The following is a 144,179-nucleotide window of genomic DNA, read 5'->3' on the forward strand; positions in this document are numbered from 1 at the left end:
ACTCTCCATCAGGTCCTCTCTGTCAGCCTCTGCCCATTGCTCCTTTCCTTCCTGCAAACAGTTAAAGAAAGCTCTTTTTCTGATCTTGAGCCTCTATATACTTTTAAAATCGCTTCCTTGATTTCACTTCTGTATTTGCTCCTACAATAGAATTCTAGCTATGTGCAATAAAGTTAAATTTTTCCCTTGAACTTATTTCCTTGGTAACCTCAACCATTTGTATTTCAGAGCAAGATCTTGTTTCTTATTTTACATTAGGAGTAATGATATAATGCTTGTTATCAAAGTGTTGGATTTCAGAACTCTTATAAATATTAAAGCTAAGGCATCTAACAAGGTAGAAGCCTAGTGTCCACCTTGGAAGATGAGATATATGACGTATGATCAGTGCGGGCATTGTAAAAGCATGGGAGTAGGCATCTAATTCAGTCATGTGGACCAGAGAATCTTCCTAGAGGGAAAGATATCTAATCTTTAGCCCGAAATACATAACCTGCACAAGTTACAGATGTGAAAATGATAGGAATGGCAATAGGAATTGTGAAACTATGATTCAGTTAAATTATCTCTTTAAAAATCTTCAAAAAATTACTAGCTGCATCAAGAACCTTTATAAATGTTTTGGTTTGCCATGTCTTTGCTCCTTTGTTCTTCAGGCATCAGAGGTGCTCTGGCATTTCCTGCTGAGATTTTGGTGATGTAGAAATACACCCTGGGGGACAATCCAAGATGGCGGACTAGAGGATGACTGCATCACCAGTCACTCCAGAACCCAGGATTCAAGGAGGGGAGGCAATGAGAGACTCGGGCTAAAATAGAACCATGGGGTGAGTCTCCCCCACCCAGTGAAGCTCGGCCAGGGCGGCAGGTCCGGATTCAGGAGGCTTATTAGAGTAGGGCAGGGCAGCTAGAGTCTCCACCAGGCAGCCCTGAGCTCTCTGGTGGTGGGCTCCTGCCACAGGGCCAGATTCTCCAGCTTCTCAGAGCAGGCCCCCTAGTGAGAGCCTTCCTGCACAGTACCAGCTCCAAGTCCCTGAGCCAGTGCGCGGCGAGCTCTGGCCCGCCTGCATGTTGCTTCAGAGACCAGGACAGGACAGCCAGGGACTTCCCCAAGCAGCCTGGCTCCCTCCGGCAGGAAGAGCCTTTCTAGGCTAGCTTCTCAAGCAGACCGCCCAGTGAGAGCCTTTCTACACAGAGCCAGCCACAAGTCCGCAAGCCAGCGGAGACCTCCAACCCACAAGCAGCCTCTGGGACCAATGAAGGGCAGCCAGAGACCTCTCCAGGTGTCTCTCCCTGGAACCAGTAGTGGGCTAGAGACAGCTTTCTTCAGAAGCACTGCATTATCAAGTTACTTCAAGACTTCAGGCTACTGAAGGCTGGGAGGTGATACACTGGAAATCTACAGGGACACTATAAGCCAATAGAGGAAATCTGCAATAACTCAGAGTCCCACTAACATCTGACCAATATGAGAAAACAAGGAAAGAAATGTCCCAAACAAACCTAGATACTATATCAATAAAACCCAATGACAGCACAGCAGAAGAAATGTCAGAAAGGGAGTTCAGAATGTACATAATTAAACCATCAGGGAAGCAAAGGAGGAGATGAAAGAGCAAATGCAGGCACTGAAGGAGGAGATGAAAGAGCAAATGCAGGCATTAAATGATCGCACCAATCAACAGTTAAAAGAGCAAATACAGGAAGCAAGAGATCATTTCAATAAAGAGTTAGAGATACTGAAAAAAAAACAAACAAACAGAAATCCTTGAAATGAAGGAAACAATAAACCAAGTTAAAAACTCCATAGAAAATATAACCAATAGGATAGAACACCTGGACTTCAGACCCTTTTGTCTTCAGACCCTGAAGACAAAATATTTAATCTTGAAAACAAAGTTGACCAAACAGAAACAGAAATCATGAACAGAATCTACAAGAATTATGGGATATCATGAAAAGGCCAAATTTAAGAATTATTGGGATTGAGGAAGGCTTAGAGAAACAAACCAAAGGAATGAACAATCTATTCAATGAAATAATATCAGAAAATTTCCCAAATCTGAAGAATGAAATGGAAAACCAAGTACAAGAGGCTTATAGGTCTCCACATATACAAAATTACAACGGATTCCCACCCAAGGCACATTATTATGAAAATACCTAACATACGAAATAAAGACAGAATTTTAAATGCCGGGAGAGAAAAGAATCAAATTACATTAGGGGGAAAACAATAAGAATATCAGCAGATTGTTCAATCCAGACCCTAAAAGCTAGAAGGGCCTGGAACAACATTTACTAAGCCCAGAAAGAAAATGGATGCCAACCAAGAATCTTATACCCAGCAAAACTTACTTTCAGATTTGATGATGAAATAAGATCCTACTAATAAACAAAAGCTAAAGGAATTTACAAAAAGAAAGCCAGCATTACAGAACATTCTAGGAAAAATATTCCATGAGGAAGAGATGAAAAACAACGATGCAAATCAGCAAAGGGAGAAACTAGCCTAAAGGAATAGCCAATAAAAGGGGAAACCAAATCATGTCAAAAAACAAAAATGAGTCAAATGACTGGGAATACAAATCATATCACAATAATAACCCTGAATGTTAATGACCTGAACTCATCAATCAAAAGACATAGACTGGCAGATTGGATTAAAAAGAAAAATCCAACAATATGCGGCCTGCAAGAGACTCATCTCATAGAAAGAGATACCCATAGAATAAAGGTGAAAGGATGGGAAAAAACATACCATGCACATGGACACAGCAAAAAAAAACTGGAGTATCCAGCCTCATTTCAGATAATGTGGACTTCAAGCAAAAGTAGTCAGAAGGGATAAAGAAGGACATTACATACTGCTTAAGGGAAGCATAAATCAGCAAGACATAACAATCATAAATATCTATGCCCCGAACATTGACTCATCCATGTACGTCAAACAAATCCTTCTCAATTTCAGAAATCAAATAGACCACAACACAATAATTCTAGGTGATTTTAATACACCTCTCTCACCACTGGATAGATCGTCCAAACAAAAATTGAATAAAGAAACCATAGATCTCAATAACACAATCAACAATTTAGAATTAACTGACTTATATAGAATATACCATCCAAAAAGAACGAATACAGTTTCTTCTCAGCAGCACATGGATCCTTCTCTAAATTGGACCATGTTTTATGCCACAAAGCTACTGTTAGCAAATACAAGAAGATAGAGATACTACCTTGTACTGTATCAGATCATAATGGATTGAAAATAGAAATAAATGACATAATAAAAAACAGAAACTTCTCCAATACCTGGAGATTAAATAACACACTATTATATGATGAATGGATAACAGAAGACATCAGGAGGGAAATAAAAAATATTTAGAAGTAAACGAGAATAAAGAAACCTCATATCAAAATCTCTGGGACACTATGAAAGCAGTACTTAGAGAAAGATTTATTTCATGGGGCACATTCAACAAAAGAAGTAGAAATCAACAAATAAACGACTTAACACTACAGCTCAAAGCCCTAGAAAAAGAAGAGCAGACCAACACCAAAAGTAGTAGAAGACAGGAAATAGTTAAATCAGAGCCGAAATCAACGAAATTGAAACACAAGAAACAATCGGAAAAATTAACAAAATAAATAGTTGGTTCTTTGAAAAAACTAAACAAAATTGATAATCCCTTAGCCACACTAACAAAGAGAAAGAGGGAGGAAACTCAAATTACTAAAATTCGGAATGAACAAGGAAATATCACAACAGACACGAGTGAAATACAAAACATAATTAGAAGCTATTTTGAAAATCTATACTCCAACAAAACAGAAAACCTCGAAGACATCAACAAGTTTCTAGAGAAATATGAATTACGTAAACTGAACAAGGAGGACATACACAACATAAATAAATCAATTTCAAGCAATGAAATAGAAGAGGTCATCAAAAGCCTACCAACAAAGAAAAGTCCGGGACCAGATGGGTTCTCAGCCGAGTTCTACAAAACCTTTAAAGAAGAGCTCATTCCAATACTTCTCAAAGTATTCTATGAAATTGAAGAGGAGGGAACCCTCCCAAACTCATTCTATGAAGCCAATATCATCTGATACCTAAACCAGACAGAGAAACATTGAGGAAAGAAAATTTCAGACCAATATCCTTAATGAACATCAATGCAAAAATTCTCAACAAAATTCTAGCAAATTGCATACAAAAATATATTAAAAAGATAGTGCACCACGATCAAGTGGGCTTTATCCCAGGGATGCAAGTTTGGTTCAACATCTGGAAATCAATAAATGTCATTCACCATATCAACAGACTAAAAGTTAAGAATCACATGATTATTTCAATAGATGCAGAAAAAGCATTCAATAAAATACAGCTTCCCTTCATGCTCAAAACTCTAGAAAAAATTGGGGTAGTGGGAACATTCCTTAACATTGTAAAGGCCATTTACGCTAAGCCCATTGCGAATATCATTCTAAATGGTGAAAAACTGAAAGCATTCTCCCTAAAAACTGGAACAAGGCAGGGATGCCCTCTTTCACCACTTCTATTCAACATTGTTCTTGAGACTCTAGCCAGAGCAATTAGACAAATCAAAGAAATTAAAGTGATACGAATTGGAAAAGAAGAACTCAAACTATTCTTGTTCACTGAAGACATGATTATATATTTAGAGGAACCTGGAAATTCCACCAGAAAACTCTTAGAACTCATAAGTGAATTTAGTAAAGTAGCAGGTTACAAGATCAATGCTCATAAATCCAACACATTTTTATACATAAGTGATGAATCTTCAGAAAGAGAAATTAGGAAAACTACCCCATTCACAATAGCATTGAAAAAATTAAAATACTTGGGAATCAATCTCACAAAAGAGGTGAAAGATCTCTACAATGAGAACTACAGAACACTAACGACAGAAATTAAAGAAAACCTTACAGATGGCAAGATCTCCCATGTTCTTGGATAGGCAGAATTAATATTGTCAAAATGGCCTTACTACCAAAAGTGCTATATAGATTCAATGCAATTCCAATTCCAATTCCAATGATGTACCTTACAGAAATAGAGCAAGCTTTATTTCTCCCTCTAATTTTCTGAACTCCATGCTGCTGGGGAAGGGGGTGGATGACCGCTCTGGCTTCTTTGAGCTGGAAGTGGGTGGCGTGGGGCATGCAGCTTGCAGTTCCTTTTTTTCAAAAATCGGGTCAATGGAGGAGTCCAAGGTAGAAGTCTGGCTGGGGAAGAGCAGGTTGTAATGTCATCTGGGGGTGGGTGCTTCTATGAGAGAAGAACAAAAAGACATGAGTACTGAAAGGAGATTAGTACAAAGTAAATGTTGCAGCATCTGAAACATGCCACTGAGTATCATGAAAATGACGGAAGTCAATCTTTCACCAGGAGGTGGAAGAACTGAGAAATTGTTCCCATAACTAGGCCTAGCAAAGGCTGGAGAGGACAAGGCCTTCATTTGGGGACTTTAACATTGTCCAGGTTATCAGGAATGTAAACACAACATTTAACTCTTAATATCATAGATGTTCCCAGAAAATATAGTTAAGCTACTTAATGTCATCTGATTTTTGTAAAATATCCCTTTATTGATATAACCTGTGTTTAGTAGAGATATCTATACTTCTGTTACTTAGGACTAGGTAATCATACTAGCAAACATAGATTAGGTCTACCTTTGTAGCGTAGGAAGGTCTTAAACTGACTAAAAACTTCTGACTCTGGCAGTTTCTCTTGATAGTTATCAGGCACATTTGCTGAAGAATCTTTTTTATCACTTGCTGCTTCCAGTCTTTATTCTAGTGGGCTAATACAAGTGTACATCTTAAGTTACATTTAACTATTATTTCTTTTAAATGCCCAAGAATGGCTGTATTTTGGGTTTTAACTGTTTTGCTGGGTGTCCAAGATCAAGCTGGTCAAATCGACCTGGTTCCTGTCTTGTTAAAGAGTCAGCTGAGTTCCCACAGGGGTCACTCGTAGAGAACTGAAGAGCAGCTTCTTAGCTCCACCAGTGCCATTGGTTAGGCAGGGTCTTCTTGATGATGTGGCTTTCCTTGAAAGCGTCAGGGATGTCTCCCTTTTTCCATGACACTCCTCTGCGGCAGATGCACTGAGTGATTTTTCATTCTCTAGTCTCAACAATCTCCTTGATCAGGAGGTTGTGTGACCCAGAGTTGCAGCGCTCCTTAGAGAAGTCCCCTTATTCCCTGGGTTCAGGCTGACATTGAGGGCATGATACTGTTTTTTTCTTGGCCTCTGTATTTAATTCCAATTTCTAAGTTTGATCTTAATCATCCAGCAAGCCAATCTCACCAGTCATAAAGTAAGAGTACTGGGCTTTAACTTCAGTGTCTATAACTTTACAGTTATTTACCCTTTTATCTAACTGGAGTCTATATTAGTACTGGAAGTTACCACTATCTGTTCTATAGGTGATGGCTTATTATCACAAGTTACCTAGGTTGTATGTTCTGGAAGCAGCTACTTCTGCAAAACAGGCAACAGTTTTACAAAATGAAATTATCAAGAGTAAAAACATATTCAGCTTGTATAATAGCTATCTTGCATTTTGACTGAGAACCACATTATATCCCCTATTTGAGATCACAGTAATTTTACAACAAAAACCAATCTTTTGACTATAACTTTAAATAAGCTGTAGTCTGACTTATTTTGGAGTCACTCTAACATGCAGCAGGGTGACGCAGAGCCTTATCTCAGGTAAGGCAGGGCTCTTCACAAATCTTAAGTAAAATGTTCTAATCCTGAAGCTAATTTTTGCCCCTTTTGCCATGACCAGCATGACCAAATTTTCAAGTTCAGTGAGGGGCAAAGGAGTATTAGAAAATAAAGGTTTATAAACACAGATTTTGAAGATTAAGCTGAGATCAAATGGAGCTCTGTTCTCTGATGGAGATGCAGATCTAAAGAGTTATGTTAGCTATCTTTATACATGTCTTATTATTAGGTTAAAGACTTGTAAGCATTATTCTTTGTTTTCAGGAGAGTTACAGAGACTAGAACATCTATGTAACTTTTCCCACAACTGCAAAGTGCAATGTTAGGAACTCTGTGTAGCTCTCAAAGAAGTCCACTGTCCAAAGTTATTGTAAGGTGGGCAGGAACTAGAGAAGTGAGCTGATGAAACACTGATTATCTAGCAAAACAATTTTTTTTTATTCTCTGCCCAAGAGCTGTGTGCCTGAGATAAATGTAAGAGCTGATAGGACTCCTGTACAGAGCCTTCCCAGGGAGGGTACTGGCACAGCAGTTAGGCATCTTGTGCCCCTACACAGGAACACTTCCAGGCACCAGGCATGCTACAGTCATGTGGTCAGAGACCCCAATCTCAGTCATTGTTGTCCCATTTTTGCTACTGCGCATTACACTCTTTATTAAATGTCCTTTTGAGAAGTTTACATATATTGATTCCTGAGTCTATATGAACATTAGTTAACACAGTCTAACATTATATCCAAAACAGGAATCAATCAAAGAAAGGCTGAGAGAGCTTTTAAGTTTTCTTTTGCGTAGCAAAATGCTTTTACCTTCTACTATATGAACCTTTAAACAAATCAGGCTGTCACTAACTCTTAGATATACATTTACATTTAAGTTTTTATCTCAGTGAAACAAGTAACCAATTTTACTTATATCTTATTGATAATAGGTCCCATAATAGAACATTAAATGATAAAAATAAATCCCCAATAAAATGTACTCCTTAAGTTTAAGATTACCATTACAGACAAGTTTATTCTGGAGAATAGCAGCGCTTGATAAATTCCCTGCTTTAAAAACTTGTATACCTGGAAAATATGAACACATTTAATATACAAAGAGTGACCATTTTACAATTACCTTGATACTTTTATATTTTACAAAATTTAGTTTTTAAAGAAAAATGTAGACTCTGTAACATAGTACAATACTCTTAACAGTTGTTTAACCATAATTGTATAAACCCCAATTTTTAAGACTAATTGGTCTAAAGAATAAAACTTAATAGACACAAAGTTAAGAGTAAATTAGTGTTTCAAATCCTTGTCATTTTGCCATATAGATTAGACTTCGGTTTATATCAGAACATTAGTATTTCACCTTAGGAAACACCTTAAATAGCTTTAACTGATTGTCTCACATACTTGTAACTGAAAGAATGGACATTTTTTAAAGCTGTCTGGGGTCACCCTCCCAGTTATCTTAACTCCCTAAGGTCACCCTCCCAGTCATCTCAACTCCCTAAGGTCACCCTCCCAGTAATGGGAACAAAGCCCTTAAAGCTGCTCCAAGAAACAGCCCCAAACAGAGAATAAAAGGGTAAATTGAGCCAGATAGCCAGATAGTGCTCAAACAGTATGATTACCAGAAACTATTGACCAGAATCTACGCCCTGTTGTAAAACATTGTGAAACATGTTGTATGTTATCAGCAAACCCAGACCCCCTTTGAAATTTCCCGGCAGCTTTGTCCCCCTTTTCCCTTTCATGTGCGATCCCTCCCGATGTGTGGTTTCTGCCTTTATAAACCTACAGGATTTTCTGCTAGGGACTCCTCGAGTTGGGTCCCAGCTCGCTGGAATAAACACCTCTTGCGATTTGCATCAAGTGACGCCTCCTGCGGTTGATTGGGGTTGCCGTCCATCCATGGGACAGAGTTGGGTTTCCTTTTTGGGGGCCTTACAGTAACCAACTTAGTTTCATGCAAACTTGTTGACATTTGCTCATTACTTACACACAGACTTTCTTAGCATTTACTTAGACCTTCATGTATTTCATCACATAAACACTTTCTTACCCAGAAACATTTCCTTTTCCCTTTTACTAAATATATTTCCATACCCAGAACCTTTTATTTTCTCTTTCCTTTCTGTCAACACCATTTTGTTCACATTCTGAAACAACTCTCATGAAATTTCTGAATTTAGATAAATAACTCTATTTTAACAAGATAAAATACTTTGTTGTTTATAGTACTCTAACTGAAACACAGTGAGAGGGAAGATGGTAACTCTAAATCCAAATCTAAGAGCTCCATGGAGCTTTGCAGAACTGGAGGGGGAACAGGGGGAAGTGGTAAGGAAGCAGATGGAACGCTCACCCTCGGGGTTGGGGTTTTACCTGTTAGGACATAGCTCTTAATAACCTTGTTTTTAGTAATGACACAAAGTGATTTTAAACACTTTTTACTTTACCAACCTATGAAAACACCAATAATGTTTAAGTATGATACCCCATGGAATTTAAGGACTTAAGAGTACTTAATGTTATTTAACAATTAGCATTTTAACTTTGCAAATTAATCAGATGTCTTTACAAACACATTTGAGTAGTCCTATACATGTTAAATTTAATTCACTTATTCTGCAAAAACCAAGATATCAGACAAGTGTCCTGAACAGTATTTGCTGTCTCTTTCCTATTGAAGAAAAGTCCTAGAAACAATTGATATTAGACATTGTTTAACATCAACATTTCATTAGTTTGACCACTTAGAGACTTGCAAATTATTTTTAAAGACATTTCACTTTTATTAGTTTACCCAATTTAAATTGAACCCTTTAAAATCACGTGAATAAAAGTATTTGGATCCATTTTTAAATTTCTATTTTAGGAGCGCTCAGTTTTGATACAGACAAAACATGACATCAGACACAAAAACAAATAACACAAAATCAAAGGCCTTGTAACTTTATAGGTGAATCTCCATTGCAATGTAACAGATGTTTAAAAAATTCTAGTTGAATAAAAAATATGCGCTCAAAAAATATAGAATTAAAAAAAAAAAAGTCCTGGAAAAATGATACGGCCATTAATTACTTTAGTAAAGCACCATAAAATTTACTTTTGCTGGAGTACAGGTAAGACTCTTTTTGCCTTTTTTTTTTTCCCCCCTGGGTTTGAGACCCGTCTCCTACTGAGTTTTTAGGCTTCCTTTATATACATTTCAATGTAAACCTTGACTGAGATCTGGAAGGATCTAACAGGTTTTAACAGAAACCTTGTGCCTAGGGCATTTTAGCCATCTCATCAGGACAGGTTGGATGTCAAAGAAAATTATGAGACCTTATTTTTCATTACTTTTGAGAATAAAGCTACTTTGCTAAGTTCCTCACTGAGATATGCCATTGGTTATTGAGCTGCCTATGGCTGGCTGCTTATCCAGGATTTATTTTCCCCTTTGTGACAAACAGGTTAAATCTTGCTTCATAGGTAAGCTGAGGACAAGAGCTTGAAGTAAGGCCCCTTCTTGATATTCCTGGGGTAGAATATTGTCCTATAGTGGCTATTTTCTGTAGTATTGAGCCTGTTGATGACATAATTAAGCTTTTAATTCCTATTAGCTAAGAAGTTTAGGAGTTCTGCAATGGCCTTTTGATATTCCTCCTGGGTGATGGCACATAAAAGATGTACTTTACTTACTGGAGAACAATCACAGATGTTTAAAAATAACTCTAGAGTTGGATAAAAATAGAACTGATCAAAAAAATCATTAACCTAGGTATGTAGGATCATAATTATGAGCTCAGAAATACAGCATTAAAGAAAAACAAAACAAAACAAGAATCCTAGAGAATGAGTTAGTTCTGTGTAGCAGCCCAGGAGTTTAAAATGCACCTCTTTTTTTTTTTCTCTCAGGTTACTCCCCCTCTCCCACTGAAACTGCTAAAGTTCACATTCCAATGCAGACTTCAGCAAGGCCAGGTAGTTGGTAGGGAGGGATTGCCAAGGACTTTTTAACCCTTTTTTTGTTTCTGGTTGAGAAATCAGGTTAGGTTTGAATGCAGAAAATAACAAAACATTATTTCCCACTACTTTTGGGGAATGGAGCTGCTGAGCTCTCCGCCTAGGGGGATTGGAGTAAACAAATCTCTTAGGAACAAGGAGAAGGACTGTAAAGTATCCTGCAATGAGTATCCCTAAGCCTAAGAATAGGGGACCTGAGGGAGGACAAAGGGAGCCCATCCTCTGACATACAAAGAGGTGCTTAGGACAGACTAGTGACTGGTAACTATGCCAACAAAGGGAACCTGGGCATTTCCATACTAATTGTCCCAGGTCTTAATCCTCCAGTTTGGATTCCTATGTCTGACCAGCAAGGGAAGGGGAGCATCCAGGAGGGAGTGTTGTGTGCGAGAGTGTTGTGTAGCCCATTTTACCCTCCAAAAATGAAGAGAAAGAAAGCTGCACCTCAAACAGATGTGGGGTGCATGGAGAGAGAAGCTTACTTATCTCACTCTCACTCGGCATAGATCTTGGTGAAGATTGGCTACTCCGTGGAGCAGAGTGCAGCAAACCCACCCTCCTTTAGGTGGTCCACACCAAAGTTCTGTTCTCTGGCACAGACCTCTGAGAAGTGACTCAGGAGGAAAGTCTTAGGAGTCACCTGAGCCCGTTCCCTGTATAATTCCAAAAGGATGAAATGAATTTGACCATTGATTAGTATTTCTCCTTTCTATCAGGAGATTCATAGACCCGTTTTCCTCCAGATTGGTGATGAGAAATTTAAGAATGAGAAACGGTGAGAATAGTAGCGAACTAACACAATGAAGAATTCAATAGGAGGCAAGAGTAAAGACCATAGGATACAATACACAAACAGACAGACATATAGCGCGCAGGATCAAAATTGGCTGGTTGGTATTTTGTCGACAAAAACAAAAGCCCAGATGCAACACAAAGGTTGCCCAGATGGGTCAAGGGGATGTCTCCCGAGACCCTGCTGGGGTCCTATAGCACGTCTGCCAGGACTTTGCCAGCCTAGAACCAGAACCTCTAGGCAACCCAGACAGAAATACGGCAATGCCTTACTCACCGGCCAATGATGTCACTTATGATTCTATGATCAGGTGTCTGGGTGGGCTTGGGGTATCCCGGACGAGTCCCCATATGTTGTGCCCAGCGGCTCAAGACCCCACAAAGACCACCAGAGACAACAATCAATGCAAGCAACAAAGAGTCATTTATTAGCAAGCTCGAGCCAGGTCCTTTGCGCACTCGGTAACCAGTGACGCTAAGAGGCCCTGAGCCTTTGTTCAACAGGCCTTTTATAATGAAAAGCAAACAGTTTTACAGTGTTCTTTTTAATTGGTTAACATTTGAACAGCTAAACATTAGTCCTCCTCTGGTTGGGTCCTGCCAATCTATTTGATTCTCATTGGGTCCCACCAGAACTGAACGGTCCTAGAGGAAGAAGGGAGGAGGGAAGGGGTGAACTATGCAGGAGATGAGTCGGAGTTAGGCCCCCCGGTCCTTGATAGATAAGGTTTCTAGGCAGCTGCACATTCCTCAGACAAATGTTTCTTAACAACCTTGATAAGCACGGGGGCCCAGCAGTCCTGTTTGCGCTGTATTGGCTCTTGAGGGTGCAGTCGCAACTGCCTGTATCCTGGTGCTTAAGACTGTTAGCTGCACAGATATCACCCTGTTCTCAACACACCCAGACAGGGAAGGAAGTTGGAGGAAAAGGTCCCCATCCTAAGGGCCAGATTCCCAGGCAGATTTTACATTGTCTCCTGGAGTTAGCTCAGGGGTCTGAGCTCCTGGTTCACACAGAAGGAACTACTGGCTCTTTCCTCATTCCTTGGCTTCATTTCCTTCCAGTTTTCATTCCCTATCTCCCACTCTGCCTTGTACAATCAGCTATCTAGTAAGTCCCTCAATCTCAAATCCTGGACTCAGCAACAGAACAACACAGGAAACACAGCCTAAAAGCCCCTGGGTTCATTCTAAATTACAGATAAAACACATGGTCCTGTAGGATTATTGTCAGAATAAGAAAATACGTGATTATTAAAAAGCAGTCATGATGCTAGCAACAATTATAAGATACAAACCACAAACCAGAAAGACTCCAGGCGGTACCTGAAGTTTGAACCTTAACATGGGTTCATCAGTAGCTCTGTGGTTTTGCACAAGTTACTAAACCTCTGAGGGCCCTGGCTCTTTTAAATTGGGACAGTTAAAATAGGGTACTGCACAAAAGAAGTGAGCACTGTACAGTGAGTTATAGCAAATGTTTACTAAATGACTTCATTGCCAGCATTCTTTGTGTACTGTGCCAAGACCTTTGTCTTCCTGTAATGAAATTCTCAGCTACTGAACCAACCATAAAAACAACAAACTTACTCCTATGTGAGTGCAGCTAATATTTCAGTATATTAACCTATAAAAGTATGTTCTTCCCAACGGGTGATAAATATCGTCACATCTCAAGCTAGTCAAATAACACATACTTGGAAAACTTTCAAAAGCTCTCAGAGTTCCCCTTTAGTAACACTATGCAATTTCTGGGAAATCAGGCCAAATATATCTAAACCTTCCACCAGAGGACGCTCAGAATACCCTCTTTGCAACTACCTAGTCACTGAATTTGCCCTTTGGTTTCGTTTCCTGTAGAGAAGTTTTGAAAACCCCTTCTGACTTTTGGCATGCTTACTTATATTTTATATTCAAATTGTCTGCTAGGAGGCAGGAACTGGGGAAGAAAGGAAATTCCCAGGATTAGGGGAAGATGCTCATCAGAACTCCTCACAGCTAAACTAAAGGACAACTGTTGGAACTAGCCCTTACCAAGCCCTCCTCAAAGCAGCTTTTCTACCAGCTCTAAAAGATATCTGCTCCATATTTTATAGGTAAGTTATGATCACGGGTGGGTGGTGGGGGGAAGAGGGCAGAAAAGATTTACAATGTTCAGTTATTTTTAAAAGTATTCCATCCAAGATAGGGTGCAAATTTGCCCAATATGCTACATAATGAACCTACTAAAGACTAAATTGTGGTGTAGCCAGTTAGTAAAATTCGGTGAATGTCTGCTGTTTGTTTCCTGCTGAATTAGACACAATACTGGTGGGGACTGAAAGTCTGAAATGTCTTAATATGTTTTTCTTCCTTTGTCCTCCTATGTCCTGTTGGAGTTTACAACTGCAACTTAAGTTACCTGTGTGTTTAATAACAGCTGGTTAAGCTGGTTTAAACTGCAGTCTGAAAGTTTCAAGAAATTTTCGTTGTTTTCGTGAGAAAGAGCAATAAATAATCAACATAAATATTTGCTAGCATTGTGAAGGACAAAAAAAAAAAAAAAAAAAAAAAAAAAAAAATCCAAGCAGGTTGGCATATGCCTATAATCCCAGCAGTTTGGAAGGTTGATGTAGGAGGATCATAGGTTCAAAACCAGCCTCAGCAAATTAACCAGGCTATGTGCAACCCTGTCTCCAAAAAATAAATAAATAAATAAATAAAACCTAGGAATGTGGCTCAGGGGTTAAGCACCCTTGAATTCAATAATCTCTGGTATGCCAAAAAAAAAAAAAAAAAAAAAAAAAAAAAAAAAAAAAAAGACAGTGAGAAAAGGAAAAAAAAAAAAAAGTTGAAACCCAGAGTGAACAACAAATGAAGAAGCTTCTTGAAAACAGCAAAATTTTGTTATCCATAGTCTTATACTTCGAGTGTAGTTGTACTTTGAGTGTAGATTTCTTAATTCAGACATAATTTTGACTTGGTTTCATCATCCTGACTACCTGCCCTTGGCAGCCTCCCTAGTCTTATTTTTTTTTTTTCATTTTTAAAATTTGTCTTAATTAGTTATACATGACAGTAGAATGCATTTTGACACATAGTATACAAATGGAGTATAATTTCTCATTCTTCTGGTTGTTTTTATGTTGGTTTCTATTTCTTCTTTATTACCTTTGCTGTTACAAATCACTTAATTCAGGAGCTCCAAAACTGGACTCAATATTGGTCGCATACCTTTGGTCATTCTTCAGAACTCCTCCCTCCTCTTATTTCCTTGCCACACGCTCATGCATCTCATATTTGTTTGATTTCCACGTATCTCCTTGATCAATGCCTTTTCTCTAAAAAGTGAATCGAAAGCAAGCAATAAAAGCAACAATTAGAAACACAAAACCTGGGATAGACTGTCTCGGTTCAAAGAGAATTGTTTCTTCTGAAAAAATACATCACCAGCATTTCTGAGAAATTTCTAATATTTCTTGGCATTTTTCTGCTTTGTACTTTTTTTTTCTTCTCCTGCAAACCTTTCTTTTTTAAGGTAGTAGCTGTACTGATCTAAATACAGAATCATTTACTTCCACTTTTTAGGAAATAGGCTTAAAAAGTTGAATGAAATGCCAATGTGATAGCTAATTACAGGGCTGAGAGATCAGAAATAAAATCTTCTGCAAAGCCAAACTTTGGGTTTATTTTCTGTGTTTTGATCCACTCTTAACATTTACTTTTTCATTTATAAAAGTTGTGGACCTCCACCAGAGTGAGAGAGAATGCATCCCAGAGGAAACACACAGGCTGAGTTGTAAGTGGCAGAGCAGCAGTTATGTGTGTGGTTCAAACACAGTAAATATTCCAAGATGTTCAAGAGATTTGGCTCTTGTGAAAGCACTAAAGATGCTATCCAGCTAGCACCTGGGAACAACATATAAAACACTATTATTAATATCGATTCACAGAGCTAATGCTTTTCATGGGGAAGTTCAAACCCTCAAAGCTGTTCCCTCCTGCTTTAGTAACTTCACCTTAAAGCATGAACGTTTGCATAAATTTGGTTTATAAATATCTGTTTTGTAGCTAATTGTTGTAGATCATCATTGGAATTTTCCCACATCTTTGTAAACTAAATACAATCCTAGCCCCTGTTACATGTAAGTCAGGCAACTAGAATTCTACTAATATAAGGTGCCAATATTTCCTTAGAAGTGGATTGGAATGAAAAGACACCTGACATCTGAGCTTCTAAACTTATTGTAAAATTGCCTCTTTCTGGGTCTGCTTGCCCTGGGCGTTTCCTGCCTCTGAAACCATGGTGCCATACAATTTGTGAATGGACTTCCTATTATTGTTCCCAAAGAGCAATTTCTGTTTTAATTTGTCTTTAATCAGGATGATTGACAGGTCATCAGCTATGAGAAAGAAAGAATGAGTCTTCATGATCATTAAATCCAGTAATAACAACAAAGAAACTGACAGTTTCTATAGTCTGCTAGTAAAAAGAATCCATATGTTTTAATTTAAAGATTTCCATGAAAAATGAATTGAAGTAGACAGTGGATTTTTAGCTTCTATGTAAATAATGCTTTCTAAAATGAAAAAAAAAAAAAAAAAAAACCCTCTATTTATGATATGGCAGGTCACAAAACCAAGTATTTGCTTATGTCTCCTGTAGCTTTAAAATATTTTGTAAGACTCCTCAGGTTGCAGGAGTTGATGCCCAGAATAGAAAATAAATGGTTAACATTAATTAAAGGAAAAATTTTTTTCACTCATGTAGACAGTCATTAAATGATCACACTTTGAAGTTTTGTTTCAGTAAAGGACATTACTAAGTAAGTAAAAAACACTTAAAAATATAGCTTATAGTGAACACTTGAATTTATTGGAAAATGCATCATAATGGTATAGAATTATTTAATGCAATGCAGTTTGGACATGGACCTAAATAAGAGAAAAACAAAAATTTATATTTAGCAAATAATGGAAATGAATAATCAAACTAGGGATTTAAGGAGACAAAAACTAAGAAACATGAGTAAATCAAAATCCAGTGGAATGAGTTAGATGCAAAGAATCAGTAGGTAAGATTCAGGAAATGAATTTTTCTATGTGTCCACCAAATATTTGAGAATAAGCAGGGTAACTGATAGTAGGCCTATGAGCTACTTACTGTGGCGCTTTCTGCTACTTCTTTTTATATTTTGTTGATCAATGTCTTCAGAAACTTAGGCCATGATGGGGAACAGTTATGTTTTCAGGTTCAATAAGCAAATGGATTTCTCTGCTTCAAGAGTAAAAACTGCTGCCCATCCTACCTCTTCCCTTGCAGACAAAGTAACATCCCAGACATGGCCTCAGACATGGTCATGCCAGGCCCTATATGCCTCATTGAGAGCAAGGAGGGGCAGCTAATGGTCAAGCAGGAAGCCCTAGAGATCCTGTCAGCCATCACACAGCCTGTGGTGGTGGTGGCCATCGTGGGCCTTTACCGTACGGGCAAATCCTACCTGATGAACAAGCTGGCTGGGAAGAGAAAGGGTGAGTGCCACCAGCAAAGCTCTGCTGAGCCCTCTGTCCACTGCACTGTGGGTGTCCAGCATGGGGATGGACAGAAGAAAGTTAGAGTCAGGGAGGGACAGTGAAAACCAAAGTTTGGGCCACAGCTGAGCCTTTTAACTTGGGGAGCTATAGGACAGCTTTCTGTCCTTGATGTGAACCCTTTTTAAAAATGTTGTCCTTAATGTCTTTCTGGGAGAAACACAATATTTCCCCCACATCAATGCAATAATTTCCATATGTGCAATTATAAACTTTAAAAATATTTGTAGCATATTATTATGAGAAGTATAAAAATTTCCCACTTGTGGATTTTGACCTTATTTCCCCATTTCTGTATAGTAATGGAGATCCATACTTGTATTTTCTGCTGTTTCCTTATCTTGCTTTCCTTAACCCCTAACACAATTATCAAGAAACTATACAATTTCTAGATCCCCTTCTCTATGATGACCTCTGCACTCTCCTCTGCAGGCTTCTCTGTAGGCTCCACAGTGCAGTCTCACACCAAGGGAATCTGGATGTGGTGTGTGCCTCATCCTGAGAAGCCAGGACACACCCTAGTTCTGCTGGACACTGAAGGCCTGGGTGATGTAGAGAAGGTAAGGACAGAGTATTCTTTTATGATAAAACTCTTTACCACTCAACTTTCTTTTATAAGGAGTTTTTCATTTTGTTTTAGGTTTTCTTTTTGTTTTTAAAAATTTGTACTTCCACTTGACTAGACTATGTTACCACTCATTCTTTCTTTCTATTTACAATAGTGTTTGGAAGTCTGAAGTGAGAAAAAAAATATATATGTACAAAATTCAGAATCAGTATTAGGAGAACTACACTGATGTTTTGCTTAGTCATTCCTAGATGCATAAAAATGATGCAAATAAATCACAGTACAATCCTGGTCCTGCACTGATTATGGTTAGTAGTCGGCTCTGGATGAGATGAACTTCGGTTCAAACCAGGGCTCTGGCCCTTGTAGCTCTCTGATGCTGACAAGAAGAGTGAGTCTCCCTAAATTGTTTATATTCTCTTTGGTCTTATCCAACTTACCATTGGAGAAGTAGATACATAGGTCTTTTCTACTACATGGGTCTTCTCTAGTTATATTCTAATAAGTATTTAGCAACCAGTTCATAGAATAAAATGCATTGGATTTGTACAACTGGGCCATTCCCTGAATATTCCTATCATAAATAATTATAAACTACTCAAATGAAGTCACTAAACTCAGACTTGGGAAAAGATGTACACAGTTGTCTCTTCTTAGCTGTTTTTTGTACCTAACAAAACACTCTCTTGAATGTCCACTGTTTTTTATGTTTTCATTTTGATTGTGATATTGACTTTTGATTTTCTAAGATGCAATGATGGTAAGCCCAAATACAACCTTAATTTCCTCTTCTACAAAATGGAGATATTAATTATGAGCTCATCTCACAGCACTAGAATTAGATATCTAAGATCAGTAATGTGAACCCTCTTGTGGATAATAATTATTCAATAAAATAGATATATGAACTGTGTACATAGGCCAATTTTGTTTTAGTGCCTGGATAACCTTTATTTTAACTACTCTGGTTTCCCCATTAACTCTGACTACTCGTTTTGCAATTATCTAACAGTATCTATAAGAAGGACTCAGGAGTTAGAAATGTAACATCAATATGAATTCATCAATGAGAAAACCAGGAAAGTTCATGTGTCTGACAATCATTTGTTTAATCCCTACTTAGCATTTGCGTATCTTGATTTTATTTTAATGATTGTTCATGTGGGAATGCCATAAGACATGAGTTAAATTTGTTCTGACTTCTAGGTTGATGACAAGAATGATACCCAGATCTTTGTTCTGGCAATCCTTCTGAGCAGCACCCTTGTATACAACAGCATGAGCAAAATTGACCAGGGTGCTATCGACCTACTGCAGTATCCTTTTGTGGTCCAGGATGGCACCAAAACCATGGAGAACACCACTCACCAACTGTAGGTCTTTAAGACCTTATATATCCGCAAAAAGAAAATGGGTAAACACTTACAATACAGTAAAGAAACCTCATATTCACTGATGATCAAATGTTGATTTGGTTAAGTGCCAAAGGGAAAGAAAATAAAGGCTTGGGGAACATGGAATCAAATATGGGCTTAGATGGTATGTTACTTCTGCCAGTATTCCTTAATCATCTCAGCAATGTGACAGAACTGACAGATCTACTCAGATCAAGAAAGTCACCTGACCTTGGAGATGCCAATGACATTGTGAGCTTCTTTCCAGACTTGGTGTGGACTCTTAGAGACTTCTACTTAAGCCTGGAAACAGATGGACAACTCATGACAGCAGATGAATACCTAGAGAATTCCTTGAAGACAAAGCAAGGTAAATGGGCTTTGGTTTTGGAAGAAGGAATAAAAATAACCCAAGAAATGATCTCTTTAGGGTAGAAGGTTAAATATATGGTTTTCCCTATTTATCCATCTAGATGTTTTACAGAATAAGTAATGGATATTATTAATTTTTACTGAACAAATAGGTTCAATATCAAATTCTATTATTCCCTTGTTCATGGGAAAAATATTCTTTCCTTTTTTTGATTAAATACTTTTCATCTGGTTGCCTAGGGTTTATGAAGATATATTAATCTGAGTAACACCAGGGGAAAGGACTTGTATTTAAGGAGAATAGATTCATGTGAATGTAAATTTTAAAGAAAATAAATCCTGATTTTCCTTCTCCAGGTAGTGATCAAAGAACTCAAACTTTCAATTTGCCCCGTCTGTGTATTCAGAAATTCTTTCCAACAAAGAAGTGCTTTGTCTTTGACTCACCCACTCACAAGAAGCTTTCCCAGCTAGAGACACTACAGGATGATGAACTGAGTCTTGAATTTGTACAGCAAGTGGCAGAATTCTCTTCCCACATCTTTACAAAGTCCAAAATCAAGACTCTTCCAGGAGGCATCAAGGTCACTGGACCTCGTGAGTACCTCTTCCAGGATTTTCCCTCTATTCAACATAACGTGTATCATGTAAGAGAGTCCTTGTGCCAACATTGAGAGATGCATAAGCAATTATCACTGTGCAAATCATATGCATCATGTTTGTAAAGCTATAGTGAATATGAAACACATTTCTAGTATTTGTTTTAGAAGTGCCTCTAAGGTTACATGAAATAGGAACATAATAAAGATAAGATAAAGTTAAAGATGTTGTATCATTCATTCTTCCACTGTTGACATAAATTAGCTCGTATGTGTTGGCAGTATTTGTTCAACAAATATATTGGATTCTTAAGGTATGTCACAATAATCTTTGAAGGCACAAATGAACAATTTATACCTGTTCCCTATAGAAATTAAACTTGGTTGATACAAATGTTGATCTGAGGCCCAAATGAATCTCTAAACCTCTAGAATCTCTAAAAATATCTAAGCACACTTCTTGCTATAGCTTTCCCTAACAACTCTTATGTTTCAGAACTTCTTATAAATAATCACTATATTATGGAGTAAAGTTGAGTGCAAAGGTCATCATGAGTCAAAGCTGGCCTCACCAATTTAGTGATTCCCTAAGCAGCTAGGTGAGACCTTGTCTCAAAATAAAATGTAAGGAGTGCTGGGATTGTGGTTCCGTGGTTAGGTTCCCTCTTGGTTCAATCCCTCATAGAAAAAAAAGAAAAGATATATATACATATCTATGTGTATATATATATATATATATATATATATATATACACACACACACATTATATATATAAAATCTCTGAACATATGTATATATATGTATGTGTGTGTATTTCATGCATGCATAATCATGACTTTTATATGACCATGTGCTTATTTCTCCATGTAGGATTAAATAATAACATACATCTAGACATTTTTCCTATTTTTTTTTCTTTCACCCTTGTTTCTTTTTTGTATGAAGAAAATACCGGCCTTCCTCATCTCACCAGTTCCCAAAGGAATTTGTCTGGGACACTTGGATACAGTTCAGAATGCTGAAAATTTGAGGGCAATGCATTGTTAAATGAATGTTCTTAGAATTAATTGACATAAATTTTTCTCTGCAAATAGCACAAGCGTCTCTTCTTCCCTCTGTGAAGGTCTAGAGAACCTGGTGCTGACCTATGTCAGTGCTATCAACAGTGGGGATCTGCCCTGCATGGAGAATGCAGTCCTGGCCCTGGCCCAGAGAGAAAACTCAGCTGCAGTACAAAAGGCCCTTGCCCACTATGATGAGCTGATGGTACGGAAGGTGCAGCTGCCCACAGAGACCCTCCAGGAGCTGTTGGACCTACACATGGCCAGCGAGAGAGAGGCCATAGAAACCTTCACAAAGAACTCTTTCAAAGATGAAGACCAAAGTTTCCAGAAGGAACTACAGGTAATTATTCATTTTTCTGGTTCATGAACATTAGGGTTAATAGAGGAAAAATATTGCTATGAACGATACAATAGAATTTGTTTAAGAAAAGCAATTCTTTATAGATTGGAAAACAATGGTGGTCATTAATGTGGCATGATATATTTTCATTGTGAAAACAAAAAAAGTGTAAATACTCTGGGCCCTTTAGAGTCTGAATTTTTCACGTATGCATATAGATCATCACATTTACCGTTTATCAGCTATGGGATTAATTTGATTGATTTCATTCCTTTAAAACATTTGCAAAGTATTATTTTATTTTTTCATTAATTAAGCAGAGAGAACTGTCCTGTGGATCTACTAAATTATGATTAGAATTAATAACGTAAACCGATATCATTCTAACTAGTTATTCACGCCTACTTTCTGCTTGAAGGTAGAAAAACACTGAAACAAGAAATGTTGGAAATCAGTAGACTGCATATAAAATGAGAGCTTAGGTGTAGGGGTCTGTGGTCAAAGATCACATTTAAGCAGAAATTATAAGAGAGAGGGGTTTCAGGATATTTCATACCCAATAGTAAACATTTTTCATAGTCTCTTGTCCTTGCAACTTTCTCAGGTTTGCTGGAAAGGGTTTATATTTGCTTATATTCCTTGATTTTGCTAGGAAAAGTAGAATCTTTAAAACATAAATTCCAGAAGTACTAAGGTGTTGCTAACATCTCTGTGGGTTCCTGTCCCTTGAAGACCCTACTAGATGCAAAGCAGAAGGATATTTGTAAGCAGAATGAAGAAGCCTCTTCAGATCGTTGCTCAGTTTTGCTTCAGGATATTTTTGGTCCTCTGGAAGAAGAAGTGAAGCAGGGGCTTTATTCTAAGCCAGGAGGCCATCATCTCTACCTTCAGAAGACAGAAGAGCTGAAGAAAAAGTACCACCAGCAGCCCAGGAAGGGAACACAGGTATCCCTGATCCTATCTATTAATTGTGGGAATTACTGGGGTCCCTCTAAAAAACCATTGAGGATAAAAGAAAGGACATACCTATAGGAACAGAGCTGAGATTGATAACTGCCTCAGACTTACTCTGTCAATGAATGAGCTTACATGGGAATTTTGTGCCTGGTGTTTAGTTTTAAGTGTGGATACATTCAGAGTCCAAACAGTGTCAGCAGTTCTGCTTCCTTTTGCTTTTCCAGCACCTACTTCCTTATTGTGCTCCATTTTCCTAACTATGCACTTCATTTCAAATAGGCTTGTCTCACATGACAACAAAGAGCTACCTCTGGGTCTAAGATCAACTATCCTTGATGTCCTAAGCCTCTGGGGACAGAGCATGCATGCCTTTCCCTGTACCCATATCTGTCACCCACAGACTGTGTGGGGATGGAATAAGTAACCCTTGGAGGTGTGGGCCGACTGGGAAAAAAAGGTCTGAAGAAGATCAAGAAATAAACAACAGATGTCGGAAAATATTTGAAGCAGGGACGTGACAGATGGAAGAGACCTGATGATTCTGGTCCTAACAAAGGGAAAAATTCCACCAATACTTTATTTATAGTAAAACACACCAGAGGAATTTGGTTCTTCAAAGGTAAACAAGAAGTGAGAGGTTGTAGGGAATTGCCCTGTTGGAGACTCACACTTGTGCAGTAATTCCTCCTCCTCCAGGCAGCTGGTGCTTCAAGGCTACCTAGGTATACTGGTACCTCTTTCACCACAGGGTAGCAGGCCTCTGAATTCAAAGCTATCAAACCCATAAATACCATAGCAGCCATGGGATCTGCCCATTAACAGCAGCTACCTGCAAATGGGCATGTCTTTCTACACCTTCACCTGGAAAGATTCCTAGTTGCAGTAGTCAAGCTGTCCAAGGTATGAAGTTCAAAGCAATAATTCATTTGCCACTCCTGATACATATCAGCCTTTAAAACACTCAAATGGCAGTATTTTTCCTCCTGTGAACAAGTTCTTTTCATCTAGTGGCCTTGGGTGCTCTGATTGGCCCAGTCAGTCTCTGGCTCCCATGTGTGGAGAGGCTTGGTGGACCTCTCCATCAGATGCAGGCAGAGAATTTTCTAAGAGGAAAAGATGCTTGATAGGACAAGTAATATGATTTTATCACTTTGGCTATCACCACTGCAAATTCTAACTTCCTGTTTTTGGGGTTCCTAGGCTGAGGAAGCTCTGCAAAAATATTTAAAGTCCAAAGAGTCTGTGAGTAACGCTGTTCTTCAGACAGACCAGGCTCTCACAGCCAAGGAAAAGGAGACAAAAGGTGAGAAGAAAACAGAAGCAATGCAAGAGAGACAAGAAATGTCCAAATTTGAAATTCATGTGTTCTGGCCTAGCTGGATCATTCAACTAGAGGAAGATAGGCATAAAGGTTCCTATGGCTTCAGGCAGTATCTGAGTATGGCCATGATCAGCTGCAGTATGATTATGTGGAATGAAAAACGATGCCAGGGAGTTTTCTCTGTGTAACAAATGAGGGTGGGAGGCCCAAGGAAGGGACAGAGTTGTCCTAGAGGGTTTTACGTTTCTTCTTCCTCTTCAGAGGCACGTGTGAAAGCAGAGGCTGCCAAGGCTGAAGCAGAAAGGCTGGAGGCGGCTCGTAGGCAGAACCAGCAAATGATGGAGCAAAGAGAGAGACTCCATCAGCAACAAATAAGACAAATGGAGATAGAAAGAGCAAACTTCCTGGCACAACAACAGAGGGAGCAGAAACGTCGGCTGCAGGTATTCATCAATTGCTGCATCTTTGGGTTGTGTTTCTGTCCCTTCCCTATAAAGATGAGACATGAAACAGTGGCCATGGGTGAGATGCAGACTACTATGGTGGCTCAGGTCAGGGGCTGTGGAACCAGACGCTGGGCATGCGTCCAAGCTCCACCTGTACCAAACGCATGGTTTAAGCAAGTTATGTATTTCCTCTGTGGCCCCTTTTCTTTGTGTTTGGAATGGAAATGTTGGTTATACATATTTTATAAGGGTTTGTGATAATGAAATACATAGTATTCAAATTTATAATGGTGTTTGGCATAGAGGATAATATGAATTTTTATGTATAAACTAGGCATTTCTGTCTCACAGTGATTAGCCTTTTCTATCATTTTGTTAATTGCTCTGTACAGTCCTTTGCCCTGATCATACCTTGTTACATCAGTTTCCTCTTGCAGTGTCTTTGCTCCTCTGTCACCTCTGGTTCTCCTGGCCCTGAACTCAACAGTGCTTGCTTAGTCAAGTCCTTTAGTTTGTCATCATTCAATAAGCAGGGGTTCTTATTTCTCAAGCACTATACAAAGCCCTCTGCATTCATTCTCTCATCTAATCTATTTACTGTGAAGCAGCACTGATGTGTCCCCCATTTTATATGAGGTAATCAAGGCCCCAAGGAGATAACTAAATGCCAGAATCTCACAGCCTTGTGAGTCATTGTAGGTGTCTTTCAGTGAGTGGGATCCACAGTGGCAGTGCTCCTGAGAACCTGGTGGGGACTTCCTATGTGAGCACCTCATGAGACAGACAAGGTCCCAACCTTTGCCCTGGCTTACCAGGGAACCTGTGGGTACCCGCTTTTCAGTAACTACTCTAGGGCACTTTGGGGATTGCAGCTCTTTCCTGAAGGACATTATGGGAAAACGCTGATGTTTGATCTGCTCAGTCTTTACTTGTACTTCTCCATCCCAAGTGTGGTGACCTGGAACATGTCCCTCATCTAAGACTCAGACACCTCTCCTGAGTGTATGTCAGTCACCTAGACATTGTGCTTTTGGGGCAGTTTCTTCTCTTACAAACACAGTTAATATATTCCTAAAAATGGAAATGAGATTGGGAAAGAGATTTGAGGTCAAGATATGATTAAGATTACTCAAAGCGACTGTGTAGTGTAAGTGGGAAGGGAGCATTGGAGTGGAATTCTATAAAGACCAGAATTTCAGGGACTAAACCAATGTTTCTGGAGCTAGAGGAAGAGGAATGTGAATAATTGTAGAAGTAAGCATGAGTGGAAGAAGGAGATTCAGGGACTGTTAATTGTTTCTGAGGATTAAGGGAGGTAAGAAGAAGTCAATGGTTTAGGCAATCAGAATGAAGCAGACCTTACTTTTTGCCAAGTCTTATAATATCTCTTTTTCACTTAGGAAGAGGCTGAAAGGCTCAGGTTGGCCCATACAGCTGAATTGTCAAGGTGTCAAGATCAGATCCAGCATTTACAAAGGACAATGTCTGAGCCACAAGCTCCTCAATGTATCATACTCTAAAGTGCTGAACAACAAAGACTCCCGTTACTTTTTTTCATGGAAGACACAAAGGAACAAGAAACTAGAGAATTTGGGACAATCAACATTTAAACAATCCAAACACTTCTACCTAATCTTCCAGTTTGTCTCTAGTTATTGCAAGTTACCTCAGTGTCTAGGTATCGCAAGTTGCCACATGGGCTCAGTTAGATGGAACATTACCCAGGTCCTGAGCTCAGTTTAGCATCACTCCTATTGCTTGTCATGTGCTGGATGCCATCTGAGGGAGGCACCAATTGTGAAGTGGGAACAATCTACAGTTCTCAACTGGGTGGAGACAGCTATTCTAAGGACCATTGTGCAAATCACCAGCACTGTGTCAACCTTCTGCAAAAAGAAATCCCAAGCTGCAAGAAAACAGTGTTATGAAATGAAGATCTGTAGAGGATGAAAGGAAATACTACTGTGGAAACTGTCATAGATTTAAGGACTGAAGAAAAGGCCTTTTCCTTTTTACTCACCCACACTAAGTCATAACTTAGAGCATGTTATAATAGGTAGCAACTTATATTTGACTTTAATATTTTTGTGTTACATATTTATAATACTTTAGAGTTTTTAAATAAGAGGCATAAATAATAATGTGTAATGAGTCAAAATTCCAATGGTGCTCATTTAATTTTACACTTGCTACAATGCTAAAGTTAAATCATCATAGTATATGACAGCCTACTGATATTTTTAAAATGTATTGATTATATGAATACATGTTAGTGCAAAGTTTTCACTATAAAATATTTTTAAGCCGTGTCTCTATTGCTTTATTTTTATGTCTCTCAGTAGTTAAAATTCTATGGGAAATGCTTCCGAATTTCCCTCAGAAGATTAGGAATTACTTTAAAACTAGAATTAAAACTCATTTTGCTATACCTTTTCATTTGTTCTATGTTTGTTGTGTTTAACTCTAGTAAAAATCTGTTTTAAAAAAATTATAGAAACACTCCACAAAGCTCTGTTTTTTTGTCCCTCACTTATAACTGTTTGCTTCTGTAAGGGATTTTCCGTTGGGTGATATTATAGGATCTTCAGTTTTCTTTAAGTTCTTCATAATATGATTTACTCATATAGAGAAGAAAAACACATTAATGCTAATGTCTGTACTTTTTCTTATTCTTTGGAGTGTTTTATATCGCAGAACTTCTCATATTACAGCAGCAATATTAAATATGTACAACTTCTCTGTTCCTTAGCATTAAAAGTAGTTAGTAACAGCAGCTAATATTTTTTCAGGATTCACCATGTGCCAACTACAGTCACTGTAGTAACTCATGCATTGCTCACAAAATCCTTTGAATATGCAGTATTGCTTTATTACACTTATAATTACTTAAAACTATTTTTATGTTCATTAGTGTTATTATTATTAAAGTTATTACTTTTAAGGCCTTGAAGATAATCAAGTCATCTAAAAGCAATGCCATGCTTTGGAACCTACATTAATAATCATCTTGATACTGTCTCTCTTGTCTTTTTAGTAAGACAGAAATATTAAGTAATATGTTAAAATCTAGAGAAAATTACTGAAAGAATGAAAACCAAAAGCACAGTGCCAAAATAATACAAAAGTACTCAATATTAAAAAGCAGAGAAATTGTCAAAAATAAAAGTTAAAAATTAAAAATGTGGTAATGACTCTTGAATATACAGATCACTGATGGAGCATAATAGAAAGTCCTCCCGCCCAAAAATTTCTATAGAAAGAATGGAGGTTAAAGATAGACTTTTAAATAGGAAGAGACAACTGCCTGGCCACTTAGAAAAAGGTAAGTCGGAACCAGCCCTTATAACTTACAGTAACAACACCACCAAAAACAAAAAGTTTAAAGTGTAAAGATATAAAACACATTTAAAAATTCAACGTTGTATTTCTTATGATCCTATAGGAGATGGTCTTTCTGTGACTCAAACCTATTTCCAAATGTCTCTTGATCTCATAACTCATTCAGTTAAAACACAATCTCTTGATCCTTTTCAAAGCAAAAATTTGATAAATTGTGTCCCCTTCTCTGTTTATAAAAATTATAAAGACACATTCAGAGGAGTGCATCAAATATGAAGCATAAAAATAATATAAATAAAAAAATCATGCCCTAGAAGCATAAATTCAGCATTGGTAAAACCAAAGGAGTGCATTACAACCTATGACAAACCTGTTAGAGACAACCAGTATCACAACATTTGAATTCCTCCTGGATTTTATCATATACAAGTTATGTCTGAAATAATGTAATTCAGTTTGACCTGCTTTGTATATAAATCAGATTTTATTGCGTGTCATCTTTTGTACTTTGTTTCATTTCTTAAAGATATTAATAAGATTCTTCTAGTTCATTGTGTAGTTGAAAAATATATATATATTGTATAAAGTAAAATCAAGTTGTTTTTCATTCTATTGATAAATATGTAAATTATCATGTTTATCTTTTATGAAATATTGTTAAGGATATTTTTAAATACATTTATATATGAACATATATGAATACATATATGTATCCTATATATACATACACATATATATATATATATATATATTCATGTACATGCAAAACTCCCTTGTGTATCACCCCTAGGAGTGGACTTTCCAGGTTATAGAGGAGATGAATCTTGTCCTTCTACATCAGGTTTGCCATGACTTCAAAGTTTTTGTAGCAATTTACATACTTCCCAACACAGTATGATGGTCTCCACACCAAAGTTTTCACATTTGGTAGTATGGGGGCTATGTGCAATAGCTTAATGAGACATTAATCTGCATTTTTCTCATACAAATGAGGTGGAACACCTCTTCCTGTGTTGGTTTACTAGTTCTTTTTCGTGTTTTGCAGTGTCTGATGTCTTTCTTATCATGTTCTGCCTTTTTTATTTTTAGAAGATTTTGAAACATAAAGGACATGACTTTCTGTGGGTTGAACGATTGTCAAAGGCATTTCTCCTTCTGTGACAACACTTTTCATAGAATTTTTGTGAAAAAAAAGTTTTAATTTTATAGTAGTCCACAATATTTTACTTTATGGTAGATTGTGTGTTTGTGTATTTCTTTGTGTGTGTGTGTCTTCAGTCACATTTTATTTTGTTTACCTCTATATTTGAGTAAAAATTAAAGGTCTATGTGGTGTGAATTTGGGGTCAAAAGTATTTTTCTGAAGAAGGATGACCTATTTTCCCCAAATAATTTAAGCAGAAGATAGTCTTTGTCTCTAACCTTATGAAGAAACAACTCTATATTAAATATCAGTATGTGACTCTATCTGGGCCTCTCTTCATTGTTCTTTTGACTTATTTACCCATTCAGGTGCAAGTATAGCAATGCATTATTAACTGAATTTGAATAAGTTTTTAATTCTGCTATACTCAGTCTTTGTACAATGTTCTTCAAATTTTCTTGACTCTACTTGAACATTAGCATTTCCACATAAATTTTAGAATCATTCTATCCCTACCAGGAAAGTTTGAATTTTCACCAGGATTCCATTGAATCCATTAAAAAGTTTTTTCATCATCTTTATTTTTTAAAAAACTCTGTGTTTACATTGATTTATTAAACTTTATACTGGGTAAAGAATTTGGGGTTGCCATTTTCTATTCAATATCTTAGAGATGTTTGTCAGTTTTCTCTCACTTTTTGTGCTTATTCTAATTAGTTATGCATGCCAGTAGAATGCATTTCTACTCATTTTACCCAAATGGAGCACAACTTTTCAATTCTCTGGTTTTATACAATGCAGAGTCACACTATTCTATATACATACATGTATATAGGGTATACATACATGTCCATTGCATTCCGCCATTTCCCCCCATACCCCCTCCCCTCCCCCCATGCTCCTCTGCCCAATCCAGAATTCTTCCATTCTTCCCTTGCTCCCTCCACCCCATTATGGATCAACATTCACCTATCAGAGAAAACTTTTAACCTTTGTTTTTCTGGGATTGGCTTACTTTGCTTAGAATGATATTCTCCAACTCCATCCATTTACTTGCAAATGTCATAATTTCATTATTTCTTTAAAGTTGAATAATATTCCATTGTGTACATATACCACAGTTTCTTTATCCAGTTATCTATTGAAGGGCATCTAGGTTGGTACCACAATTTAGCTATTGTGAGTTGAGCTGCTATAAACATTGATGTGGCTGCATCACTGTAGTACACTGATTTTAAGTCCTTTGGGTATAGACTGAGGAGTGGGATAGCTGGGTCAAAGGGTGGGTCCGTTCCAAGTTTTCTGAGGATTCTCCATACTGTTTTCCCAAGTGGCTGCGTCAATTTGCAACTCTACCAGCAATGTAAAAGTGTAAAATGTAAAAACATTTTTGCCACAAACAATGGAGCACCTATGTACATCAGAAAAACTCTTCTCGATTTCAAGAATCAATTAGACAACACCACAATAATACTGGTTGACTTTAACATACCTTTCTGAACACTGGATAGCTCCTTCAAACAAAAACTAAATAAAGAAGGTAAAAAACTAAAAAATACAATTAATAATTAATACTTAAGAGACATATACAGACTATTTCATCCATTAATGCTGGATACACTTTTTGCTCACAACCCCATAGATCCTTCTGTAAAATAGATCATATTTTGGCCACAAAGCAACTCTTGGCAAATACCAAAAAGAGAGAGAATATCTTGCATTCTATCAGATCATAATGAAATGAAATTAGAAATCAATGATAGAATAAAAAAGTAGAAGTTCCACTAACACCAGGAGACTAAATTACATGGTATTGAAAGACCAATAGATAGTACAATAAATTAGGAATGAAATAAAAAATTTTTAGAGGTAAATGAGAATCACAATACAACTCATGAAATCTCTGCAACACTATGAAAGAAGTTCTGTGGTACATCCTTGTGATGACTCTGTAATGTTCCAAATATAATTCATCATTGTTTATAGAGACACTCAAACACTTTGTAACATTAACAGAGATTCCCTTCTCACTTTGTTTTACAATTCATGCGCTCTTCAAGATATAGTTTACTAGGAATTGCAAACATTGGTGAAACAGTTTTAAGGTGAAATTTCCAATAAAAGTGTTTTACCACAGCTCCTGTTACCCAGAAGATCTTGTCCATCTCAATGCAAAATGCGTTCAGTCCTTTACTAAAACAGTCTCATTTTCCAGCATTGCCCAAAAGTCCAAGTCAAAAGTCTCATTTGATACTCATGGGAGACTATTGGCTGTGAAACTCTACAAAACCCAAAAGCAAGCTACATATATTCAATAAAGAATGGCACAGTTGACATTTTCATTCTAAAAGGGAGGTATTGGGGCCCAGAAAAAGGAATGGAACCAAACAAGATCCTAACCTAGCCAGGCAAACAGATCCTTTACCTCCATGTAGAGCATCTAGGACAAATGCTGGCAAAATGGGCACAACAAGGCCTTAGGCAGCCCCATCTTTTCGACCTTGCCAGTTGCAGCGCACATGGTCCCTCTTTTAGCCAGGCTCTCTTCACAGTCAGCAGGTTTTCCTGGCAGGAAGTCCACACTACTGGCATCTCTTAATTGCTGGAGTCTCTCTTCTCGCTTTGGCTTCACATTTGTAGTTAGACGCATTGCCCTCTCAGAGGCAGCCTACAAGGATTCCGACGCTGCTACTACAGTCTTTGTCACTTCTCAGGCCTGCCTTTGAAATCTTGGTGGAAGCCTTCATGACCTGCTGGCCCCAGGATTCTGCGTTCCAGGACACCAGAACCATGTAGGTGATGCCAAGGTCTGCTTCTGAGCAGTGTGACGCTCGGCCCTGCTGGATCATGATGGTAGAGGCTCAGTGTTCCTGGACAACTGAGCATGGTAACGTCTCAGGGAATTTGCAAAATGCAGGCACATTCTTTTCCAGAATATGTCACTAGTGACTTCTAGTTTAATGTTTAATTGAGTCGTCATTCCCTTTTGGAACCTCATGAGCACTGTCCTTACAAACTTATTCTGATCTTCTGAGCTCCCGCCAGAATCACCAGTTAAGAAACTCTTACATGTTAAATCTTCTCCCTGCAAAACAGCCACAAAGTCTCTTGAACCACATGGTCAGGTTAGTCAAGCAACGCCCCCGCTCTTGGTACCAATTCTGTGCTTGTCAGCTTTTCATCACTCTGACAAAAGTACTTAACGAGAACAACTTAGAGGAGGGAAAGTCTATTTTGCCCATGCTTTCAGAGGTTTATTCCATGATAAGCCGACTCCATTGCTTTGCCCAAGGTGAGACAAGCATGGTAGAAGAGCACTGCTCCATTCTTTATGGTCAGGAACCAGAGAGAGAGAAAGGCTAAGGAGTCACAGGGAGGTTGTACCCTTCTAGGGTTCATCCCCGGTGATCCACCTCCACTAAACATGCCCCATTGACTACAGTTGCCACCCAGACAGTCCATTCAAACTAGGATGAACTTACTAGGTTAGAGCTCTCATCATCCAATCATTGAACCTGCGAATACACCTGCATTAGCAAAAAATCTTTTGGGAAACCTCATATCCAACCATAACAAGGAATTTATACACATATATGCATATGTATGTATTTTTATTATTATGCAAAGAATACTAATGTTATTGACTTGAGTCCTTTTAAAGTAATGTGGGTGTGGAAAGCAAAGATAAGAAATTAACAAAACATATAAATTTCCCAATAATGGGTGGACAAAGGCAACAGGAAGAAGTCTGGATAGTCTGATGGTGAGTGGCCCAGGAGAGCAGTACTCAGGTGGCTCAGAATCTCCATTTGGTCCAGAGACTGCTGTGTGGAGAAAGCATATTCTGGGCATTACCAGAATGTGCTGCTCCTCCTGATGCTTTCACTTAAGCCTGCAACAAAGACCTCTCCATGGGACACATAGGAGTGTATCTTTGTTAGTTCGCCTTTTCATCACAGTTACCAAAAGACCTGAGGAAGAAATTGAAGAGGAAAGGTATAATTGGGTCATGGCTTCAGAGTTTCAGTCCATATTTAGCGTACTCTACTACCCTGGACCCAAGATGATGTAGAATATGATGGTGGAAATACATGGTTGAGCAAAGCAGCTCAGGACATAGCACCAGGAAGTAAAGGAAATCAGCTCTGCTCACCAGGAACAAATGAAAACTATGATGTCTTGTCTCAGGTGGCCTATCTCCTCCAGCCATCCCCCCGATGCCTATAGTTATCACCCAGGTAATCTACCTCCGTGGATTAATGCACTGATTAGGTTAAAGCTCTTATAACCCAATTACCTCACCTCCAAACTTTCTGGTATTTTCTTACTCATGAGCTTTTAGGGGACATCTCCTATCATAGCAGCATCCTATCCTCATATCTGGAATGTGGGCTCATATGCTTTCTGGCGCTGAGGGAGCAAATCCCAGTCTCCTTGCAGAGACTCTCCTCTGGGGTCCCTTCTTCCTGCCTATGATTTTCTGTCCTCATGTGATTTCTTAAAGCTCACTGTTAGGCACTGAAAATACAGAGAGAAAAGAGGTTTACTTTTCAGATAACAAACTCCAGAATTTGTTTTTTGCTTTTTTTGTTAGTAGTCATGCCTAAGATTGTATTGATTCTTCAGTAATAAAGAAAAATTCCATCTTATTTATAGTACAGATCAGTAAAAGAAATAATAATCTTTATTTTTGTTTGTTTATCCTGCCCTTTTATAAATGTAGTGCACATGCACAAGTTGCATCAGAACAGCCTGTGGTACTTGTTTCAAGTACAGATTCTGGGGTCAGCTTTAATCCCCACCCCAAGTGTCTTTTTAAAATTGTTTCCTTTAAATTTCGAGATTGGGTCTCACCATCTTGTCCAGGCTGGCCCCCTCTTGTGATCCTCCTGCTTCTACCTGCAGGGTAGTTGGTATTTCATGCATGTACCACAGCACGTGGCTCTAATGACTTTTATGGACAAGAAAGTCTATTAGAAAATCACCACTTTTTTTCAAATTTATTTTATTTCTACTGTACTTTTTTTTCTGATAAAAAATGAGCTTCACTTAGCCTGGTTTTCTTTGTAATTTGCAGCTATTTAAGATGTGTGAACACACTTTAACCCCTTATCTCACTTTTTCACTGGAGAAATAATATTTTAAATTTGGAAAAATTATAAATTATTAAGATCATATTTGCAATTAGTCTGTCCAGTAATGAGCGGGAAAGGAATAATTGCTTTAACCTTACTATTGATAAGAAGGTTAGAGTTTAGCAAGGTAAATTCTTTAAGTTCTCATGAGCAGTAGAGTTTGACCCTTTGCACCCTGTCTCCAGAGTCTGTGCCAAGGCATCATAGAATGGTTCTGGGTTCCACTTGCCTGATTTACTCTCCATCAGGTCCTCTCTGTCAGCCGCTGCCCATTGCTCCTTTCCTTCCTGCAAACAGTTAAAGAAAGCTCTTTTTCTGATCTTGATCCTCTATATATTTTTAAAATCACTTCCTTGATTTCGCTTCTGTATTTGCTCCTACAATTAGAATTCTAACTATGTGTAATGAAGTTAAATTTTTACCTTGAACTTATTTCCTTGGTAACCTCAACCATTTGTATTTCAGAGCAAGATCTTGTTTCTTATTTTACATTAGGATTAATGATATAATGCTTGTTATCGAACTGTTGGATTTCAGAACTCTTATAAATATTAAAGCTAAGGCATCTAACAAGGTAGAAGCCTAGTGTCCACCTTGGGAGATGAGAAATATGATGTATGATCAGTGCGAGCATTGTAAAAGCATGAGGCATCTAATTCAGTCAAGTGGACCAGAGACTCTTCCTAGAGAGAAAGATATCTAATCTTTAGCCTGAAATCCATAACCTGCACAAGTTACAGATGTAAAAATGATAGAAATGAAAATAGGAATTGTGAAAATATGATTCAGTTAAATTATCTCTTTAAGAATCTTCAAAAAATTACTAGCTACATCAAGAACCTTTATAAATATTTTGGTTTGCCAAGTCTTTGCTCCTCTGTTCTTCAGGCAAAAGAGGTGCTCTGGCATTTCCTGCTGAGATTTTGGTGACATAGAAATACACCCTGCAGTCAGACACAGCATTCAACAAAGGGAGCAGGGAAGGACTCAGCTCTCAGAGGAGTGGGTACATTCCTGTAATGCTCCCCAACAGGAAGATCTTTTGAAAATGATAACTTCTTGTTTCTGTAGAATACTGGCTCCACCAAATCTGAAAATAATAAAGGAGCTCAGCCAGCCAGGCCTTTCCCACCACATTGTGAAATCTGTTCTAGCCGGCTCAGGAGAACACAGCAAGTCCTGACTGCTTTCTTCCTTCTCTAAATCCTCTGTGGAGCTGCAAGAGGGCCAAAAGGGGCAACTGAGAAGGAACAGTAAGTGCTGAGACAAAACCAGAAGGAGCAGCAGCAAAGCATGGAGGCTTGGAGAGGAGCTGTGTTGCCCACATGAAGGAGAAAATGTAGAGGGAAAGAGCAAACCACCAGGGAGAGCCAGCAACAAGGGGAGCACAAGGGGAAAACATGGCTCGACCAGGCCTGGCAAGTGCCTGAGGGACAAAGCCCTGGTTCCTCAGAAAGGAAGGGTAAAACCAGCCAAAGGCATCATGCCAGAGGGATGCAACAAAGGTGTATGATTCATTAATGCCTCAAAGCCATCGGGATCCTGCAGAAGCCCTTAATTCTACAAGACCCCATCACTTTCCAAAGCTTTAGGCTTAAGAATGTACAGTGATGTCCCCACATGCTGGGACACTACCAGGAGTGATTTTAGGAAGGTCTCATTGTGCCCCAGTTGAACAGGGCCCAAGTCCTATATATCTATTCTCAGGATTATCAGATTTCAATTAGGTTTGAAATAGATCTCTTTGATCTTTAAGGCATCAAATAGTTAAATGAGAAATGTAGAATGAAGAAAGACATAAATCTTTTTTATTTTCTTGTTTTATTTTTTGTAGGAGAACTACATAATTCATCCTGAATAAAAGAGTAAAATGCCTTCTTGTTCCAGCCTGGGAGCTTGATGACCAGTTATACACAGTTATATATACAGTTATACTCTATACAGAGTGCACAGTTTGCTCTATTTTTTAGATGAGCCATAGTACCTTGGTAGAACTAGTACTAGTTAGAGTCACGCCTACATCCCCACCCAAAGGTTATCTTTAGGGATAAATACAAGTTCTCAGACCTGGCCTTCCTTCCTCCTTCCCAAACTCAGTGAGATGATTCTGGGTTATATCCCAATCAACTCATCATAAATCGAAAATACGTAAGTGAAATTGTACTTACTCCATCTAAATTATCAACCATCAGAGCTTAACCCAGCCACCTTCCACACGCTCCGAGTGCTCACAGTAGCACACAGCTAGGCAAAACTAACTCACAACCTGTCTTTCAATGAAGTATGAATTTGACGTTATGTATTGAACACCTGTATACAAAGGACACAGGCAGCACAGCACAGCACACGAGAGCATGGGTTGCTGACCCTCCTGGCATCGTGGTTGACTGGCAGCTGGGGCTTGATAGCTGTGATGGCCAAGCACCACAACAGAGCACAAAACCACCAATTCTTGTCCAGAGAAAATCAAAATTCAAAATTCAAAGTACGGTTTCCACTGAATGGCTATTGCTATTGCACCATCATGGTCAAAAGTGTTTTAAGTCAAACTCCTTACACTGTGGACCAAGAGTATTTGGGAACAGAGGACAAATTCATCACAGGACACTCTAAGGTGGTGGTAGAGAAATAAACAGGTTTACTTGCAGAAGTTGAGTATTAAACATTGACTGGGTAAAAGGATTTCAAAAATGGGCTTTTTCTCTTTTTATAGGCCCAAGATCACCTTAATAATGAATTTAAAAAGAATTAAGAGGAATTGAATATAGAAACAAATTTGCCAAATTAAATGAACAAAAATAATTTTAAAAAAGTGTTTAAGGCTATTGGGCTTACAGGTCATTGATGAGGCCGACAGTACGTTCATTTCAAAACTGCCACTTCTTGGTAAACTAGAAATAAAACATGAATTCACAAATGAAATAGGCTGAGATTTTTCTGATGAAAAATTATAAAACAATGCCATCTTTGTTATATTGTGGCACATTTTTGAAGTACATGACTTGCTAGTGTCATTTCTCTAAAGTTTAGAAATAAAAAATTAATTACTTGAATATATAAGGACTTGCCACACAAAAACAAACATAACTTCAACCAAATTGATTTCTTTTTTTTTAATTCTTTTTTTTATTGTAAACAAATGGGATACAACTTGTTTCTCTCATTGTATATGAAGTAGAGGCATACCATTTGTGTAATCATACATTTATATAGGGTAATGGTGTTTGATTCATTCTGCTACTTTTTCCTTCCTCCCACCCCTCAACCCCACTTTTCCCTCTGTACAGTTCCTCCTTCCTCCATTATTGCCTCCCTCCCACCCAACATTATGCATCATCATCTGCGTATCAGTGAGATCACTTGTCCATTGGTGTTTTGAGATTGGCTTATCTCACTTAGCATGCTATTCTCCAATTTCATCCATTTGCCTGCAAATGCCATAATTTTATTATTCTTTATGGCTGAGTAATATTCATATATATATATATATATATATATATATATATATATATATATATACCCCACAGTTTCTTTATCCATTCAATTGAAGGGCATCTAGGTTGGTTCTACAATCTGGCTATTGTGAATTGAGCAGGTATGAACAATGATGTAGCTGCATCACTGTAGTATGCTGATTTTAAGTCCTTTGGGTATAGGCCAAGCAGTGGGATAGCTGGGTCAAATGGTGGTTTCCATTTTTCTAAGGAATCTCCACACTGCTTTCCAGAGTGGCTGCACTAATTTGCAAACCCACCAGCAATGTATGAGTGTACCTTTTTTCCCCATGTCCTCTCCAACACCTATTGTTGCTTGTATTCTTGATAATTGCCATTCTAATTGGGGTGAGATGGAGTCTTAGGGTAGTTTTGATTTGCATTTCTCTTATTACTAGAGATGTTGAACATTTTTTCATGTATCTGTTGAATGCTTGTAGATCTTCTTCTGTGAAGTATCTGTTCAGTTCCTTAGCCCATTTATTGATTGGTTTGTTTGTATTCTTGGTGTAGATTTTTTTGAGTTCTTCACAGATTCTGGAAATTAGTGCTGCATCTGAAGTATGAGTGGCAAAGATTTTCTCCCACTCTGTAGGCTCTCTCTTCGCATTGCTGATAGTTTCCTTTGCTGAGAGAAAGCTTTTTAGTTTGAATCTATCCCAGTTATTGATTCTTGCTTTTATTTCTTGTGCTATGGGAGTCCTGTTAAGGAAGTCTGGTCCTAAGCCGACATGTTGAAGATTTGGACCTACTTTTTCTTCTATAAGATGCAGGGTCTCTGGTCTGATTTCAAGGTCCTTGACCCATTCTGAGTTGAGTTTTGTGCAGGGTGAGAGACTGGGGTTTAGTTTCATTCTGCTGCATATAAATTTCCACTTTTCCCAGCACCATTTGTTGAAGAGGCTATCTTTTCTCTATTGCATATTTTTGGGACCTTTGTCTAGCATGAGAAAACTATATTTATTTGGGTTTGTGTCCATGTCCTCCATTCTGTACCATTAATCTACCTGTCTATTTTGGTGCCAATACCATGCTGTTTTTGTTACTATTGCTTTGTAGTATTGTCGAAGTTGTGGTATTGTGATACCCCCTGCTTTATTCTTACTGCTAAGGATTACTTTAGCTATTCTGGGTTTCTTATTCTTCCAGATGAATTTCATGATTGCTTGCTTTATTTCTGTGAGGTACATCATTGGGATTTTAATTGGAATTGCATTGAATCTGTATAGCACTTTTGGAGGTATGGCCATTTTGACAATATTAATTCTTCCTATCCAAGAATATGGGAAATCTTTCCATCATCTTCTATGGTTTCCTTTAATTTCTTTCTTTGGTGTTCTGTAGTTCTCATTGTAGAGGTCTTTCACATTTTTATTAGATTGATTCCCAAGTATTTTTATTTTTTCGAGACTATTGTGAATGGGGTAGTTTTCCTAACTTCTCTTTCTGAGGATTCAATCAATTATGTAAAAAATGCATTACATTTATGAGCATTGATCTTATATCCTGCTAATTTACTAAATTCACTTATGAGTTCTATATTTTTCTGGTGAAATTTTCCAGTTCCTCTAAGTATATAATCATGTCATCAGCAAATAGGGATAGTTTGAGTTCTTCTTTTCCTATTCATATCCCTTTAATTTCTTTTGTCTGACTAATTGCTCTGGCTAGAGTTTCAAGGACAATGTTGAATAGAAGTGGTGAAAGAGGGCATCCTTGCTTTGTTCCAGTTTTTAGGGAGAATGCTTTCAGATTTTCACCATTAGGAACGATATTAGCCATGGGCTTAGCATAGATACCCTTTACAGTGTTAAGGAATGTTCCCACTATCCCTTTTTTTTCTAGTGTTTTGAGCATGAAGGGGTGCTGTATTTTATCAAATGCTTTTTCTGTATCTACTGAAATAATTATGTGATTCTTGACTTTAAGTCTGTTGATATGGTGAATTACATTTATTGATTTCTGGATGTTGACCCAACCTTGCATCCCTGGGATGAAACCCATTTGATTGTGGTGCACTATCTTTTTAATATATTTTTGTATGCGATTTGCTAAATTTTGTTGAGAATTTTTGCATAGATGTTCATTAAGGATATTGGTCTGAAATTTTCTTTCCTAGAAGTGTCTCTGTCTGGTTTAGGTATCAGGGTGATATTGGCTTCATAGAATGAGTTTGGGAGTGTTCCCTCCTCTTCTATTTCATGGAATACTTTGAGGAGTATTGGACTAAGCTCTTCTTTGAAGGTTTTGTAGAACTCAGCTGAGAACCCATCTGGTCCTGGACTTTTCTTTGTTGGTAGGATTTTGAAGACCTCTTTTATTTCATTACTTGAATTTGTTCTATTTAAATTTTGTATATCCTCCTGGTTCAGTTTAGTTAATTCATATGTCTCTAGAAACCTGTTGATGTCTTTGAGATTTTCTATTTTGTTGGAGTATAGATTTTCAAAATAGCTTCTAATTATGTTTTGTATTTAAATCATTTGTGTTGTGATATTTCTGTGTTCAATATGAATTTTAGTAATTTCAGTTTTCTCCCTCCTTCTCTTTGTTAGTGTGGCTAAGCGTTTATCAATTTTGCTTTTTTTTTTTTGTTAATTTTTTCAATTGTTTCTTTTGTTTCAATTTCATTGATTTCAGCTGTGATTTTAATTATTTCCTGTATTCTACTACTTTTGGTGTTGCTCTGTTCTTCTTTTTCTAGGGCTTTGAGTTGTAGTGTTAGGTCATTGTTTTTTTTTTCTTCTTTTATTGAATGTGCTCCATGAAATAAATTTTCCTGTAAGTACGGCTTTCATAGTGTCCCAGAGATTTTGATATGATGTATTTTTGTTCTCATTTACCCCTAAGAATTTTTTAATTTCCTTCTTGATGTCTTCCGTTATCTATTCATCATTCAATAGCTTATTATTTAATCTCCAGGTGTTGGAGTGTAGTTCCTGTTTTTTATTCTGTCATTTATTTCTATTTTCAATCCGTTATGATCTGATGGAATGCAAGGTAGTACCTCTATCTTCTTGTATTGGCTAACAGTATCTTTGTGGTATAATATATGGTCTATTTTAGAGGAAGATCCATGTGCTGCTGAGAATAAAGTGTATTCGCTCTTTGTTGGATGGTATATTATATAAATGTCCGTTAAGTCTTAATTATTGGATGTGTTATTGAGATTTATAGTTTCTTTGTTCAATGTTTGTTTGTAAGATCTGTCCAGTGATGAGAGAGGTGTGTTAAAGTCACCTAGTATTATTGTGTTGTGGTCTATTTGTTTCCTGAAATGGATGAGTCACTGTTTGGAGCTTAGATATTTATGATTGTTATGTCTTGCTGATTTATGCTTCCCTTAAGCAGTATGAAATGTCCTTCTTTATCCCTTCTGACTAACTTGGCCTTGAAGTCCACATTATCTGATAGGAGGATGGATACTCCAGCTTTTCTGCTGAGTCCATGTCCATGGTATGTTTTTTCCCATCCGTTTCCCTTTAGTCTATGGGTATCTCTTTCTATGAGATGAGTCTCTTGCAGGCAGCATATTGTTGGATCTTTCTTTTTAATCCAATCTGCCAGTCTATGCCTTTTGATTGATGAGTTCAGGCCCTTAACCTTCAGGGTTATTATTGAGATATGATTTGTATTCTCGGTCATTTGACTCATTTTTGTTTTTTAGCACGACTTGGTTTCTCCTTCATTTTGCTATTCCTTTAGGGTACTTCCTCCTTTTGGTGATTTACATCATTGTTTTTCATCTCTTCCTCACGGAATATTTCCTGAGAATGTTCTGTAATGCCGGCTTTCTTTTTGTAAATTCTTTTAGCTTTTGTTTATCATGGAAGGATTTTATTTCATCATCAAATTTGAAGGTAAGTTTTGCTGGGTATAAGATTCTTGGTTGGCATCCATTTTCTTTCAGAGCTTGAAAAATGTTGTTCCAGGCCCTTCTAGCTTTTAGGGTCTGAATTGAGAAATCTGCTAATATCCATATTGGTTTCCCCTTGAATGTAATTTGATTCTTTTCTCTCACAGCCTTTAAAATTCTGTCTTTATTTTGCATGTTAAGTATTTTTATTATAATATGCCTTGGTGTGGTTCTGTTGTAATTTTGTACATTTGGAGTCCTATAAGCCTCTTATACTTGATTTTCCATTTCATTCGTCAGATTTGGGAAATTTTCTGATATTATTTCATAAATGAAAAGGCATCCCATGCTTATGGTCAGAAGTATTAACATTCTTAAAATTTCCTTACTATCTAAAGCAATCTATAGAGTCAAGGTCATCTCTATCAAAATCCCAATGGTATTGTTCACAGTAATAGAAAAAAATCCTAAAATTACTATGGAACCACAAAAGACCTCAAAAAAACAAATTCTGAAATTGAAGGAAGTTGGAGGAATTATACATATATATATATATATATATATATCCTGATTTTAATAAATTGTATTGCAAAGTGATAGTAGTCAAAACAGTCTGGTACTGGCATAAAAACATACACATATAGCAGTGGAATAGAAAGAAATACAAACCTATGTGGCGAACTAATTTTCACCAAGGGCATTCGAAAGATAGAGTGGATAAAATAGAGTCTTCTAACAAATGATGCTTTTAATTTGGGCTTCCACCTGCAGAAGAATTGAATGGGACCATTATCTTACATAATACAAGATAATCAACTCAAAGTGGATAAAAGACCTAAACAAAAGCCCTGAATCCACAAAATTCTTTAAAATCAATATAGGAAAAATTCTTTGACACTGTCTTTGGCAATGATTTCTTGAATTTCAAACCAAAACCTCAGACTAAATAAAAGCAAAAATTAACAAATGTGACTACATTAAAGTAAAAAGCTTTATATACAAAAGGAAGCAATCAATACAAGACAGGCAACCAATAGACTGAGAAAAGTATTTGAAAACTGTATGTCTGAAAAAGAATTTACGTTCAAGATTTAAAGAAGTCATGTGATTCAATAGCAAGAAAACATAATGGGCTTGGAAGATACTATGCTAAATTAAATAAGCCAGACACAGAAAGAAAAATATTGCATGATCTCACTGGTTACCAAGTTTAGAATTGGGGGGAGAGTAGATGAAAGGATGCAAAGTAACAAAGAAGTAGGATGAACAAATCAAATGCTCTAATGAACAAAGACTATAATTAATAATAATTGTGGAATCAACCTAGATGCCCTTCAACAGAAGAATGGATAAAGAAACTCTGATATATGTACACAATGGAATACTATTCAGCCATAAAGAAGAATATATCATGGCATTGGCAAATAAATGGATGGAATTGGAGATATCATGCTAAGTGAAATAGATCAAGCCCAAAAAACCAAAGACTGAATGTTTTCTCTGATAAGTGGAGAATGATCTATAATGAGGAGGGAAGTGAGAGAAGATTGGAGGAACTTTAGAATATGTAGGAGGAAATGAGAGGGAGTGGGGTATGAAAAATGGTGGAATGAGACAGACATCATTACCCTGTATACATGTATGATTACACGAATGGTATGAATCTACATTGTGTACAACCATAGAAACGAAATGATGTACCACATTTGTGTACAATGAATCAAAATGCAGTCTGTAAAAAATTAAAAGATAAATAAAAAATAATTAAAAATAGTAATCTATTCTATTTAGGATACAGTTATTTATTGTATTTAGCAAATTAAAGATGCTCTTGTCAAGGGAGGGGAATGGGTGGCTATGTGAAATGATGGGTATGTTAATTTGTTTCACCATAATAGCCATTTTACTACATCTGTATATCATGTCATATACCTTAATATACACAATAAAATTTGTTGAAATAAAAAGTGTAAATCCAGACACATGTAAAATATTTTTAATGCTTATTGAAACTTATCAAAGTAAAAATGACTTCATTTGTTATGTTTGTATTTGTCTATGATTATAAAAGTGGAATCATTAAGAAATAAATAAAATTAAGATTTTTTAAAAAAAATCACCGTATGTAAAGCACAGGTTTATTTCTTGGTGATGGGGTAAATATGTTTAGGTTTTCATCTGAGTAAGTACACAATTATCTATATCTTTATTTTTCTTAAAATACAAACATTGCACATATTTAACATATAAATTCTGAATTAGTTTTCATCTTAGTTAACATTTCCATGATTATCATATATCAGCAACATTGGATTACCTAGAAATGGATGAGGCTGTGGAATTTGTTGTTTCATACAAAATACTGGCTAAGATTCAATTTCCACTGGAACTCTAGGAATTTTTTCTTTTTTTTTTTTTTTGCTTTTGCTTTTTTGTTGTTGTTTTTTAGGGTGGTAGTGGTGGTAAAAGGAGTTGTAGCATATTTCCTGATATAAAAAAATGAAATGTATTTGGTCAGGAAGATAATTGTTGATGTCTTAATATTTCCCCCATTTCAAAGTTATCTTACTTTCATTTCTATCTTAACTCACAGGAAATAAAGTTTCAAGTTTTGCTATGAAATTGACATTTGATATTGTATTTTCTTAAGACAAAGTGTCAAAGGATTCATAATTTAATTTGTGAATGTTTGATCAGTCAAAATGAAAAGTTTAGATTAGGGCAATAGGAGAGACAAGTGGCATCCACAGTAAGAGTCTACACAAGCATGGCACTGGAAGGATCATTATGAAAGGCATTTTGCATTCACAGTAGCTAGTCTTCATTTAAGGTTTTAAATCCCACCCCCTGCAGCAAAATATTTCTAGATATCCTTTTGGTTGGCATCTACTCAGCAGACAGCACTACACCTGCAGGTACTCAGAGAAGATGCTCCATTCTCATGTTAATCCTATATAGATATTCCCCACAATCCATGTTTCAGAAAATAGCCAGGGGTGGGAAACAGAAATGAGAATTTATTCACCTACCAGGATTGTGATAGTGGAGTAACCTTAACTGCATTTAAATGAGAGGCAATTTTTACTGCAAAAATACTGTCTACACACCTCCTAACATGTGAGCAATTCATAAATATGAATAATTCATTTCTTGCTTATGTAACTCAAATTGGATGTAGAAATACGCTGTAGGCTATGCATTAGGTTTAAGCCTATTTTGCATGCACTTTTCAATTGTGATTTACAACTAACTACTAGCTGGAGTTTGCAGTCCTCATCATAAAATGTAAATACAGCTTGTGGGAACCTCTAATGTCTTTTGAAAATTCTGCTATAGTACATAAACTGTCCTTTTCAACTGCATTCCATTTACAAAGCAAGTCATGTGGTTGATCTCAAATAAATGTGATAAGGAAAATCATAATTTCCTGAGAACAAGAAATAAATGAACATATATATATAATCAAATCCACCACATGGAGGTCTGGACTTAGCCAGCTCAAGAATGGTACCTGAATACAGTTAATGGCAACTCATTACTTGTTGCAACTGATCAGGATCCTATTCACTGGTGAATCTGTTGTGTCCTTACTTACATAAATAGTAGTATCTCTAAATGAAAGCCAAGAACACAGCTTTAATCTCTTTAACATCAATCAAGATGGACACTAAAGGGGATGGTGATCAAACTGTGCTGCCCTTATGTTAAGAATACCTATTAGCTACAACTGAGTTGAGTAGATAACAGAGTCCCAGACCATGTTCACTTTCCTCCTAGATGTGCGAACAATGTCCTGGTTCTAAGGATATTTAACATTGTGTATATCATATTAATAATGACCTCAAATAAATGCATTAAAAGTTGACCTGAGAACAGATCCTCACCATTTGAAAAATTGTAGAGTTGGGAAGAACAACAGACAGTGGCAACTGCCAAAGTTTGGTGGGGAAATCTTACACAGATGAAAAATCCTTTCCACTGCCCTGCAAAGTTGCCTTCATCAATAAACAACATGCTAAGGAACTATTTCCTTTTCACCATCAATGAAAATAATAGAGTCTAAGAAAAACAGTGTTTATTCAAGTCCAAATCTGAAGTGTCAGTGCATAAAAAAATTCCAACCTCAAAGCCCATGGCAGAATGTCCAAGTGCCTATCATGAAGAGAACTTGTACTAGATGTAGATTGAATGGAAGTTCCACGTTACAGAACGAGAAAGACAACTCTTTCTTTACACTTTAATTGAACTCAGTTCTTTAGTTTCCCTTGACTGATGTTAAAGTTTGGTTCTGGAACATCCTCCCAAAAGTTTATGGTGTTGACGTCTTGGTACCCAATGCAGCAATGTTCAGGAGTGGAGATTTGGGGAAATGATTGGATCATGCGGGTCGAACATTATCAGTGGGTCAGTAACATAATTTGGTGTTATTATTGGGAGGTGGTGGAAACTGTACGAGGTTGAGACTAACAGGAGGGACTCGTTCTCTGGGGGAGGGCAGGGTATATCTTGTCCCTAAATTCTTCCTTCCCTTCTGTTTCCTGGCTTTCATGAGGCAAACAGCTTTCCCCTACCATGTCCTTTGACCATGATGTTTCTGCAACAAAACAAGTCCCAAAGCAAAGGAGCCAGTTGACCTTTGAGATCATGAACTCAAATAAGTCTTTTCTTCTCTAGGTTATTTTCTAAGGTTTTTGGTCAAAGCAATGGATACCTCACTACCAAAGTGGTGGTAGCAGAAAATGTATTGAAATAAAAATTAAATTTCATTAATTTGTTTTGATTCATTCTGTATTGGGCAAATGATTAGAAAAAAATAAACCTCCAGGAACTTCCCAAGTAAGAAAAGCTTCCATGTGAAGGAGAGGTGTATGATATGCCATAATCCCACTAACAGAACAGAAAAGGAATTGTCTAAAGAATGAACAGCTCTGTTGCCAGAGTTCCATATTCTCCTTCAACAACTGGCTGCCCTAGAAAATATCTTTCTCTGTAATTCTCACCATTGTGGTGATGATGGCTTAGGCTACAGGAACAGAATGGACAACTGACGCAGATTTTGAAGAAAGGGGACACTGAAAAAAATGTTAGAAAAAAGCAAAAATAAACAGGATTGGAGGATTCTCCTTCACGCCCTAGTCAGAGCAGGATGATGTCAGGCCAACAGGGCAGACCCTCAGAGCCCACTGAAGCACAGGGACAACATAGAGAGGAGAGTGTGTAGTCTAGCTGACAGATCCAGGAAACGCCTGCACACCCTGGTGTTAGCTGTGAAGAGGTGCTCTCTGCTCCTCCATCTGGGCAGTGCTGAAAGGTTGTAGAGGTTGGGGGGAAGGCTGGAGGTGGCCTCTCCTGATGTAGGCTGCTGTCCAGATCCCAAAGTCTTAGGGATCCTGCAGCACTGGATGAAAATCACTGATTCTGCTACGGTGCTAATCTTTGGCAAGCACCAGGGTCAGACAATTGAATGCTGAAATCTTGTGCGGATTCTGTTTTCTCCTGTGACATAGCAGCTATGGATAAACCCTCTCTTCCCACCTCTGTACCAAAGTCTGTTAAGTGACAAATTTAAAAGTTCTTCCACTTAAAATGAACAATCCCTGAGAAGTGGTAAAAATGTGTAAAGGGGAGCCTGTGAGGGTGGCCTGGAGACAGGGCACCTTGTCCACATGCAGACACACTCAGTGGGCATCTGGCCCCACCCACTGACTCTCCTGAGTGATTCTTATTGTCTCCAAAAGAATGAAGGACATTCCCATCAGTCTGTGTGCAAATTAGTGAATCTATTTATTTTATTTTATTTTTTGTGGTGCTGGGGATTGAGGAACTTGTGCATGCAAGACAAGCACTCTACCCACTGAGCTATATATTCCCAGTCTAGTGGAGCTGTTTCTAGGGGACACAGAATGCCCAGGAGTGGGGTGGTACCAGTGGTGACATCAGTGATGAAACATAAAACTCATTTACCTGAGGGCCAGCGTAGCCTCGCGGACAGGTAAACAGTGGACTCAATCTGTGAAGAGAAGTGTATAGCACCTTCAGAGACTTATGAAGAAATGTGAAAGGTGTCAGAATCAAAATGGAGTCACTCGCTCAACTATAACAAAGAGTTAAAAAGCCAGGGGGTGATGGAGGGAAGGTCTCTACCCATGACATCCTGACAGTAAGTATCACAACAGACAGTCACATCCTTGCTCAGAGACCTCCACCCACTCACTCAGAAACAGTATTTATAGAAGCACAGCTGCCCAGCCCATGTTCAACCTCAAACAGACACCACTCTTGACATCAATCATTGTTGCCAAGGATGACTGTTTTACAAGGCGTGAGGTAATCCTCCTTGTTTTTGCTTTATAAACTCTCCCTGCCTTAGAAGGGGTAGGGGAAGTTTGATCAAGGGGTGTGGAGTTGCAGTTAGAAGTGAGAATCTCCGGGTGCTATTGCACAGTAGAGTGATTGTAGATAACCACAGTGAAGTGTACATTTCCAAGAGCTGGAACCAAGGGTTTGGGGAGTTTTTACCATATAGAAATGATGACTGTTTCAGGAGATAGACATGTTTTAATATGATTTAAATATCACACAATGTTTTAATGTTTCACCACATCACTTTATCCTGTCACTGTGCAATTTGTTATTATGTATCACTTAGAAAGAAATTTAATTTAAATAAATGTTTCTAAAAACTTCCTTTGCTTCAACTTCTTTGAAGAACTCATTGCTTACTAAGGCAGCTGCCTTCCCATTGAGATGCTCTGGCAGTCCCATCGCCCACATGATATTTATTACTAATAAATATCATTATTCTTTGGAGACTCTACCTTCTGTTGTTCGTTTTTCTTTTGTTCTTCTCATTCTATTTCTTTACCTTTCCTTCTATTTTGTTTTGTTTTGTTTCTTTCTGGTTGATAGACCGTTGAGGAAGACCACAAATTTCCTCCAGCCTCATCCCAAACTCCCTTTTCCTGCCTACTTGACAATGGTGCAAAACCACAACAGTTAATTTAGCAACACATGAGTGTGTGCTTTCATATTCCATTCTCCTCACCAAGCCCTCATTTGGATGGCTCTAATATTCTGTTGGGATTTTAGCTTCTAAGAAAATTGGTTTTAAGAGAAACAAAGTTCAGGAAGAAACTCAAGCAGTGAGCGAATACAACTCAACTTGCACATTTACTTCTGAGCCTGAGCCAGGTAAGTTCACTACTAACCTTGGTCTTCTCTACACATATTGCTCTCAATTTACAACTGCCTTGTTTTTGTGTTATTTTTATTTACAAAATACCACGCAGCTGTGTTATGTGGAAAAGTTCAGTTTTACTCTCCCAGAACAAATGTTAAAAACAGCTAAGAGGTCTAAGCCTGTTGTTGTGTCCTGAACAGTTTAAACACATGTGGTCCCTTCAAGACCTGAATCAGAATATCCATGAATCTGTATAGGATTCAGGTTTGGGGCAGTTTCAACTGTTCCTCCACATACCTCATGGACAGTACCTTTTGATTGTCTGCATGACGTAATGGAACGATCTGATTCTATTCATTGGATTTGAAAGCTTTTTGGCATGGGTACCTCCGTCCTGCATTGCAGTCAAGGGGAAAAAAATGAAAACAAACAAACAAACAAACAAACAAACAAAAAAAACAATTCAGTAAGCTTGTCAACTTTGTCCTAATGCTTTCTTTTTTATTTATTTTTTTCCTATTTCCATTTTTATTGGTATATTTTAGTGATACATAATGATGGGATTTGTTGTTACATATTTGTGCGTGCACACAATATAACAATATAATTTGGCTAAAATCACTCTCCAGCCCTTCCCCCCATTTCCCTGTTTCCCAGCCCCACATCCCTTTGATTTTCATGAGATCCCTGTCCCCCCACTTTTTTTTTCCTCTTTCCTCTCCAGCTTCCACATAGAAAACATAACATCGTGACCTTCTGACATTGCCTTATTTCGCCTGACCTACATCTTCCTGCCATGCCCCACCTACCTATAGCTGGCACCAAGTCAGTCTATTCTAATAGAATGGACTGACTGATTAGGTTACAGCTCTTATAATCCAGTCATTTCAGCTCTAACCTTTCCACTGAACTTTTGGGGGAACACTTCATCTCCAAACCATAACAGGGAGGAACTGGGGAATTAAATGGACTATGCTATGCTGTGTGCATGTATGATTATATAATAATGAATCCCACTTCTATTCATAATTATAATATATGAATTAAAAAACTAAAGAGAAAAGACATCAGTGGGGCAGAGGATGAGTATCCAGGGGAGAGAGGTGTGGAGGGCAAAGGAAAGCACTGGGAACTAAATGAAGCAAAGCGTTATGTGCACACATGAATATGGCACCATGAGTCCGCTGCTATGTGTGATTACACTACGTAAATAAACACTTCCCAGAAAGAGCTTCTGAAGAACCAATCTACAGCTTTGGGAGGTCCTGCTCTGTGAAACAGTGGGTATAGCAATGGCTAAGTTGTGCAGCAGACCCTGGCCTTGAACTGAGATGGAGGCAGAATCCTCTCCAGAGTCGGCAGGAAGGCAGTAGGTTGTAGCCCCGAGCAGGGCACAGCTGGCATGAACTTCCAGGATGGCCCTTCCTCACACCTTATTCATGGAATGGTATCAGCTCCTGTTCCTTCTCCTGGCCCACCCCACTCTCTAAACCCCACTGACTTTGTCATTTACACCACCCCTTGTATCAGTTGACAAATGCTTGTTTATTGATTCACAGAGAAATCTCCAGAATCGCCACCTGGCCAGGAGATTCATCCAGATAAGGGCAATTGAACATGCTCCTTAGTTACCCATGGGTCAAACTGGGATCCACATCCAAACATATAGCATGCTGTTTATTGTGAATTAGCTGAAGTAAATTATAGGAATAAGTAACACCCTGCACAAGTTCCAACCTGCTATTGTCATCTATAATTTGTGAGCAGGATAAAGCCCCTTTTCTGACTCCAGTGGCTGCCATAACCCTGTTTTCTCTTCCCGTCAGGGACCCAGGACAATCTCTCATTCTAAGCAGCATTTTCTTTCTAAATGCCACCATGCACATGGTTATAAAAAGAACTGATCTGTGCCCAATCAAACCCTTACAAAATAACAACTGGTCTAACAAGGTAGTGACCATTGAAGAGTCATACCCAATATTACAGAAGTTACCCAGAAATTGTGTGTGTCTTGAAATGAATCTTTTCCTTTTAAAATGGAAAACACTTAATTTCTATCTGTATGTATTTTTACTATTAAAAAAATGCTTCATTGAAAATAAATTCATAATACAAAGAGCCCAGTAAAATTTTAAAAATAGCCACTAATTCCTTCAATTAGCTGACAATTCTGTAAACTTAGAGTTTATATTCCTCTGAGGTTTTATTATGATGTACTTGAAAATAGTTTTTACATATCAGTTCACACAAAATGGATCTAAAAGTAAATCATTCTTAGCAAGTATTTCCAAATTTACCTTAAGACAATAAATTCACTTTAATCTGTAAACAATATTGATAGGTAGAAACTTTAGTTCCCTTACATATAAACCTCACAAAAAAGATTCAATTTTCCCTGGAACAATTTTTTGTTTGCTTGAGAGAAGCAGATTTTATTGGTCTGAAAGAGAGCAGCTGATTTCCTAGTATTATTCCTGTTTCCAAGCAGCCTGGCCCTCCTTTCACTTTCAACCTCACTGATAAGGGGAAATGAAATTACAACTTGTGTCCAGAACTGGAACCTAGAATTATTTCATGGAAAGTCTGAGGACAACTTTATGGTTTACATTTACAAAAACAGGAAGCAGACAGGTTAAAAAGTTACAGAAGGTGAAACCAGACAAAATTGATGAGTTCTTGTCAGTTTGTCTAAGATTAGGATTAACTACAGTGACAACCTCATTGATACACAGACTAGCAGGATTTGAATCTGAGCCCTTATTAGTGATCACCTGTGAAAGAATTTTATTTTGTGGTTGGGTTTTAAATCATCCAATGATTCAAAAATGACTCCAAATACCATGAGATGACTGAGATACAGGACAGGTCCCAGGTCTGATTTTATAACAAACATTAGATTCATAAACTTTACAAGAGTAGACAGACACAGTCTATATTCTACTATGTCTAGTTAGTCTGTTCAACATTATGATTGTGCTGTTTGTCCATTTTGTTTGGTGTAACAAGAAGTTGGAGATTTTCATTAGCAGAAATCTTTCATTTAACCAAAATACCATGATTTGTTTTATACTTTGGAGCTATTATAAATATTCCTGCTGTTATTATTCTGAGTAAGTTTTGTGTTTGCACATGAGAACATATCTGTCAGATGTATAGTTAGGCATCAAGTGGCCAAAGAGTCTGTTTATTCAACCTAGGAGATAATTCAAAACATTAAGTTGGCCAATGTGCACTTTAACCCCAAATTACAACACTTTCTGAACAGAAATAGCTACCAGGAAGGGATAATAATTTGTGGATACTTAATGATTTTATCTCAAAGTGAATCTGTTAATTTGGAAATGGTGCGCCCTGGAAACCAGCAAACGAATGACTGGAATAGTCTTTATTATACCTAACACTTGTGATTAAACAGATTCTGTAACTATCCAGAGAAGCAGGAGCAGATGCCTAGAGGAGAAGAGGACGAGGACGAGAGAGAACTGAGTGACTGGGGTGGGACAAAGTGGGCAGACTCTGCCAAACTTCTCTGAGATGTGAGGGAAGTCCTTTTAATAACCAGAATGCAGGCTATTCTGGGCCCTTGCCCTTCAGAGAGCCCCCGGGGAAGCTTGTGATCAAGGAATTCACAGCCTCGGACACCTCTGGTTTCCACATCATGTATCCTGTCTGTCTGTCTGTCTCTCTCTTTCAGGACTAGTGTTGGTTCTGAAGGCTTTGGAGGAATAATAAGAAGTAGAAAAATATAATGGAATAGCTTTTATAAACAGAGTCTTATTGATCTATTACTAAAGTTGACATTTATAAACTTCTTAATCTGCAATTGACCATCTCTGACAAACCTTAAAAAACATAATATGAGGGGCACTTTTTGTCCTAATGTTTAGCAAGAATCTACTTAAGTATCTTACTACCACAAATCAGATATCATAGACCACAGAGGGAGGCTAAATTTTCTCTTTTTAAACTTCATAATAGGATCCTGGTACCAACAGAGAAGATGTTCTTTCCAGTCATTCTCACTGAATCTGTTACTCATGGAATGAGGAATGACCCAGACTCCAGGGCTATACGCACAGGTAGTGTCTTCACCATCATTGATGTGACATAAATAAAGAATGCTCTTTTAAGTGTGTCAGAGGAACAGAGACATAACCATCTGAGAAAGTAATGTTTAAACCCACATTGGCAACTAGAACTTGATATTCTGTAAACTCTAGTTAGAATAATTCTACTCTCCCCTTCCCACCCACTCAACCAGCTCTATCTTTTTTTTGTTTGTTTGTTTTGTTTGTTGTTGTAAACAAATGGGATACATGTTGTTTCTCTGTTTGTACATGGCATAAAGGCATACTATTTGTGTAATCATAAATTTACATAGGGTATTGTTGTTTGATTCATTCTGTTATTTTTTCCCTTCCCCCCACCCCTCCCACCCCTCTTTTCCCTCTATACAGTGCTTCCTTCCTCCATACTTGCCCCCCTCCCTAACCCTAACTCTAACCCTAACACTAACCCCTCCCTCCCCCCATTATGTGTCCTCATCCACTTATTAGCAATATCATTCGACCTTTGTCAACCAGCTCTATCTTTCCTTGGATTACCTGTAACATTGAAGAGATACTTTATCTAATTATGAATCTTCCTTATCCACAACCTCATCCCAGAGAGGCAGGAGGTCATATCAGGTTATACGTATGTCTAACCATATGGATACAGACAAAAGTATATGTGCACTGAAGGAGGAAAAAACACAGAATATGTGGGACTATTCTGTGGAAGAATCTCCCAATCAACAGACATGTAAAATTTTAAAGTGCGGATTTATTCATCTCCTTCACTCACTTGTTTTTTTCTATTTTTTAAAAATCATTTACTTATTAAATCATTACTGAACAAAGAGGAAAGTAAAAAATTGAAAATCACGGAAACATCTTTTCCAACTATTATGCTGCAAGCAATGACTTCTAAGTAATAAGCACTTGAAATATTAGTCTCTCTTTATTTTATGTGTCAAGGACCCTTAAGCCAAAGGTGAAGGGTACAAAAAGAAATTTTCATGTCTGACTTGGGAGTATCTAGGAAAGAAAATCTGCATGAAATTGCTGAACGCTGAGTACTGGAAATGTGTCCTTTCCATTTCCCTTCATTCATGCACCTTCTGCTACACACTGATGCTGGCCTGCCTGCTCTAACAAATCTTCAAAAGCAAGCATTCCTATGTCTTTTTATTTTGGTGTCCTACTCAGGTTCACTGAGTTGGTGACTCTCTATCTAATGTGAGTCACATTTCAAGAAGAGCCATATGCCTCCACTAATTTTATAAAGCAGAGACCCAATACCAGTCTGACTCTTACCTTTGGACTTACTTGTAAAAGTTAAAAACAAAAATATTCAAACAAACAAAAAACTATCTTTATTCAGCAATTACTTGGAATTTTTTTATATTCTTCACAAAAGAAGCTAAATCTACTTGTAATACATACTGAAATATGCGGAAGGTGGATACTGTGTCATGTTCACCTGTGTATCCCCTAAAAGAAAAGAAATAAAAGAAGGGAAATAATAGAAATTACATGATTTCTATGCCCAAACATGCTGCAAAGGAAGTTGAATTATAAATGCATTTTTGATACATAATTTATTTTATTTTGGTATCTATAATTTATTTCATTATTATTTTAATTGTACATATTTATGTATACAATGAGATCATTAGATAGATACATGTTTACAAAGTGTGAGCATCAAATCAAGACACTAAGGATAGAAAAAAATTATTATCTCTACAACAACCTGTTTTCATTTGCTGGTACACTCTCCAAAATCTGCATTCAGAAGTTTTCTAGTTATCCTTTTGATTGCCATGTAGTTGGGATTTCTCTGTTGCCAACGCACACCCCATACTTATTGGTACTAAGGAATTGCTCCATCCTTCTTGGTTTGCTTTATAGGAACATTTCCTACAACGTTCCAGAAATTGCCAAGACAAAGAAAAGCAGGACTGAGAATCTAGACATCTGATAAGACTGAATTGTTGGGGGAAGATGCAATTTTTAGAAGAGAGACAGGAAACTTTCTTAGCCAGCTTTAACTACAATAATATTGCATGATAACACAGAATATAAGTGACTGGATTATAAGAACACCTATTTCCTGCTCATGTAACTCAAACTGGCTACAAAAGGTAAACTCCAGATTCTGGGTTAGGGTCAAGTCGAAGCTCTGTGTTCTTTACATTTGTAATCAATTTAAAAGAATAATCCCAAAGTGAGGATTTTATTCCTTTTTTCCAGGGTGCAAGTGGTACATAGTAAGGCTCATAAGAATATGAAACATCTTAAAAACTCTGTTCTTTGCACGCACAATTCATTGGCAAACTAAGTAACATGATTCCAATGGGAAAATATAATCATTCTATGAGATCAAGGAGAAAGCTGAATATTCAGATCTATTCCATGAAGAATCTGACCTGCTCAGCAGTGGCTTAATGATATGTGAATGAAGCTGATAACAACATATTAACTATTGTGTCACATCAGGGATTCTAGTAACTGATTAATCAGGGTGGAATCTTACCTATGTCAGATGCATAATAACATCTTTAAAGGACAAGGTCCTTATTCTTGTTTCTCTGGTCTTATAGTAGGATGGTCACTAAAATACTAGAAGACTAGGGTCAGGGGTCAGAGGGTTAACTATGCTTGCTTCGCCATCAAGTTACCTACCAACTAGGATTGAGTTGAGAGGATAATGGGATCATAGAGAACACGTAATACTTGAATGGAACACCCCAATAACAACATTCTCATTTTAATGACATTCTAATGACATTCAACATTGGGTATATCACACTAATTACCTGGTAAAGGGGCACAAGGACTGAACTGAGAGCAGCTCATTACCTTTGGAAGAAAAGCTCAGTGGTAGAGCCCTTGCCTAGCACATGTGAGGCACTGGGTTCAAGCTTCAACACCTCATAAAAATAAGTAAATAAAATAAAGGAAGAGAAAAAGAAGTCTCATTCTTTAAGATTTCCATGCTCTCCTTCAACAGCTGGCTGCCCTAGATATTATACTTTTCTCTATATTTCTCATCATCGTGATGATGTAGCTTAGGCTAACAGAACAGAATACGTAGCTGACAACTAATGAGTATTTTGAAGAAAGGGGACATTAAATGTTAGAAAATGTCAAAAATAGACTGACATGGAGGATTCGCCTTCACTCCCTAATCAGAGCAGGACCGTGTCAGGCTCCCAGTGCAGTTTCTCTTTCCCTCAAGCCTGGGGTCTAGCTGACAGACCCTGGAAACGCCTGCTGTCAAAGTGTTGCTCTCTGCTGCTCCATCTGGGAGGTGGCTGTTTCATCCCAGTGCTCTGAAAGGCGGTGGAGGGAGGGAGGAAGGAGGTTGGGCACTGTTGACACAGGCAGCTGTCCAGATCCCAGGGGCTTAGGGATGAGCAGCACTGAATGAAAATCACTAATTCTGCTATGGTGTTAGTCCTTGGCAAGCACCAGCGACAGACAGTTGCTGTGGATCCTGCTTTCTCCTGCGATACGGTAGCTATGAACAAACCCTCTCTGCCCACTTCTGTACCAAAGTCTGTCACCTTCGATTTTGGGAGATCTTTGGCCCTCAAGGAATGAAAAGGAGTTGCCAATCCAAAACAATTTATTTCAACATTTTCTGTAGTACTGGGAAGGGTGTGGAGTGAACATTTTCAAACAGTGAAATCTGTTATTAAGTCACAAATTTAAAAGTTCTTCCACTTTAAATGAACAATCCCTGAGAAGTGGTAAAAATGTGTAAAGCGGAACCTCTGAGGATGGCCTGGAGACTGGGCACCTTGTCCACATGCAGACACACTCAGTGGGTATCAGGCCCAAGGGGCTTTCCCATCAGGCTCTGTGCAAGTTAGTGGACCTGTTTCCTAGGGGACCCAGAATGCCCAGGAGTAGGGAGATAACCCTGGGAAGTGCAGTGGTCCCATGACTGATGTGGTAACATGCAATACCTAATTTAGTGGTATCTCCTTGGGTAGGGGAAAGATGTGCTGATCTGTGAGAAATGACAGAGCAGAATTTGGTCTCCCCCACAACCCTGTGATTCGCCTCACAAAGTCTGTTTTCTGCTTCTTTAGAAACAGTGTGAAACCTCAATGGTTAATGCAGGAAGAACAGAGTTTACTTTCGATTTCAATTCTATTCATCTGAACTCCCTCTTTGGGTGGTTGCAATATCCTGTTTGGTTTTCAGCTTCTAAGAAGATCAGTTGGTTTTCAGAGGAGCCAGGTGTGGAGGAAAGGGAAGCTGTGAGCAGAGGTAACTGAGAACTTGTCCACTGATTGCAGAGCCCCTGCCAGGTGAGTAGCTGTGGAACCTGCCACCCAAGAACTTGTCCCTCAATTAAAAACGTTTGCAAAATCTCCAAGGAAAACTTCACTCTGGGTTGCACTGGAGAGTGCAGGAAGATCCTGGGAGGCCAATGGGAGTGGTCCTGTGGCCTTTGTCCTAAAGGGCTCTGTGCTGCTGCAGCTCAGCTCATCTCTTTGGTGCAGAAGGGGCAGGGAGGGGAAGGTGTGCCCCTCCTCCTGTTCTCAGTAGTCTCCTGATTTATTCCGTATACCTGTCCTCAACACGGTTGATGAGAACCTTCACTTTATCTCATTTTCCTGGAGGTCTTACCTTATTCCCTGCTTATTTTCTTCTGAGAACTCGTCATTATCACTCTACAGTTGATTAATTTTATTATGTTTCCTCACTAGAATAGAGATCCTTGAGGCAGGAATTTGCATTCATTTAGTATGCTCTCTGGTAATGGATCTCTTGAACAGTATTCAGCATGTGGCAAGTACTCAAAAAAGTATTCCTTGAATTAATGAGAGAACCATTTCTTTTGTAATGCCTACACAGTTTTTCTAACCAGTGTTCATCTCTACCACTACTCATTCTCCTCCACTTGCCCCAAAATGTTAATATTCTCAGGGCTCTGTCTTCAGTGCTTTGCTTTCCTCATTCTGGTCTGAAAAATCTCAGGCAATGCTTTCTCCTTCTCTTTCCACATTTTTTTTTTTTTATTGGTGCATTGCAGTTTTACATAATAATGGGATTTGTTGTTACATATTTGTACATGCACACAATGTAATATAATTTGGTCAATTTAACTCCTCAGCACTTCTCTTGACTTTCTGAGTTTGACTTATTTTGCTTAACATAATGGCCTCACATTCTGTTCATGTTCCTGCAAATTACATAGTTATTTTTCTTTATGACTGAATATAGCTCCTGTGTGCATATATATGCCATTTTCTTTATTTATTCTTCTGTTGATGGATACTTAGGCTAGTTCCATAGTTTAACTATTGTGAATTGTGCTTCTGTAAACATGGGTATACATGTATCACTATAGTATGTTGACTTTAATTCTTCAGGATAAATACCAAGAAGTGGTACAGCTGGATCATATGGTGGTTCCATGCCAAGTCTTTTGAGTAACCTTGATACTAATTTCCACAGTGCTTGTACAAATTTACTTTCCCCACCAACAGTGTAAAGTGTTCCCTTCTTTACACATCCTCTCCAATATTTATTATCATTTGTGTTCTTGATGATTCACATTCTGACTGGTTTGAGATGAAATCTCAGTGTAGCTTTGATTTGCATTTCCCTAATTGCTAATGATGTTGAACATGTTTTCATGTATTTGTTGGTCATTTGTATTTCTTCTTTTTAGAAGTGTCTGTTTAGTCCATTTGCCCATTTATTAATTTTTTCAATTTGTTTTAGTTTATATATTCTGGCTATTAATCCTCTGTTGAAATTATAGCTAGCAAAGATTTTCTCCCATTCATAAGTTTTTTCTTCACATTGTTAATTGTTTCCTTTTGTGGATAGAAGCTTTTAAATTTGATGTTATCGCATTAATTAACTCTTGGGTCTTATTTCTTGAGCTTTAGGGTCCTCCTGAGAAAGTAATTTCTTATGCCGAATTGTTGACCCTATGTTTTCTTATAGAAGTTGCCTGGTTTTTGGTCTAATCCTTAGGTCTTTGATGCATTTTCAGTCATTTTTTGTGCAATGTGAGAGGTAAGGATATAGTTTCATTCATCTGCATATGGATAATCAGTTATCCCAGCACCATTTGTTAAAATGTCTGTCTTTTTTCCAGTGTATGTTTTTGGTACCTTGTTAAGGATCAGATGACCACATATGTGTGTTTGCCTTTGTGTCTTCTAATCTGAACCATTGGTCTATGTACCTGCTTTTATGCCAGTAACATGCAGTTTTTGTTACTATATCTCTGTAGTATAATTTAAAGTCAAGTATTTTGATGCTTCCAGCATTGCTTTTTTTCCTTTCACTTAGAAGTGTTTTAACTATTCTGGGTCTTTTATTCTTTAAATGAAGTTTAGGACATTTTTTCTAGTTCTGTGAAGAATGTCATCGGTATTTTGATAGGGATTGCTTTGAATCTGTATATTGCTTTTGGTAGTATGGTCATTTTCACAATATTATTATAATTAATTAATTATAATTATTTTAATTTTTATAATTAATATTAAGTCTATTGATCCATGAGCATGGGAGGTCTTTCAATCTTCTGAGATCTTCTTCAATTTCTTTCTTCAATGTTCCATAGTTTTGATTGTAGAGGTCTTTCACCGCCTTTAATAAATTAATGCCAATGTAATTTTTTTTTAGTTTACTGTGAATTGTTTTCCTGATTAATTTTCAGCAAATGCATTGTTGTATATAAGAAATATATTGATTTTTGTATGTTGATTTCATAACCTGCTACTTTGGCAAATATGATTATTAGCTCTAGCAATCTTTTGGTGGAATGTTTTGGATCTTCTAGGTATAGGATCATATCATCTGCAAACAGTGATATTTGACTTCTTCCATCTCTATTTTTATCCCTTGTATTTTCTTCTCTTTTCAGGCTACATTTTTTGAGTCCTTATAGGGAGTATAAGATAATGTACAAAAGTCATCTACACCAAGACTTGACATGCTAGGTAGTATTTTTTCTTTTAAAAACATACAGTAAGTAGAAAGTTAATATAAACATTCCACAAAGAGAGAAGTGACATGCATGTGTCTTGAATAGCCATCAGAGATGACTTCAACTCATGCGATTCAGTGAGTGGCTTTTTTGAGTTACAGGTTTCCAGGCATCTGAATCTATTATGAAGACTCCCATTTGTTTAGTGGAAAACAGAAATGAGCAGCTGATTGTGAATTCAAAAGCCTTAAGTATTCTTCACAAGATATGTCAACCTGTGGTGGTGGTGGCCATTGTAGGGATGTTTCGTACTGGGAAATCCTACCTGATGAATCATCTTGCAGGACAGAACCATGGTGAGTGTGGTCCTGGGTCAGGAGCCATTGCTTAGAACCAGAAATAGAGCTAGCTGATCTCACTTAATCTAGGGTCATCTGAAGGAAGAGGTTAATCCCTTTCAAAAAGAAAATTTCTAATTCTTACTAACGTATTTATAACCTCTAACCAATCCAAAAGCATTTCATGCTTTTTGCCATTAATAAAGTACTCCCCAACCTTATTAAAATATCTGCTTCACTGTTCTACCTGATCCCATCCATTCTCAAATGCTCAGGAACAGAGCCCTAGCAATCACTATCTTTCCTCCTCCTGAATCCTTTTGTACAAGTTACATGGCCATTTGATGAAGCATGCAAATATAATTAAGTATGTGCTTTTAAAAAGGGGGCAGAAGGATGTGCAGTAGGATCCCTCATTATCCAATATCCAAATTGAGCGTCTAGTACATTTTTTTCTCTATTTCATAGCAAATCTTTGACAAATGTAGCATGCTGCTCTTAGTATTTTGTAATAAGTGAACTATAACAAAGTACATACAGCATATATATATATATACAATTTAGTTAATACATATCAAGTGAACAATTATATTATCACTATCTAGATCAGGAAATGCAATCTTACCAACATTCAAAAGCCCAAATCATACCCTCACACTGTCACCAAAGTTCATCAATATTTTGGTTTTCAGGACACATTTCTATTCTTGCTTCTAAATAATGGTTCTATGGTCTATTATGCATTCTTCAAAATCAGTTAGTTTAGCCTCCTTTTGACTTTTATATAAAATGGACTGTCATGTCTGTATTCCTGTGGGTCTTGCTTCCTTTGCTGAACAAGAAGCTTGTGAGCATCCTCTGTTTGTCACACATATCTGTAATTTGTTCTTTTTTACTACTTTGTGGTATGCTAATTTCTGAGGATGCCACAATTTATTTATCCATTTGTTGTTGATGAGCAGTGGTGTTATTACCAGGTTTTATCTTTAATGAATAAGATAGTTATAAATATTTTCATATTTGTATCCTGGTGCACATGTACAAAGACTTCCCTTGTTCAACAATAAGTTGAACTCAACCTGAAGCCAGAGGGCACTGGAGCTCTTCCTGATCAGAAAAAAATACACAGCAATACACAGGAGTTTACAAAAATTCTGTAATGTGAAAAATTTGAGCACTTAAAAGATGAGGTGAATTGGGGACACAGAGTGTTTTTTTGAGAAAGATTACACTTTGATTCCTTATCCTTGTGAAATAGAAGCAAACACTATCCTTGCTCAACACTTTCTGCTCCTACAAATTTAACCAACATAACCTCTGGCAGCTTTACCTCTCTGCAGTCACTCTATGTTGCTTTCTCCTCTTCCTTCACAGGCTTCCCTCTGGGCTCCACAGTGAGGGCTGTAACCAAGGGCATCTGGATGTGGTGTGTGCCCCACCCCACCAAGCCAGACCACACCCTGGTCCTCCTGGACACTGAGGGCCTGGGTGATGTGGAAAAGGTGAGGCAGAGAATCCATAATGCTCTTTACATGTGTCATTCAATTTGTCACCTCAGTTCAACTTCTGTGACATATTCCTGTACTTGTAATCCAATTATGAATAATGAGCATAAATTCCATTTCCATAAACTTCCCTAGCAACCTAAAGTAGCTTGGTTGCTTCAGGGATTTTTCTGTCAAATAACCTGACAAGAACAATTTTAGGAAGGAAACTTTATTTGGGGGCTCATAATGATAGAGGCCTTTGTCCCTGGATTGCTGGCTCCATTCGTCAAGGATCAAGGTAAGGCTGAACATCCTGATAGAAGAGTTTGGCAGAAGGAAGTGGCTCACATGATGATCAGGAAGCAGACAAAGAGACTCCACTCACCAGATACAAAATATATAATCCATAGGCATGCCCCCAGGGACCCATCTCCTCTAGCTACACCCTACCTGCCTTCAATTACCACTCAGTTAATCCCTTCAGGGGACTGACTCACTGACTGGGTAAAGGCTCTCATAACCCAAACATCTCTCCTCTGAACTTTTTTGCATTGTTTTACACATAAGCTTTTGAGGGACACCTCACATCCAAACCATAAATTAGGACAGATCTTTATATTTTTAATACTAGAAGGTGCAATTTAATTTAATGAATACATGTCAAACTGCTGAAGTCCAGGACTCTGTGCTGAGTACTATAAATACATCAGTAAATAAGATAAGATCTACAGCCTGGTTGTATAGACAAGAAATATGGAATGAGATCAGTACAAGGAAACAGATGCAAAAAGTGGGAAACTGATCCAGTCATTAGAGCCAGGAAAAGCTTCCTGAAGAAAGCTGTAACCTCTGGGGTCAATGGGTTTAACTAACTTTAAAGGTAGAGGCCATGAAAATAGGCTTTTGGTTAAGAATCCATATATGTAATCTTCATACAAACTTCATCTTTATCATTAAGATTTGGGCCCAGGTCTCTGAGCTCTTGACATGAAATATTCACTGACTAAAAGCAAAAGCTAGACCTAACAAAAATATTGCAAATGACAAAATTTTTAGGTATTTCATCTTTATACAATTAGTTGTAATCGATTTTTTTCTCCTAATTTTTAATTAGTCTGAATCTAATTGAAAGTAGCAGCAGTAGGTCTTTGGCTTCAGTACTGCAAATTTGGTGGCAGGTGGGGCTGAGCAGAAAAGGAAAGCATAGACTTAGAAATTCCAAATTTAAAAATTCAGTTTTACCATTCTCAGTTTTCCTCTCAGTATAACACCAATATGGACTATTGATCTACAACATGTTGTAGTTTGCATAAAACCTTTCTTTATATCTAATTACAATTGTCAAGAGAAGAAAACATAACAAAACCTAAGCTGATGGCAGCAGAATCACTTTATAACTTGTAATGGGATTTGGGTAGGATCTGGATCTATTTCAAAGCCTTTTAAGTCTTGCCAAGGATCTCGTTTCAGGCCTCTTTGCACTCTGGCCTGCATACTCACTGCCTCAGTGAAATAAAAAGAGCTCTGTGCTTTAACAACTTTCACTTGCTGCTGCTGGTCCTTCCACTTGCTGGATCCCTGCATCTCCATAATTACATATTCTATCAAATCTTTAAAACTCAGTTAATGACCTTTTTCTCTGAATTCCCAGAGCAATTATTCACATTCACAAATGTCTCCACCCCGTTTTCCATTTTTTTAAAAAATAACTTTGGTTTCCTCTTCTCACAGATTATCATTTGGCCTGTGTTTCATATGGTTATGTGTATCTGCACCTCCATAAAGTGATACTCCTATGAGCAGGGACTGTCACATGGAACTTTGTATCTACAAAATTAAATGCAGGGTCTGGCATTTTGTCAGATGTCAAATGAAGGGTTGTTGAACTTAGCTTAAAAGTGCTTGCATCCTTAGTATAGCCATGATTAAGATGAAATGTGTAATGAGCAATTGCCCACTTATGAGACACCTACTATGCTCGAGGCATTTTATTAACTACTTTATGCACATTGAGAATGACCTTTATTTTTCTTCATACCTAAACAAACTAATATTCTGAGAGGGACCAATATAAATATCAAAAATGAGATTTAAATTTAACATTGTCTTAAAATTTTGTTATTTCCCCTATATTCAGAAATAGTGCATTTGAAAGAAAGAATGTACAACTAAATGAATGAATGAATGAAGATTGGACTCCTAAGCCCCTTGCTCTCATGTGCTTCCTAGGGTGACCCTAAGAATGACTCCTGGATCTTTGCCTTGTCTGTGCTTCTCAGCAGCACCTTCATCTATAACAGCATGGGTACCATCAACCACCAGGCCCTGGAGCAGTTACAGTATCCTTCCAAAAACCAAATAACCTTGTCTCATTGAGTTTAAGAGAATGCAACTGAGATTGTTTCTTCTTTCTTCTAACTTGATTCTCTTGGATGAATAAGTGTGGACACAGGAAAAAAAAGGAACTTTTATAAAACTCGTTTCTAAGGGAGACCCGGAAATTGTGGTGCATCTCGTTCCTTAGCTAAGATCCCAGCTATGTGACTGAACTCACACAACTAATCAGAGCAAAATCTGACCCCACACCTGATGAAGTAGAGGATTCCACTGAGTTTGTAAGTTTCTTTCCAGACTTTGTTTGGACAGTGCGAGATTTCACGCTGGAACTGAAGTTGAATGGCCACCCCATCACAGAAGATGAGTACCTGGAGAATGCCTTGAAGCTAATTTCAGGTATTAGTGGGGGGAGGTTCAATAAGGAAGTGGAATCAACTGAGCCCTGTCCTTCAGTGCTCCATATATATGTTTATTTGAGACTGAATTGAGGCCCTTGCTAACAGTGATTGATGATTGACAGGAGGGCATGATTTTCATTCATTATTTCACAAAAATCTTCAGACTCTATAATTTAGATCCACTAAAGAAATTTAGGGCACAATGTTGTGCCCAGTAATTTTAGAACAAACAGTACCATGAAAAATAGTGAGGATTACAATCACTGCTGACCCTTTCAAGGCTCATATATTTGTTACTTATTAAGTTTAATTTGCCTTTCTATTTTGAGAAAAAGAGTTTATCAAACTAGAAATGAGTAAACCAGAACCACAGGAAATATAATGAAATATTTCACTCATTGTAACAAAGTTGGTAGTTACATCCTTCAGAGAAAATTTATTCATATAATAAATGGTTCATGGGGAAAAAAGAACAGTGATATATAATTCCAGCAATACTGTCTAACCCTTCATTTTCCCTTTTTGACAACATCACCTTCTTAATTCCACAGTCTTCTTTTGGTAACATGTTGATATCATAAATTTATCACATGAATTATATTTAGCAGATGAATATTAACCACATTTATTCATTCTTTGAACTAACATCTGATTTATGCTGCAGAATCTCATTAAGAGAAAGTCAAGTCCAAAATAATCTGACATCAAGAAGTTCAAATTACATTGAAATTCACTTTACTTTGGCGTTTTCTGCTAAAGAACTTCTAAACATAATTATGGTGTGTGGATTTGAGGCTTTGATTTTGAAGCAATTTCCTCTACAGTTCTTGGTATCATCTTTCCTCCTCATGGTACTTTCCCTAGTAATATCTCATGCATTATTATTAGCATTATTTACTTAAGAGCCCACATCTCATTTCTGACATGGGACTGCAATTTCAGAAAATCTTTCTGAGAATTTTATGATTAATCGGTCATCTCAAACTTGTAATGAATAATTTATCACCAGTATACAAGGGTTAAGGAAACTATAGGTTTCTCTACTTGAGGTGATTGGTTTCCCTTCCTCTCCATAAGTACCTCCTTGGCTCTCAGCTCTGATAAAAAGAAAAAAAAGTTGATGTTCAAGTTAACATAACACTGCTTTTTATGATTGAATTAAGAAGATCAAGGGCTTGGGAGCTGCAGTTAGGTAAAGATTCTTAGAAAAGTCCACAATTCCTTTGCCTGCAGACGTGTCTGCTCAATGAGTGTTGATTTTACAGGGGAGAATCAGAGAATCCAATATTCCAACATGTCTAGAGAGTGTATCAGATATTTCTTTCCAAAACGAAAGTGCTTTGTCTTTGATCGACCTACGAATCACAGAAACCTATTATCCCATATTGATGAAGTTCCACAAAACCAACTGGAAAGGACTTTTGTGGTGCAATCAAAAAACTTCTGTTCCTATATCTTCGCCAATGCCAAAACCAAGACCCTGAGAGGGGGAATCATTGTCACTGGAAATCGTGAGTTTCTTTTGTCTGAAAGCATGTCTTTGAGGTTTAGTATGTATAACAATGCTATGATTCTTTTGTGAGTTTGTCAGTAATCCTGTTTGCTTTTGTAAGGAATTTGGAGCAGACATTCATGCCACACACAGAAATGCATTTTACTTAAAGTGTCCATATCTGAGGACTTGGTGAAGCTTAACAATGTCGCAATGTATGTATACTAAGGATACCATCAGAAGCTACTCCTAAGGAGAGACAATCTGCAAACTGATGAAAAGTCTCATAGGATTAAATGTTTTTCAGTGAGAATACACAAGATATTTTATGAATTGAGACTAGTGAGAAAATAGCCCCATTTCAACTCATTGTGTGTTTGAGAAACAAATTTGAACAGCACTGGTTTCAGGAAGATATGAGCTATGCCATCCTTCAGTCCCCATGTGGAGATGGACCTATGTTTGGTTCAAAACACTGTATTGCTTTCTGTAAAATTCTGATGATATTTTTTACAAGAAAACTTGCATTTTTATTTTAAATAAGTCTCACAAGTTCTGTAATTTACTTTCTTTAATAAATTCTTTTTCATTTTATTTAAATAGGAAAGTATTTTTCTAGGAAACACTAAAAACCTTTTGGTTGCAATAAGTAATTGTGTAATGGGGTGAATTTGAGAATGATAAAAGGAATGTATGAGAAAAACAATGTTACTAAATAGATGCTTAAAGCTTGTAAAATGATGAATAAGACTTTCTACATATTCATGCCACTCAGGGTTGGGGACTCTGGTGGAAACCTATGTAAATGCCATCAACAAAGGAACCATTCCTTGTTTGGAGGATGCAGTGACCACTCTGGCCCAGTGTGAGAACTCGGCAGCCGTGCAGAAGGCAGCTGACCACTACAGTGAGCAGATGGCCCAGCGGGTGGAGTTCCCCACAGGCACTCTCCAGGAGCTGCTGGAGGTGCACACGGCCTGTGAGAGGGAAGCCATCGCAGTCTTCATGGAGCACTCCTTTAAGGATGACGAGCATGAGTTCCAGAAGAAGCTTGTTGTAATTGTCTTTGTATTTATCCTCCCTGATTCCTCTCCTTCTGGAATGAGACTTAACTCCACACTTTAGATTCCAGAGTGTGGAATTGCATCTCTCTCATCATAGAAGGACCTGGTTATTTTGTGGGCAACAGGGTTATTCAGGCTACTTGCATTCTTTCTCTAAAAGATGGTACTTACTTTTTATTGCTGAAAAACAAATTATTAAATGATGAGCAGCTTAAAGCAACATGAATGTATTAGCCCACAGTCAGACCTCTGCACAGGATGTGTGAGCGCTCTGCTCAGTGCACCACACATTGAAACCTAGGAGTCAAATGGCCTTAGCTCTCACCTTGGTGCTCTGGGGAAGCTCTCTTCACCCTCGAGCAAACAAGGACCCATCAAATCTTTCTCTAGTCACTCTAATTTCCTCTTCTGCCACAGTCAGAGAAAACTGCTTTTAAAAGGTTTGTGTGATTCGGTGCTGCCCTATGGAGTATTCTCCATTTTTTGAAGTCAACCTGTGCTGTGTAACACATTGAAATCAAAGGATTAATATCCTTCATATTCACAGGCCCAGGGACAAGGCAGGGTGTGGACACCAAGGGAGAGAACTCTCAGGGACTGCCTAATGCTGCTGACCAGAGGCACCTTTGCTGGAAGTTTGTCTTTCAGTCTATCTGGGATGACACAACAGTGAAAAAAACTCTTAGGAATCCACTGGATTATAATTTACAAGTACAAACAAACAATTCAAAAATCACACATTCACAGCCTTCCTAAAAGAATTTGTGAAGGGTTCAAAATTCTATTGAGAATACACTCAACTCATTCCTTGGGGAATTGTTTGCCATGTATATAATCTCAACCCCAGAAACCCACATTTCTTGACAAATTTACTTCTACTTTAAATTTATCTTTACATTGTGACTATTAGGGTTTGGGTTCCTGTTAATAATACAATAGTTGAATAAATCATCAAGTTTGTCTTCCAACTTATGGTGCTACAGAGAATGAACTTGACCAAAAGGGAGTTAAGGCAATTTGTGATCTCACAGATAATTGATCAGACCTGTCTGTTAGTGAAATACATCTCCCAACTCCTTTCCATGTTTGGACTACTCTGAGGCTGTCTGACTGCTTATTCCAGGAGAAACACATTGGACATTCCTGTTAACAGCTGTTTTTTTATTTTGCTTCATTTTACTCTACTTTATTTTTATTTCCCTTCCAGGACACCATAGAGAGAAAGAAGGAAGCTATTTTGCTGCAGAATGAAGAGACATCTGTCAAATACTGCCAAGCTCAGCTGGAACAGCTTTCAGAGCCCTTGACACAAAGCATTTCAAGAGGAGTGTTCTCTGTTCCTGGAGGCCACAGTCTCTACCTGGACGCAAGGAAGTTGGTGGAACAAAATTACAAGCTAGTGCCCAGGAAAGGAGTGAAGGTGAGGAGTAAGAGGTCGGAGGATCTTTGTTGCTCCTTCTGAAACTCTAATGTCACGGCGCCATTTGTGAAACAAAGGCAGAGAATGGCAATATGTTGACATTTATATCATTTTAAATACTCCTAAATAAACTGAAAATAGTTCTTCTTAGAGAGGAGTTAGAACCAGAAATTTAGGTAAAACCAACCTTTTCGTTTATTTATCCAAAAGGGTAGTTTTTTTGTGTTAAGTAGAAGATACAATGAAAAGGAAAAACCTTTGTTCTCATGAAATGTATCATTCTTGAAATGTGTAAAATAGCATTCAGTTGGATATGGTGTATTAGTACCATATGTTAATGGTAACTGGATGTGCTGATAGTAACAATGAGGATGGTGATGAGTCCTTGTTAACAGACATTGAACCTTCACTTCCCACGTCAGGTACAGTTTCAGGTGATTTTGTTGCAATACCAATTTAATTCTCAGAATAAAGTAAACTAGGTACTACTGTCTTCCACATTTATGCAGTAAAGAAATGTAGTGCATAGAGGATCTAATAAGTGGCATAAGATCACACAGTGAGCCAGTGACAGACCTCGCAGGGCAGCCTTCAGAAACTCAGAATTCTTTTCTTCTTTGGGAGTTCTCCTGCTGTTTTCCTTGATGGCTGTACCAATTCACATTCCCCCAGCAGTTCTACAAGGTTCCCTTTTCTCCACCTCCTCAGCAACATCTGTTGTCCTTTGACTCATTGATTATAGTGGTCCTCACAGATGTTCTGTCATTTCGTTGAGGTATTCATTTGTGTTTCACTGGTATTAGTGATGCTGAACACTTTTACAAATATCTATTTGACATTTGAATTTCTTCTTTTCAAAAAATGTCTGTTCAGGTGCTTTCCCCATTTTTCACCAGGATATGTGTGTGTGTGTGTGTGTGTGTGTGTTTAATGTTGAGTTGAAGGAGTTTCTAATATACTTTGGAATTAACCCATTTGGAGGTATATAGTTTGCATATATTTTCTCCCATTCTATACCTTGCAGTTTTCATTTTATTGATAGTTTCTGGGATGAGAAGAAACTTTAGTTTGATGCAGTCCCACTTATTTACTTTTGATTTGTTGCCTATGTCATTGGTTTTAAATCCAAGAAATCATTGAGAAGGCAAATGTCAAAGGATTTCCCCCTAAGTTTTGTTCTACGATTTTTAATTTTAGGACTTATGTTTAAAACTTTGATGACATTAGTTCATTTTCATATAAAGTGTAAGATATAGGTCTAATTTCATTCTTTCCTGGCTCTCTAGTCTGTTCCTCTTGTCTTTGTGTCTGTTTTTATGCCAGTACAATGCAGTTGTGATTACTAACTAATGCAACTATGTATATCATCCATGTGACAGAATATTACTTAGTCATTAAAAAATAAAGGCGTGCCAATGATGAAAACATAGATTACCCTAAGGATAATACACTAAATAAAATGAACCAAAAACAGGAAGACAATTGTTGAATGTTTAATGTTCAGTGCTACCACAAAAGTCAACCAACCAAACAAGGGCAAAAAGTCACCCAGCTCATATTAACCCAGAGTTAGAATAGTATTGTTGATAAGCAGGACCTGAGAGTGGGAGGGGACTTATTGGTCAAATACTGGTCAAATATGTGAATATGCAGCTATAGATGAGTAAGTGATGGACACTTGATGTACAAGTGTGACTGTAGTTGAAATAATATATTGTGTACCTTAATGTCACTTAGAGAGTAGACCTTGTTATTCTCATGACTATGGAAAAAGTAACTGTGATGTGACCACCATGAAAATTGACTTGATTGTAGGAAACATTTAACAATGTAGATATATATCAAAACACCATGTTTTTGACCCTCATTGTCTACAAGTTTTATTTGTCAATCTCAACAAATCTGAAAAGAAACTTGGAAGGCAGCCAAGCAAAGTTTTCTGGTACAGGAGGTTGGTGATACAAGTCAAGGAATCTGTAGATTCAACCCTGAGAAAGGCTAGAAAGATTCAGGCAAAACAAAACTGATGTGCAAATACCACAAACAATGAAGGGGTTCTGTGTTTGTAGATCTGCTCCTACATTCAACTGGGGTGGGTGGTGGGCAGCATTCTTGGGAGAGGAGGTTGGGGAGCTAGGAAGGAGGCTGCTATAGAGGGTTTGCATGTCCCACCAAAGAGCATAGACTTTCATTGTATCCACAGAATGAAAGGAATCAATATGGGGTCCTAAGAAGGATGCAAAATTTAGAGTCAGTTTTGTGGTCTGTTGAATAATACCTTCCTCATCTGAAGAACAGATCCTGGATGCCTACAGTGATTTTGCTCCTTCTTGATTCCCAGGCAAGGGAGGTCCTTCAGAGCTTCCTTCAGCAACAGTCTGCCATAGAAATATCCATCCTTCAGTCAGACAAAGCCCTCACTGATGGAGAGAAGGCCATAGCAGGTACAATGGAGGTCACAATTCTCAGAAGGTGGGGAGGTTCCTGTACAGACTTTGACTGACTGGATAGGAAAACATTCCTGAAACCAGAAGATTCTTCTTTCTGTGGATCACATGCTCTAGTAAAACTGAGAGCAATAGGGGGAGTTCAGCAAATGAGTTTTCCATCACATTTGCAAACATACTCTGGATGTTATTGCTAATGGGTAAATTGAGAGATTCCCCTCTACCCTTTTTGGGAATCAGTTTGTTGTGTGAACCAAGTAGTCTAGAGCACGACTCTGTTGTTTCTTCTCTCTTCTAAAACCTTTGTGGAGCAGCTGAGAGAGCCAAGAGGGAGGCAGCCGAGAAGGAACAGGAGCTGCTAAGACAGCAGCAGAAAGAGCAGCAAGAAAAGATGGAGGCCCAAAAGAGAAGCCTCCAGGAAAACATTGTGCAGCTTAAGGAGAAGATGGAGAGAGAAAGGGAGAACATTCTGAGAGAGCAGGAAAGGGTTCTGGAGCACAAGCTAAAGGTGAGTGTTATAGGGCCTGGCAGTCCCTACAGACAATGCCAGTTTCCTTAGAATGGGAAAGAGCAAAATGTTAAGTACAGACAGCATTCCAAAGGGAAACTCAAAAAGTAAATGTCTCACTGACACTGACACCTCAAGTGCGCCTGAATTCTAATAAAACCTATAAATCTATGAGACTCCATAAGGTATTGATAGACTTTGTGTACTGATAGACTTTGCAGGGTACAAATAATGTCCCCCAGGTTGTGGATCATTCTTCATTGAGATTATGTGCCCCATATGAGTGGATTCTGGCACAACCATCAAAGAGACCAGAAACAGATCCATCTGGTCTGATGTATCACATTGGGTCTGATATAAATTAAGGACAATGAAAGATCAGAAATTGCTCCCCTTACTTCCTTGTCTTCCTGATTCATCTATATAAGTAGACTCAAACAAACCTGTGTCGTAAACAGGAGGTTGATAACCAGTGTTCTCCACAAGGTCAGCATTTTCTATTACTTGTTAGTGGATTGTGGCCATGCCACCTGGTTGAAAGTGAGAATCAATCAGAATTCAACCTGCATTCTCCCCCACACAGCATTCTTTGTACTGGAATAAAATTCCTGTCCACTTCCAGTAAGTGGTGAGAAAATCTCACAAGTGTGTAAGCTCTGGGTACTCCCACTCTTCAGGTCAAAAGTCTGGAAATATCAAGGAACGTTCTAAGGTGAAGGTGGTAGAGAAGTAGACACACATGCTCAACTGCTGAACTTGTTAAATACACAACTCTGGTAGTTAATAACTGGGAATTCTCAAAAGTGGACTCTTCCTCTTTTATAGGTCCAAAAAGAACTGCTTATGGAGGGATTTAAAGAGAAATCTGAGAGGCTAAATAAAGAGATAAATCGACTAAAAGAAGAAATTGAAACATCTAAAAAGACACCGTCGATATTGTCCCAGATCCTCGATGCAGCTGGCACTGTTTTCCTTGCAGTGCTCCCTGGGGCTGGTAAAGTAGTTGGTGCAGTGATGAAAGTATTCAGTGCTATTTTTTAATAGCTTGAGGATTCCTGATAGGAAATTATACAGTGAGGTGTCTTTTATTTTAATAGTATCACACTATGGCTCCTTTTAAAAGTGTGTCATATTGGTTTCATTCAAGAAATTTTAAAACTGAAAAGCAATTATCAAAGAATATGAGAGAAACAATTTCTATGGAATTAAGGACACTAGAATCAACTAAGAAAATATGAAATAATTTCTAGGAAAGACTTAAGTCAAGCAAAAAGGCCAATAGCAATGGGAAGAAAACAGTTGCAATTCATGTTTTAGTTATGAAGATTATTTAAGTCATGATGAGCTCTTCTGGGAAGTGACCAACAACCACAATGAACAGAAATAAGCATGAGAAAGAATTTAAGTTTACTAATAAAAATGAGTGCAAAATAAAACTGTGAGGCAAATAGTTTTGTCTTCTTAAAGGGTAGCAAAGAACAGTTTTTTTTTTTTCTTTTTATTGTAAACAAATGGGATACATGTTGTTTCTCTGTTTGTACATGGCGTAAAGGCATACCATTTGTGTAATCATAAATTTACATAGAGCAATGTTGTTTGATTCATTCTGTTATTTTTTCCCTTCCCCCCACCCCTCCCACCCCTCTTTACCCTCTATACAGTAGTTCCTTCCTCTATACTTGCCCCCCTCCCTAACCCTAACTCTAACCCTTCCCTCCCCCCCATTATGTGTCATCCTCCACTTATCAGCGATATCATTCGTCCTTTGGCTTTTTGAGATTGGCCTATCTCACTTAGCATGATATTCTCCAATTTCATCCATTTGCCTGCAAATGTCATAATTTTATCATTCTTTATGGCTGAGTAATATTCCATTGTATATATATACCACAGTTTCTTTATCCACTAATCAATTGAAGGGCATCTAGGTTGGTTCCATAGTCTGGCTATTGTGAATTGAGCAGCTATGAACATTGATGTGGCTGTATTTCTGTAGTATGCAGATTTTAAGTCCTTTGGGTATAGGCCAAGGAGTGGGATAGCTGGGTCAAATGGTGGTTCCATTCCAAGTTTTCTAAGGAATCTCCACACTGCTTTCCAGAGTGGCTGCACTAATTTGCAGCCCCACCAGCAGTGTATGAGTGTACCTTTCTCCCCACATCCTCGCCAACACCTGTTGTTGCTCGTATTCTTGATAATCGCCATTCTAATTGGGGTGAGATGGAATCTTAGGGTGGTTTTGATTTGCATTTCTCTTATTACTAGAGATGTTGAACATTTTTCCATATGTTTGTTGATTGCTTGTAGATCTTCTTCTGTGAAGTGTCTATTCATTTCCTTAGCCCATTTGTTGACTGGACTATTTGAATTCTTGGAGTAGAGTTTTTTGAGTTCTTTATAGATTCTGGAGATTAGTGCTCTATCTGAAGTATGATTGGCAAAGATATTTTCCCACTCTGTAGGCTCTTTCTTCGCATTGCTGATAGTTTCCTTTGCTGAGAGAAAGCTTTTTAGTTTGAATCTATCCCAGTGGTTGATTCTAGCTTTTATTTCTTGTGCTATGGGAGTCCTGTTAAGGAAGTCTGGTCCTAGATCAACAAGGTGAAGATTTGGACCTACTTTTTCTTCTATAAGATGCAGGGTCTCTGGTCTGATTCCGAGGTCCTTAATCCATTTTGAGTTTAGTTTCGTGCATGGTGAGAGATATGGGTTTAGTTTCATTCTGTTGCATATGGATTTCCAATTCTCCCAGCACCATTTGTTGAAGAGGCTATCTTTTCTCCATTGCATATTTTTGGCACCTTTGTCTAGTATGAGAAAATTGTATTTATTTGGGTTTGTGTCCGTGTCCTCTATTCTGCACCATTGATCTACCTTTCTATTTTGGTACCAATACCATGCCGTTTTTGTTACTATTGCTTTGTAGTAGAGTTGAAGATCTGGTATTGCAATACCCCCTGTTTCACTCTTCCTGCTAAGGATTGCTTTAGCTATTCTGGGTTTCTTATTCTTCCAGATGAATTTCATAATTGCTTGCTCTATTTCTGTAAGGTACACAATTGGGATTTTAATTGGAATTGCATTGAATTTGTATAGCACTTTAGGTAGTATGGCCATTTTGACAATATTAATTCTTCCTATCCAAGAACATGGAAGATCTTTCCATCTTCTAAGGTGTTCTTTAATTTCTTTCTTTAGTGTTGTATAGTTCTCATTGTAGAGGTCTTTCACCTCTTTTGTGAGATTGATTCCCAAGTATTTTATTTTTTTCGAGGCTATTGTGAATGGGGTAGTTTTCCTAATTTCTCTTTCTGAAGATTCATCACTGATGTATAAAAATGCGTTGGATTTATGGGCATTGATCTTGTAACCTGCTACTTTACTGAAATCACTTATGAGTTCTAAGAGTTTTCTGGTGGAATTTCCTGGTTCCTCTAAATATATAATCATGTCATCAGCGAACAGGGATAGTTTGAGTTCTTCTTTTCCAATTCGTATCCCTTTAATTTCTTTGGTTTGTCTAATTGCTCTGGCCAGAGTCTCAAGAACGATGTTGAATAGAAGTGGTGAAAGAGGGCATCCCTGCCTTGTTCCAGTTTTTAGGGGGAATGCTTTCAGGTTTTCACCATTTAGAATGATATTAGCCATGGGCTTAGCATAAATGGCCTTTACAATGTTAAGGAATGTTCCCACTATCCCTATTTTTTCTAGTGTTTTGAGCATGAAGGGGTGCTGTATTTTATCAAATGCTTTTTCTGCATCTATTGAAATAATCATGTGATTCTTGACTTTAAGTCTATTAATGTGGTGAATTACGTTTATTGATTTCCTGATGTTGAACCAACCTTGCATCCCTGGGATGAAACCCACTTGATCATGGTGCACTATCTTTTTAATATGTTTTTGTATGCGATTTGCTAAAATTTTGTTGAGAATTTTTGCGTCGATGTTCATTAAGGATATTGGTCTGAAATTTTCTTTCCTTGATGAGTCTCTATCTGGTTTAGGTATCAGTGTGATATTGGCTTCATAGAATGAGTTTGGGAGGGTTCCCTCCTCTTCTATTTTATGGAATACTTTGAGAAGTATTGGAATGAGATCTTCCTTAAAGGTTTTGTAGAACTCGGCTGAGAACCCATCTGGTCCCGGACTTTTCTTTGTTGGTAGGCTTTTGATGACTTCTTCTATTTCAGTACTTGAAATTGGTCTATTTAAATTGTTTATGTCCTCCTCATTCAGTTTAGGCAATTCATATGTCTCTAGAAACCTGTTGATGTCTTCGAAATTTTCTATTTTGTTGGAGTATAGATTTTCAAAATAGCTTCTAATTATGTTTTGTATTTCCAACCTGTCTTTTGTGATATTTCCTTGTTCATTCCGAATTTTAGTGATTTGGGTTTTCTCTCGTCTTCTCTTTGTTAGTGTGGCTAAAGGTTTATCAATTTTGTTTATTTTTTCGAAGAACCAACTATTTATTTTGTCAATTTTTTGTATTGTTTCTTTTGTTTCAATTTCATTGATTTCAGCTCTGAGTTTAACTATTTCCTGTCTTCTGCTACTTTTGGTGCTGTTCTGTTCTTCTTTTTCTAAGGCTTTGAGCTGTAGTGTTAGGTTGTTTATTTGTTGAGTTTTACTTCTTTTATTAAATGCGCTCCATGAAATAAATTTCCCTCTAAGTACTGCTTTCATAGTGTCCCAGAGATTTTGATATGATGTTTCTTTGTTCTCATTTACCTCTAAGAATTTTTTAATTTCCTTCCTAATATCTTCTGTTATCCATTCATCATATAATAGCATATTGTTTAATCTCCAGATGTTGGAATAGTTTCTGTGTTTTACTCTTTCATTTATTTCTAACTTCAATCCATTATGATCTGATAGAATACATGCTAGTGTCTCTATCTTCTTGTATTTGCTAACATTAGCTTTGTGGCATAATATATGGTCTATTTTAGAGAAGGATCCATGTGCTGCTGAGAAGAAAGTGTATTCACTCTTGGTTGGATGGTATATTCTATAAATGTCCGTTAAGTCTAAATTATTGATTGTGTTGTTGAGATCTATGGTTTCTTTGTTCAATTTTTGTCTGGAAGATCTGTCCAGTGGTGAGAGCGGCATGTTAAAATCACCTAGTATTATTGTGTTGTGGTCTATTTGGTTTCTGAAATTGAGAAGGATTTGTTTGACATACATAGATGAGCCACTGTTTGGGGCATAGATGTTTATGATTGTTATATCTTGCTGATTTATGCTTCCCTTAAGCAGTATGAAATGACCTTCTTTATCCCTTCTGACTAACTTTGGCTTGAAGTCCACATTATCGGAAATGAGGATGGATACTCCAGCTTTTTTGCTGAGTCCATGTGCATGGTATGTTTTTCCCCATCCTTTCACCTTTAATCTATGGGTATCTTTTTCTATGAGGTGAGTCTCTTGCAGGCAACATATTGTTGGATCTTTCTTTTTAATCCAGTCTGCCAGTCTATGTCTTTTGATTGATGAATTCAGGCCATTAACATTCAGGGTTATTATAGAGAAATGATTTGGTTTCCCGGTCATTTGGTTCATTTTTAAAATTTTGTTTATTTATTTGTTTGACACAACTTGTTTCCTCCTTTATTTGACAATTCCTTTAGGATAATTCCTCCCTTTGTTGATTTGCTTCTTTGTTTTTCATCTCTTCCTCATGGAATATTTTGTTGAGAATATTCTGTAATGCTGGCTTTCTTTTTGTAAATTCTTTTAGCTTTTGTTTATCATGGAAGGATTTTATTTCATCGTCAAATTTGAAGGTAAGTTTTGCTGGGTATAAGATTCTTGGTTGGCATCCATTTTCTTTCAGGGCTTGAAAAATGTTGTTCCAGGCCCTTCTAGCTTTTAGGGTCTGGATTGAAAAATCTGCTGATATGCGTATTGGTTTCCCCCTGAATGTAATTTGGTTCTTTTCTCTCACAGCCTTTAAAATTCTGTCTTTATTTTGTATGTTAGGTATTTTCATTATAATGTGCCTTGGTGTGGGTCTGTTGTAATTTTGTGTATTTGGAGTCCTGTAAGCCTCTTGAACTTGATTTTCCATTTCATTCTTCAGATTTGGGAAATTTTCTGATATTATTTCATTGAATAGGTTGTTCATTCCTTTGGCTTGTTTCTCTAGACCTTCCTCAATCCCAATAATTCTTAAATTTGGCCTTTTCATGATATCCCATAGTTCTTGTAGATTCTGTTCATGATTTCTTACCATCTTCTCTGTTTGTTCAACTTTGTTTTCAAGGTTAAATATTTTGTCTTCAATGTCTGAGGTTCTGTCTTCCAGGTGTTCTATCCTATTGGATATGCTTTCTATGGAGTTCTTAATTTGGTTTATTGTTTCCTTCATGTCAAGGATTTCTGTTTGGTTTTTTTTCAATATCTCTAACTCTTTATTGAAATGACCTTTTGCTTCCTGTATTTGCTCTTTTAACTGTCGATTGGTGCGATCATTCAATGCTTGCATTTGCTCTTTCATCTCATCGTTTGCTTCTCTGATCATTTTAATTATGTACATTCTGAACTCCTTTTCTGTCATTTCTTCTGCCATGCTGTCATTGGGTTTTATTGATGTAACATCTAGATTTGTTTGCAGCATTTTCTTTCCTTGTTTTCTCATATTGTTCAGATATCAGTGAACCGCTGAGATATTGCAGATTTCCTCTGTTGATTTACAATGTCTCTGAAGATTTCTATATATATCCCCTCTTAGCCTTCAGTAGGCTGAAGTCTTGAAGGAAGTTGATAATGCGGTGCTCCACAAGGAAGCTGCCTCTCTAGGAGTGGTGGCCTTCAGGTGGGGTATAATCCCTGCTAGTGGGCAGAGGTGCCTCCACTTGTTGACCAATGGTCATCCAAAGGGGACCTAGGCTGTGGGCTGAGGCAAGGCCTGTTTGGGCCTGTGTCTCTGGTTTTACCGTCCTTGTGGGGAAACCTCACCAGGCAGGGAAGAATCACCCAGTGGGGAGGTCTCGCTGATCAGTTTCCTCCTAGAGGTTCCCCTCAATTTACAGCTACTGCCTGGGCTGGGCTGCCTTCCTCTGCAAAGTTTCCAGGGGCCCGGCCCTACCTCCTGGGCCTGGGAGCCTCACCCTTCGCAGATGAATCTCCTTAGGCTGCCCCTCCTCAGAGAATTTGCCCATAGGCCTGGAACCTTCGCTCCACCCTAAGCCTGTCTCTGTGCGGCTCTTCCACCCAGAAGCCTCCTAGATCCTGGGACCCTGTTCTGCACCTAATCGCCTGGCTGCGTGGCCCCTCCTCTGAGCAGCCACCTGTGGCCCCGAGCAATCGCTCTTAGTCCCAGAGACCCGCCACAGGCCTCTTCCTCCAGACAGCCGCCCAGTATGCCGGTGCGGTCACTAGGAGTCCAAGAAACTCACTTCGTGCCTCCTCCTTCCACCAACCACCCGTAGCCTGGGGCAATCAATCACTCCGAGTCGAAGTGACCCTCCCCGTTCCTCCTCCTTCTCCAGATAACCTCCCGGGTGTTCAGGAGCAGTCCCTCTGAATGGCTCTGAATCCACGTGACCCGCTGCACGGGTCCTCTGGGCACCGCCTGGAGCTCTGGTGTGGCCACTCAAGACCAAGCGTCCCACCACGCTTCTCCTCCAGGCAGCCCCCCTGTGTTCAGGAGCTGTCACTTTAAGACCAAACAACTCACCACTCGCCTTCTCCTCTGAGCAGCCGCCTGGAGCGCTAATGCAGTCACTGCGAGTCCAAAGGACCCGCCGCGCTCCTTCTCCTCCTTCTCCTACTCCTCCGGGCAGGCCCCGGGGTTCAGAAGTGGTCAGAGTCCAAACAGCTCGCCACGCAGCCCCTTCTCTGGCAACCGCCCGCAGCTCCAGTGTAGTCACCCGAATCCAAGCGGCCTCGCTCCTCTTCCTCCTCGTCCTCAGGGCAGGCCCTGGGGTTCAGAAGCGTCGTTCTGATTCCAAACAGCTCGCCGCGCAGCTTCTCCTCTGGCAACCGCCTGCAGCTCTGGTGCAGTCTCTCGGAATCCAAGTGGCCACGCTCCTCTCCTCCTCCTCCTCAGGGCAGGCCCCGGTGTCCTGAGACCACACAGTTCTCCCCGCCACTCCTCCCCCGGGCAGCCGCCGGAGCCCCAGTGGCTGCTCCGAGTCCCAGCGCTGTGCCGAGCGGCCTCCTCTACGGCGCTCCCAGCTATCCGAGTTCACTGCTCCAGCGGGGGGAGGGGCGTCTCGCCGGCAGTTCTACTTCACAAAGTTTCCTGCGTTCCGGGACCCCCGTCCCATCCGGGATGCCCCCCCAGGGGGGTGAGAGTCACCCGGCTGCTTTGAGTTGGTCCCAAGCGTCCCAATATCTCCTCTCTTGAATCCTGAGTCCTGGAGCAACACGAAATGCAGCCGCCCTCTAGGCCGCCATCTTGAAAACTCCCAGAACAGTTTTAATAATATACATCAAAAATGAAAATGCGGGGCTGGGGAGATAGTTCAGTTGGTAGAGTGCTTGCCTTGCAAGCACAAGGCCCTGGGTTCGATCCCCAGCACCCCAAAAAAAAAAAAAAAAAAAATGAAAATGCACATACCTCTGAGTCGACAAATCCACATATAGGTATTTCTCTTATATATCCCTTTTATATCTCTTATATATCTCCTCACCCAATTGAAAATGATATGTGCAGTGGTTTACTCATTTCAGGATTGTGATAATCACAAAAGCCTGAAAGCACCTTCAAGTCCCTCTGTCGGGTACTCATAAAGTAAAGCTGATGATGTTAATAACCTATCTGGGGAAAATACAAATTAAACTGGTATACATTTCACTATATGAAGGGACCGGTATAAATGAGGTGAAAAATGAGAAAATGACTAACTTTATAATATATGTTCTTCAATGCCTTTAATATTTCATATGAATATGCTACATTCAAGCAAATATGAATACAATCAGTAAAATTAAAAATGAAATAATATGTGGCTGGGAAAATGCCAGGACAGGACAAATGCACGCCCACTCCTCCACATGGTATTTGGCCATTTCTGAAACCCCTTGTGCATTTTCTCAGAGAGTGTCTACAGTTCCCCTTTCTTCAGCCACCTTCTCATTTGATGGCCTGAATTTTACAATCCTGATTAAATTTGTGTCTTCAGGAAGTTTTTCTCTGTTGGAGTTGAAATTAGGGGTGGGAATGTGTTAGAAATGCAAAGAAAAATTGAACAGAACTCTATCCAAGGGCACTGGAAATAACATAAGGAAGCAGGAAAGCTGAGGAGACAGTTGCATGGTCTCCTCCTGGCCTCCTCAGTCTCAGATTACATTCTGTCACACAAGCATATATCCGTCAGAGGGAGGAAGTAACAACATGTAACCAAGCTGCCTGTATCCCAGTGGGAGCCCTCCATGAAGCAAAGCCTCACCCAGGGGTGGAGGGGACTCAGAGAGATTCTAAGGCAGGGTTTCTAGCCTTAAAATTAGATCTAAAGCAGCATCCTCTGTGGCATAAGGGAAGTGAGCAGCAGCTCCAGTCTCTGGAACCAGGCACAACTTCCAAGCAGTGAACTTCTAGGACTGCCTTACTGTATGTCATGTTCATGAAAGGAAACAGACACCTGTTCACTTCTGTTTTTTGATTTTTTAAATTTTATTTCTATTTTTTAATTTTTTACAGACTACATTTTGATTCATTGTACACAAATGGGGTACATCATTTCATTTCCATGGTTGTACACGATGTAGAGTCACACCATTCGTGTAATCATACATGTACACAGGGTAATGATGTCTGTCTCATTCCACCATCTTTCATATCCCCCTCCCTCTCATTTCCCTCTACATAATCCAAAGCTCCTCCATTCTTCTCTCACTGCCCACATCCCCCACCCCCATTATATATCATTCTCCACTTATCAGGGAAAACATTTGGTCTTTGATAATAAAACCTGTATAATAAACATGTGGAGATAGTTATGAACCACTCCTGTCAACCCCAGGGAATTTTCCCACCTGTTCCCACTTTTCTCTCTAAATGTTTGTGTGATTTCTTAATTCCCCACCAACCCTCACCAGTTTCTGAATTAATGGTCATGCAGGACATCAGGACATGACAGTCTACATTGTAGATTAAATTATGTAGGACAAAAGACTGTGGACAGTTGTGACATGCTGGAAACTGCCCATAAAATGTCTGATGTTGCTGCATTCCAGAACTGTCTTGTCTACCCTCAGTGCAATGACTAATGCCACCAGGGAGCATATCAAACTAGATGACCCTCTGCAATGATGTCTGGCAGACTACACTGACTCTCTTCCATCATTAAAGGGAGTCAAATATGCTGTGACTCGTGTGGACACATTGCAGGCTTACTTTGAAACTTCCCCCCCAAAAAAGAGCCAATCAAAGGGCCATTGTTAAGGAGCTGGTCTAACTGTGTGCTGTGAATGGCACACCACAGGTAACCCATTTTGCAGGTCACGACACACAGTGGACACAAGAGCAGGACATATTAAGATTTTCTACCTGGCATATAATCTAACAGGTATTGGATTAAATGATAGAACCAATGACTGCTAAAACAAGTCTTGGAGGCTGAAAATAATTCTATTTTATTGGTTGATTTGAATTGCATGCCTGAGGCACTCAGGACATTTATGCCTGTATGAGGGCCAGACATGAGCATCCTGCAATCATTTGTATGTTTACATGCCCATAGAACTTAAGATTACAGATAAAGTACACTTCCACTGAACATCTCAAACTGCCTAGGGGCGATAGTGACAATTTATTGTTGCCAGCTCCTCAAGACATTGCATTCTATACCAGAAGCATTAGCTGGCTATGTACTGAACAAGTCAGTTCCTGAAGGTTCATTTTGGTGATCCCCTGTGGGAGGGAACTGCTCTAAATTTACAAGTAAAGCTTGTAAGCCTAGGAGCCTGGCCACCACAAGTACCGCAGGTTATCCTCATCACCTGTGGAGCACTTTGTATCAGTTTATGGCTGCTAAGTCCCCCAAGTGTCTTATTCTTTCTATACTCTCAAACTTCAAACATACTGATTGGTCTGGAAGAGTTGCACAGGCAAGTCTATTGCAGACTACTAACACAAGACCTTGCAGTAACCTGCACACTGCCTCACGGAGCTGATTTTCCATTATTGGTGCCTAATAAAGATTTGTTGAGTTCTCTTTGGGTTAACAATGTGTATGTTATTATTGGACTGGTCAAGGGAGGTTCAGGAGTGATGCCAACTGAACGGTTGTTGGATCTGCTCAGAACTTCCTGCACTGCAGCAAAAACTTCCCTCAGTAGCCCAACCTGAAAATAAGACAGGGTTGACTGAAAAAGAACTGAATTGATAACACCCAACCACTGAAATGACCATAAATAATTACACTAAACAAAAGATTTTTTTTATTAGAAAGACACTATTTCTTAAGCACCTGGGTATACTTAAATATTGAGCAAGATCTCATGGCAGGTAGCAATTCAGGGTGAGTTACTGTGGGGAGCAGTGTTTTGGCTCATGGTCTTTGACTGTCTCACAGCAGGAGGCTGTGCCTGGTCTGGGAACTTCCTGTGTAACGTGAACTTCCTGTGTGAACGTCAATTTTCCCAATTGCTATGGTGACGTCTTGCTTAAAGAGGTTCTGTGCAAGCCACAGGACTATCAGTCTTGATCCTGAGTTCAGACACCAGCTGCCAGGGGTAGAGAATTATGAGCTCAAGTAGATGATTATAATTGCTTTGCCCTTCAAGTCTGCCTGCTGTGAAGAAATTTCTTACAGAAAAAAATATTGGTGATAAGCTTATATAATAAATTTCTGAGCTAGCTTTGGGTGATTGTACCTCCTTCAGAAGATGGTGTCCCACCTGGTCTCAAATTTCTCTCTCTACAAGTGTTTGTTGTCTTTTATACACTTCCCCCATATCCTTCACCAGTGTCTGATTAATGGCCATGAAGGTCATGGCAAGTTAGAAAGACAGCTTTCTGTTGTGTCACCCAATATGTTCATGATTACATGACTATGAGCTCTATGCCTGACCTTCTGTGTAAGAACTCAGTGAATTCAACAGATGTCCTTTGTTATCACTGTGTTGCTCATGGGGTTTCCTCCTGCATGTGGTGCATGTGGATGTGTATGCCCTGTGGATGGCCTTACTACCTTATCATTGGACAGGACATGGAATGAATTTATAACCAGCCTGAGTTTTGCCTCTCTTACCACAGATATCCAGTCATTGAGATAGTCAAAAAGTGCATCCCACAAGGTACTGCTGTGTTTCCTGGTCATTCTGTTAGCTCTACTTTCTCCTCAAGCTGTGATGATGGAATTGGAAATTCAGGTCTTGTCTTTAGCCTCCCACACTGCTCAAGCTCTCCATCAGACTAAATATGTCATAACCTTATTAATTGAAGACACTACTCCAGTGATAGAAGGTGGTGTTCCAAAATAGGATGGCTATTATATACATTGATTGCTGCTCAAAGCAGAGTATCTGCAGTCTTGGGGACAGACTGCTGTGTGGATATACCTGATGATGAACACAATATCACTCATGCTTTAACACAAGTATCTAAACAAATCAATAGCATCTATGCCTTTCAATTGATCTGTTCTACAGATGGCTAATTTCCCTTCCTTGGACATGGTGACATATCTTCTATGCAATTTTAATTACTCTAGCATGTCTGCTGAGCAGTTCTTGCCTTCATACTGCTGCTCTGGAATATGGATGCAGTGTGTCCCCAGAACCTTCTCCTGAGGGCTTTTTGGAGGATAGGGAGTGTTATAAAAAGGTGAGGAACATTGAAGGGTCCCTGGAGGTACTGAAGGGATGGAGTATTGTGATAAACACAAGTCAGCATTAGAAAGGTGTTGTTTCTGAAGAGTCAGAAGGACTCCCAGTGATGTGTTAGGGAAGGTAAGAAGGAAAATGCCATTTCCTTTATTTCAATCTTGAGATAGGGATCAGAGCGTCGTGAGCTTGGGTGGGAAGTAATACCATGTATTCTAAACATCTGAAGAAGTCCCCCTGCACATTGGACATGCAGCCTGTACTTTTTATATTCCCCTGTTTGCAGGCACAGTGCAGCTATCTATTTATTTATTTGATCCCAGCTCTATGCAGCCAAGGAAGGTATGAGTAATAAATGTCCAAACCACTCTGTTGAATCCTCCAAGTTCTTTTTTTTTACATCAGCAAACGGTATGCTGGGCTTTTGCAGCCCTCAGGTTGAACACCTTCCATTAAAAGAGGAAAGAGCCAGAAGGCACTAATAGGGGCATACAAATGGGAGTGGTGGGATCATGAGGTTAAGGGAAGAATCTATGAACAAGCCCACTGTGCTGACCCCACATGCTTTCTTTTCTAAGAAGCAATTTGCCTGCCTTCTTTCCTGGCTTAAGTGGATAGGATATGTTACATTCCTCAGCAAACTACCTGCTATATGCAGGATAAATGGAGACTCCAAATAATTCTGATCAGAAAAACAGAAATTACCCTGAAGGGGGGACTTCTGTGACCTATTTGCAGATTGGAACCCAGAATTCAGAGAGATAAGGATAATTCCCCTTGATTATAAAGTCTATAATGACAGGTTCCAATTAGAAGCAGTCATCATGGGCCAGAGTGACCTAAGTTGCTATGGGAGTGGAGACTTGAAAGTTGAATATCAATTGGCTGTCAGTCAAAAGTTAGGACATGGATCTGGGTGGAAATCTCTGGAAACATCCCTGAATTCCCAATAAAACTGGAGGGAGGAGGGACATGCGCTCTCTCCTCTCTGAGAGAACCCACTTTCTTCATTGAGAGCTTCCCCCTTTCCCTTTTCCTGTCCCTTCTAATAAGCTCATGCCTGTTACTCTGAGTGCTACATCTGAAATCTTTCTGACCTGATCACAAGAATTGGGGCATAGCATTGTCTCAGTTTCCCAGAAGGCCCCAGCCCTGTAATGGTGACATCTGTGAACCAGAAAGTTGGCCCTCATCAGAAACCATATCAGCCAATGAGTTGACCATGTACTTCCCAGATTACAGAACTATGAGAAATAAATATCTATTTTATAGACATAGCCAGATAATTGATGGTATTTTATTTGAGCTCTCCTAACAGGTTTTGAGACTGTGAAATAATTTAAAATATATTCATCATGGATCATTTAATAATTTGACTCAGTTACTACCTGCTATTTTCATAAAGCTTTATATTCTTATTTGTTCACCAGGAAAAACAATTTCAATGACCCCTGAAAATACATCAAATGTCCCTAGATTGTGTCCAAACCAAGAAGACAAGTATAATGTATCTTACCAAGTAAACTTTCGTATCTGATCTTCCTTAATATAAGACACATATGCAGTTGAAAATTAATGTAATGATAGACTATGTATATTCATTGTGTATTTAACACTTATGTAATGTAAGTATCAAGAGATTGCAGCAATTAATATATTGCAGAAAATGTTTTGTGATATAGGTGATTTTATTTTTCATAAGGGGAATTACTTCTTGGTGAATATATGTTTTTCTGTTATAAAATCCCTCATGGAAAATTTACGTATTGTCCCACCTGGTTCAAGTGGACAGAATATGTTGTAATTCTCATCAAACTACCTATTGTCTGAAGGAGAAATGGAGGCCCCAAATCATTTCAGTAAGAGGAGCACAAGTTACCCTGGGAAGGGGGGCTTTTGTAACAGAAGACATACGCTGTCCCTCTTCCCTCTCTGAGGATCCACCCTCTCCCTTGAGAGTATCCCTCTTTCCCCATTCCCAACCCTTCTAATAAACTCATGTCTGTTACCCTGAGTGATAAATCTGAAATTCTTTTGACTTGATTGCAAGAATCATGGTTTGAAGTTGGGCCTTCATGCTCCCTCTATTTCCTAACAGGCCCCGCCCTGTAACAGAGAGACTTTAACTCATTTAAATTTGTGTTCAAAAGTTTGATGTATGTTGTAAAGGTTACTGTGATCTCAAACAGGGGATATAATGAATAACTCAGCCAAAATTCAAGATAGCTATTGCACAAACTGAATGTTTTACTCTTGGTGATTCCATTTTGTATTTTCCTTGTAAACTCTAACTGTTGCCTGATTAATATTTTTCAGAAGTACCACTTCAAGAGCAAACACCATCAATTAACTTGAAATCAATAGTAAGCCATCACCTATAGGACAGATAATGTAGACCCAATTAGACAAAAGGAGGTAAATAATTGTAAAGTCATAGACATTGAAATTAAAGCACAGCACTCTTACTTTATGACTGGTGAGACTGGCTTGCTGGATGGTTGAGATGAAACTTAGAGATTGAGATTAAATACAGAGGCCAAGAAAAACCAGTATTTGGCTCTTGCCCTCAGTCAGCCTGAATCCAGGGAATAAGAGGCCTTTTCTAAGGAGCGTTACAATGCTGGGTCACATGACCTCCTGAACAGGGAGTTGATGAGGCCAGTAGTGGACAAAAAGCCAATTAGTGCAACTGCTGCAGAGGAGGGTCAAGGAAAAAGGGAGACATCCCTGGTGCTTTCAAGGGAAGTCACCTCATCAAGGAGACTCTGCCTAACGGAAGGCACTAAAGCTAAGGCTCTCTCCTGTAGGACTCAGCTGACTTTTAACAGATAGGAACAAGTCACTTTGACCAGCTTGATCTTAGACACCTAGCAAAACAGTTAAAACCAAAATATAGCCATTCTTGGGCATTTAAAGGAAATAATAGTTAAATGTAACTTAAGATGTATACTTGTGTTAGCCCACTAGAATAAAAACTAAAAGCTACAAAAGAGAGATTCTTAGGCGAATGCACCTGATAACTATCAAGAGAAACTGCCAGAGTCAGAAGTTTTTAGTCAGTTTAAGGCCTACAGACACAGGTAGGCTTAATCTATGTTTGCCAGTATCTCTACTAAATGTTGTGTTTACGTTCCTGATAACGTGGACAATGTTAAAGTTCCCAAATAAAGGCCTTGTCCTCTCCAGTCTTTGCTGGGCCTTGTTATGGGCACAACTCTCAGTTCTTCCACCCCCTGGTGAGGGATTATTGACTTCTCTCATCTTTATGATATGCATTGGCATGTTCCAGATCCTGCAACATTTATATTGTATTAATCTCATTTCAGTACTCATGTCTTTTTGTTCTTCTCTCATAGAAGAACCCACCCCCAGATGCCTTTACAACTTGCTCTTCCCCAACCAAACTTCTACCATGGACCCCTCGATTAACCAGATTTCTAAAAAGGGAACTCCAAACCGCTTGCCCCATGCTGCCCCCTTCCAGCTCGAAGAAGCCAGAGCTGTCATCACCCCCCTTTCCCTATAGCAGTAAAGCAGTTCCAAAAATTAGAGCGGGGAATGAAGCCAGAATTGGGGACAAGCAGTTAGTGTAGAAATACGGGATCAATCAAATCAAGGAAATGAAGTCCATGAAAGCCATCTGCCTCTGGAAGTCTGGAAGTTGAAGACTACCCCTGGGAGAATGGACTTTTTATATCTCACCTGCAAAACCAGGCCTAGTCACATAGGCAGGAAGGAGAGATAAGGTGGGAAAGAACTGGAGAACAAAAGATTTTCTTATAAAAACAGAAATGAGGGAATATAATACAAAGCTGCTCCCCCACCCTTCAGGTTGCCTCACACCCTAGCTTGTCAGTCTGAAAACTGCTCTCCCTGCCCTTTACGCTACAGCCATTTCCCTGCCTCCCAACTACTTGTCAGTCTGTGAATGTCCTAGCTAGCTATTGATTCATCAGTCAGCTTGCAAGTATCCTTCTCCGTTATTGGTCCCGTTAGCCCAGTGGAATTTAACTGCTTAAGGATAGCTACCCCGCCATCTTTTCTCATGCTTTCTCTCTTCTACACATTTTCTTTCTCTCTCCTCCTCACTTTTCCACTCTCTTTAGCATGCACCCTTTCTCCGTACCTCTCATTTTCTCTCTTACCCTGCAGGGAGACACTCTGTTTGCTTAATAAACCCTTTTTACGTGATTTCCCGTGTCTGGTGTGGTTTTTGTGAGTTTCTTACAACCTGCATCCAGCTCCTCCACTTCCCCTGGGGCAGAGTTGCCTGCACTTTGGAACTGAAACTCCAACTCAGCTGGAAGATCTCAATAAATGGTATGTTTAAGAGAAATGAGATTTGGTCTTAATAAATGGTTGCAGTAAACTCCATCATGAATTACCATGTGAAGGATAATTTTGAAACTGAATTTCTAGGAACAGGAATGGGGATCCTTGATAGATACTCCAGGGAAAGGAATGGAGGTCCTTGCTAGATACTCTTGAACTGACCAATAATGACTATATCAAAACAAAATAGAAGCTTAGTTCCCTGTGTAAATTTGAAACCAAGATATGCCGTGGCACTAATCTTTAACCCTGAGCTAAAGATGATGTGCTGCCCCAAACAAGGGATAGAAACAAGAAAATGGAAAAATTGAAAGCCTAAATGTGTTTCAGTGAACAAATAACCAAGTAATTGCCATATTAGGCAGCTATTAAAGACCACACACACACCACAGAAATCTACAAAAATAAAAATAAGGATGCGAATATAGATGTGTTCATAAATGACAAAACAAAATATCAAAAAGAGGATATCCAAATGGACAACAAATACATAAAAAGATGCTTATTGTGGGTTAAGACCACAATGAGCTACTACCACATGTTCCAAATGAAAACAAAGGCAAAAAACAATAATGTTTGGTGACACTGCAGAGCCCCTGAGATCTCACATACTGCTGAAGGGAATATAAATTAATCCAACTACAAAACTGATGAACAGTTTGTATTAATTTGCAGGAACCAATTTGGAAACATACACACAGGAAGAATGTGCATGTATGTAAAGGAAAAGGTTCATGCCAGAACGCTCATAATGGCCCTTTTATAACAGGCAAGAAAATAAACACCATTTAAATGTCTATTAACAGTTGAGTGCCAGAAAACAAACAACCCAATCAGCAAAGGGACTGAACAGACACTTCACAGAAGAAGAAATACAATGGATCAACACATACATGAAAAAATGTTCAACATCAACATTGTTAAATGTTCATCTAGCAATTAAAGAAATGCAAATCAAAGCTATACTGAGATTCCATCTCAGTCCAGTCAGCATATAATCATCAACAATACAAACAACAATAGGTGTTGTTGAGAATGTGGGGAAAAAGGTACACTCATTCATTGCTGGTGGGACTGCAAACTGGTGCAACCACTGTGGAAAGCAGTATGGAGATTCCTCAGAAAACTTGGAATGGAACCACCATTTGACCCAGGCATCCCACTCCCAGGTTTATACACAAAGGGCTTAAAATCAGCATACCACAGTGACGCAGCCACATCAATGCTTGTAGCAGCTCAATTCACAATAGCTAAGCTATGGAACAAACCTACTTGCCCTTCAACAGAAGACTGGATGAACTGTGTTATATATATACAATGGAATATTATCGAGCCTCAAAGAACAATGAAATGATGACATTTGCTAGTAAATGAATGGAACTGGAGAATATCATGCTAAGCAAAATAAGCCAATTCCAAAGAACCAAAGGCCAAATATTTTCTCTGATATGCAGATGCTAAATTTGCAATAAAAAGGGCAGGGAGAACAGAGGTATTTTGGACAGAAGGCAGTGAAGGGAGGGGAAGGAGCATGGTGTAGGAATGATAGTAGAATTAATTCAACATTGTTACCCTATGTGCTTATATGATTACATCACCTGCTTAACTCTACATCATGTACAACCAGATGAATGAGAAGTTATACTCCATTTATGTATGATGTGTCAAAATGCATTCTACTGTCATGCATGACCAACTTGAAGAAATAAAAAATGTTTTAAAAAAACACAGCCACATCAATGTTTATAGAAAGCTCAGTTCACAATGGCTAGATTGTGGAACCAACCAAGATGCCCTTCAACAGATGAATAGATAAAGAAACTGTGGTATATATACACAATGGAATATTACTCAGCCATAAAGAAAAGTAAAATTATGGCGTTTGCACGTAAATGGATGAAGCTGGAAAATATCATGCTCAGTGAAATAGGCCAAGCCCAAAAAACCAAAGGCTGAATGTTCTCTCTGATAAGTGCATGACAATATACAATGGGAGAGAAGAATGAAGGAACTTTGGATGGTGTAGAGGAAAAAGGGGTGGGAGGGGGTGGGAATGGAAAAACAGGAGAATGAAACACACACAAAAAAACACAGAATAATCTCAAAAGCATAATGTTTGAGGGCCTGCTTTGTGACTCTACTTATAGAAACTGTCAAAGCAGGGTAATGGTCTCCTTTGAAGAGGTAGTAGAGGCTCAACAGGGCAGGAGGAAGGCTTTGGGAGTCCTGCCATTTCTGGGGTAGACACTAGCAATTCCAGGTCTCCTGCTATCAGATGGCCTGTCATTCACTTCTCAGCCTCCTTGATTATGTGAGCCAATTTCCCTGAAAAACACTCATTTATGTAGTTATATATCCATAGGTATATATGACCTATGTATCTATAGGTATACTGATATATAACTAGGTACATGTGTACATACTCCACATTGGTTCTTTCTCTCTGGATAATACAGTATGCAGTACCAATAAAACCATGATCTGTTGACTTTTTTCAGAACTTTATTATTTTATACAGAAAAAAAAAAACATTCTGTAGAAGTTCTTTGTATATCCTCTTACCCTAAATAGTCATTTTATAAAAGAATATAAAGTTTTTTGAAGGAAATTTTGATAGCGTATTAATGAGAGAATATTATTTCATATTTTGGAGGCTTAAAAGTGTTCCAGAAGGAGCATTTAATTTCAATATTAAGTGTGGAAACTGTGTTTTCACATTTAATATTTACTTTAAAATAGAACATTTTAAGCGCTCATAATAAGCCCAATGGTGTGTTAACACTTTTAAGTACATTATCTCAATTTGGCCTCACAATCCTCCTGTGGTGGGTATTTATGAACCATAAGGAGGACATTGAATTGAGTCCCAAAGAACTTGGAAGTTTACAAACCTAGTGTGCCAGCATCACCCTCTAGTGGTGCCTACATACTTAATTTGAAAGTGACAGAAGTGGCATAGATTACATACAAGTCCTTCTTCCTCCCTATTTTAGTCACCAGGCCATTTTCTCTTCTTTCTTCACCTCCACAACCCCACCTACAGCAAACAAAATACAACAAGCACCAACAAAATAGAAAAGGCATCTTGGAAACAGAGGTCATCGGGCTGTAGAACTTATGGCTACCTTGTTCCAGGCATGCTTGATCTCCCAATCTCTTTATTCACCACTGTTTCAGCACCTGGCTTGACCTTTCCTTACCACCTCTTTTATGGTTAATTGCTGAGGTGTTTAACATGCAGTAATGAAGGATCTAATGCCAAAGCCTCCCGGTTTCACAACTTCCTTTTGTCCAAATTCCTTTACACCATTTCAATTCAACCTCAAACTTTCCTGGAGCAATAACTACCTTTGTTTCATAATCTTAATATCAAGCACCCTCCCCATCAGCCCCTCTCATCACCTTCTCCAAGTTGCTATGTTAAGGTTGATTTCTTCTGTGACCCTAAACTTGGTCCTCCCACAGTCTCCCTCATCACCGTGAATATAACTCCATTGCCTCATCCTGGACTCACATATCCCCGATTTCCTCCCAACAGCAAGTCCTCTCAGCTCCACATGGAAATACACCTAGGGTCAGGTGGCATCTCCATTTCTAGGTTCACTCTACAGGCATCATCTACCTGCAGTGCCCACTGGACTCCAAGTCTGCCACCTGTGTTCACCATGGCCGTTCTAGGTCTGCTACAGGTCTAGTGGATCCTTCCTAACAAATTAAACATACAGAGGGGAAAACAGCTTGTAATCTGACAGTAAACGATTGTGGAGATGGAGATATGCTCCTGCGTTACCATAAAAAGTACTAGGAGCAATTACACACCCCCAAATCGAAATGGATACATTATCAGAAATAGACTTCCTACCACCACTAAATCATGAAAAAATTTTTTAAAAAACGGAATATACCTGTAACTACTAAGGATATGAAATCACTGATTAAGAAACACCTGCCAAAAGCTAAATTTAAAAATTTAAATTTTCCTGAGAAAAGATTTCTCGGGAGAATTTTACCAAATATTTAACAAATTATCACCATTCTCAAGTTATTCCCAAAACTTGAACAGGGGGAACACTTCAAAGTTCATTAAGGACAGCATTACCTAATGCCATAACCAGGAAAGATGCTCAAGGAAAGGAAAATCATACATCAATATCTCTAATGTGTATTGATACAAAAATTATCAACAAAACACTGGAGAACCAAATTCAACAGCACACTGAAAGCATCATGCAAGCTAATGAGCATGGGATGCAGTTCAGTGGTAGGGCACCCCTGGATTCAATCCCCAGTACAGGAAAAAAAAGCATTATAGAGTATAATCAAATGAGATTTGTTCCTAAAATACCAGGCAATTTCCACATGTAAAAATCAATCTGTGTGGCTGGCCATGGTGTCGCATAACTGTAATCCCACATGCTCAGGAGGCTAAGGTAAGAGGGTGGCAAATTCAAGCCAGTCTCAGTAATTTAGGGAGGTCCTAAGCAACTGTGTGAGACTTTGTCTCAAAATAAAAATAAAAAGGGCTGAAGAAGTGGCTAAGTGGTAAAGCACCTCTGGCTAGTGCATGCCCCCCGCCCCTCCAAAAAATCAATCACTGCAGTTTACCACATTAGCAAAATGAAAGGCAAAGTGGCATGACCATTGAAACTGATTTTAGAAAATTAATAGAATTCTTTACTCCTTCATACTAAAAGCATGCCACAAAATAGGAACAGAGAGAATCTACCCAACATAATAAAACCATATATGAAAAACCCACAGGTAGCATAATACACAATGGTGAAAATCAGCGAGCTTTTCCTTTAAGATCAAAAACAATGCACCACTTCTACTTAAAGTATCCAGTAGCAGAGCTAACCAAAACAGTCAACAACAAAAAAAGAAAATATAGGAACCCAAATTGGAAAGATAGAACACACAAACACACCAAGAAGTAACGCCTTGCCAGTTCTATAGGACTTCTTAATCTAAACAACTAGACACCCAAATATAGCCACCAATAGTCAAACTCTTAGAAGTAAAGTAGAATAAATAGTGGTCGCCAGGAACAAGGAAGTAGGATGAAAAAGAATTGTTGCTCCACAGGGATAGAGTTCCTGTTTTCCAAGTAGAAACATTTCTACAGTCTGTTGCAGTAAAAGGTGAGCATACCTAACACTACTGAACTGCACACACAGTGTTCTGATGGTAAGATTCATGTTGTGTGCTTTGAACACAATTTAAAAGGAAAAAAATAATGTATAACATAACTGATATCAAAATCAACTTCTCATTATTAAAATTTTCAGACATTCCCTTTGGCAATCTTGGGCTGGGTTTCAGTATCAAATTTTCCCCCCTTTTGCACCTCTCCAGGTCTTTGCCTTTATTAGGAGGAACAAGACAATCTTACTGATTAGAATAAGTGCTCACAGAGCCACAAATCTTCATAGACCCTTCAGCAACTAGCAAGGTGCTGGGCACACAGTACCCTGTTTTTCTATACACACGCGCCTCTTGCCAATTGGTTTCCTAATGTTCAGGTCTGGTTCTGTTCTATGTGGGGCTCAGGAATCCCAGCTGAGTGAAGGAACCCTGCTGCTCACACTCTGCCTTAGGCTGCATGGAGGTCTCTATGGCAAAGCAGTTTCTTAGCAAACCACTCCACACCTGAAACTCATAGTCTACCTGCTCTTGGGACACTGATATTTGGGACAATCTTTGAAACCATTAAGCATATACACTAAATCCTGAATTAAGTTGACCTGTGACTACTATTTGAAGGATATAAGGATTTCATAGCCTGAGAACTAAGTCAACAGGAAAAGGAGGAGTGTAGCTTCCCGATATCCAGCATTAAAAGGAAAAGTCCATAGAAAAATCTTCAAGCAGACCAGCACACAAACAAAAGGCACACACCTGCTCCCAGCTCATTCTGCTGAGGAAGAATCTGTTTTCTCAGCATCCAGTCCATTCCCCAAAAACCAACAGCTTGCCCTGCTTTCACTTTCAATCTTCGTGTGTCCAAGATAAAAATAGCTCAGTTTGACCTGAACTGACACAAGAAATCCCTTACTCATGTAACAAATAGTGGAGGACGTCATGGGACGTTTTGTTTACTGTAGGACTGTTGGGAGACTTCAAACTTAGGGAGAGCAAAGGGAGAGACACACATGAGGAGAAAGTTTCAGTTCAATTTGGCAAAAAATACAGGCATAGAGTAACGGTTTGAACTTCTTTTAACACCTGACTCAGCATTCGAAAAAAAAACCAAATTGACCAGCTGTGGTAGCCCGGCAAACTGCGATTAAAAGCATATTCAACAATTTAAAAATATACTTACTGGTCTGTGAAATTCAGATAATAACACCTGCATCATAAGCACACATGGAAGAAAAAAATAAGAAAAAGTTATACATTGCTGGTGGGTTTGCAAATTGGTGCAGCCACTCTGGAAAGCAGTATAGAGATTCCTTAGAAAACTTGGAATGGAACCACCATCTGACCCAGCTATCCCACTCCTTGGTCTATACTCAACGAACTTAAAATCAGCATACTACAGTGATGCAACCACATCAATGTTTCTAGCAGCTGAACTCACAACAGTTAGATTGTGGACTCAACCTAGATGCCCTTCACTTGATGTATGGATAAAGAAACTGTGGTATATATACACAATGGAATATTATTCAGTCATAAAGAATAAAATTATGGCATTTGCAGATAAATAGATGGAGTTGGAGAATATCATGCTAAGTGAAATAAGCCAATTCCAAAAAACCAAAGTCGAATGATTTCTCTGATAAGTGGATGATGATACATAATGGGGCAGTAAGGCAAGAATGGAGGAAGGATGGATTGTGTAGAGGAAAATGAGGAATGGGGAAGGGGGCAGGGGGAAGGAAAGATAATAGAATGAGACAAACATCATTACCCTATGTACGTGTATGATTACACAAATGGTGTGACTCTACTTCGTGTACAAGTTGTACCCCATTTGTATACAATGAACCAAATTAATAATAATAAATTCTGAAAATTAAAAAAATAATAAAAAGAATTTAGCACAATGCCTGTAATGTGGACACACAATTATTATTATACTAAATAGGCTTTATTGCTTCATGACAGCCAATGTACTACAAGATGTAAATGTAGGGAAAATAATTATATGTATATTCATGTTCTTTTTCAGCAGTAATCAAAAATTGCTTATTAAAGCATGTCATTTTTCACATCAGTTGAGATAAAATTTAAAGCTTAATTCTGTTGGATGAGAAAAGGCTATAAAACAGATGTAGGAGTAGGAAAGAGACAACAAATGTTACCAGAAGCAACTGTCATGATACATCACAAAAATCCCTAAGAGAGCATATCTTTAAATCTGGGTGTGGTGGGGCACAGGTGCGATCACAGCTCATCAAGAAGCTGAGGCAGTGGGATCACAAGTTCAAGATCAGCCGGGACAATTAGGGAGACACTGTCTCTAAATAAAACATATAAAGGCCTGGGGATGTGGCTCAGTGTACAGCCCTTGCCTAGCATGTGCAAGTCCCTGGGTTCCATCCCCAGTACCACCAAAATGCAGGGGTTGGGAGATCCAAGATGGCGGACTAGAGGGAGGCTGCGTTCCTTGTCGCTTCGTAATGCTGGTTTCAAGCAGAGGATATCTGTTTCTCGGTGAGGCAGTTTTTGCTGCTTATCGATTCACTGGTGTTTACCCATTTGTCTGCTGTGATGACCTGCAGTCTGCCAGCATATCGACGCCTTTTTTGAGAGCAGATTGCTCACTGTCAGGCGTCTATCATCCGCTATTTGCCTGCCTCTTGCCTGTCCATCGCCTGCCTTACTCCTATCCATCACCCAACACACAAGGTTCACTCCTCCGGCAACAGTCAGCAAATTGACCGCAGACCGCCAGTGGAGCACCAGCTGCCTGCTGCTGCCTGGAAGTTCACTGTTACAGTACCTGCAGGTTTGATTACAAGTGGCTGCTGCCATTTTGAGACAACAGCCAGGCCCCGTAGGACCCCTGGCTGGACTAACTGAGCCCCATCTCCAGGATCCCTCAGCCCGACCGACCACTCCCTGCCTCTGGGGCCCTCACATCAACAGACTGATCCCTGCTGCCAGGACCCCCAGACCAACTGACTGCGCCTTATCACCGGGATCCCAGACTGACTGATTGCACAGGGCCTCCAGGATCCCACAACCACACCAAACACACGGGACCTCCAGGATCCCTGCTGGACCAACTGCATCCCATCTCCAGGACCTCCAGCTGACCACATCCACCCCTGAGCTGCAGCTCCCCATTTGCCAACACGTTTCGAAGCCAGAGCAGCCATCTTGGATAATCCTGGACGCCGTAGCTCCGATCTTTGGGTGAGGGAAATCCCATCCTGCTATGCCTGCTGGAGGCTTGAAGCTCATTGTCAGGTTCCTCTCATGCATCAGGCTACTGAACACTGGGAGGTTTCATTAGTATATGACTATTATACAGTAGACTTTCTTTTTTCTCCTTTTTAAAAAAAAATAAGTTTTTATTTCTTTACTTTTCTTGCTTTAATTTCCTTTTGTTTACCTGTTCCCTCAGAGTCTCTTTCTCCCTTTTTTGCATGCTAACATCCAATTTCTTTTGATTACACTCTCACCCTTTCTATTTTCTAGAACTTCTGTATATTCTTTTATTATCCCATTAACAGCCACATTCTACATCCCTCTGCATCCTCTTTGTCCTCCATTAGAAACTGCAGACCTTATTGCAAACCTGTTTGTTTTACCGATGATAATATTTGAACTCATTTTGTTTATTATGACAATTTTGTTATTGTCCCCATAGGGGCTACTTGGTCTAGGATTGCATAGTGTCTGAATTGGGCACTGCTAATATTGATCTCCCCTTAAAGAAACGGTTTTGGAAACCTATAGGGCCACTATAAGCCTATAGGGGGAAATCTGCAATACCCCAGATCTGCACTTCTGGAGGGGAAGATACATGAACAACATGAAAAAACAAGGGAATAAAATGATCCAAACAAATCTAGATTCTATAGTAATAGAATTCAATGACAGTATGTTAGAAGAAATGTCAGAAAAGGACTTCAAATTACACATGATTAAGATGATTCGCGAAGCAAAGGATGAGTTAAGAGAGCAAATGCGGGCAATGAATGATAATACCAATAAGCTGAAAGAGCACCTGCAGGAAGCAAAAGATCATTTCAACAAAGAGATAGAGATTCTCAAATCAAAACAAAACAACAAAAAAAAAAAAAAAAAAAAAAAACAACGGAAATCCTTGAAATGAAGGAGACAATAAACCAAATAAAAAACTCAATGGAAACTATCACCAAAAGACTAGACCACTTGGAAGACAGAACCTCAGACAATGAAAACAAAATATTTAATCTTGAAAATAAGGTCACCCAAACAGAAAAGATGGTAAGAAATCATGAACAGAATCTCCAAGAACTATGGGACATCATGAAAAGACCAAATTTAAGAATTATTGGGATTGAGGAAGACATGGAGATACAAACCAAAGATACACAAACCACAGAGATACAACCTATTCAATGAAATAATATCAGAAAATTTCCCAAACTTGAAGAATGAAATGGAAAATCAAATACAAGAGGCTTACAGAACACCAAATGCACAGAATCACAACAGATCCACACCAAGACACATAATAATGAAAATGACTAACATTCAAAATAAAGATAGGATTTTGAAGGCCGCGAGAGAAAAGCATCAGATTACATATAGGGGGAGACCAATAGAGATAGCAGCAGACTTCTCAACCCAGACTCTAAAAGCTAGAAGGGCCTGGACCAACATATTTCAAGCTCTGAAAGAACATGGTTGCCAACCAAGAATCCTATATCCAGCAAAACTAACCTTCAGATTTGAAGATCAAATAAAATCCTTCCATGATAAACAAAAGTTAAAAGAATTTACAAATAGAAAGCCTTCACTACAGAATGTTCTCAACAAAATATTCCATGAGGAGGAAATGAAAAACAACAATGGAGGTCAGCAAAGGGAGGAACTACCTTAGAGAAAAACCACTCAAAGGAGAAACCAAGCCAACTTAAAAACCAAAAATGAGCCAAATGACTGGGAACACAAATCATTTCTCATTAATAACCCTGAACGTTAATGGCCTAAACTCATCAATCAAAAGACATAGACTGGCAGAATGGATTAAAAGAAAGATCCAACAATATGCTGCCTGCAAGAGACTCATCTCATAGAAAAAGACATCCACATACTAAAGGTGAAAGGATGGGAAAAAACCTACCACGCACATGGACTCAGTAAAAAAGCGGGGGTTTCCATCCTTATATCAGATAAAATGCAGAAGTTGGGGGGAACATAACTTTGAAATGAGCTGCTCACTTGCAGTTTTAATTTTTGGTCCATAAACACTTATTGAAAGTTTGTTGTGTGTTGTGCACTGTTTTGAGGGACTAGGGTCGAAGCAGTGAGAAAGAGACAAAAGCCTCTACTTTCATGGAGGTGAATTCTAACAAGCAATAAACACAACAGTAGAATATGGAATGTTAAATGACCTTAATTTCTGTGCAGGAAAGTGAAGCAGAGAAGAGGGAGAGCAGGAGCTGACAATGTAGAGCACAGCAATTTTTCACAGAACTAGCATCACACAAGATGGCATTTCAGCAAAGACCTGAGGTAGTAAGGGGTAGGTGACCTGGACATCTGGGGAAACAGCATAAGTGGCAGGAAGAACAGCAAGTACCCAGAGTATAAGGCACAACCATGCCAGTCTGTTTGAGACAAGCTGGGGGCAGGAATAGGGACAGGTTGGGGAAGACCCATCCCATAACCTCTACACTCTCTTGTGAGGACAATGGTTTTACACATCCTAAAGCAAGACATTATCAGCCTAGGACTAATCCAGGACTCCTGAACTATCTGCCACTGCCCCAGCTGGGATCAGAGATCAGACCCAGAGGATGCATCAGGTTCAGTCATGCCAGTTCTTCAAGTTACTGGCCAGCTACAATTGTATAAAGGACTCAATACACAGGACTTAGAGTCATGCAGACTTTGCTCCTACAACTCCTCCCACAGTCATAATTGATGTCAATCATCTCCCTCCTCCACCATTCATTCCAGATTTTCCTCCTGTTGTCACACACAAAAACAGATGCCTGACTTAAACTATCCTTTAAAAAATAGGAATTGGGTAGTAGTAGAACATGCTCAGTAATAGAACATGTGCTTAGCATGTGCAAGACCATGAGCTCAATCCCTAGCACCACAAAAAAAAATTTTTTTAATTGGAGAATGACATTGACACCACAGGAGTCTATGAATCCTGAATCAAACTTCTATCATTTCACAATAAATAGGGTAGACATCGACAACAAAACAGTGGCTAGAGATGTATCTCACTGGTAGAGTGCTTGCTAGCCTGCACCAGGCCCAAGGTTCTATCCCCCAGCACCAAAAATACTGGACAAAAGATTTAACTGTTTGCTTTGTACAGGTGCATGTCCATTTCACACGTGTAGTGACAGTCCTAAAAAGTTTGTTACATATTCAGTTTCCTCCCTAGGTAAAGGGGAAGAATTTTATTTTTTTGAAATAAACTACGAAAAAGCATACAAGCACAGAAAGATTTATATAAGCATATTGTCCTTCTGTAAGATAATTTTTCTTTTATTTTTATGAAATTCACCCTGAATTATTTAGGAGTATAAGGCATTATGTTTATGTCAACTGAGTATAAAATTAACTGAGTTAAAAACCAAGAATATTGCATTATTTGGGGTGATTAGAAATTGCAGCCTGGGAAGACAGATTCAAGCAGTCTTGAAAATGTACTCTGAGGTTTTACAAAATAGAAGCTGTATTTATACCTGAAACCCTTAAAGGGTGAGTAAAAACCACATCACTTGTAATGATTTATGATTGCAGCTGGCAAATGTTAAGGAAATTTTAAGAGATAGATGCAGGGCTGGGTTTGTGGCTCAGTGGTAGGGCTCTTGCCTAGCATGTGTGGAGGCACTGGGTTCAATTCTCCACGCCACATATAAATAAATAAAATAAAGGTCCATTGACAACTACAAAAATATTTTTTAAAAGGAGATGGGTGCAGTCTCAGTCTCTGGGTATTTTGGGGAAGGAGTCCATTATACAGGTCAGCAGGGTGAGCAGTTTTTCAGGAAACCGAGATTAGAACCAGTTCAAAGTTCAGCTCCCTTCTAGGGAAGGCACACTAAAGCCCAGTTCAAACAGGGAGCAGACTTATTTGAGGTCAAATTTAACAGTGCTTCCTGACCCTAGTCCTGGACCATTGTTATTCCACTTTGCTATTTTTCCTTGATATCAGTAATGTGGGGGTCTCTTAGTCATGTCCCGAGTGGATGAGAAAAGGGTTAACTGCCGGAGGATGATGTTGGCTATCAATTAATCAATTACCTATAAACTTATCTAATCAATAAACACGCAAGAGCTAATACTCCTTTGAAATGAGAAGGGGTGTGACAGGTCTGACCATCCCTACTCTGGCCTCTAACAACATGGAGCAGTCTAACTCTATTTTATAGTCAGACAGGTAAAGGTGGCCAAGACTGAGAGGAGCTTCTTCTGTGATGAACATGAGAGGGTGGAGTTAGGGTAGCCATTTTCTCAGGGAGACTATAGCAGAAACAGACAGAGAACCACCCCCACAGCACCACAAGCCATATGCCCCTTGGCAATCTGGGACAGACTTCCCTATCCGCCAGTTAAGGGAAGTCATGAGGCTTGACCTAGTCTGATTCTGCTAGATAAGGATGGCTTCCCACACTGTAACTCTGAATAGTTCAGAAGGTAAGAAAATAAATGTACCCAGATGTTAACATTTGGAGAATTGGGATAAAAAAGATACAAGAATTCTTTACACTATTTCAAAAATTTTCTGAAAGTCTGAAATCATGCCAAAATAACATATTGGAAGACATTATCAGCCTGAGAAAGTTCACAGTTTGATCAGTGTTCTTATTATGAAGGGGTTTTGAATTTTGTCAACTGGTTTTTCTATAGCTATTGAGATGATCATTGATTTTCTAATGGTAAAATCAAACTTGGATTATTGGCATAAATCCCTCTCAATCATGGGCATAATCCTTTCCATGCATTTCCATGCATTTGTTGAGGATTTCAGCAGCTCTTTTTTTGAGAGATAGTGGTCTGCACTTTAATTGTGATTTGGGACTTGGTAACATTGTAATACTGCCTTTAAGATGAGTTGCAAATTATTCCCTCTCCTATTTTGTCAAGTTTGTGAGAAATCTGTATTAATGCTTCAACTGTTTGGTAAAATTCTCTAGTGAGGTCATTTTGTCCTGAGTTCTCCTTGGTGGTAATTTTTTATTAGTAATACAATCTTTTGTTCTAATTAGTTGTACATGACAGTAGCATGCATTTATACATTTTGATAAAGCATACATAAACATAGTAATTTCTAATTTTTCTGATTGTATATATTGTAGGATCACATCAGTCATGCAGCCATATATGTACATGAGGTAATAATGTCTGTTTTACTCCACTGTCCTTCCTACCCCCATGCCCCCTTCTCCTCCCTTCACTTCCCTCTACCTAATATAAAGTAACTGTATTGTTACTTCATATTCCCTAGCACCTCCCCCTTATTGTGAATTAGCATCTGCATATCAGAGAAAACATTTGATTTTTGTTGTTTGGGGGTTTGGCTTATTTTGCTCAGCGTGACATTCTCCAACTCCATCCATTTACAAGCAAATGCCATAATTTCATTCTTCTTTAAAACTGAGTAATATTCCATTGTATATGTATGCCACATTTTCTTTATCCATTCATCTGTTGAAGAGCATCTTGGTTGGGTCCATAGTTTAGCTATTGTGAGTTCAGCTGCTATAAACATTGATATGGCTGCATCACTGTAGTATACTGATTTTAAGTCCTTTGGGTATAGATCAATGAGTGGGATAGCTAGGTCAAATGGTGGTTCCATTCCAAGTTTTCTGAGGAATCTCCATACTGATTTCCATAACGGTTGCACCATTTTGCATTCCTACCAGCAATGAATGAATGGACCCTTTTCCCCATATCCTCTCAACAGACCCAGAATAGTCAAAGTAATTCTTAGCAAGAAAAGTGAATTAGACCTCACAATATCAGACCTCAAACTATACTCCACAGCATGGTATTGGCACCAGAACAGACACATAAACCAATGGTACAAACAGAAGACACGGAGAAAATTCCACATAAATACAGTTATCTCATACTAGATAAAAGCGCCAAAGACATTCACTGGCAAAAAGATAGCCTATTCAACAAATGGTGCTGGGAAAAATGGAAAGCCATACCACCCTACCTGAAACTAAACACAAAATGAATCAAAGACATAGGCACTAGAACAGAGATCCTGGGACTACTAGAAGAAAAAGTAGGCCCAAGTCTTCACCATGTAGGCCTAAGATCTGATTTCCCTAACAAGACCCCTAAAGTGCAAAAAGTTAAATCAAGAATCAATAAATAGGATTGATTCAAACATGAAAGCTTCTTGACAAAAGAAACAATCAATAATGTGAAGAGAGAGCCTACAGACTGGGAAAATTTTTTTACCCCATGCACCTCAGATAAAGCATTATTCTCTAGGATATATAAAGAACTCAAAAAACTTAACACCAAAAAAAAAAAAAAAAAAAAACCCAATCAACAAATGGGCTAAGGAACTGAACAGATACTTCACAGAAGAAGAAATACAATAATCAACAAGTATATGAAAAAAATGTTCAACACCCCTAGCAGTTAGAAAAATGCAAATCAAAACTACTCTAAGACTTCATCTCACTCCAATCAGAATGGCAATTATCAAGACTACAAGCAATAGTAATACAATCTCTTTAGGTTTAAAATTTTTTCAGATGTTCTGTTTCTCTGTGAGACTGCTGTAGTAGTTTGTGTTCTCTAGGAATTTATCCGCCCCGTGTAATTTAACTTGTTGGCATACTCTTGTGGCACTTATAACCTTTACTTCTGTAAGGTCAATTGTAACGTTCATGTGTCATACCCGATTTTACTAATTTGAATCTTTAGACGGTTGTTCGGGGTTATTTGTTTGTTTGGGGTTTTGTGTTCTGTTTGGTTGTTGTCATTGTTATTTGGTTTCTTCCAGACTAGCTGAGATCCAGACATGCCTAGTGGAGCTTCAGTAACCCTGCACTAGGGATGGGAAGAAGGCAGGTGCCAAGCTTGCTGTTCCTTTCAGTGTTGTGCAAGATCTCCTGGAAGAGATGCTTCATTGTTTATGTGTTCTTTTAGGACAATTTGTAGGGACTTCAAATGGTTCAAATAATTTTGACAGAAGTAAGGATGAAATACCTTTAAAATATAAGTTCAATGACTTTAAAGTAGCTTTGGGAATGATGAAGCTAGAGTGTTAGAGAAGGATGGAAAGAGTTTGAATAAGACTAGCTTACAGAATGTAAGAAAAAAACAACACATATGTATTGTGTACACATGTGATGAATAATTTTAAGTGTGTGTATAAATGAGTTAACAAGTCAATGCTGCACACAGGTACTATTTCTTCTACACTTGAAAGTTTATATATTCAATGGTAAATAAAAGTGGGGTTATTCATAACTAGGATCTTTCTACACTTTGTCATATGTGACATCCATTGAGATTCCATCATGTGCCTATACCTGTTCTAGATGCTGGGGATGCATCTGTGAATGCCTGAGTTTCTCGATATGCTGAGCTTGAAATTCAGGTAGTCAGAAAGAAAATGAAAAACTAAAGTTTAAATGTGGTGGAGATTGAAAGAGAAGTTATCACTCCCCATGGAAAGGTCCATTTGTGGCAGCCTCAAGTACCTGAAAAAAACAGACCTCACTAAGATCAAGGATGAAAAAGGTTTAGACGTATAAAAGTGCTGTTACACAGACTTCAAGGCCAAGAAAAAGGGTGTGTTTCAGCAATTGAAAGAACCAGATGAACTTTAATTTCTAAAACAAGTCAAAAATTACTTACCCAGAGATATTCAAAAACATCATGGCAAAGAGGGAAAAGAGAAGACAGTTTCTATCTCTATTTGTCAAATTTCAGACATGGCTTCTGGGCAGGGAACAATAGCAGAGTGTGGTCGGATCAGCAGAGAACCTTGCAAATAACTCCTTTCTGCTTCCTTCTTCCTTTCTTAAGAAGCAATGAGGAAGGAATGAAAGTTCACAGAGTTTAAAGTTAAACAGAGTTTACATTTACATCCACCATTGTGACTTGCTCAGGGAATTGGGTAGGATATTACCCTCTGTCAGTTTTGTATTGCTACAAAAATGAAAAGAAAAGAAAAATACCTGAGGCTAAGTATTTTATACAGAAAAGAGATCTATTAGCCCAGAATTATGGAAACTAGGGAGTGAGGAAAGTTATGGGGCAGTGATGTTGGCCAAATTATGTTGTTATATTGTGTGCATGTATAAATAGGTAATGAGGAATCCCACCATTATGTAACATTATAATGTATCTGTAAAAAATATGGTGGGAAAAGAATTTGGGAAGCTGAAAGTCCAAGATTGGGTAATCCATCCATTGGACTTCTGATGAGGGCATTTTGGGTACGTTACAACATCACAGATGGTAGCATGTCAAGAAGGCCTATGGTAGAGAGAGATGTCACATGAAGAGACAAAGAAAAAAAGCTTCAAGCTCAATTAATAACTACAACAAAAAAGGCACTCTTGGAGGACTTCCCATAAGAACCTCAACACACTGCCTCAAGAAAAGGATTACTCTCTCTTAAATTCCTAATCACCTCCCACTAGGCCCCACCTGTTAGAGGGTCTCTGACTTTTTAAATTGCTACACTGAGAACCGAGCTCCAGTACATAAACCTTTGGTGGGCACACTCAAACCATATCCAAACTATAGTGCACTCCTCAGAAACCTTGTACCCATTGCAAAATAGAGACAATATCATTTCCTTTGCATGATTGTAATCAGGTTGAATTTGACACATAATATATGGACCACCTAGAAAATAATCTCAGCAAACATAGAAACGGTGTAGTGTGGTGGTTCAAGAGCAAAGTTGGAGAACAAAACTGCTTGGATTCGCATGACTTACTGTGCCATTAGTTGAGACAACCGGTGAAGTCTATGCATGCCTCAGTTACTATAAAATCACAAGGAAAGATTTATTATGAGACTTAAGATGTACACTCCAAGTAAAGCAGTCAGCATTGGGTCTGGAACACCTGTGGAGTGCTGGGATGCTCCTGACCCGGCTGAGGACAAACACAGGTGCTGGGTGTAAAACATGCACCTTCTCTCCCATACTGAAGCTCCAAAAGGGTAACCAGCTCCACTGTGAGTGAGCCTCTTATTTTAGGAAATTAGACTTTAAAAATAAATGACACTTCCTCATTCGAGGATGCTTAAAGGCTCCCAGTCTTGGGAACCATTTTACTATATTCTAAATCTAATAGACATTTTTAAAAATAGCAAGTGGTTTCTAAAATCTCTTCCAACAAGATGTCTGAAGGGTCTAGTTAAGAAATCCTGTCACCCCTACCCACCAGCAGAGTGCTGGAAATTCCTTTTGTAGTTGTTGATTCATTTACTTGAACTAAGTACTTTCAGTTTCATATTACCCTAAATCCATGATAAAGTTGGCTGTACTCTTCAGTGTTTGGTGACTTGGGGAAATCCCAAGTGAGAAAGGCTCCTGACACTGGAGATCAAAATAAAAGCCCAGCCATCCAGCAAGAGGAACTGAAGTGAGAGAAACCAGTCCCCCCGCACTGAGCAGGAAGAGCAGGTAAAGCTTCCTTGCCTTCTCAGCCTCCATCTCTGAAGCTCTGAGGCAGCTCTGCTCAGACACAGGAGCCTAGGAGGCTGGGGCAGCGATGGGAAGGGATTTATAAGGGAAGGTCAGTTTTCTTAAAAGCAGTCTGGGGCTGGGACAAAAATCTGATGAGACCTTGAACTTCAACCTGACATAGGGCAGCACGTCCCTAAGTGCCACTACTGGGTCTGTGTGGCATTAGGCATCAGCAAACAGGGGCTAAACCCAGGGTGTGAGATGCACTGGGACTGTCTTTCTCACTGTGGACACTGCTGTGCTGACTAGGGACACAAATGAATGACCAAGGTCATTAGGGAAGCGTGCTCAGTCCTGCTGGTGCTGCAGCTGAGAAACTAAAAGGGCTGCCTCAACGAGGGGCCAGGTAAACAGCCACTCACACTGAAAAGAACAAAGAGGAAAAACTGGAGCTAGGAGCACAAAAGGCCCCCAAAAGCAGCATACAGTTTTTCTTTTTTCTTCTTTTATATTACGGAATAAGTTTCATTGGTGAGACTTAAAAGACCGGAGCACAACCAAGGGCACGAATGTCTTGATCATCTCACCTTTTCACAATGGGTCCTCCCAGGGTCAAACAGAGGGACACTGCCTATTTCCCACTGTTCTTGTTAGGGAGCCAGTGTGAGCACAGACTCATCAGAGCTGTGGTCCCAGGGGATCAGGGTTCCTTGGGAAAAGCTGGGTGCCTTGTCTTCGGAAGTGCTGAGTACATGACAAGTGTACACCCACTCCTCTCGGTAGCAGGAAGTCACCCAACTTGGAGAAGCTGAATGAGGGTACAACACCTCCCCCTTATTAGAAGGAACTCCAGGTCTCAGCTGGCTTATCGCCAGGTAAACCGAAGTGAGCTCCAGGATTACATTTGGGCACTTTGGCTCATTGCCTCAAGATAATGCTTTTCATGTTGTAGAAATGTCCTTACATTCATATGATTCTTAAAATTAAGCTATCCTTTCATTCCTGAGGTTGCCTTAGTTTTTTGTCTGCATATGAATTTATGGGTTTTTTTTCCCATAAATTCAGGTATTCTCGATTGGATTTAATTGAGATGCTATTGTGGAGAGATGATTGCATGTAGGTATGTGTATGCTTGCGTGCACATGAAGCATCACGCTGTCTAATCATACATCTGAACCTGACTTCAAGGTGGATTTCCTTCTTCAGATGTAGTGCAGACTCACTAATTTCCTGGTGCCCATCATTCCTTAGCCCTCCCCAGCAGGATCCGGCCCCTGCATTTGGCTGAAGGGCTTCCTCTGAAGACGTACTGAGGCAGCACCTTTGCTGGTCCAGCATCCCCAAACCCTCAGGCAAATTTTTCTACTTTCTGGAAAGTCTGCCTCTGAATTCCTGAACAGGCACCAGCCTCACTCTCCACCTTCATGTCTAACCATTCTCTCTCTGTCGGTTCCTTCTCTTTCACCTCCTCCTATTCCCATTTTTCTTTCCTCTCTCTACCAAGTGGAAAAAAACAAAAACAAAAACAAAAACAGAACAAACCTAAAATGTGGGGCTCGAAATACAGGTTTTTTTTTTTTTTATAAGAACTTCCTGTCCAGCTCTCTTGTTCTACTTCCTGTTCTCTTGATCCCTATTTCAGTAATTTGGGTTTTTTTTTTTTTGCAGAGGAGGGAGGGTTATCGGGAATTGAACTCAGGAGCACTCAACCACTGAGCCACATACTCAGCCCTTTTTTGTATTTTATTTAGAGACATGGTGTCACTTCGTTGTGTAGGGCCTTACTAAATTGCTGAGGCTGACTTTGAACTCACAATACGCCTGCATCAGCCTCCAGAGCCACTGGGATTATAGCATGCACCACTGGGCTGAGCCAGATGATGTATTTGAGGATATTTGAATATGTGTTAAGCAACTTTTCAAAATTGTTTGCAGATCATGATTAAATCTTGGCATGATTTTTCCAATTTCACATTTTTTGAGTGGGATGGGTTTTACTTGCAGCATATACTAATTGCATATGAATTTGTACACAATTGTGTAACAGTAATAACTGTACAAATTTCATATGATTTGTCTTTTTAGTAGTATTATAATGCACTTCTAGTGTTGGTGTTTATGGAGAAGTAAATAATATATTGTTGCAAATGCTTTACCATTTGGATGCAACAGATCTTTGTGAAACTTAGTATGACTGTCTCAAAAAAATATTTCAAAAAAAGGCATTAGGGATGGACTCAGTGCTTGCCTAGCATGTGTGAGACCCTGGGTTCAATCTGTAGGACTGTAAATTTTTTCCTATTTTTCATAGCAAAATTGACTCATCAAAATGTTATGGTTTGGATCTGGAATGGTCTGCAAAAGCTCATGTGTTAGGAAATGCAGCAATGTTCAGAGGTGAAAAAGATTGGGTCCTGAGGTCTCTGACCTTACCAGTGTGTTAATCCATTATGGATTAATATGAATGGACTATTGGAAAGTGGTGTAAACTGTAGGCAGGTGGGGCATGGCTGGAGGAAGGTCACTGGGAGTGTGACCTTGGGGATTATATCTGTCCCTGTGTCCTCTTTCTCTTTCTCTCTCCTTTGTGACTGTCATGAGGTGAGCAGCTTATTTTGACACACCCTTCCATGATGGTGTTCTGCCTTATCTCTCAGAGTCAGAGCAATGAACCAAAATAAATCCGTCCTTCTCTAGGTTGTGATTGTTCACTTACATCCTTACTAAGTTCAGGCTAATTTACCATGAATCTCATGAAACTTAAGTTTCAGAGTGCTGCTCTGCTAAAGTAAGTTATGTTGATTCTACTTCTAGAATGTGAATTCAGGATCCTCATTAGAGTGCAACAAGCATAAGTGGGAGAAAGAAACACATTTTAAAACATCTGGAACCATCCTAAGGGCATACATCAAACAATGAAAAAATTTACCCATGAAAGTCTTCATTTGTTTTAAGAATTAATGAATGAATAAGTCAATATTTAATTTCTTAAATCTAGTGGGGTTATTCTATTTTTCATTTGGTGACTAATGTAAACTTTTAAATAAGAATCCAAAGTAAGTTTCCCATGATAAATTAAATAGACGATTTGAGTTGTAAGAGCAATTGAATGTTGATAAGTCACTGTTACATCAACATTTTTCTTACATCAAAATTTTTAAATGAACCACTTTGATAATATTTTCATAACTTGCTAAAATTTTACACTGAAATGGTTAATTTGAATTGTCAACTTGACTGGATTAAGAGATTCCAAAGATTAAGAGGCTTCTGGGTTTGTTAATGAGAGTGTGCCTAGGAATGATTGACATGTGGGACAGCAAACTAAAGTGGAGACCCTCCCTAAGTGTGGGCAGCACTGTCCAATAGGACGGGGCTTGGATGAAATAAGTTGGAAGAACAAAGAAGCAGCAGCAGATGCAAGCTCCATTCTTCTTAAAGGGGTTCTTGATTACCACTGCTATCACATGTGGATATCAGACTCTTGCTTCATCACTCTTTCAAACTGGACTCTGCCAGTGATTCTCCAGGAGTTTCCAGAGCCTTCAGCCTTGGACTAGAGTAGCACCATTGATCCCTCCTGTTCTGAGGCTTCCACCTCTTGAACTGCCCAGCTACTGGTTGCTCCAGCTCTCTAGGCTGCAGGTGGACATTGTACATGATCCAACTTCTGGCTGTGTAAGCCAATATAATAAATATCCCTTTTAAAATCATACTTCCTAAAAAAAATAATAATAATAATAAAATAAAATAAAATCATACTTCCTGTTGATTCTGTTCCCCAACTAACACATACACAATTTTCCTCATCTACCTTGTTGATGCACACAACACTTTGGTTTATGCCAGGGAATTTTGTCTCTGCCTTCTGAAAGCAAAAGACTAGAAATTGTAAAATATTCCACCTCTTCCCTTGCAGACACTCCTAGACATGGCCTCAAAGACCCACATGCTAGTCCCCATATGCCTCATTGAGAATGTTAAAGGACAGCTGATGACCAACCAGGAAGCCCTACGGATCCTGTCAGCCATCACACAGCCTGTGGTGGTGGTGGCCATCGTGGGCCTCTACCGCACGGGCAAATCCTACCTGATGAACAAACTCGCTGGGAAGCAAAAGGGTGAGTGCCACCAGCAAAGCTCTGCTGAGCCCTCTGTCCTCCACACTGTGGGCAACCAGCCTGGGGCTGGAGGGGAGAAAGTTAGAGTCAGGGAGGGACAGTGAAGCTAAACTTCCACTCACAGTTGGACTTTTTATCTTCACTCATAAGAACTAACTCTCCCCACTCTGCCTTAGTTTCTCTTTTAAAAGTACAGGCTGTTCCTTTTCTAGAAGGAGGAGGCAGTAAAAAGAATAATTAATTTGTATGATAATAAATCATAATAAAGTATAAGACTTTTATTAAAATATTCACATAGTAAGAGCAATCTTCCACTGATTTTTAAAGTTAAAACAAGTTCTAGTTTGTATTAAATAATCTTTTTCATTGTTGAAAATTAGCATAACATAAAATTACCCTTTTAAACCTTTTTAGATTTACAGCTGTGGCACCAATTCACATCTTTGTGTAGCCTGTCTCATCTTTCCCAAGAGAAACTTTGGATCCATCGAATAATAACTCCCTATTCAGTCATGCCCCACCATCATCCTACACTCTGTCTCTATGAATTTGACTACTCTTGGCTCATCATTTAATTGGAATCATAACAAAATTTGTCCTTTTGTGCCTTACTACTTTCACTTAGCATGAGGTCTTCAAGGTTCATCCACGTGGTAACATATCAAATTTGATTCCTTTTAAGGTGCAATAATTGATATACATAGAAATTTGCTTATCCATTCATCTGTAGATGAACACTTGGGTTGCCTCCACCTTTTCACCTTTAGAAATAATGCAGGTATGAACATGGATGCAAAACTGCCTGCTCATGTCCATGCTTTCAGTTCTTCTGGGTATATACCCAGAAGAAGGATTGCTGACTTATTTGGCAATTCTGTTTAATTTCCTTGGGAATCGTGTACCGTTTTCCATAATGCTGCAAATTCCCATCAGAAACGCATGAATGCTCTAATTTTTCCATATCCTTTCCAACATTTATGATTTCCTGTTTTGTGTTTTTGTTGTTTCATAGTGGCCATTCTAATGGGTGTGAAGCAGTATCTCATGGTTTTAATTTACAGTTCCCTAAATGACTACTGATGTTGGGCATCTTTCATTCACTGTTGTCCATTTGTATATCCACTTTGGAGAAATAGCTGCCCACCTCCATAGTCATTTTTTAATCTGGTTGTTTGTGTTGCATTGTAGGGATTCTTTCTATATTTTGAATGTCAACCCTTTATCTGATACATATCTTACAAGTAGTTTCTCCAGTTCCATGAGTTACCCCTTTTCCTCTATTGATAGTATATTTTGATATACTATCAATAAATTTTGATGACATTCCACCCATGTTTTTCTTTTCCGGTCCATGCTTTTGGTATCATATCCAAGAAATCACTGCCAAATCCAATGACATAAAGCTTTTTCCCTAGGTTTCCTTTATGATTTTATAGCTTTAGCTCTAATGTTTAGGTCTTTTATAACTTTAGCTCTAATGTTTAGGTCTTCCATCTATTTTCAGTTAATTTTCATGAGTGATAAGGTAACAGTCCAATCACAATTCTTCCTCCTCCTTTTTCCTTGCATGTGGATCTTCAGTATTACCTAGGTCAGTTATTGAAGAAACTATTCCTTCTCTGTCCAGTGTTCTTGGAAATCTCATGAAAATCATTTGACCATATACATGAGACTTAATTACTGGACTCTCTATTCTATGGCTCTATATATTTGTCTTTAAGCCAGTACCACACTGTTTTGATGACATAATTCTGTAGCAAGTATCAGATTTCAGAATCTTTGGAACCACCAAATTTATACTTTCTTTCTTTAAATGTATTTTGGGGGATTCTCCCATCCAAGTACTAACCAGGCCCAACCCTGTTTAGCTTCAGAGATCAGATGAGATTGGCCGTGTTCAGGGTGGTATGGCCTTAGACGGGGGAGTAGGGGGCGCGGGTTCTGAGATTTCTGGAGATTTCACATTAAAATTAGAGTGTGTGTTAATACTTCTAAAAATTCATTGGAATGTTAATAGAAATTCATGGAATATTTCACTTTGGATAATAGAAAATATCTCAAGAATAGCAAATCTTTCTATAGATGTGGATTTCCACATATGGTTTTTATTGTATATGGGTAATTTCCTTATATTTCTAGTCTGTTGTTTTTTTGTTATTATTAGTATTGCATTATTTTCATGTATTGGATATCCTAATTTTTATTTTTCTAACTTTAGATCAATCAATATAGGCTGTGTATTTTTCTCTTACTCTTGGTTATGCTTATATCACAATTTTCAGAACCTACTATTAAAACTCTACCCATCTTATCTCCTCTATGCTTCTCAGGCTTCTCTCTGGGCTCCACAGTACAGTCTCACACCAAAGGAATCTGGATGTGGTGTGTGCCTCATCCCAAGATGGCAGACCACACCCTAGTTCTGCTTGACACTGAGGGCCTGGGAGACGTAGAGAAGGTAAGGAAGGAGGATTCTAATTTGGATTAAGCCCCTATCTCCCAATATCCTTTCTCCTATGTAGTTTTTCCTTAAAAAAGAATGTGCACTTCACTATAATATATCATTTCATTTTTCTTACATATAATGAGACTGAGTGTAGCAATCAGAAATGAGGAAAATAATCATAAAACACAATCCTAGCAGAAAAGCAAGATAGTAGACAATATCTTAACTATAAACAATAGGCTGTAAGTTCCTCAAGTAACACCACAAGTTACCCCACATGCATAAATATGGCAAAAATAAAGTTAATATCATGGGGCTTATCCTACATAGAACATTAGTTAAGAATTTGGGTTTTGAAGCCCTAAGACTTTGGGTTTAAATTCAATTCTGGTGCCACCTTTATGTCTTTAAGCCAAATATCTGACTTCTTTTAGCCTTATCTTTCTGATCTATCAAATGGATGTAACAGTTCTATATTTGCCTCATGGTATTGTTTTGAATATGAGATAATGTTCAGGTGCATAATAATTACTTGATTAAGTACCTAGAAGTATTATAAGTCTTATTTGTGTTAGTTAGCTCTTCATTCCTGTGACCAAAATACCTGACAAGAACAACCTAGAGTAGAACAGATTTATTTTGATTCATAGTTGATCAACTCCATTGCTCTGGCCTGAGAGATGAGGCAGAACACCATCATGGAAGGGTATGGTCAAAGTAAGCTGCTCACCTCATGACAGTCACAAAGGAGAGAAAGAGAGAGAGAGAGAAAACCCAGGGACAGATATGACCTTCCTCCGGCCATGCCCCACCTGCCTACAGTTTACACCACTTCCCAATAGTCCATTCATATTATTAATCCATAATGGATTAACACACTGGTAAGGTCAGAGACCTCAGGACCCAATCTTTTCACCTCTGAACATTGCTGCATTTCCTAACACATGAGCTTTTGCAGAACATTCCAGATCCAAACCATAACATTTTGATAAGTCAATTTTGCTATGAAAAATAGGAAAAAAATTACAGTCCTACAGATTGAACCCAGGGTCTAACACATGCTAGGCAAGCACTAAGTACATCCCCAATGCCTTTTTTAAAAAAAATTCTATTTTGAGACAGTCATGCTAAGTTTCACAAAGATCTGTTGCATCCAAATGGTAAAGCATTTGCAAAAATATATTATTTACTTCTCCATAAACACCAACACTAAGAATGTATTATAATACTACTAAAAAGACAAAGTTTTTACTCACACAATTATGTACAAATTTACATGCAATTACTATATGTTACTACTACATCCCATTCCACTCAAAAAAATGTGAAAACTGAAAAATCATATCAAGATTTAATCATGATCTGCAAACAAATTTTTAAAGTGGCTTAACACATATTCAAGTATGCTCAAATGCATCATCTGGCCATGCACAGTAGCACATGTCTGTGATCCCAGCTATCTGCCAATCATCATAGGAGGACATAGTAGAATCAGTGTAAACTAGAAACACTAATAAAAAAAAAAAAACTTATTCTAAGTCCAAGTCCTACAATCATTTCTGTTTTTACTTGGATTCCTTTTATAGGTCATGAGTGTAATAAAACTCCAAGTGAGCATACTTTTACCACTGCTGATCTGGAAAGTACCATGTAATACAGTATCTTCCTGGCAAAAATGTGTTCTGACTTTTAGGGTGACAACCAGAATGACTCCTGGATCTTTGCCCTGGCAGTCCTCCTGAGCAGCACTTTTGTGTACAACAGCATGGGAACCATCAACCAGCAGGCCCTGGACCAGCTGCAGTATCCTTTCTGTGGTCCAGAACAGCACCAAAGTCAGAGGGGAGACTTCTATTAATAAATCAGCTGCCTGAGCCAGAATCTTGGTGAACCTAGTACAAAAAGAAAAACAAAACAAATACAACAAGGACAGGGAAAAAGCTAATATACCTACTAAATAATTGCCAAGTAGGTTAAGAACAAAGGAGAAATGAAGGTTTTGGAATATGTGGAACTAATATGGGATGGGGGGCCCTGTTATTTTTGTCATTTTTCCTTAGTTAGCTCCTCAGCTATGTGACAGAGCTGACAAATCGAATCAGAGCCAAATCCTCCCCTGACGAGACCGAGGTTGAGGATTCAGCTGAATTTGTGAGCTTCTTCCCAGACTTCGTGTGGACTCTGAGAGATTTCTCCCTGGACTTGGAACTAGATGGACAGCCCATCTCAGCAGATGAGTACCTGGATAATGCCCTGAAGCTAAAGCAAGGTAACAGGGACTTAGAATTGATAAATGGGAATGTCAGAACCCAAGAAGTAACAATTTTTTTTTACATTTTATTTTATTTTATTTTATTTTAATTTAATTTAATTTTATTTTATTTTATTTATTTGTACCAGGGATTGAACCAAGGGGCTTTTACTACCAAGTCATGTTCCTAGTCATTTTGTTTGTTTGTTTGGTTGGTTGGTTGATTTATTTTCTGTTTTTTTGAGACAGGGTCTCACTAAGTTGCTTAGGGTGTTGCTAAATTGCTGAGACTGACTTCAGACTTGCAGTTCTCCTGCCTAACCCTCCTAAGTCACTGGGGTTATAAGCGTGTGCCACCAGAACGGATTATTTTTCTACTTATAATTTTCTTACATTTACAATATCATATTTCTTCCAAATATCTATTCCTAAGGATTCATGCTTAATATCTAAATTAATAGATTTGATTTTGTTATATTCTTCATTGTTTTTTTTTCTTTCACCTTTCCCTTTGCTATGATTACATAAATGTGAGGATTTGTGCTTCGATTTTGTGAGTCTATATTTAATATTTTGTGATATTAAACTATATTTTGTGAGTTTATATTTAATCTATAATATTTATATTATAGATTTGAAAAAATAGATTAAAGCATAAGCATTATCCTAGGCCAAATGTTGAAAACCTACTGCCAACACAATTGATGGCCAAAGGAGTTGCCAGATGTCATTGTAAATAAATTTTATTAAAAGAATGCTGTGTCCATTCATTTACATATTGTCTATGGATGCTGTATGACACAATAAATGAGTTGAGTTTTAGAAGTCTTGTCTACAAAGCTTAAAATATATACTCTTTTGGACTTAAAATTATTTTTTTCAAATTATTATAGTATCCAAATTCTTTTTTTTATCTTCTTCCAGGTACTGGTAAAAAAGACAAAAATTATAATCTGCCGTGACTCTGTATCTGCAAGTTATTCCCAAAAAAGAAATGCTTTATCTTTGATAGACCCACACGTAGAAAGAAGCTTGCCCAGCTAGAGACTCTGCATGATGATCAGCTCAACAGTGAATTTGTGCAACAAGTTGCAGAATTTTGCTCGTACATATTCGACTATTCCAAGGTTAAAACTCTTTCAGGAGGCATCAAAGTCAATGGACCTCGTGAGTACCCTTTCCAGAAATTCCACTAATTGTTAAGATCAGAGGAACAGGGGGGTTTCAAGATGGCGGCGTAGAGGGTGGCTGCATTTCATGTTGCTCCAGGACTCAGGATTCAAAGAGGAGATATTGAGACGCTTGGGACCAACTCAATGCAGCCGGGTGACTCTCACCCCCTGGGGAGGCATCCCGGATGGGACGGTGGTCCCGGAACGCAGGAATCTTTGTGAAGTAGAGCTGCCGGCGAGACGCCCCTCCCCCCGCTGGAGCAGTGAACTCGGACAACTGGGAGCGCCGTAAAGGAGGCCGCTCGGCACAGCGCTGGGACTCGGAGCAGCCACTGGGGCTCCGGCGGCTGCCCAGGGGAGGAGTGGCAAGGAGAGCTGTGTGGACTCAGAACACCGGGGCCTGCCCTGAGGAGGAGGAGGAGGAACGTGGCCACTTGGATTCGGAGTGACTGCACCAGAGCTGCAGGCAGGTGCCAGAGGAGAAGCCACATGGCGAGCCGTTAGGACTCAGAACGACTGCTTCTGAACCCCGGGGCCTGCCCTGAGGACGAGGAGGAGGAAGAGGAGCACGGCCTCTTGGATTCGGGTGAATACACCAGAGCTACAGGCGGTTGCCAGAGAAGGGGCGGCATGGCGAGCTGTTTGGACTCAGACCACTTCTGAATCCCGGGGCCTGCCCGGAGGAGTAGGAGGAGGAGGAGGAGGAGGGCGGCGGGTCGTTTGGACTCGCAGTGACTGCATTAGCGCTCCAGGCGGCTGCTCAGAGGAGAAGGCGAGTGGTGAGTTGTTTGGACTTAAAGTGACAGCTCCTGAACACAGGGGGGCTGCCTGGAGGAGAAGCGTGGTGGGTCGCTTGGTCTTGAGTGGCCGCACCAGAGCTCCGAGCGGTTGCCCAGAGGACCCGTGCTGCGGGTCACGTGGAATCAGAGCCACTCAGAGCGACCGCTCCTGAACACCCGGGGGGTTATCTGGAGAAGGAGGAGGAACGGGGAGGGTCACTTCGACTCCGAGTGATTGATTGCCCAGGGCTACAGGTGGTTGGTGGGAGGTGGAGGCACGCAGTGAGTTTCTTGGACTCCTAGTGATCACACCGGAATACAGGGCGGCTGTCTGGAGGAAGAGGCCTGTGGCGGGTCTCTGGGACTCAGAGCGATTGCTCGGGGCTCCAGGTGGCTGCTCAGAGGAGGGGCCGCACAGCCAGGCGATTAGGTGCAGAGCAGGGTCCCAGGATCTAGGAGGCTTCTGGGTGGAAGAGCCGCACAGAGACAGGCTTAGGGCGGAGCGAAGGTTCCAGGCCTGCGGGCAGATTCTCTGAGGAGGGGCAGCCTTAGGAGATTCATCTGCAAAGGGTGAGGCTCCCAGGCCCAGGAGGTAGGGCCGGGCCCCTGGGAACTTTGCAGAGGAAGGCAGCCCAGCCGAGGCGGTAGCTGTAAATTGAGGGGAACCTCTAGGAGGGAACTGACCAGCGACACCTCCCCACTGGGTGAGTCTTCCCTGCCGGGTGAGGTTTCCACACAAGGACGGTAAAACCAGAGACTCAGGCCCAAACAGGCCTTGCCTCAGCCCACAGCCTAGGTCCCCTTTGGATGACCATTGGTCAACAAGTGGAGGCACCTCTGCCCACTAGCAGGGATTATACCCCACCTGAAGGCCACCACTCCTAGAGAGGCAGCTTCCTTGTGGAGCACCGCATTATCAACTTCCTCCAAGACTTCAGCCTACTGAAGGCTAAGGGGGGATATATATAGAAATCTTCAGGGACATTTTTGTACGTCAATAGAGGAAATCTGCAATATCTCAGCGATCCACTGATACCTCAACAATATGAGAAAACAAGGAAAGAAAATGCTGCAAACAAATCTAGATGTTACATCAATAAAACCCAATGACAGCATGGCAGAAGAAATGACAGAAAAGGAGTTCAGAATGTACATAATTAAAATGATCAGAGAAGCAAACGATGAGATGAAAGAGCAAATGCATGCACTGAATGATGAGATGAAAGAGCAAATGCAAGCATTGAATGATCGCACCAATCGACAGTTAAAAGAGCAAATACAGGAAGCAAAAGATCATTTCAATAAAGTGTTAGAGATATTGAAAAAAAACCAAACAGAAATCCTTGACATGAAGGAAACAATAAACAAAATTAAGAACTCCATAGAAAGCATATCCAATAGGATAGAACACCTGGAAGACAGAACCTCAGACATTGAAGACAAAATATTTAACCTTGAAAACAAAGTTGAACAAACAGAGAAGATGGTAAGAAATCATGAACAGAATCTACAAGAACTATGGGATATCATGAAAAGGCCAAATTTAAGAATTATTGGGATTGAGGAAGGCCTAGAGAAACAAACCAAAGGAATGAACAATTCATTCAATGAAATAATATCACAAAATTTCCCAAATCTGAAGAATGGAATGGAAAATCAAGTTCAAGAGGCTTATAGGACTCCAAATACACAAAATTACAACAGACCCACACCAAGGCACATTATAATGAAAATACCTAACATACAAAATAAAGACAGAATTTTAAAGGCTGTGAGAGAAAAAAACCAAATTATATTCAGGGGGAAACCAATACGCATATCAGCAGATTTTTCAATCCAGACCCTAAAAGCTAGAAGGGCCTGGAAGAACATTTTTCAAGCCCTGAAAGAAAATGGATGCCAACCAAGAATCTTATACCCAGCAAAACTTACCTTCAAATTTGACGATGAAATAAAATCCTTCCATGATAAACAAAAGCTAAAAGAATTTACAAAAAGAAAGCCAGCATTACAGAACGTTCTCAACAAAATATTCCATGAGGAAGAGATGAAAAACAAAGAAGCAAATCAGCAAAGGGAGGAATTATCCTAAAGGAATTGTCAAACAAAGGAGGAAACAAGTTGTGTCAAACAAATAAATAAACAAAATTTTAAAAATGAACCAAATGACCGGGAAACCAAATCATTTCTCTATAATAACCCTGAATGTTAATGGCCTGAATTCATCAATCAAAAGACATAGACTGGCAGACTGGATTAAAAAGAAAGATGCAACAATATGTTGCCTGCAAGAGACTCACCTCATAGAAAAAGATACCCATAGACTAAAGGTGAAAGGATGGGGAAAACCATACCATGCACATGGACTCAGCAAAAAAGATGGAGTATCCATCCTCATTTCAGATAATGTGGACTTCAAGCCAAAGTTAGTCAGAAGGGATAAAGAAGGTCATTTCATACTGCTTAAGGGAAGCATAAATCAGCAAGATATAACAATCATAAACATCTATGCCCCAAACAGTGGCTCATCTATGTATGTCAAAAAAATCCTTCTCCATTTCAGAAACCAAATAGACCATAACACAATAATACTAGGTGATTTTAACACGCCTCTCTCACCACTGGAGAGATCTTCCAGACAAAAATTGAACAAAGAAACCGTAGATCTCAATAACACAATCAATAATTTAGACTTAACGGACATTTATAGAATATACCATCCAACCAAGAGTGAATACACTTTCTTCTCAGCAGCACATGGATCCTTCTGTAAAATAGGCCATATATTATGCCACACAGCTAATGTCAGCAAATACAAGAAGATAGAGACACTAGCATGTATTCTATCAGATCATAATGGATTGAAGTTAGAAATAAATGAAAGAGTAAAACACAGAAACTATTCCAACATCTGGAGATTAAACAATATGCTATTATATGATGAATGGATAACAGAAGATAGTAGGAAGGAAATTAAAAAATTCTTAGAGGTAAATGAGAACAAAGAAACATCATATCAAAATCTCTGGGACACTATGAAAGCAGTACTTAGAGGGAAATTTATTTCATGGAGCACATTTAATAAAAGAAGTAAAACTCAACAAATAAACAACCTAACACTACAGCTCCAAGCCCTAGAAAAAGAAGAACAGAACAGCACCAAAAGTAGTAGAAGACAGGAAATAGTTAAACTCAGAGCTGAAATCAATGAAATTGAAACAAAAGAAACAATACAAAAAATTGACAAAATAAATAGTTGGTTCTTCGAAAAAATAAACAAAACTGATAAACCTTTAGCCACACTAACAATGAGAAGACGAGAGAAAACCCAAATCACTAAAATTCGGAATGAACAAGGAAATATCACAACAGACAGGATTGAAATACAAAACATAATTAGAAGCTATTTTGAAAATCTATACTCCAACAAAATAGAAAATTTTGAAGGCATCAACAGGTTTCTAGAGACATATGAATTGCCTAAACTTAACGAGGAGGACATAAACAATTTAAACAGACCAATTTCAAGTACTGAAATAGAAGAAGTCATCAAAAGCCTACCAACAAAGAAAAGTCCGGGACCAGATGGGTTCTCAGCCGAGTTCTACAAAACCTTTAAGGAAGAGCTCATTCCAATACTTCTCAAAGTATTCCATAAAATAGAAGAGGAGGGAACCCTCCCAAACTCATTCTATGAAGCCAATATCACCCTGATACCTAAACCAGACAGAGACTCATCAAGGAAAGAAAATTTCAGACCAATATCCTTAATGAACATCGACGCAAAAATTCTCAACAAAATTTTAGCAAATCGCATACAAAAACATATTAAAAAGATAGTGCACCATGATCAAGTGGGTTTCATCCCAGGGATGCAAGGTTGGTTCAACATCAGGAAATCAATAAACGTAATTCACCACATTAATAGACTTAAAGTCAAGAATCACATGATTATTTCAATAGATGCAGAAAAAGCATTTGATAAAATACAGCACCCCTTCATGCTCAAAACACTAGAAAAAATAGGGATAGTGGGAACATTCCTTAACATTGTAAAGGCCATTTATGCTAAGCCCATGGCTAATATCATTCTAAATGGTGAAAAACTGAAAGCATTCCCCCTAAAAACTGGAACAAGGCAGGGATGCCCTCTTTCACCACTTCTATTCAACATCGTTCTTGAGACTCTGGCCAGAGCAATTAGACAAACCAAAGAAATTAAAGGGATACGAATTGGAAAAGAAGAACTCAAACTATCCCTGTTCGCTGATGACATGATTATATATTTAGAGGAACCTGGAAATTCCACCAGAAAACTCTTAGAACTCATAAGTGATTTCAGTAAAGTAGCAGGTTACAAGATCAATGCCCATAAATCCAACGCATTTTTATACATAAGTGATGAATCTTCAGAAAGAGAAATTAGGAAAACTACCCCATTCACAATAGCCTCGAAAAAAATAAAATACTTGGGAATCAATCTCACAAAAGAGGTGAAAGACCTCTACAATGAGAACTATACAACACTAAAGAAAGAAATTAAAGAACACCTTAGAAGATGGAAAGATCTTCCATGTTCTTGGATAGGAAGAATTAATATTGTCAAAATGGCCATACTACCTAAAGTGCTATACAAATTCAATGCAATTCCAATTAAAATCCCAATTGTGTACCTTACAGAAATAGAGCAAGCAATTATGAAATTCATCTGGAAGAATAAGAAACCCAGAATAGCTAAAGCAATCCTTAGCAGGAAGAGTGAAACAGGGGGTATTGCAATACCAGATCTTCAACTCTACTACAAAGCAATAGTAACAAAAACGGCATGGTATTGGTACCAAAATAGAAAGGTAGATCAATGGTGCAGAATAGAGGACACGGACACAAACCCAAATAAATACAATTTTCTCATACTAGACAAAGGGGCCAAAAATATGCAATGGAGAAAAGATAGCCTCTTCAACAAATGGTGCTGGGAGAATTGGAAATCCATATGCAACAGAATGAAACTAAACCCATATCTCTCACCATGCACGAAACTAAACTCAAAATGGATTAAGGACCTCGGAATCAGACCAGAGACCCTGCAGATTATAGAAGAAAAAGTAGGTCCAAATCTTCACCTTGTTGGTCTAGGACCAGACTTCCTTAACAGGACTCCCATAGCACAAGAAATAAAAGCTAGAATCAACCACTGGGATAGATTCAAACTAAAAAGCTTTCTCTCAGCAAAGGAAACTATCAGCAATGCGAAGAAAGAGCCTACAAAGTGGGAGAATATCTTTGCCAATCATACTTCAGATAGAGCACTAATCTCCAGAATCTATAAAGAACTCAAAAAACTCTACTCCAAGAATTCAAATAGTCCAGTCAACAAATGGGCTAAGGAAATGAATAGACACTTCACAGAAGAAGATCTACAAGCAATCAACAAACATATGGAAAATTGTTCAACATCTCTAGTAATAAGAGAAATGCAAATCAAAACCACCCTAAGATTCCATCTCACCCCAATTAGAATGGCGATTATCAAGAATACGAGCAACAACAGGTGTTGGCGAGGATGTGGGGAGAAAGGTACACTCATACACTGCTGGTGGGGCTGCAAATTAGTGCAGCCACTATGGAAAGCAGTGTGGAGATTCCTTAGAAAACTTGGAATGGAACCACCATTTGACCCAGCTATCCCACTCCTTGGCCTATACCCAAAGGACTTAAAATCTGCATACTACAGAGATACAGCCACATCAATGTTCATAGCTGCTCAATTCAGAATAGCCAGACTGTGGAACCAACCTAGATGCCCTTCAATTGATGAGTGGATAAAGAATCTGTGGTATATATATACAATGGAATATTACTCAGCCACGAAGAATGATAAAATTATGACATTTGCAGGCAAATGGATGAAATTGGAGAATATCATGCTAAGTGAGATAGGCCGATCTCAAAAAGCCAAAGGACGAATGATATCGCTGATAAGTGGAGGATGACACATAATGGGGGGGAGGGAAGGGTTAGAGTTAGGGTTAGGGAGGGGGGCAAGTATGGAGGAAGGAACTACTGTATAGAGGGTAAAGAGGGGTGGGAGGGGTGGGGGGAAGGGAAAAAATAACAGAATGAATCAAACAACATTGCTCTATGTAAATTTATGATTACACAAATGGTATGCCTTTACGCCATGTACAAACAGAGAAACAACATGTATCCCATTTGTTTACAATAAAAAAAAAATAAAAATAAAGGGTAAAAATGGAGAATTTATGAAAAATAAAAAAGAGAACAGATGAAAAAAAAAATAATAATCAGAGCTCCTGATCAGATTACATGCCTACTGTTATCAGACTCGTTTGATGTTCATGCCAGAAAAGCAAAGAAAATTTTAGGCTTAGTTGTCTGCAGCCTGGTTACATCAAGCCACATTTTTTCCATGTACAATCATTAATCCAGTCTAAAAATGAAGAAGTTTACCTCTCACCATGTGGCATAGAGTTAACAATCTCTGTTCTGAACCTCACCTTAAAGGAGAAGGGGCTTTAATAAAAAGTAGGGACCAAGAGAAATGACTTGGTGGTCCTGCTGAGGAAACTGTACGTTTATCTAAAGGTCCAAGACTTTTTTTTTTAAGAAACAATCTCAGAAATTCTGATTTTAAACTAACACCTCTTTCCTGTTCTGTTTTTTATTTCCCATTTTTACATCAAAGGCCCAGCTAGAAGCAAAGCGGGATGACTTTCATAAACGGAATCTGAAAGCATCTTCAGATCGTTGCTCAGCTTTACTTCAGGACATTTTCAGCCCTCTAGAAGAAGGTGTGAAGCAGGGAGTTTATTCTAAACCAGGGGGCTATCGTCTCTTTATTCACAAGATACAAGAGCTGAAGAAAAAGTACTATGAGAAACCCAGGAAGGGGATGCAGGTGACCAAGACCTATCTGTGTATATGGCAAACTGCTAATGTGCCTCCTTCAAATGGCACTGTGATCAAGACTAACTGCACAGAGAGGTGCCTTACTGTCTGCATGACATTCACACTTTTCCTAACATGTACAAGAGCCCATTATAACTAGACATGTCCTAAGTACTCATCAAAGAAGAGTTCACCCAATTAACAATTGAGGTATAAATTAAATTATCAGGTTAACTACGAAGTTGTTACTATCATCCACATTACTGCTGCATAGTTTGTGTTGCAAAGGACAGAAATGCAATGCTGTTACCCTGAACACAAACAATAATTCATCGTTTGTGCTTCAAACTGGCTTTAAAGGACACCTGGATCCAAGATTTCAAATAATGTCACCATCTGGTCTCTCTGTCCATTACTCTCCCCCACCCCCACACTGCCCTCCCTCTCTTCCTTCATCCCCATCTCTCTGATCAGCTCTCTCCATGAGGTCTCATTCTCCAGTAGGTTCACCCCATATAGGACCACAGCACTGCTAACTCCAAACTAACTCCTCAGTCTAAAAGGACTGAGTCTCTTCTTTAGTAAGGGACCCCTTAAAAGCCATGGATTAGTGGGTGCTTGACCAAACACCTGGAGCAAATGCCTATTCCTGGACAGGGAATCTTGGTCACCAGGCATGCTAGGGCCAAGAGGCACAATTCCTAGAGGCAAAAGTGCTGGGGAATCAGACAGGAACAAATACATTTCCAACTGCTAATTCTGTTCTCTGGACTCCAAGGCTGAAGAGATTCTGCAGACATACTTGAAGTCCAAGGAGGATGTGACTGATGCAATTCTACAGACAGACCAGACTCTCACCGAAAAAGAAAAGGAGATCGAAGGTGAGCAGCAAGTCAAGAGACTAGAAGGCTGAAAAGCTTTTGACAGCCTTTCAAACCTAAGAGACCAGGGACCTCCAAACAAGAGCAAGAAGAGCAAAGATGTGCCTTCTTTTCCAAGTCACACTGGGTAGAGCTATGCAGTGGCAACAGTAGCAAGTAAGTGGAGAGGAAGGATGCCAGGCAGCAGTAACCCCTTTCACCTTTCTCTTCTCCCTTTTCCTCTCCAGTGGAGCGTGTGAAAGCTGAATCTGCAGAGGCTGCAGCAAAAATGTTGGAAGAAATGCAAAAGAAGAATGAGCAGCTGATGGAACAGAAAGAGAGGAGTTATCAGGAACACCTGAAACAGTTGACTGAGAAGATGGAGCAGGACAGGGCCGAGATGCAGCGAGAACAGGAGAGGATCATTGCTATTAAACTTCAGGTATTGAGTTGCACCACCTCGAGGTTTCTGTTTTTCTCTCCATTCTCCCTGATCACAACTTATTGTGGCAATTAGAGCATGAAGCCTAAAAAATGACCTTGCCTGCTTACTCCTAATTTTCAATTTCTGTGTACCTGCCTGATGTGTTCATCGCCCATCTCTGGTTTTTAAGTTTTTTATTTGCGGTTGTATTATTTCTAGTCTTATCAGTATATCCTTCAATTAATGGTAGCTGTTATCTGCTAAACATCATAAAAATATTTTATCTCTTGCTTAATACTATCTAAACCAAGAACAGTATCCCTATTTCTTAGGAGAAAAATAGTTTCAGAAACCATTAAATAACTGTTATAAGCTATTATAAAAATAGAAAATATCTGAGCTGTCTTCACGGATAGAGAAACCCACAATGGATTTTTGTTTTGATTTGTTTTCCTGTCATAACTGGTATCACTTGAGCTCTAAGAGAACGTCTATGAACAGCAGGACTCCTTATCCCTTACACCACTGTGACAGACTGATGGTCCTACCTGGTTTCTATGCCCCGCTCCCAGTTTGTATTGGGTTGGAAGTTATGGCAGCAGTTCAGTAAGGTCTTACCTATCTTATGCCACCGTGTTACCAAGTTGTGGAGGCTTAGATCAAATCTCCTAATCTAAGTTTCAGATACTTTATCAGATTTTGAGTACACATTATTTCTGTGTTATGTATATGCACATAACAATAAGTGGGTAGGTAGATGTATAGAGTTGAAGCCAAGCATGATTAAGATTTTCCACAAAGGTTTTATACAATTTATGGCAAAAGATCAAGACTGGGAATTTAGGCTCATTGCCATATCAGGAGGTATTGCTGAAACTATTTCTTAGCTAAAGAACACCCAGGAGAAGCAATCACAGAGCTTACATGACAAGGAAAAAGTACAACAAAAATTAAGGGTAAAGAAAATTTCACTAAGAAATTCAATACTTAAAAAAAAAATAAATAAAAAGACAAATCAATGAATGTGCAAACTAAATAGAATACAGGGATTTACTTAATGCTATAGTTTATTCAATTTCCATTTGTCTTTTTTTAGGAACAAGCACGGCTACTAAAGGAGGGATATCAAGAAGAGAGCAAACGACTTCATAATGAGATACAGAATCTTCACAGGATGATGGAAAAACCAAAATGTACATGTGTCAAAAGCTAAAGACCTAAAGATTAGATGCTTCCTGTTGCTGTTATGCAAAGGATAGCAAAAGCAATTTTAGATTCTGGAAAAGTGTTGCTTCTTTTGATAATTGTGTCTTATACTATTAAAAATTCTCAAAGACAAACACTATAATTAAAATCATTGTTCCTTTTCCTTAAAAGATTATAAACTGTGTAATAAGGATGCATTGTATATCTGCCTTAATACAGGAAATATCACGGACATTACTCAAGAAAAGTTTGTTCAAGTTGCCCACCATTAGTTAAATGGACACTTGAGAAGAGTCTTAAGTCTTGGCACACAGCTGGTAACCAAGTTACCCAAATATATAATGGGTCCAGTGTCAGAGGCAATCATTCTAGTTTACTCCTGAAGACAATGTACATTACATGAAGGATAACCAAATTATGATCAATCATGGGATTTCTAGACACTTGGCAACAGATGATCCTCACTGGTGAATTCTAAGGTAAAAAAAGCCACCTTATATAGAAATTCAGAATCTCTAAAGGAAGTGGAAGAAACTGTTATCATGAGAAGGCATGAATTATAAACAAATGTTCTAAACAAGAAAACTTTCCCTTTTGGATCCAATTCATCCAGATTATAACACTTTAGAATTTTAGACAGTTTACAATGGATTACCCAGTAACATTATAACAATGATGTTCTGTGTACTTAGAGCAATGTAGAATTTGCAAATGCAGGCTTTAAATAATGAAGAATAATGTGTTAGAAAATAAACTAACTTAATGATTGTTTATAGTCATAAAGCTTAAGCGAGTTTTTCTTAACTCTGAAGTCATCTTTGAAAATCCATCAATTTTCCACAAAGAGAAAATGGAATGCTCTTGATGTTTTTAATAAAATATTGCTCTTATTACTTGGTATATGCATACTTTTCCCCAATCATCAAAAGTAGTTGAATTTTCTTAAAAGGATCAAGAATTATTTTTGAACTGGAAATAAAATGTGTTTCATGAGTCTTTTTATTTCTTTTTCTCAGTTTTCCACCAAAAGTAAGATCATAGACTTCATAACAATGGCTGGGTAACTTTTCTGGAAAAAAAAGAAAAACCAAATAGTAACTATTTATGGCTTTGTAAGTCATACAGTCTGTTTCAGCTTCTCAACCCTGCCTATACTGCAAATTCAGCAATAGATAATACATAAACAAATGAGCAGCTGTTTTTCAATAAAACGTTCTTTTAAAAACAGGTGGCACCCACAATAGTTCACAGACCTCTATTTTACAGAAACATTGGTCAAAGTTCTACTTGCCTACCTTATATTATTTAGATTTCTAAGAATCACATGGATTAAGTTGTATATGTTAGTATCTAGAAAAAATTATGTGATGTTTCAAAATATTATATGTTCAGAAAAAAGCAGGGAAGCAGCTAATACTATTAAATCCACATTAAAAACACTGCTTTTTCAAATTTCTTTGGGGCTTTCCATTGCCTTGAGTCCCTTCCCCTCCATCAGTTGGCAAATCCCTCCTTTAATAATTGAGCATGGACTGACAGTATCTCTTCACTTCATAGAGATTTGGGTAATATTTATAGCATATTTGATGGAATATTTATGTAGATATTATTTATGTTTTCTTTTCCAAGTTGCATTGATATAAAGGAATAAATAATGTATTTTTATTAGTTGAAGAAGCTTCAACTAAAGAAAAAAAGAGTAACTCTGCCTTCAAAACCAAGTAATGTAAGCACAAGGCCCTGGGTTCGATCCCCAGCACACACACACACACACACACACACACACAAAGTAATGATTGTTTTATTAACCATGTAAAGTAAAAAAAGTTGAAACATGGCAAAATTAAGTCACTTTCTCCTTAGCTTGATAGCATCAAAGCCAAGATCAATTGTAAGTCATTTGCTTCTTGGTGTCATGCTTTTTCCATAGTATCACCAGGAATAAAATATAGCTCTCTCCTTAGGGAGGTATATTACTGTCACCAGTGTACTCCTATGAATTAAAATCAACTTAATAGAGATTCCTTAGATTCCCTGGTTTCTTAACCCTCAACTTCTCCTCAACCTTTTCTTTTTTTTTCTAGTTCTGGGGACTGACACTGGGGGCACTTTACCCCAAGCTATATCACCAGCCCTTTTATATTTTATTTTGACACAGAGTCTCACCAAATTGTTGGGACTGGTCTTGAATTTGTAATCCTCCTGCTTCAGCCTCCTGGTTAGCTGGGATTACAGGCATGTGCCCCTTTGCCCTCCTCCCTCCCTTCCTGACATAGCACTCTGAGAGACTCACTGGGTATAATAAGTCCAGAGAAGGAAGGACAATGCCAGGTTATACACTTGAAGTCTGCTGGCACTGCTTCAGGCTGACACCTCCATTTCCTGACCCTATGATTGTTCCTGTGTCAAAATATTTATAATTAAGAAAAGTATATCTTCTCTCATTTAAGTGATAGGTTGCTACTTTTCTTTCTGTGTAATAGTGAAAGAAACTGTAAACGCCCCTGATCTAGGAGGATCTAGGTAGAGGAAACACATCAAACACTGAGATCCTGATCTCGGAGCAGGCCCCCCAGTGAAAGCCTTTCTGCACAGAACCCAGCTTCAAGTCCCTGAACCAGCACGGCGAGTTCCTGCCCGCAGGTTGTTTCAGGGACCAGGACAGGGCAGCCAGGGACTTCCCCAAGCAGCCCGCAGACCGGCCCCCTCTGGCGGGAAGCGCCTTTCCAGGCTAGCTTCTTAGAGCAGACTGCCCAGTGAGAGCCTTTCTACACAGAGCCAGCCACAAGTCCCCAAGCCAGTGGTGACCTCCAGCCCGCAAGCAGCCTCTGGGACCAGGGCAAGGCAGCCAGAGACCTCTCCAGGCGGACCTACCTCCCCCACCCCCCTGGCCACAGGCTTTTTCCACAGGGTGATCCAAGATGGCAGACTAGAGGGTGACTGCATCTCCAGTCACTCCAGAACCCAGGATTCAAGAAGGGGAGGTATTGAGAGACTTGGACTAAAATAGAGCCACAGGGTGAGTCTCCCCACCTGGTGAAGCGCTACCCTGATGGCAGGCCCAGATTCGGGTGGCTTATTAGAGTAGGGCAGGGCAGCTAGAGTCTTCCCCAGGCAGCCCTGTGCACTCTGGCGGTGGACTCCTCCCACAGGGCCAGATTCTCCAGCATCTCGGAGCAGGCCCCCCAGTGAAAGCCTTCCTGCACAGAACCAAGCTTCAAGTCCCTGAGGCAGCGCGGCAAGTTCCTGCCCGCAGGTTGCCTCAGGAATCAGGACAGGGCAGCCAGGGACTTCCCCAAGCAGCCCGTCTCCCTCTGGCAGGAAGCGACTTTCCAGGCTAGCTCCTTGGAGCAGGCCCCCCAGTGAGAGCCTTTCCACACAGAGCCAGCTCCAAGTCCTCGAACCAGTAGCAGGCTAGGGGCAGTTTTCCTTGGAGGCACTGCATTATCAACTTACTCCAAGACTTCAGGCTACTCAAGGCAGGAAGGTGATACACTGGAAATCTACAGGGACACTATAGGCAATAGAGGAATTCTGCAATATCACAGAGTCCCACTGACATCTGACCAATATGAGAAAACAAGGGAAGAAAATGTTCCAAACAAACCTAGATACTATATCAATAAAACCCAATGAAAGCACAGCAAAAGAAATATGAGAAAGGGAGTTCAGAATGTACATAATTAAAACAATCAGGGAAGCAAACGAGGAGATGAAAGCACAAATGCAGGCATTGAAGGAGGAGATGAAAGAGCAAATGCAGGCATTAAATTATTGCACCAATCAACAGTTAAAGGAGCAAATACGGGAAGCAAGAGATCATTTCAATAAAGAGTTAGAGATATTGGAAAAAAAAAAACCAAACAGAAATCCTTGAAATGAAGAAAACAATAAACCAAGTTAAAAACTCCATAGAAAGCATAACCAATAGTATAGAACACCTGGAAGACAGAACCTCAGATATTGAAGACAAAATATTTAATCTTGAAAACAAAGTTGACCAAACAGAAAAGATGGTAAGAAATCATGAGCAGAATCTACAAGAATTATGGGATATCATGAAAAGGACAAATTTAAGAATTATTGGGTTTGAGGAAGGCTTAGAGAAACAAACCAAAGGAATGAACAATCTATTCAATGAAATAATATCAGAAAATTTCCCAAATCTGAAGAATGAAATGGAAAACCAAGTACAAGAGGCTTATAGGACTCCAAATATACAAAATTACAGCAGACCCACACCAAGGCACATTATTATGAAAATATCTAACACACAAAATAAAGACAGAATTTTAAAGGCCACAAGAGAAAAGAATCAAATTACATTCAGAGGGAAACCAATAAGAATATCAGCAGATTTTTCAATCCAGACCCTAAAAGCTAGAAGGGCCTGGAACAACATTTACCAAGCCCTGAAAGAAAACAGATGCCAATCAAGAATCTTATACGCAGCAAAACATACTTTCAGATTTGACAATGAGATAAGATCATTCCATAATAAACAAAAGCTAAAGGAATTTACAAAAAGAAAGCCAGCATTACAGAACATTCTCAGCAAAATATTCCATAAGGAAGAGATGAAAAACAACGATGCAAATCAGCAAGACATCACAATCATAAATATCTATGCCCCGAACATTGGCTCATCCATGTACGTCAAACAAATCCTTCTCAATTCCAGAAATCAAATAGACCACAACACAATAATACTTGGCGATTTTAACACACCTCTCTCACCACTGGATAGATCGTCCAAACAAAAATTGAATAAAGAAATCATAGATCTCAATAACACAATCAACAATTTAGACTTAACCGACATACATAGAATATACCATCCAACAAAGAACGAATACACTTTCTTCTCAGCAGCATGTGGATCCTTCTCTAAAATAGACCATATGTTATGCCACAAAGCTACTGTTAGCAAATACAAGAAGATAGAGATACTACCTTGTACTCTATCAGATCATAATGGGTTGAAATTAGAAATAAATGACAGAATAAAAAACAGAAACTTCTCCAACACCTGGAGATTAAATAATACACTATTATATGATGAATAGATAACAGAAGCCTTCAGGAGGGAAATTAAAAAATTCTTAGAAGTAAACGAGAACAAAGACACATCATATCAAAATCCCTGGGACACTATGAAAGCAATACTTAGAGGAAGATTTATTTCATGGGGCACATTCAACAAAAGAAGTAGAAATCGACAAATAAATGAGTTAACACTACAGCTCAAAGCCCTAGAAAAAGAAGTGCAGACCAACACCAAAAGTAGTAGAAGACAAGAAATAGTTAAAGTCAGAGCTGAAATCAACGAAATTGAAACAAAAGAAACAATCGGAAAAATTAACAAAATAAATAGTTGGTTCTTTGAAAAAATAAACAAAATTGATGAACCCTTAGCCACACTAACAAAGAGAAAGAGGGAGAAAACTCAAATTACTGAAATTCAGAATGAACAAGGAAATATCACAACAGACATGAGTGAAATACAAAACATAATTGGAAGCTATTTTGAAAATCTATACTCCACCAAAACAGAAAACCTCGAAGACATCAACAAGTTTCTAGAGACATATGAATTACCTAAACTGAACGAGGAGGACATACACAACTTAAATAAATCAATCTCAAGCAATGAAATAGAAGAGGTCATCTAAAGCCAACCAACAAAGAAAAGTCCGGGACCAGATGGGTTCTCAGCCGAGTTCTACAAAACCTTTAAAGAAGAGCTCATTCCAATACTTCTCAAAGTATTCCATAAAATAGAAGAGGAGGGAACCCTCCCAAACTCATTCTATGAAGCCAATATCACCCTGGTACCTAAACCAGACAGAGACACATCGAGGAAAGAAAATTTCAGACCAATATCCTTAATGAACATCGATGCAAAAATTCTCAACAAAATTTTAGCAAATCGCATACAGAAATATATTAAAAAGATAGTGCATCACGATCAAGTGGGTTTTATGCCAGGGATGCAAGGTTGGTTCAACATCTTGAAATCAATAAATGTCATTCACCATATCAACAGACTAAATGTTAATAATCACATGATTATTTCAATAGATGCAGAAAAAGCATTCGATAAATTACAGCATCGCTTCATGCTCAAAACACTAGAAAAAATTGGGGTAGTGGGAACATTCCTTAACATTGTGAAGGCCATCTACACAAAGCCCATGGCCAATATCATTCTAAATGGTGAAAAACTGAAAGCTTTCCCCCTAAAAACTGGAACAAGGCAGGGATGCCCTCTTTCACCACTTCTATTCAACATTGTTCTTGAGACTCTAGCCAGAGCAATTAGACAAACCAAAGAAATTAAAGGGATACGAATTGGACAAGAGGAACTCAAACTATCCCTGTTCGCTGATGGCATGAATATATATTTAGAGGAACCTGGAAATTCCACCAGAAAACTCTTAGAACTCTTAAGTGAATTCAGTAAAGTAGCAGGTTACAAGATCAACGCTCATAAATCCAATGCATTTTTATACATAAGTGATGAATCTTCAGAAAGAGAAGTTAGGAAAACAACCCCATTCACAATAGCATCGAAAAAAATAAAATACATGGGAATCAATCTCACAAAAGAGGTGAGTGACCTATACAATGAGAACTACAGAACACTAAGGAAAGAAATTAAAGAGAACCTTAGGAGATGGAAAGATTTCCCATGTTCTTGGATAGGCAGAATTAATATAGTCAAAATGGCCATACTACCAAAATACCATACTACCATTGAATCTATACAGATTCATTGCAATTCCAATTAAAATCCCAATGATGTACCTTACAGAAATAGAGCAAGCAATGATGAAATTCATCTGGAAGAATAAGAAACCCAGAATAGCTAAAGTAATCCTCAGTAGAAAGAGCGAAGCAGGGGGTATCACAATACCAGATATTCAACACTATTACAAAGCAATAGTAACAAAAACGGTTTGGTATTGGTACCAAAATAGACAGGTAGATCAATGGTACAGAACAGAGGACATGGACACAAACCCAAACAAATACAATTTTCTTATACTAGACAAAGGTTCCAAAAATATGCAATGGAGAAAAGATAGAATCTTCAACAAATGGTGCTGGGAAAACTGGAAATCCATATGCAACAGAATGAAACTAAATCCCTATCTCTCAGCCTGCACAAAACTCAACTCAAAATGGATCAAGGACCTCGGAATCAGACCAGAGACCCTGCATCTTATAGAAGAAAAAGTAGGTCCAAACCTTCAACTTGTTGCCTTAGGATCAGACTTCCTTAACAGGACTTCCATAGCACAAGAAATAAAAGCTAGAATCAACCACTGGGATAGATTCAAACTAAAAAGCTTTCTCTCAGCAATGGAAACTATCAGTAATGTGAAGAGAGAGGCTACAGAGTGGGAGAAAATCTTTGCCACTCATACTTCAGATAGAGCGCTAATTTCCAGAATCTATAAAGAACTCAAAAAACCCCACACCAAGAATACAAATAATCCAATCTACAAATGGGGTAAGGAAATGAACAGACACTTCACAGAAGAAGATCTACAAGCAATCAACATATATATGATAAAATGTTCAACATCTCTAGTAATAAGAGAAATGCAAATCAAAACTACCCTAAGATTTCATTTCACCCCAATTAGAATGGTGATTATCAAGAACACAAGCAACAATAGGTGTTGGCGAAGATGTGGGGAAAAAGGTACACTCATACATTGCTGGTGGGGCTGCAAATTAGTGCAGCCACTCTGGAAAGCAGTATGGAGATTCCTCAGAAAGCTTGGAATGGAACCACCATTTGACCCAGCTATCCCATTCCTTGGCCTATACCCAAAGGACTTAAAATCAGCATACTACAGAGACACAGCCACATCAATGTTCATAGCTGCTCAATTCACTATAGCCAGATTGTGGAACCAACCCACATGCCCTTCAGTTGATGAATGGATAAAGAAACTGTGATATATATATATATATATATATATATATATATATATATGAACACAATGGAATATTACTCCGCCATGAAGAATGATAAATTATGGCATTTGCAGGCAAATGGATGAAATTGGAGGATATCATGCTAAGTGAGATAAGGCAATCTCAAAAAACTAAAGTATGAATGATCTCACTGATTAGCAGATGAGGACATATAAGGGGGGTAGGAGGGGTTAGCTTTAGGGTTAGGGTTAGGTTTAGGGTTAGGGATAAGGAGGGTGGTAAGAATGGAGGAAGGAAGGACTGTATAGAGGGAAAAGAGGGGTGGGAGGGGTGGGGGAAAGGAAAAAAATAACAGAATGAATCAAATAACATTGCCCTATGTAAATTTATGATTTTTAATTAAAATAAATTGAAAAAAAATTCTGTTCAGAGTACACTCAACTCATTCCTTGGGGAATTATTTTTCATGTGCATAATTCCAACCATAGATGCCCACAGTTCCTGTCATATATACTTGTAGTCTAAATTTAGCTTTTTATTAGAGACTGTTAGGGTTGGATACCCATTAGTAATACTATAGCTGAATAAATCATCAAGTTTATGTCTTCCAACTCCATGGTTTTACAGAGATTGAACTTGACCAGGAGGGAGTTAAGGTAATTTTTGGTCTCACAGAGAACTGACCAGATGTGTGGCTGAAGGACATCTCCCAACTCCTTTCCACGTCTCAGACCACTCTGAGGCTGTCTGATTGCTTAATGCAGGAGACCCTTTGGACTTTCCTTATAACAGCTTCTCTTTATTTCACTTCATTTCACTTTACTTTCATTTGTATTTCCCTTCCAGGACACCATAGGGAAAAAGAAGGAAGCTCTCTTGCTGCAGAATGAAGAGACATCTGTCAAATACTGCCAGGCTCAGCTGGAACAGCTTTTGGAGACCCTAATGCAAAGCATTACAAGAGGAGAGTTCTCTGTTCCTGGAGGCCACAGTCTCTACTTAGAAGCAAAGAAGATGGTGGAACAACACTACAAGCTAGTGCCAAAGACAGGAGTGAAGGTGAGGAGTAAGTGGTGAGAAGGCCTTTGTTGCTTCTTCTGAAACTATAAGGTCACAGCACCGTTTGGGAAACAAAGGCAGAGAATGGCAATATGTTGACATTTATATCATTCGATATGCCGTGTTAAGACTCAAGTGACCTGGAAATAGTTCTTCCTAGAGGGGATTTAGAACCAGAAATTCAGGTGAAACCATCCACTTTTTTATTTAACCAAAAGGTTAGTTGTTTTGTGTTAAGTGGAAGATACAATAAGAAGGAAAAAACATTGTTCTCATGAAATTTATCATACTTAAAATAGCATTCAGTTGGATATGGTGTATTAATACCATATGTTAATGGTAACTGGATGTGCTGATAGTAACAATGAGGATGATGATGAGCTGTTGTTAACAGACATTGAACATTCACTTCCCACGTCAGGTACAGTTTCAGGTGATTTTGTTGCAATACCAGTTTAATCTCAGAATAATGTAAACTAGGTACTCCTGTCTTTCACATTTATGCAGTAAAGAAATGTAGTGCATAGAGGATCTAATAAGTGGCATAAGATCACACAGTGAGCCATTGACAAACTTCACAGGGCAGCCTTCAGAAACTCAGAATTTCTTTTCTTCTTTGGGAGTCCTCCTGCTGTTTTCCTTGATGGCTGCACCAATTCACATTTCCCCAGCAGTTCTACAAGGTTCCCTTTTCTCCACCTCCTCGGCAACATCTGTTGTCCTTTGACTCATTGATTATAGTGGTCCTCACAGATGTTCTGTAATCTCATTGAGTTTTTCATTTGTGTTTCACTGGTATTAGTGATGCTGAACACTTTTACAAATATCTGTTTGACATTTGAATTTCTTCTTTGGAAAATATGCCTACTTAGGTTCTTTTCCCATGTTTTAAACAGGTTACATGCGCACGCATGGTGTGTGTGTGTGTGTGTGTGTGTGTGTGTGTGTGTGTGTATTTAATATTGAATGGTAAGAGTTGCTATTATATTTTGGAATTCACCACTTATCAGATATATAGTTTGCAAATATTTTCTCCAATTCTCTACCTTGTATTTTTCATTTTGTTAATAGTTTCTGGGCAGAGAAGAAACTTTAGTTAGATGCAGTCTCACTTATTATTTTTGCTGTGTTGCCTATGACTTTATTTTAAATTCAAGAAACCATTGAGAAGGCATGTGTCAAAACTTAGGGTCTTCCCCCTAAGTTTTCTTATAGGGTTTTTACAGTTTTAGGATTTATGCTTAAGTCTTTGATGCATATTAGTTCATTTTCGCATAAAGTATAAGATTGTGTTCCAATTTCATTCTTTCCTGTCTCTCTAGTCTGTTCCACTGGTCTTTATGTCTGTTTTTATGCCAGTACAATGTAGCTGTGATTACTAAGTAATACAGCTATGTATATCGTCCATGTTATAGAACATTACTCGGTCATTAAAAAAAAGTCTGCCAATGATTACAACATGGATTACCCTAAGAACAATACACTAAATGAAATGAGCCAAACCCAGGAAGACAAATGTTGCACGATTAATCTTCAGTGATGCCACAAAACCCAACCAACCAAGAATGGCAAAAAGCCATCCAGCTCATATTAACATAGAGTTATTCAAAAATGGTGATAAGCACGATCTGAGAGTGGGAAGGAGATATACTGGTCAAATATATAAACATGCAGCTATAGATGAGTAAGTGTTGTACTCCGGGTGTACAAGTGTGACTGTAGCCAAAATAATCTATTGTGTACCTGAATGTTACTAAGAGAGTAGATCTGGTCATTCTCATGACTATGGAAAATGTAACTGTGTGATGTGATCAACATGAAAATTGGCTTGATTGTAGGAACCATTTAACAATGTAGACAAATATCAAAACATCATGTTATCCACCTTCAATGTATACAATTTTATTTGTCATTCTCAACAAAGCTGAAAAGAAACTCAGAAGGCAGCCTAGCAAAGCTTCCTGGTACAGTAGGTTGGAGATACATGTCAATAAACTGTAGATGTAATCCAAGTTATGAAAGGATAGAACTGGTCCGGGCAGAACAAAAATGATGTGCAAATACAAAAAAAAAAAAAAAAAAAAAAAAAAAAAAATGGAGGGGATATGTATTTGTAGAACAGCTCTTATATCTGGTTTGGGTGGCTGGTGGGCAGCATTCATGGGAGAGGAGGCTGGTCAGTTAGGAAGAAGACTGCTATAGAGGGTTTTCATGTCTCACGAAAGAGCATAGACTTTGGTTGTGTTCACAGAAGGAAAGGAATGACTGTGGGATTCTAAGAAGGATGCAAAATTAAGAGTCAGTTTTGTGTGTTGAATAATATCTTCCTCATCTGAAGACCAGATCTTTGATGCCAACAGTGTTTTTACTCCTTCTTGATTCCCCAGGCAAAGGAGGTACTTCAGAGCTTCCTGCAGTCACAGTCTGCCATAGAAAAATCCATCCTGCAGTCAGACAAGGCCCTCACTGATGGACAGAAGGCCATAGCAGGTACAGGGGTGGCTGCAACTCTCAGAGGGTGGGGGAGGTTCCTGTACTGACTGGACCAGAAAACCTTCCTGAAACAAGAAGTTTCTTCATGCTATGGAATACATACTCTGCGAAATCTGAGAGCAATGGGGGAGTTCAGAAATGAGTTTTCCATCACATGTGCACACATACTCTGGATGTCATGGTTACTTGGTGAATGAGAGATTTTCCTCTACCCTTTTCAGGAATCAGTTTGTTGTGTGAACTTAGAAGTCTATAATACAAGTCTGTTGTTTCTTCTCTCTTTTAAAACCTTCATGGTGCAGCTGAGCGAGCCAAGAGGGAGGCAGCCGAGGAGGAACAGGAGCTGCTAAGACAGCAGCAGAAAGAGCAGCAAGAAAGGATGGAGGCCCAAAAGACAAGCTTCCAGGAAAACATGATGCAGCTTAAAGAGAAGCTAGAGAGAGAATTTGAGAACTTACGGAGAGAGCAGGAAAGAGTGCTGCAGCACAAGCTGAAGGTAAGTCTTACTGGGCCTGGCAGTGCCTGGCAGACAAGGCATCTTTCCTCAGAATGGGAAAAAAAAAATGATAAGTACAGACAGCATTCCAGAGGGAAATTCAAAAAGTAAATGTTTCACTGACACTGACACCTCAAGTGCACCTGAATTCTAATAAAGCCTATAAATCTGTGAAACTCCATAGAGTATTTATAGTCTTTGTGTAGTGATAGTCTATAATTGGTACAAATAATGTCCCCCAAGGTTGATGGATACTTGTTGAGTGCCCTAATTGAGTGGATTCCGGCACAACCATCAAAGAGACCAGAAACAGATCTATCTTGTATGTATGTATCACATTGGGCCTGATATAAATTAAGGACAATGAAAGATCAGAAATTATTCCACTTGCTTTCCTGTCTTCTGGATTCATCTATAAAAGTAGACTCAAACAAACCTGTGTCACAAACAGGAGTTTGATAACCAGTGTTCTCCACCAGGTCTGCATTTCCCATTACTTGTTAGAGAATTGTGGCCATGCCACCTGGTTGGAAGTGAGAATTAATCAGAATTCAACCTGCATTCTCCCCCACACAGCATTCTTTGTGCTACAGTGAAATTCCTGTCCACCTCCAGTGAGTGGAGAGGAAATCTCACAAGTGTGTAAACCCTGAGTACTCCTACTCTTCAGGTCAAAGGTCTGGAAATATCAAGGAATGTTCTAAGATGATAGAGAAATAGACACTCAAGTTTAACTGCTGAACTTGTTAAATACACAACTCTGTTAGTAACTGGGGATTCTCAAAAGCGATATTTTCAAAGATTCTTGATACAGTTAGTACTAATTTCCTTGGTTTACCCCCTTGGCCTGGAAAATGAATCAGTGCAGGGGTGATGACAATCAATTCTTTCAGATTTGACTGAGGACCTTCCGATATCACATTATGGAATGAGGTTTCCTGTATCTTAATAGCATAATTGTCTGACTCTTTTATAAATGCTTGTTAAATACACAACTCTGGCAGTTAATAACTGGGATTTTCAAAAGTGGACTCTTCCTCTTTTATAGATCCAAGAAGAACTGCTTATAGAGGGATTTAAAGAGAAATCTCAGAGGTTATATAAAGAGATAAATCGACTAAAAGAAGAGATTGAAACATCTAAAAGGAACACACCCTGGATGATATCACAGATGCTTGCTACAGCTGGCCCTATTTTGCTTCAAGTACTCCCTGGGCCTACAAAAATAATCGGTGCAGGGATCATAGTAAGCACTACTCTTTTAGCTTTGATTGAGGCCTTTCAGAAAGGAATTATGAAATGAGGTAACCTGTATTGTAATAGCATAACAATAGTCTCACTCTTTCATGAAGTGTTCATGTCATATCAGTTTCATTCAAGAACAGTTTAAAAATGAAAAAATTTTATCAAAAATATGAGAGAAAGGATTTTTATTGAATTAAGAAATGAGAACCAACTAAGAAAATATGAAATGATTTCTAAAAACGATTTAAGTCAAGCAAAAAGAGATAAATAGCAATGTGAAGGAAACATTTGTAATTCATGTTCTAGTCATGAAGATTTTTTAAGTCATGATGAATTTTTAAGGGAAGTGACCAACAACTGCATTAAGTAGAAAGAAACATGAGAAAAAAATTAACTTCACTAATAAAAATGTTTGAAATATAATACTGTGAAGCTCATAGTTTTGCCTTCTTAATGGGTAACAGAATAGTTTTAATAATATATATCAAATGTAAAAATACACATACCTCTGATCTAGCAACTCCACATATAGGTATTTCACTTATATATCTCTTGACCCAATTGAAAAATGATATGTGAAGTGGTTTACTTATTTCAGGATCATGATAATTGCAAAATACTGGAAGTAACTTCAAGTCCCTCTGTTAGACACTTATAAGGTAAATCTGATGATGTTATAGCCTACCTGTGGAAAATATAAAATAAACTAGTATACATGTCACAATAAGAAGGGACCTGTATAGTTGAGGCAAAATGAGGAAATGACTAAACTCTATATGTTCTTCCATGTCTTTAACATTTTGTTTGGATATGTTATATTGAAACAAATATGAATACAATTAGTAAAATTAAAAATGAAATAATATGTGCTGGGAAATGCCAGGACAGGAGAAAGTGTTTAATACTGCTAGAAATAGCAAAAGTCAGCTCAATACAAGAGTCTACTGCTGAGAACATGGAACTGGAGTGCAGAAGACATCCTGAGTTTTGTTTCTCATTATGAACTTTCAATAAGGCCTTAACATCTATTCCCCAGTATATGGTCAGATAGAAGTCTCCTGACATCTGGACTTGAATGGTCTCCAAATTCTGCCCCACATTAATAAAGAATGAAATTCATTCACTAGGGTCAATTCAATATTTTAGAAATTCTTTTCAGGTCTTCAGTGCTTCAGGCATATAGCCAGAATGAACTCCTTGTGATTCTACAAAGTAGGCATATTCTCTTGACTCTGGTCCTTCACATATACACCAGGCTTCTTCATCAGTCCAACTTCCTCCCTGTATATTCTTTATTGCCAACCTATGTTATTCCATGCCTCCTATCTCTGACTTACTGAGACACGATGGGGTGTCTCTCCTCTGTGCTGACATTGTGCCATGTGTAACTCCCACCATAGATCTCTTTATATATATGTGTGTGTGTGTGTGTGTGTATATATATATATATAAAATTGTGAAATTTGAAATGCCTATGTGCTTCTGTCTACCACCTCTTGATCTCAGGTACTTGGTCTTCATCACCTGATCCTTAGTTCCAAGTACAAAGCCCACCACACCAATATTAGGTGTGAAATGGTTAAACACATGAGTTGCCCTTCAGTAGGGTCCCAGTTGACCATGTCCTCACCATATTTCTCAGTTTCTAGGGCTCTCAAAATAAAGGACAAAGTTGGAGGAACTAGTGCTGAAGGAACTTACTGAAACAGAGGGAATTTATACAATGATGTGAAACTGCTGCCTATTATCTCTGCGGGACTCCACATCCCATTCCCTGAGTCTCTCAAGCTTCTTACTCAGAGTAACAACCCAGGAATGAAGTCACTGCTTTAATTCCTAGCAAAACTATGATGTTTAACATAGTAAACAAAGTGCCATAATCCTGGACACCTCACTTCTGCCATAGTCCTTCTATCAGTCCAGGCTAGTTCTCCTGAAATAAAATCAGGCATTTTTTATGAAGATTAAAATCTCACTGAAAAGGACACCCAGAGGCTGTCAGAGGAATCTACATATTGTCCACAGAATCTCAAGATAGCAACATTGTGACTTCTGCTTATTTCTTTCTTCCACTAAAGTCCTAAGGGCGCACCTGTGTTTTCTTTAGGGTCTTAAAGTAATGTTCAGTCTCCTTTGAGTTTTGGCAACCAAAACATACACAGAGACTTCTCCACTGGCAACAGAAGTCCTGCTGCTGAGTCAGTCCCCAAGGGCTTGCTACTCTCTCTCAGGAACACCCTGAGTACTGCACATCGGGCTGGGGACGGGTAGTGACGGGGCAGGCAGAAGCTCTGGTGCCCCATCTTCTCTCGCCAACACACATGACCAGCAATGGAAAATGAAAGCTTTAACAAGGAAATGTTGGTGAATGATTATAGCTATTTGTATATCAGGTGGGGTCAGAAGAGATGTGAAAAAAAATAATGAAGATCAATAAAAAGATATCTCAATCCACCCAGTTTAAAGCCTAGTCATAAGTTTTCATTGTTTGAGTTAAAATGAGCTCCTAAGCAGAAGAACCCTCACGTACTTGAAAATAAAGTACTTGCTGAATTTTTGATGGTATAACAGATCTATTTCAAACAACTTCTTAACAATTTTGTAGGAAGACAAGTGCAGACCCACTCCTCTACATGGTATTTGGCTATTTCTAAAATCCCTTGTGGATTTTCTCAGATAGTGTCTACAGTCCTCCTTGCTAGTGCCACCTTCTCACCTATTGGAATGAATCTGAACAATCCCAAATAAATTCAGGCAACTTTTCTGTGTTGGGGTTGAAATTAGGCATGGGAATGTTTTAGAAATGCAAACAAACAAACAAAAAAACTGAGCAGACCTCTGTGTAAGGGCACTGGAAATAACATAACTAAGCAGGAAAAGCTGGGGAGACAGTTGCATGGTCTCCTCCTGCCCTCCTCACTCTCACATTCCATTCTGTCACACAAGCAGATATCCCTTAGAGGGAGGAAGTAACAGCATGCAACCAAGCTGCCTGCATCCCATTGAAAGCCCTCCATGAAGCAGTCTCACCCAGGGGGGACTCAGAGAGATTCTGAGGCAGGTTTTCTAGCCTTAAAATTAGATCCAAAGCACTTGTGGAGTGAGGGGAGTAGCAGCTCCAGTCCCTCCAAACAGGTAAAACTGCAGTGAGCTTCTAGGACTGCCTTACTGTATGTCATGTTCATGAAAGGAAACACACACCTCTTTACGTCTCTTAAAAAATCACATACTGAATCACGCATAAGACAGCCCACTGATCTCGCTATTTTATTCAATTGTGTGATGAAGGGCAAGCACACAGCAGCCAATGGGCTGAGTTGTGAGCAGTATGGATGGTTATTACTCACCACTGTGGGCCATTAACCATCTGCAGAGACACTTGGACCATATTTAGAGAATTTACAATGTGACTGTCTCAAAGGCAACAACAGTACACGATTAATCTCAGATGACTGCAGGGAAAAGAGCTATAGGGAGACTTTTGGAGTTATGTCCAAACCAAAGCTGTCACATTGTGTCATGTGACTACCCTTTACCCTCTCCAATTTCTAGGCAATGGAGAGCTGATGAACTCATGCAAATAAGATGGCTAGAGGAGGACCTAGTAGGGGAAATTGCCACTTGGCTACTGTGAAGAGCTGTGATTTGAATCAATGTGTCTGATTGCTTGGGGTTGTGGTGCATGCACTTGCACTGGGATTTTCCTGTATGTAAATATAGGGTTAATATTTCCCAGTTGCTGTATTGACACAAGCCCTTGGTATCTCTAGACAAACTCCTGAAGATATCAGAACTAATCTTGAGATGCAGACATTGGCTCCTTGGGAAAGAGAATTCTGAGCATAGTAAGATTACCATATTGATTTGTTGGCACTGTGAACTTCAAGCCTATTCTTACAGAAACTTTTTCACAAATAAGCTTTTGATGATAAAACCTATATAATAAACATGTGGAGATAGTTATGAACCACTCTTGTCAACCACAGGGAATTTTCCCACCTGATTCCACTTTTCTCTCTAAATGTTTGTGTGATTTCTTAATTCCCCACCAGCCCTCACCAGTTTCTGAATTAATGGTCATGCAGGACATGACAGTCTACATTGTAGATTAAACCATGTAGGATGAAAGACTGTGGACAGTTGTGACATGCTGGAGACTGCTCATAAAATGTCTGATGTTGCTGCATTCCAGAACTGTCTTGCCTGCTCTCAGTGCTACTTGGCAATGACTAATGCCACCAGGGAGCATATCAAACTAGGTGACCCTCTGCAATGATGTCTGGTAGACGACATTGGCCCTTTCCCATCATTAAAGGGAGCCAAATATGCTGTGACTTGTGTGGATGTATTACAGGCTTACTTCGAAACTTCCCCCAGAAAAAAAAAGCCGATCAAAGGGCCATTGTTAAGGAGCTGGTCTAACTGTGTGCTGTGAATGGCACACCACAGGTAACCCATTTTGCAGGTCATGACACACAGTGGACTCAAGAGCAGGACATATTACAGATTTTCTACCTGGCATATAATCTAACAGGTATTGGATTAAATGATAGAACCAATGACTGCTGAAACAAGTCTTAGAGGCTGAAAATAATTCTATTTTATTGGTTGATTTGAATTGCATGCCTGAGGCACTCAGGACATTTATGCCTGTATGAGGGCCAGACATGAGCATCCTGCAATCATTCGTGTGTTAACATGCCCATAGAACTTAAGATTACAGATAAAGGACACTTCCACTGAACATATTCTCAAACTGTCCAGGAGCAATAGTGACAATTTATTGTTGCCAGACATCACATTCTATACCAGAAGCATTAGCTAGCTATGTACTGAACAAGTCAGTTCCTGAAGGTTCATTTTGGTGATCCCCTGTGGGAGGGAACTTCTCTAAATTTTCAAGTAAAGCTTGTAAGCCTAGGAGCCTGGCCCTCACAACTACAGGTGGTTATTCTCATCACTTGAGGAGCACTTAATATCACTTTATGGCA

The 144,179-nt window shown here is 38.7% G+C and overlaps 3 protein-coding genes across 5 annotated transcripts; all 3 read left to right on the forward strand.

The window, feature by feature from the left end:
• Positions 1-13,381: 13,381 nt before the first annotated feature.
• LOC306668125 (guanylate-binding protein 7-like) lies at positions 13,382-72,062 on the forward strand. Of its 3 annotated transcripts, none has more exons than XM_079151199.1 (11): positions 13,382-13,670; positions 16,877-17,085; positions 61,075-61,202; positions 63,417-63,526; positions 63,724-63,920; positions 65,188-65,433; positions 66,190-66,470; positions 67,686-67,898; positions 70,240-70,342; positions 70,660-70,853; positions 71,679-72,062. In XM_079151199.1, the coding sequence occupies exons 2-11, from the start codon at positions 16,896-16,898 to the stop codon at positions 71,892-71,894; spliced, it is 1,878 nt and encodes a 625-aa protein (XP_079007325.1). In that variant the 5' UTR covers positions 13,382-13,670; positions 16,877-16,895; the 3' UTR covers positions 71,895-72,062. The 3 variants fall into 3 exon arrangements, with proteins under 3 accessions (XP_079007325.1, XP_079007324.1, XP_079007323.1); XM_079151198.1 differs by lacking the exons at positions 61,075-61,202; positions 63,417-63,526; positions 63,724-63,920; ... (4 more) ...; positions 70,660-70,853; positions 71,679-72,062 and adding exons at positions 17,578-17,705; positions 18,920-19,029; positions 19,290-19,477; ... (4 more) ...; positions 24,023-24,204; positions 25,608-28,885; XM_079151197.1 differs by lacking the exons at positions 13,382-13,670; positions 16,877-17,085 and adding exons at positions 56,574-56,720; positions 59,524-59,718.
• A 33,544-nt stretch (positions 72,063-105,606) lies between these two features.
• LOC306654037 (guanylate-binding protein 1-like) lies at positions 105,607-126,941 on the forward strand. The gene is given in 11 exon segments (XM_079127249.1): positions 105,607-105,774; positions 109,697-109,898; positions 112,229-112,356; positions 114,038-114,147; positions 114,417-114,613; positions 115,520-115,554; positions 115,558-115,762; positions 123,245-123,465; positions 124,234-124,336; positions 124,564-124,757; positions 125,836-126,941. Coding segments are annotated over 10 exon segments (1,500 nt in total). The 5' UTR covers positions 105,607-105,774; positions 109,697-109,708; the 3' UTR covers positions 125,953-126,941.
• A 7,443-nt stretch (positions 126,942-134,384) lies between these two features.
• On the forward strand, positions 134,385-139,611 carry LOC306668177 (guanylate-binding protein 7-like). Its single transcript, XM_079151351.1, has 4 exons — positions 134,385-134,954; positions 137,342-137,444; positions 137,750-137,943; positions 138,992-139,611. The coding sequence occupies exons 1-4, from the start codon at positions 134,841-134,843 to the stop codon at positions 139,244-139,246; spliced, it is 666 nt and encodes a 221-aa protein (XP_079007477.1). The 5' UTR covers positions 134,385-134,840; the 3' UTR covers positions 139,247-139,611.
• Positions 139,612-144,179: the final 4,568 nt, after the last annotated feature.

This window comes from Sciurus vulgaris, assembly GCF_902686455.1.
Source record: "Sciurus vulgaris genome assembly, chromosome: 1".
NCBI lineage: Eukaryota > Metazoa > Chordata > Mammalia > Rodentia > Sciuridae > Sciurus > Sciurus vulgaris.

Excerpts from the sequence above, each read along its gene's own strand:
- LOC306668125 (XM_079151199.1), top strand. The coding sequence starts at position 16,896 with ATGGCCTCAGACATGGTCATGCCAGGCCCTATATGCCTCATTGAGAGC. Across the intron at positions 65,434-66,189 it reads AATCATTGTCACTGGAAATC|GGTTGGGGACTCTGGTGGAA; the intron begins GTGAGTTTCTTT and ends CATGCCACTCAG. Across the intron at positions 67,899-70,239 it reads TGCCCAGGAAAGGAGTGAAG|GCAAGGGAGGTCCTTCAGAG; the intron begins GTGAGGAGTAAG and ends CTTGATTCCCAG.
- LOC306668177 (XM_079151351.1), top strand. The coding sequence starts at position 134,841 with ATGCAAAGCATTACAAGAGGAGAGTTCTCTGTTCCTGGAGGCCACAGT. Across the intron at positions 134,955-137,341 it reads TGCCAAAGACAGGAGTGAAG|GCAAAGGAGGTACTTCAGAG; the intron begins GTGAGGAGTAAG and ends TTGATTCCCCAG. Across the intron at positions 137,944-138,991 it reads TGCTGCAGCACAAGCTGAAG|ATCCAAGAAGAACTGCTTAT; the intron begins GTAAGTCTTACT and ends CCTCTTTTATAG.